This window comes from Hetaerina americana, unplaced genomic scaffold, assembly GCF_022747635.1.
Source record: "Hetaerina americana unplaced genomic scaffold, ioHetAmer1.1.p SCAF_8, whole genome shotgun sequence".
In the NCBI taxonomy this organism is placed as follows: domain Eukaryota; kingdom Metazoa; phylum Arthropoda; class Insecta; order Odonata; family Calopterygidae; genus Hetaerina; species Hetaerina americana.
This window is the reverse complement of record NW_027287427.1, coordinates 49,088,659-49,232,837: the sequence shown is the minus strand read 5'-3', so window position 1 is coordinate 49,232,837 and position 144,179 is coordinate 49,088,659. Positions and strand designations below refer to the sequence as shown.

The 144,179-nt window shown below is 37.6% G+C and overlaps 4 protein-coding genes across 12 annotated transcripts; 3 read left to right on the top strand and 1 right to left on the bottom strand.

Moving 5' to 3' along the window:
* Positions 1-37,434: 37,434 nt before the first annotated feature.
* On the top strand, positions 37,435-48,811 carry LOC139697600 (uncharacterized). Its single transcript, XM_071596380.1, has 5 exons — positions 37,435-37,557; positions 42,692-42,765; positions 43,852-44,011; positions 46,671-46,781; positions 48,434-48,811. The coding sequence occupies exons 2-5, from the start codon at positions 42,716-42,718 to the stop codon at positions 48,536-48,538; spliced, it is 426 nt and encodes a 141-aa protein (XP_071452481.1). The 5' UTR covers positions 37,435-37,557; positions 42,692-42,715; the 3' UTR covers positions 48,539-48,811.
* Positions 48,812-60,121: 11,310 nt separating this feature from the next.
* On the top strand, positions 60,122-92,635 carry LOC139698079 (putative leucine-rich repeat-containing protein DDB_G0290503). 2 transcript variants are annotated; one of them, XM_071596969.1, is made up of 14 exons: positions 60,122-60,456; positions 60,559-60,782; positions 62,633-62,831; positions 63,637-63,756; positions 68,699-68,916; positions 69,233-69,464; positions 71,419-71,527; positions 77,514-77,642; positions 79,163-83,211; positions 83,914-84,224; positions 86,866-87,104; positions 87,697-87,751; positions 88,261-88,327; positions 91,979-92,635. In XM_071596969.1, the coding sequence occupies exons 1-13, from the start codon at positions 60,451-60,453 to the stop codon at positions 88,283-88,285; spliced, it is 5,916 nt and encodes a 1,971-aa protein (XP_071453070.1). In that variant the 5' UTR covers positions 60,122-60,450; the 3' UTR covers positions 88,286-88,327; positions 91,979-92,635. The 2 variants fall into 2 exon arrangements, with proteins under 2 accessions (XP_071453070.1, XP_071453071.1); XM_071596970.1 differs by having other exon boundaries at positions 60,123-60,456; positions 71,419-71,485.
* A 373-nt stretch (positions 92,636-93,008) lies between these two features.
* On the top strand, positions 93,009-111,165 carry LOC139697535 (uro-adherence factor A-like). Of its 8 annotated transcripts, none has more exons than XM_071596267.1 (4): positions 93,009-93,127; positions 94,277-94,542; positions 97,782-97,876; positions 106,197-111,165. In XM_071596267.1, exon 4 carries the CDS (start codon positions 106,207-106,209, stop codon positions 110,371-110,373), a length of 4,167 nt encoding a protein of 1,388 aa, XP_071452368.1. In that variant the 5' UTR covers positions 93,009-93,127; positions 94,277-94,542; positions 97,782-97,876; positions 106,197-106,206; the 3' UTR covers positions 110,374-111,165. The 8 variants fall into 8 exon arrangements, with proteins under 8 accessions (XP_071452368.1, XP_071452370.1, XP_071452373.1 ...); XM_071596268.1 differs by lacking the exon at positions 93,009-93,127 and adding an exon at positions 93,141-93,287; XM_071596269.1 differs by lacking the exon at positions 94,277-94,542.
* A 2,826-nt stretch (positions 111,166-113,991) lies between these two features.
* On the bottom strand, positions 113,992-137,152 carry LOC139697864 (methyl farnesoate epoxidase-like). Its single transcript, XM_071596720.1, has 10 exons — positions 137,051-137,152; positions 132,035-132,152; positions 123,693-123,932; positions 122,245-122,423; positions 121,335-121,583; positions 120,743-120,857; positions 118,576-118,756; positions 117,731-117,857; positions 114,517-114,658; positions 113,992-114,173 (listed from the first exon to the last, which is right to left on the bottom strand). The coding sequence occupies exons 2-10, from the start codon at positions 132,117-132,119 to the stop codon at positions 113,992-113,994; spliced, it is 1,500 nt and encodes a 499-aa protein (XP_071452821.1). The 5' UTR covers positions 132,120-132,152; positions 137,051-137,152.
* Between the last annotated feature and the right edge of the window lie 7,027 nt (positions 137,153-144,179).

The following is a 144,179-nucleotide window of genomic DNA, read 5'->3' as shown; positions in this document are numbered from 1 at the left end:
GTAATCAACCCAAAGGTCCATTTGGTAGGTGATGGTAGAGTTCACCCGATACTAAGCCTGATGGCATGTGAAATTCACACATCAGGGTAGGGGGGCCAGTTCCTTTCCCTGTGCTGGTTATGGTTTCCCAGGAAGATCTGGTACCCAAAAACTCATATAGCTTGGGTGAAGCTGTAGGTGCCCAGAGAGGCTTGCTTGGGAATCGAACCGGGGCCCTCCGCTCAGCAGTCCAACACTCTACCCCTGGACTACCATGACCCATAATTATAACAGATATGAAGTTTTGTTTGGAATGAACATAGTACTTGAGTTGTCTTAATTAAGGAAGCTTTAACAAGGAAAGATTTGATGGCCTGGACATTCAGTTAAGGTGTAAAGAAAAGGTTGATGAAAACTTTGATTTGAAGTGTAGTTTTTCCTGGTATGAAACTTGTTCACTGAGGTAAAGTCAAAGGCATAGATTAGAGGCCTTTGAAATATGGATGTGGAGAAGGATGGAAAATAAGAAATGGACAGAAGGGTAAACAATCAAAGAAGTGATAGGCATATTGAGGGAGGAGAGAGGAATGTTGGCAGAGATCCAAAGGAGGTGGAAAGATGGATTCAGAGCATTTCTCAACTGTGATAGAGAGGGAGAATGCTAGCCATGTGAAGGAAAGCCAGAAAACGGATAGACATGTATGGGGAAGTAAGGATGTGGAATTGAAGAAAGATTTATTGTCCAGTCAGGTTGTGTTTTGTCAATAGAGGCAAAGAAATATGCCTCTGTTCAAACTGTGTACAACCAAAAGCTACCTTAAATGGTAGACCAACAATTAATAGTAATATTAATATGTATTCTAAGTTCTTTACTAACACTGCATAGAAATTCATATCTTGCTGAAGCACTTTATTATTCCTCAGGGATGGTTTTAGTAGAGCTGAATGACATTGATCTGAGAAATAATAAAATGGTGCATCTACTTGAGTCAGTTATCTAAACCAAAACCTTGTATGCACTAATTTTGTTTGAAATATTGAAAAAATTATTCATAATATGTTCATAGACAGTGTCTTTTGATCCTCACCACTCTAAGCTGTTTTATACCAGTGATATGATTGGTTTTTCATGGTTGTGAAGAGTTAGGTGCGGAAGAGTTCTTGAATGAGAGCAAAAGGTTTCCTACAATGCAACGAAAGAATAATAGTGATGAAGATAGCTATAAAACCTAATGATACCATAGTGGTACAGGTTCAAATGCCAACAAGAGACTATGGAAATGTTAAATTGGAGGTGTATGACAATATTGCCAAAGTAATGATAAATCTAAAGGAAGAAGAAAACCTAATTATACATTATGGCTGGAATGCAATTATTGGAGAAGACTACGGAAGAAAGGAAGAACTAGGAAGATTGACAAAAATCAAATGGGAGAAAGGCTAGTATATACTTGTGAAGCAGATATTTAGATACAAATGTAAGAGCTGCAAAACTATCTGGAGGTAGATAATGACACCAACTGCACAGATTAGTTGTAATGAAGTGCCATGTCAAATTCCAGTAGCTGAAGATGAGAATGAAGACTCAGTAATAGTTTGAAAGATTAAAAAATACAGAGCCTAGGATGAACTTCCAATAGAAATTAGAAAAGGAGATAGAATAAATAATTAAAAAAGAATGGAATGAAGAAAGATGGCTAGAAATAATGAATGAATTTTAAGAACCACAAAGACAACTTTCAGTCAAAGGAGGCTTTTGAATAGAAATAAATTAATTATAGAAAAAGAACTGAACCCAAAGACAAATAAGAATGTACCAAAAATTCTAGGACTGAAAAATGGTACCTATGTTACTCAAAAATGTTGACCAATGAGATCAGCTGAAAAATAAGAAAATCCAAATAAGAATGTATGAATACCCTATGCAAAGAAGTACAGCATAATCTTGTCCTGAAAAAAGTGAAAATAGCTTACAAAACTTTTTTTTTTCTTCCATACAATTCAAGTTGTTCTGTGTGGAAATTGTCTGATGATAAATAGTATTTATGGCTGGGTTATTGAGATGAGTATCATTTTCACCTGTTAACCCAGAGGTCATTGGTCCAAATCCTGGCTTCAGACATTGGTATTGTGTCAACTCAGGTGGTTCACTCCCTGAAAAACCGGGATATAAATTAAGAGCTTGCCAGGGTACCAAGGAGTTCATGTACCATCAGAGGCATCTGGAAAGCAAAAAAAATTCGTGTATATTTATTTTTGACCATTTATATTCTGAGATATGAGCCTACTACCTCCAAAAGTCCATCTTTGCATCAGAACAGAATACACACTACTATAGAGATGGAAAAGCAAAACTTTAATAAAACCAGTTGCATGAAAATATGTAAGATGCATGACTAATAGATTAAATAGGACATATGGAAACTTATTAAAGGACACTATCAGGTACCAAAAACTCTCGGAAATGGCAGCATCAAAGATGATAATGAAGTTCAAAAAATTGCTGAGCTCCTGGTATATACCAGGTATTAAATTCAAAAGAGCCATGAAACACTGAAAAAAACAAATTTTGCAGAGGTGACGAACTCTTTGGGAAATATATCAAGATGCTCAGAGGTAACACAAAGTCATCTTCACAGGTGACATACCAGCATTTAGAGAGATTTTGGAAGACCTGTAGGAGTTCCAGAAACACATTGAGCAATCACATCAGGATTATTGAATTAAACTTGATATAAGAAAGTTAAATCTTGAATGAATGAGTTTTAGCAATGGTGAAAGCAGTTACAGTATTAAAAAACATGCTGCATTACTTTATTACGGACTATGAAGAACCTGAAGATGAAACCTTTCAAATCTTGGTGCTAAACCTTGACATTGAAGTTTAAATAAATTGAAAAGACAGGAAATAAAGAAATCTACATAAGGATATAATAAGACAACACAATCTGGAGCATTACAAGGAAAATAAGGACCTAATTTATTTTCCACACTGGTAGAAGTAATGGATTAGTTAGGAGCATAAATAATTGTATTGCACATTTACACATCATGAACTACGAGTAGAACCTACATGTGGTGTAAGGTTTTGAATCTTCTTTTCATTGTTGAATGTTCTGTACTATGTAATGTGATTGCCCTTGGTAGGGTCAATGATTCTATGTAAATTTCAAGTGTATAGCCAGATGAAAGCGAGGCAGTCCATACAGCAACTCTACCTCAATGAGGTGGCTTTATACATGTAGGTGTTTGAACCCAATAGGGTAGCCATTTGAGTTGATGGTGTCATGTTAAAAACATTCTTGAGGAAGGAAACAGGAAAAATTTTAGAAATAATTACTTTTCTCATGAAAGTAAAACACATGCATAGATGGCCTAATAAGGAACATAATAGGGGGAGAAATTTTTTTAACCCAACATAGCGGTTAGTATCTTTGTCATATTCAATGCAACATTTTCAGAGTGTAAAAATCATTCGCCTTAGTCAAGGGGAATGATTTTTACACTGAAACTGTTGCATTGAATTGCACATTAGCGGATGACTCTGTTAAAATTTACTGTTGCGGCATCTCCCGCAGTTTCTTTGGAATTTGTCATATATTATTTCTTCTCTGCAAGTATAGCTATTTCTAGCTATTTCTAATGTTATTTCATTCCAAATCACAGCATATATATCCTTTTTCTGTGTATTCATATGTCACTCTTATCTTGTCATTGATCTTATTAAGTGCCTTCTCAATGCTTATTGGTTGAATTCTCCTTGTACTCGTTAACTATCAAGGGTATTAGTGTGAAACCTTGCCCTTTTCTTCTTTTTATGAGAGTTTCTTTCCTGCTTTCACCACATCTAATCACTGCCACATATTCTCATCAATCTCTTATCAATATGATTCATGCCACTTTCTTTAAGGGTGCATATCATATTCCAGTGCACATTGTCAACAGCCTTCTCTAGATCAGTGATTGCAATATAGGTCAGTTGATCCTTCTGCAAACATATGCTGACCTCATCTCTGTGATGAGTCTGAGGCTCAAAATAGCTTTGCTTGTTCCTCTGCTCCTTTTAAATCCTAATTGACCCTCATTAGAATGCTCTTTCTTACTCCTCCATTCTTTGGTAGATTATTTTTGCATTCATTGCATGGGTCTTATGAGTAATTATTCTGAAATTTTCACATTTTTCTGCCTTTTCCGTTTTTTGGTATAGATGCCATTAGAGTCTTCTCATAGCCCATCAGTACTTCTCCTCTCATACACATATAAGATGTATAGCTGTGTCAGAATAGTTGTTCCCCAATATTTTATTAATTCTGTGGAAGAATAATCAATCCCTGAGACCTTATTAGCCTGTAAGTCCTTTGCCTAAAGGTCTTATTGAAACCTGACAATGTAGCCTCCTTTCACAACATCAATAATTGTATCCTCTCCTTCCAGTATTCTGTGAAGCATTTCTTTTTTTATTTAAAATTGTCCTAATGGACTTTCCATCTCTTCAAGTTGTAATCATATTCAGTAAGAATTTCACTTTTGTTAAACTGAATGGCATTGAAATTTTCTCTGTGTTCATTGAAGTGGGGTCTCACCCTTCTGCAAGCTGTTACGACTTTTCTCTGGACAAGGTATGCTTTACTTCTTTTCATAGGGTCTTCATCCATTCTTATTTACCTTATTATATTTTATAGCTAATTTCACATCTTTTGTATCATATGGCTTTCCTGAGTCCCTGGGTTTTGTTATGCCTTCTCTCTTTTATTAGGTCCAGTACTTAGTTGGTGATCCAGGTTTTCTTTTTCATTGATTTATTTTGGCACATTTATAGTTTCCTTCATTACTTCTGGAAATCAAGTCTTAATTTCGTAAAAAAAAAATTATATTGATCTATGTTGATACTTTTTTCCATTTTCTAGTCTCATTCCCTTGAAAATTCATTCTTGACTCAGTTTCCTTCCATCTCTCTATCTACCATTGAATTTTCATTCTCATAGTCTTTACCTTCTAGACTTTAGATGACACTTGTCCATCCTAAACTGTTTTCTCTCTCATTATCTAATGCTGGATAGATTTTGCATTACTTTTCAGTAAATCTCTGTTCCATGAGTATTTAGTAGAATTTTGTGACGAGGAAAATATATTTATGTCAGTGGAAAACACCCTCTTTGAGCCGCATTAATGAAGAAGATACCCATGGAAGATGCTAGAGGACAGAGCAAGATGCCAAATTGACTATATCCTTGTCAGACTTAGATACAAGAATAAAGTTAAGAAATATAAGAACTAATCCAGAGAAGACATGAATGATGAATACAACCTGTTGGTTATAGACAGCTGACCATGACACAAGAATTGAAGAAAGGCTCATTGGAGCCATGATGGCAACACAAAGAAAGTGGAGGAAAAACAAGCAAGGGAATGATCATCAACAGCAAATAGAAGTAGTATTTGAGACTAGCATAGAAGGATGATGACATAAAATAAAGAATGTAATAATAGAAATAGCAGATGAGCAACAATTGATTGAGGTTACCAAATCCAAGCAACCATGGATAACAGTTCAAATTAAAAAAACCTTAGAGGCAAGAATACTTGTAAAATATAGAAAATCAAGAAATGAAACTGAGGGGACCGTTTGTAAAAATTTGAGGAGCCAAGTCATACCATGGTGCAAGAATGCCAAAGAAGAGTGGATAAAACCCACTGCCAACAATCAATTACTATACCAAGATGGGAAACAGTGAAACTGCATATAAACTGGTGAAGAGACACTTGCGAGAAAGAAAAACAAAAGCCTACAAGATGCTGAAGAAAAGATACGAGCACAAGATGAAGACATTAAGAAGAGATGGTAGGAATGTATTGAAGTACGAGTATTCTACATAGAGCCAAAACCACTTGAAATTGACATAATTAAGGAAGAAATCTTGATAGAAGAAGATGAATGGGACCCAGAAATACGGAGGGGTGAATACTACAGAGCCATTAAAACCCAAAGAAAAAGACACCATGAGATGACAAAATAAATGGAGAAATAATCAAGGTACTCAGCAGCATCAAAGGTGAGTTTACCCTCATAGTAATAATCAAAGATAGCTATGACAGTGGAAAAATACCAGAGGAATTTTAGAAGAATGTGATGATTGCATTACCTCAGAAACCTAGAACAGAAAAATGAAAAAAAATACAGAACACTTAACCTGATGTCTCACTCATTAAAAATAGTTACTTGAATAATAAGCCAAAGAATAGAAGGGAATAGAGACTAAAGTCTAATGGAAAACCAATTCAGATTCAGGAAAAACTGTGGAACAAGAGAGGAAATACTCATCTTGAGGGTTACAACGTTTATCCCAGATGTAGTAGGACTGAGTCAATTAAAAAAAAATGTATTGCCGGAATTGATACATTCACTCTAAAGTATTTCCTTGTGCGTTCACACACCGCCGCCAGGGGGTTTTCCACACCTCGTACGCCTTCTGGAAGGTGGCGCCCGGAATGTTGCTAAGCTCCTTCTTCACGGCCTGTTGGACCTGTTGTAACGCTTCCACCGAGCCGTGGTGACGTCCTTTCAGCACGGATTTGAGGCAGGGAAAGAGAAAGAAGTCCCCAGTAACGACACTGTCAAAAATTTTGGTTCCTCACTCACGTGGTCGAAAAGCTCTTGGCAGTTTAACAGTTTTGCATAAGTTGATGGTGTAGCGCTGTTCCAATAACCAGTTCATGACGGAGCGTAACGAGGTCACGATATAGAGGTTTCGCAAACGAACAATCCACAATCCGCAAAGGCTGGGAGCCAACTGCCAAGGGCCTCCAGCCTTTCCTGCGACTCCCCTCCCTCGAATCCAGCTAAAGAAACCGCCGCCCGTCCGTCCATCCGGGAATAAATATGTCTTACTACTTTTGGGACTGATCTTGTACTATCAAGTATACTCGTATAGCCCATCTATAAAGGCGGCGATAGTGAGAATACCATCGATGACCGGCCTATATTTCTAGCATCGATTTCATGTAAATTATTAGAACACATAATTGTCAGTAACGTTATGAGGCTTCTTGATAGAAGGAAGGTGCTGAGCCACGGCCAACACTGATTTAGGAAGATCAGATCTGGCGACACCCAATTGGGTCCTTTTGTTCACGATATCCTTAGATCGGGAGAATACAACATAAAAGTCGATGCGGTATTTGTTATTTTTAGAAAGTCTTCGATCAAGCCCCTAACAACAAACTGCCACACAAACTTAAACACTGCGGCTTTTAATGAGAAAGTGATAAATTGGATTAGAGACTTCTTGTTATATCGCAAACACTAGTCATCAATGGGGTTTGCTCAACAGAGATAGATAAAACTTCGGGCCTACGTCAAGTTAGTGTAATAGGGCTGCTACTGTTCATAATATACGTCAATGACAAGCTCAAGTAATAGTAGCAACCTTAGATTATTTGCAGACGACATAGAGGTAGAAAAGGAAATGAGTACCCGTGCAGATTGCAGATTACTCCCTAGAGATCACAATACCGAATTTGTGAAAGAAATTAGGATTAGAACTTAGCATATGCAAATGCGCAGTTTTGTAATTTCTGAGCAAAAGAAGTGATGAGCAGGAGATGAATTGTGAGAGAGGGTTCAATGCTAACTAAGGTCGGTCAATGTAAATATTCGGGGGTAGTCCTGTCGCCACGCTTTTAATGGGAAGCACATATCAGGAAAATACGCGGATCCCCTTTAAGACAACTCGACTTCATAAAGCGGGTTGTTGGGAAATACAATAAGACAGTTGAAGAGGGGCCATTTCGCTTTAGTAAGGTCACATTGGAATACGCCGCAAGTATTTGGGATCCTCGGGAAGAAGCGGTGATAAAAGAATTTGATCAAGTTCAAGAAAATCTTCCAGATTCGTAAAATATTTTTACGATAAGAAGACGAATGTGACAGGTCTTTTAGAGGAATTAGGCTCGTAGGTTGGGAGTCGCTAGAGATGCGTTGAGAACAAGCGAGACTTAAACTTTTAGCAAGGTTTAGAACACACGCGTTTAACTAAGACAAAATGGAGTTATTATGGTTCCCCACTATTTGGGTAGGTTAGACCACAAAGACAGGCTAAGGGAGACAGTCTTCAGTGCAGATAGATACAAATATTCGTCCAAATAATTCATTAAAAAGCAGTCCAGGGAAACGCAGTCCTCAAGAAGAGTGGTCTAGTAATTAAGATTATAGCTTGTATGAAGCAAATAAGAAAGATGTCCGATCAAGACATTTCAATAGGAAATTCTTAAATTTCATCAAAAGTGGATGGTAGAGTGATTATACAATTCTCCAGAGGAGCAGGAAAATGTGTTTTCCTGAGTACAGTAGAACTAAGAAACTACAGTAATCATCTCGAAGGTTAAAGAAGATTAATAAGATAAAGAGGGTAATCAAGAAGAAGATATAAATAAACAACTCAATGAAAGCGCTATTCTCCTGAATACTATATCCCCGCAAGAAAGCGAGTACAATTCCATTTTCCTCGAACCACAGTCCTGCCTTACCTCATGGTCCTAATGATATGTTAGTTACAGTAAGACAAAACCTTTCCTAATTTTTTCAGATGTTTCTAGTTTCGCTGCATTAGATGCATATAAAACTACCCATTAAAATTTTGACATATCGATTAGCAGAGAAAAACCCTCAAATCTATTTACTCTGTATATATTGCGAAGTACATACTTAATTGCGTATGATTAATAAAATCATTTGAAATAAGGTATATGTTCGAGAATACGGTTATGTATGCCTTATAATTACATGTATGTCTGAAAATGTAAAAGGGAGAGTGGGTAAGGATCGTTTGAGATGGTGGTAAAAAATATGGGTGCGCATTCTTTTCATTCAATATAAAAAAATGAATACAAATTAAATGTATGCTATTTTTCAAAATAGTGCCATCGCAAAAACATTTGTGAATAAAATGGTATCCGCTTCCCTAGAAAGTAGAATCAGGACACATGGGTTTAGGGATTCGAAATTTGATGTATTAAAGCTTATTGTAATAATGAGGTTTTCTCAAGAGATTCCTGCGAAAAATTCACACTACCGAATTCAGCTCTGATTTCCGCCAGCGGTCTTTGACATCTCTTAAAATTTCCCTGGACGAAAACATTTGAAGAATCTCCTGTTTTGCGAACTAAATGTCCAAAATTACCGTCTAAAAACTGAACTTCCGAATCATCATTTTATTTTTTGACGAAAAGCTTCTACATATTTTATGAAGATTGATTATTAAGAGGAGGCAATCCTACGTTGTGTGCACCTGTGATATTGAGACTCGCGTGAGGCAACATTTTCAGGTTGTGACTTATGTGATAGAGAAAAAGCTTACAGCCATGGGCTCCCTGTACTCAATAAATACCTCTAATGGATGTTTAACAAAGCGACAACAACGCTACTGTATTCAAATCGAGCTAGCACGCAGTCGCGATTTCTCGTGCAGTTGCTACTGCATGTTAGATTACATTGAATGCCTTGGAAATTAGTGAATTTGGAATGAGTTACTTTTTCTTCGTTTTATCTTAATAAGAGTGCATACTTTTATTCTTTTTCGTTCAGTAGAATTCCGAGGCCAAGTCTCTCCGACACCAGCAACACGAAAACTATATTTTATGGAGGGACTTTCATTTTAGGCATGCCCAATTATCTTGCCCTAAATTTTACATAAAACATAAAATGTTTTCAACGATCGAATACTAAAACAATTTATTTGAATGAATGACGTTTTAACGAAGATATTTGTCTGGAAAAGGCTAAATTTCACTTTGATTCGCATTTTATTAGTGGGAAAACGATAACCTCCATTTACATGTATAATTTTTCTCAAATTTGGCCGCATGTGAATATTTATCAAAAACTAATATCAACGAAATTAAATTTCAAAGCATAATTATTTATCAACTTAGGTGATCTACATTATTACTCAGTAAATTAAATTTAAAGAAAGCACTCCGTACCGTCATTAAGTCACCATTATGTGATAAATATGGCAGCGTTACCAAAATATAACTTTTTGGAAGGAAAATAAGAATTAATGCATAGCAATAGGGCAGGATGTGAACATTTTAATTCTAATTTTTGTTTTAAGACATTCAAGTCTAAATTTTTGAAATGGAAAATCAAGAAATATTACTTGAAATTACACATTTTTCAATACAGCCACATTCTAAGACGATTGCAAATTAAGTTTTGGTTATTTGCCGGTTGCTATTCTCAACTTTATGTACATACATGTATAGTGTATTGTTTCACTATCGCTCGAATAGGCACCCGATATTTTGGTAATATTGGGATGTTTACAAAATGGTGATACATAGCATAGAATTAATGTACCCGAATTTTAGCGAATGGAAGGAATGACATGTGATAAAAGTAATTCTATGGCAACATCAGATATTTATAAAATCAAGGTTGACGACTTCGAAAACGTGGTAGCAAATTGCACCATAAAGTTCCATTACATTATATTGCCTGTTAACGCCAAAATATTGCCAAGCGTTTTCTCTTAACTTTAAACCATAATAAAATTATAAATATAGACATTGAATATATGTATTAATCCATTTACATTGAAAACCTGTTTACCTGCACTTAATATTTCTTTATGTATTTTAAGTTTGAAGTCCAGCAATGAATAGTGTATTTGAATTTAACCACTTCGTGAAAGGCACTGAAACTCATTTTTACTATCGGTAATCTGCCGGTTAAGGTAGGTTTTGGGTGGACACTAGCTAACCATCTACCAAATAGTAAAGTGAAAATTCCCCTGCCTCTCCAAACAAAACACAACCCAACATCAAACACTACAATAAACCCCTCTTCAATTCCACATGCTTCCTTCCTCCCTTTATTCTGTCCAATATCCTAGTCCTGCCCCTTCATCGCTTGCCTAACATTCTCATCTCTATCACAGTCTTCAACATCTCTACCCATGATCTGCTGCATATCTCCTACCTCCTTTGAATTTCTCCCAAAAATACTCTCTCCTCACCCACCATACCCTCTTTCCTCCTCCACCGTACCCTCTCTCCTCCCCCACCATGATAGCACTTCCTCGCTTGTTTCCTCTCTGTCCACTTCACTTTCTCCATTCTTCTCAACACCAACATTTTAAAAGCCTCCAGCCTCCAATTTATTTATCATCCTTATTCAATGGCCATGTTTCCGCGTCGCACAAAACCATGCTCTATATCAAAGTTTTGACTAGCCGTTTCTCATCATCCTTGCTCAATGTCCCTGTCATCAACTGCTTGCAAAAACTTCTTTGCCTAATGTCATTCTTATCCTTATGTCCCGACTTGAACTATTTTCATCCAATACACTTCCAAGAAATGCAAACTGTTCCACCTGCACTAGTTTTTGCCTTCTTATTTTAACGTTCAAGTTAGCATTTCTCTTCCACTACATAACTTTTGTTCTATTTTAATTTATTCTCATCCCATACCTATTGCACCGACTTTCTAATGCTTGCACCAGATTGTTTAGCCCCTTAACTGACTGACAAACTAAAGCTTGACCAACCGCATACCTAACACTGAAACTCATATTCAACGTACATTGTTACCTTAAAGAGCACATGCATAGCATTAGTTAAATAAACGGCAATAATAGACCTAAATGCACTCTTTACCATTAAAATTATTATTCTAATGAATTCAGTACTTCAGACTCCTCCTTCACGGTAAATATTGTTGGTGTCTGACGAGTAAAGGCGGTGAAGTTTTTTTTAGAATTGACATTTGTATGCCCTTCGGAGAGTCAACATGACTCGGTATACGTATACTTAATCGTTCTTGCAGAGTTACCGTTCCCAAATCTCCTAAAACGATAACTATTGCTCGAAGATGTATTACTGTGAATGAATATTGTAGCCACCAATAGGTTTGACATACGAAGTAAATGTCACTGCTATCATCTGAACGCCATCAAATAAATCTGTTGAGTTAAAATTGTAAATCAAAGATCTGGCTGGACTGTAGAACATATAGTACTTCGAGCGGAACGACCGACTGGGGCAGACACACCTGGGTTTACGCGTTAACTCTGCAGAGCTTAAAGGAGTTCGAGAATTTTTTATTTACGTTTCGGCCAAAAGAGCGTTCATTTTTGTTGCATTTCTTACATCATTCCCTTTGACTCGAGTATTATATCAGTTTTTGCGTAGGATTCATCAAAAAAGGAGGGATTTACACTCAATATCCATCGAAGAAATAGATCCGTAATGGTCGCATCAACATATCTCTTAACTTAAGTATATCACTGCGAAGGATTCTAAAATATTTTCGGATTTTTGACCACTAAATACTTGCGGTGATCGGCGTATTTCGCTGTGCGACCTCTTCCTGCATTTTTGGAATTGCCATTTAGTGTAATTCTCGGTTTTGTTCTTTGGCGATAGCCAAATTGCCTGTTAACATATATTTTAGTTATGGTCAGCTTAGATACAGAACTTCTCATAGATGTAATGAAGAAGCAGCCAGTTTGTAAGAATATAAAGATATAAATTTTAAAACAAAGCTATGTCGTAGAAGTGTGAAAGAATTTTGCTCCCTGGTGAGTTCAGGTTTCGCTGAAAGAAATATGAAACGCGACTCTCCACTAAAACTGGTAAATTGGTGGCAGGGGAGTAATTTACACATTGATAATCACAGCAATGGAGAATTAAGTATTCAGGACAATATTCCGCCGACCGACAACCTTCATGGCCTGCGGTTTTTGTTCTCGAATGACAAAGATATTTACCGCAGGTATTAAAGCAGTCTACCTGAGGAGTTTTAATGAATTTCATTGGAGGTGCATTGTGAAAGGCCGAGCCGGACACAGCACGGTATTTGCCATTACACTTGACTCGTCCCTCATACAGAGAAATGGTCCTTCGCCAGGAAACGTTGCGTATCAATAATACTGGGATTAAACCAGATATTTTTTTCTTAAATTTCTTTTGCAGTTCTTACTTTTGAGAAGAAAGGAAAATAGAGGTCCGTGTTGATTAAATTAAGAGGTCTTCCAAGGCGAAGGCTGTCTTTTGTTCCTCCAGCGCACCCCGCGCAGCTCGTTAGCTTTCGCCGCGGCTGGTTGTATTCTATTTTTTTTTTAATTCCCATTAGCTCTCAACTGTTACGGAGGGCTGCCAGCGAGGCGTTAAAGCGCTTTCAATAACAACTCGCGTATCTGCCGAGAGGTGAGAGCCGGCCGAGGGGAGGATTTCTTAAGGGCTCCTCATCCGGATTAGTCACCTTCGCATAAGCAAGCAGAAGCACCTGCTGCTCTTTTCGATAATGGTCTTCGACCGCAGCTCGGCCTAGAGCTTCATGCTTAAAATCCTATAGCTCATGGGCCTTCGCTTTAATAGGACAATACATTTAGCGCCCCAAGATCCTAGGTTGGAAGCCGCTCGTTGGCGTAGATTATATGCGGCCTATTGGAAAAACACATATCATGTGCTCAGTGTCGAAACCGAAGGATTACCTCTACATATTACATTGGTAGGCGAGGCTAGAACGGGAAGTCCACGAGCAAAGACTTTTTCTATAGATTCAGCCCATGCGGGAAATGCCCTTTTACCCCGCACGATTTCAAATCGCAAATGCAGCATGCAAATAATCTAGACTAATAAAACCTCTCGAAAATATATCCAAAACCCAAATTCTTAAGTCTTATGATTAAATTAAAATATTTCCTTTTCGACTTTAGGCAAGCGTTTTAAATCATATTTTAATTATGCACGTTTTAACGTTAAGTTAAGGTATTATATATTAACGGTAGGTTAAGGCTGCTCAATATCAATACATATTCATTCACAATTATAAATTCGAGGTTTAGTTACGCAAACCTTATCCTTTAACAACCGACGGAAGCCATGATCCAAATTTAAAATATTTAGAGGAAAAACCTTCCCAAATTTCAATGTGCAACTTCGCGCATTACGCAACTCAAAGGTAAAGAATTCTAAACAGTTTAGGAATACACCTGGAACTCGAGTTTGCTCTTGGTATCGAGGGAATTATTAAAAATATGTAAAATGCTTCTCGACTTAAGACCGTCCCAATACAATGAGAGAATTATACGACACTGCAGCATGAGAGAAACAAATGCTTTAACACAATGCACGATCATGGCAGAACTAAAATCGCACCGCATCTTATTATAGACTGAACTTCTCGCGATCTTCCATTACTTTAACGAACCATACATAAATAAAACATCTTATTTATCGCTGTTTCATAATTAGAGAATGGTTTAAGAACTCCCAATGCCACATGCCCATTTGGCGCTATCAGGTTATGACGTTGATTAATTGATTACAAGAGCTCTGGAAAGTTCGTGGTTTTGTTCTCTCAACGGACATTTAAATATCATATCAAATAAATAGCGCACAAGTCATTGGTAGCAGAAGTTTCAAACCGGGAATACGTTATAAGCTAATCGCAGAGGAACATGTTCAGAAAACATGGTTTTTATATCAATTTCTTCGCATTTCATCTGCAAATTTAAATATCGCGAGATATACACTTTTAATGTGTAGGAAATATTGAAAATGCATAGTCATAAATCAAATCCTGGTCTGATGGGTTAGGTGACAGCCTGCTAGTACGAGTTAGCGGCTCCAGTCGTAGGTCGGTGTAAACCTGTGTGGTTCCGCGTCCGAGAAACCTGGTGACAAGCAAAATTGGAATATCGAGATCTCAGCAATCTATTTGTCTTCATGTCTACCCGAATACAAGGAAAGATTGTTTAAGCTACGCCACTGGTAAATATTTATAATGACAAATAGAAGTGTTAGCTACTTGCTTTAATGCTGAGCCTTCATGTACAATTTTTGTAAGGCCAATGTATTTGTTGCATGTTAACAGTCCCTCGGAGTAAACATAAGTATTTTCCTATCCCAGTACTTAGTTTATTTGCACGCAAAACAGGCGAACGCCACTTTTAAAACGTTTGTTTAGTAGTTAGTTTAGTAAAAATAAGACCCACTTGAGCGGAGAAGCAGGAGGTCTTTTTCGGAGCCACCACTTTCTGAATAACTATTTCTTTTTTCTCCTAGAGACTTCCACCGTTATTTCTTCAAAGTTACAGAAATAATTTCATGAGTCATATCTTGGCATTAATTTAAACCCAAAATTAAATCTTCATGTAATTAGACATACAGGCATAAGATCTTTTAATGAACCTCCGACTTTTAGCTCTCATTCAGTTATCTCAAAAAACTTATGCATTTGCTATGCCAACCTACATGATAATTAAATGAGCATAATACCGAAGCATATGGACATAGTGAAGATATGTTTCTCGTAATGTAATGAGTACTTCATTGACAGGACTACGTAGGGTGGATTAGACAAAGCAGGTTATATCGATAACCCTTGGGCTTTTAACTTTTCTCAATTCCTAGAAGAGAAAGTAATTTTAATTTACCTTTGAGCTACATGTAAGTTTAGACAACCATAGCGGTATATCTCTTGACTGCTTTGAGGTACTTTCCTGTTTATAGATCCCACTCTTTAGCCCAGGAAACAAAATTGTCTGTATCACCTGAATCTCTTCCACGATTCTGTAATTACCTGAGAAAGTGCTAACTTGAGATATTATCTAATTGATTGTTCAAGTTATGTAAAGGAAATCATTTGTTTTTTATTATAATCCCATTTTTGTAATTTGTCTTTGGTGGAGGTAAGAATGGTGCCAAGGTTTCATCGCTTCTTTGAGAGTCAAAGGCGTGGGAAATAACATCCCTACCTCATTCCCAGGTGTGCTCCTGGCTTCCGCAATTCATATTAATTCCACTTGCATATGTTTTTCCCATGATTTTTACTTCATGAATAGCAATCGGGTGTTTAATGAGTTGACAACTCGTGCGACAAATTGCTTTTTAGGTATCCTTTAAATACCACAAAATGTTTTTCATAATTTAAGACAGATTAAAATTGTTCTAATTCATTAATCTTCGCCTGCTGAATTTAAGTTATTAATTCAGGTCTCACTCGACAGCTGGAGTCACTTTGTAATGTAAATATTATTTTAAGGAAAACGATATTCTTACAGTGCATCATTTAATATAGAACTTTTAGCCGCTAAAACTCAGTGTGACTGTTTCAGTCGTCAAATCAGCTGGCTTTCAATTTAATGGAGGAAATACCTTTCCACCATTTAAATTATATTAACAACTACGTCCTTCAGCTAAATGCGCCATCTGCTGCTACAAATGAATGAAAAAAAGAGAATAAATAAATTGTTCTCTAAGGCCTCAGTCATTGTGAGCAAAACGATGCGAAGAAAGGGAAGTTTAAGGATAATGTTAGAAAATTACAATAAAAAGGAGAGCATATAGTATTAGGCTAAACAAACACACACTGCTACTCCGGTTTGTGGTAAGCATCACCCTTACGAATCGAAATGATTCATATTCAAGAGTTTGCGGGGATTTTATTCACACGATAGGGACCCATAATAGCATTAGAATATGCAATAAAAAAATCAGCGAAGATGTATACTTTTAATTTTATGTTTAAACTCCGCCGTGGGAACTACTGAGTGCCCACGAAGAGTACGGCCTTGTGTTTGATTCTTTACCTTTTTTTAACGACCGTTTCAACGTTCTTCGTTCATTTTTAAATGGATGATGAAAATTTCTCCATGTTGTCCTCTTTCCATAAAGTAATTTGAAACTAGAATATTATGCAGTAAGGTATCATTGTCAGTAGCACACAAAGATTGAAAAATTACCTGGATCTTTTATTGGCAAAACATGGGACACTTAAATAGAATTAGTTAAGATCAATAATGCTTTACTTTTCAATTTTGTCTTCGGATGACAACGGAAATGGCTCACAAAAGCACCAGAAATTATAAATAAAACGTTAATTATTTTCCCCAGTTAACATGTTAATGATGATTTTTGTATCGTGAACCAATGCACTTCCATTCTTGTGCTGTACTATGGTCCCTGTGCTTCGGCAAATAATGTTTAAATAGATTACATGCTGTGATAAATGTGTCACACATCAGGCAAATAAAAAAAGGCGCCATATTTCCATCTTTTGTTTTTGTGCTTGACTTTCCATGATGTTGTAAAGGTTGCTATTATTAGTGATAGTTGAATTGTTTATATTCCCAGGCTCTAATGCCGAAGCCGTCTCGCAATAATCGGAAAACTTATGCTGTTGATATTTTGTATGAATGAATTCTAGAGAAATCAGCTTGAAACCACTTAACCCTTTGATCACGTATTTCAGTATTTAAATCACCTGGTTAATTTTGTTACTCATTTAGCCGGGCAAAAAGCAAGATTCAGCTTTATTTGATGTTTATTGGCCAAACTTATGTTGAGTGGCTATGATGGCTGAGCTCCTATTCGCTCACAACTGTTTCATCCTCAACTACTTTTTTCAAGAAAGAAATCTCGTTCATGTTCATCACACCCTGCGTCACTGCGGAAAAATCGTGATTAATTTTCCAGCACAAATAATAGGCACAGAATTTCTGAACGTAGCGATTATTTATGTTTTCAAGCGGATCATCGATGTAATGCCATTCTTAAATAAATATTAGCTACACTTGCCGGCTACAATCATTTGAGGGCAGAACCTACTCATCATGTGAAACGCATAATTGGATGCTGATGAGAAATCAGTTATAAAATTATAATAATTATATTTTCAGTGTTCACGCTTCCGAATTTATTTCACATCCGCCGCTCAATAAGGATTGTTTTTAGGAAATACAGGTATATCCTAAATATCCTATTCTAGATATATATATATATATATATATATATATATATATATATATATAAATACATGTATATCCTTAGAGTGTCCTACAGCGTGCGTAATAAGTCCTCATCTTCTCGTTTTTTATAGTTATACCATGTTACATACAACATTGAAAGACACTTTTTGGCGATTAATTTTCAAAGCTTTATATTTTTCTGGTCACAAACATGTCATTCTAAAAACAGAAGGGTGGCAAATATTTCTGACGTTACTTTTGTCATTTTTACTTACGAAATTTTTATTATCTCCAAATTCCCTACTTCCTATGTCTCAGAGTCATGGTTTTAATTCATAAAAAAATACGTAACACTTCGTCAAATCTACGAAATTATAATGAAAAGCATATGCACGAAAAACTACATGAGAAGGTTTTTAAATTGAATTTTGATTTCAAATCGGAAACTTCTTCCGCTTTCTCTCTCTCTCTGCATCCTGCGGAACTGTCTTTCTACTTGTTTCCATTTTATATCCTCCATCTCACTCGATCATGGGCACCTTCTTTCATTTACCTGTAACTTCTTTCAGTTATTATCTCATCAAGTATTCCACTCCTTCTTCCCCTTCCGCCCGTTTCCTTGAGTTTTACCCTCTATGACTCCTCTCAACAAGCAATTGCGGAGTAAAATATGCCCCAACCAAGATGCCTTTTCGATTTATCTCAGTAGTTTTCTTCCCTTTCCCATTCTCATCATTACTTGAATTTGGTGTGAAAAAACCATCACATTGTCTGCGGAGACTACTAAGAGAATTTCGGTGATGCAAATAAATTGGCAAAATCTTTAATTTAGTCATCTTTGGATCTTCATTTGAAACTGTGTATACAAGCACTGTTTGTACAAAAATACTCAAGTTTCAGGAAAATTAAATTTGGCACACCTAGCTTTTACGTTAATTGAGTACAATTACGAACCACCCACGCGGAATCTCTCATACTTACCCCCAAGAGTAAATTATACAGATCCTCCTTAAGAATTCTTTGGAAATACTGCGGAGGAGTACCCAAATGCCATGAACCACCCCTCCTCACTTGTTTGGCTATTAAATAACCTAAATATTAACTTATGATAATAACAAATGTCATTTTAATGCTTTCAATTATTTGCTCTAATGCTAAGAAGAATATTGAATTATACTTAGTTATAAAACAAATATATATAAATGAATATATCTACAACGATCTTCGCCGCGAAATTATCACTTCGAAGATACTTCTTAAAATCAATGTAAGTAAAACTCCGGATGTAATTCAATTGAAATAGAGTTTCGGTGCTATATACATAGAGAGGGAAGTAATAAAAATGATTTATTTGCATAACCGTGCAAAGTACAACTGCAGTTATTCCAGCAACTGCCACCTAGACAGCTCCCATTCCCTGTGAATGCATCCTCAAGAGATAGTTGAGGAAAAATTATTGGTGCTCAACTTATGCCTTGAATTTGATTCTAGGTTATTAGCGTAAATTTCAGTACCCATTGACCAAGTTCAGCAAAAAGCCTCGTGGACAATTGCCTTGACCACTCTGATGACCTGAAGTAATTAATTGAAATATTTACGTGCAAAAATAATTTTGGCGGTTACCCATCTAAAACTTAGCCACATATTTATTTTATGATAAGAAATTGGTGCGTTTGCTGGTGTGCCTACTTTGTATGCCCGAGTATTTTTACCCCTATTTATGACTTTCTGCGTGTTAAGATTAGATTTTTCAACCCTAATCCACAGTTTTTGGGCACATAGAAGTTGTTGATTAACCTCATAGCAGAAGTTAATAAATGAAGCGATGTTAGATGTTTTTTGTTGCCATTGGATAAAATTTCAAATCTCCCGACCCGTTGCAAACAGTGGTGTCCTTGATCCTATCGTAAAGAGTGGGCTGAGAACGTTTCCTGTCCTTCATCCCTGCCCGAATCTGATGATAACAGCGCCTATCAGCCCTATCATAAAAGATGGGCGGATAACCTCAGAATTAACACTTCTCCGGAACAAAAAATGTGAGGGGGTTCAGATTATCATTGAACCGCAAACTTAACGGAAAACGTCTCGCCAAACAGTCGAAGGATTTTTGGAAAAAATATCATTTTAATGGCATTTTTTATTTTTTCATGCTTGCTGAAGAGTGTTTGCTTATTAGCTCGCCCATATGTAGAGTGTTTCAAAGATATTGATGACTTTGAGAATATGGAAATCACGTGTTTTACATGGCGCCATAAGGGTAGTTTTCCAGTTTTTTCGATTGATTTTTTTTACAAGAAGTCAATTTTTTTTAACTTTTCAACGATATATGTTGTGCAACGACTTCAAAATATAAAAATCATTCGCCTTGACTGGGATTCGAGCACGGATCCCTCGGTCAGTTGATCTAGAGATCCAGGTTTAAATCCTAATCAAGGCGAATGATTTTTATATTTTGAAATTTTTGCATTGTAATGCGCTTTAGCGGATGACACCGTTAAAAGTTACTGACACGCCATTTCCTGCAATTTCTCTGGATGCATAGGCTACAAGACCTGTTGCGTCAAAAATACCTTCACCAAATGAATTGCTCTCGTATGATTTTCAGATTACTGCGATCAACGTACGTGTGTAGTTTTCTTTGTAAGCGTATAGCCTTGATGGCGGTGGGATAACACCATCGCCAGTTAACTAGAGGTCGTGGGTTCGGATATTTCCTCCTCCTCGAGTTTTTATCACCACCTGGAGCAAGGATATCTGATAAATGTAATTGGCCATCAGTGTAATATGAGTTAGTTATCATTATTATTAAATGGATTGAACTTAGTGCTTTCGAGTCTCCAGTTGAGCCATATTCCAAATCTGAAAAAGTGCTGAATTAGAAATTCTATCACTCTTGCGCTGATTAAATGCCTTTTTGAAGAAGCGGATTAAAAAATACAGTATCAAAATCAATAGGAATATAAAACTAAGTTAATGATCTTTCACCGAAGTAGGATAGGCAATCTTATAGTAAGACTGGTTACACAGAATGTCCTTATAGTGAGAATGTCCTCTTTTTAAACAGAATGATGGCTAGCGACAGAGGAACCAAGAAGAATATAATAAACGAAATAGCGATAACGAAGAAACCTTTCAATCCAAATAAACGTCTAACGATACCAAATTGTATTTTAATTGATGTGAGGAAGAGGCTCATCAAACATTTAATATGGAAATAATTTTCTATGGGCGTGAGACATGGGCGATAAAAAGCATTGAAAAAATAAAGATTGGAAGGGATGAAAATGTGCTTTACCATCCAATGTATGATTAAATCAAATGAATAGAGAAATGAGATAATTAATGAAGAAGTACTTCAAGGAGTGTGTCTAGAGAGGGGCCCATGGAGTGCATCCTGAGATAAGGTAGTTTCCTAAAGAGTGTAGTTGAAGGAAATATGGAGGGAAAGAATTCCAGAGGGTTAATGGCGAGAAGCAGGTGATGGAAATCTTCAGCACCAGGAACCGTAGTAATGAAGACATGAAGGGTTGAACAGTGTTGCATGGAGAACTGCCGCGAACCAATCCTCGGACGGATAGCTTGTGATGATAATTGATGAACGGAGCCAAGAGAAAAACGTGGAGTCAACTAAAATCGGACGTACAAGTAGCTATTAAGTTGTTCTTTGTAGCTAAGAAAGATATTGTTCGGGATATCTACCAAGTTGCATTAAATTAACTAAGCCTTACCAAACGAATAATGGGGAAGTATTCGAAAGAAAAATTTTGTGTGTGTCCTGCTTTTAGTTTTTTTTAGGCATCAGGTTTATTAAGAATCGGGATCCGGTGCTGGATAATTCATCTTTATGGATTTCCATCTCTTCCTAGATCCCCCTGTATGTCCGCTGCGGAAACCAGCAATAATAAATGGTAGAGAACAGTCGGTATAGTCATTTAAACATCTCCCTATTAAAGTGTTAACATTCTTCTAAGTTTCTAGATAGAATCAAAATTTTCCCAAATGGCTTGAAACCTGATAACTTCTGTTGTACCTGTGGTGGCACCCGTGTTAATGTGTGGCTAAATGGACACATTTCCAAAGACCGAGTTATCTATGGGTAGTGGCCGTCTTCACTTTCCGTTCCCGCATTTACGGGGTAATAAAATTTTATTAAGGATGTATTTCCTTCTGTAGACTAAGAAAATGGCCACTATCTCTTTAATCAGTTAACCCAAGCGTCTCCTTTATCCCAGCGTAACTTGAAGGTTGTTATTTCGCCCCTAGTATTAAGGCCTTGATTCATTCGGAGTCATTTCATAAAAAACAGCTTTTAACGCCGAATACAAAAAGATTTGTTCGAATGATGATTGATAACGTAATAGCATCTTCTTTAATTATTGAGACGATGGGTTATTTCGGTGCCAATAGTACCACAGAAAAACAGCATAAATCTTTGGATTTGGAAAAAACAATTGCATCTCCTAATAGGCCGTCAAAAACTAACATCGAAAAGAATGAACACGAATTAAATATTTATAGACTTTCCTTTTCAGGCTTATTTTTTGTTTCCTCCAGAGTGTCTTGCTTTTAAAACTGAAGAGCATTCCATTAAGCATGAGGAGCTATTAACCAAGCATTCCATGCAAAAATATACCTGAGTATTTCAAGCTCAATCAAAAATTTATTCGCGAAAATTACCGAGCGTATGATTTGTTCCTTGAGGTGTCATCTTGATAATTGCCTCTCGTAAGCTGAGAATTTTATAAAAATGAGTACCGTCCCAATAATTTTCAATCTAATTTTATAAGATTAAAATAGGTGAAGAAAATATTAAGAAGTAGTTGGATAATAAAGGTGGTACTAGAAGGGAGAATGACGAGAAGTTTGCTCCTCGTGTTTAGCAAGGTTAGGCGCAATGCATTTTATTGCATCGAGATTAACCAATTCGCCAATTAAATTTACTAAGCATTAAAATTAGAATTAATTCTTGAAAAATCCTCATTACCTAATACCTTGGTATAAATAGGGTGAGAATGCAAAGTCAAGTATTCGCTAATATCAGAGCACATAAAAGACGATGACCCAATTGATCTTGCACGAAGACGATAGCTATCACGAGTCGGCTTACTTCGCAGTCATTGCGTTCAAGATTTTCACTAAGGCATCACACTACGTAACGGAATATAATTACAGGATGAACACAAAACGAAATGATATGTGAGGGCGGAGAAATTAGCAGCAGAAAAAAATGTAGAGAAGATTTTTCATGGCCAAGGCCGGCTCAAGGTTGGTTGGTAGACTGCATGAAAGTGAAGGCAATGTTAGGAATAGATTATGGAGCCGTAAAAAGACGTACTTTACACTCAAGTTTTTCTGATGCCATGATTATTTGGAGCTTCAAACTGTTGGTAGGATACCCCTCAAAAATGTACCAGAATGGTGGTACCAGGATGATTTAACGAGACTAAAAATATTAATATAGTCTTAATAGTTGCAAACAACAAATATCTATCATCATTCGAGCCCTAATGACTTCTTAATGCCTACTATACGGTTCAGGGCTGAGCTTATTAGTGGTAATGGAACTGTAGTTGTGCCATATATTTATGATATTTTTATTCTTGGGAAAACCATTAAAAATGGCGATTTAGATGAAAATATTGATGAAAACAGTGTTTTATGACTATTTTGGTGAGCTAAAAAGCTCACCGGACTTTTTTTTACACTCAAAATATTGCAATAGTGGAATATTAGGCCGATTTTTTTCGGATTAATCTGTTCCTAATGCTTAGTAGTGCATTTTTTCATTATAATCATAATAATTATTACTATAGGTAATCTACCGGTTAAGATAGGTTTTGAATGGGCACAACTACCAAATGAATATCTTGTCTCTCCTAACAAAATGTTACCCAACATCCTACTCTAAAAAAAAACCCCTCCATTTCCGTATACTTCCTTCCTTCTTTCATTCCGTCTAACGTCCCTATCCCTATTATCCTTATCCTGATTTTAGTATCCTATCCCTGGCCTTAGTATCCTATCCCTTTCGTTAGTATATTCAGGCATTAGTATATCCGGGAAAATTTCTATGAAACGGGCGGAATTAGAAATACGTATCACTGTTCAGTTAAATTATCACAACTTCGTGAACAGATAATCGCTTTTTAATTCAGTTTTCCCTGGATACGTTACAGTACTTATAGATCTTACGAATATTTACAAAAAGGATAGATTTCATCATATAAACAATTCATTCAAGAAACACCTGTTTCCTGGTGCCAGTTACGTAATCTTATTGTTTTTGTAAATACCTTGAAAATAAAAAAATCCTCATGAGATCTAATTCTTCTAGGTTCTAAGAATTTTCAATGACATTTTCAAATATGACAATGATAAGCATATCCCTCAGGAAGTTATTGATGAAAATTCTCATTACTTAGGTTCATAATGAGTCATGCTGAATATGGTACATTTATGAAGTCAAACAAGAGGAAATATTTGCTTATTGCGTCACAAAATGATGCGGCAAAGATAATATTTGTTATTAGTAAGCCGGAAAAATAAAGAACTGGGGGAAGATAAGAAGTTGATGGAGGAAATTCGAACAAGGAACAGTGGAAAGAGGAGACATTAAGAATTATCCGGAAGTTAGTAGATTGCGGGAGGTAAGAGTGTTGGGTAAGCAGAGAGAGGACGATAATTGCGTAAGCAGAAGATGCATTTAAAAAGTAGAGGGAGTTGATGAGCAAGACTCGGGGTAAAAGCGCAAAGAAAATATTTGCCATGACTTTGATAGGGAGAAAGAATTAATTTCGAAACGAAAACCTGGCCGTTGAGGGTACATCGGAAAATGTTCAAATATGAATTGGTACTTACTATGTTACAGAAAATAAGACTGATATACGTATAACAAATTAAGGAATGAACACGTAGAAATTTGACATAATTAAGACAGGATATTTTTGGAGAAAATTCAAAGAAATGAGAAAAAGTGGATGATGCCATATTAAGGTTTTGCGCGAGAATAGAAGGGAAACGTGTCAAAAAAGGCAATTTCATTGGGAAAATTTGCTTATGTCGTGCAGAAGTGTTACAAAAGTTCTCAAGGCTGTAAAAAAGTCAAGAGAACTAGCCATAACCTACTTCTCCACCTTTGCCTTCCTCCCCACCATATCCTACCACTCCTCCATATAACAGCTGTGAAAATGGGCTGCTTTGGTTTTTTATTTGAAATTACCTTAACCAACTATCTTCTCGGAGACTCTTAAACTCAGGACGGAAAAAGTATTAATTCGTTCTAAATGAAACATTAGGGGTTTTACGAGTAGGTGATACTTCACGGATTTTTTTGGGATTTTTCAAGGAAACATGCATCACCGAGATAATTTAAAGGAATGTGCGCTGATCACTTTTGATTTTACATCAATGCATTGCTTGGTTTTAATAATTTTCCTTCGTGTCAGAAGAAATTGAGTAATTGGTTCGCTTCTATCGGAATCAAACATGCACTTCGTGCCCCGAGAGATTTTCCATCAGAGAGATTTGCTTTTATTATCAAGTGTATAGTATTGCTTTATCTCTCCGTTTATTCCCCTCAACCCTGTTCCTCCTCTTTCGTCACTGCATCCACCACATCTGTCGTTTCGAAACGGTGAGACGGGAGCGGGAATTATCGTCCAATGACATTCTTAGGTCATACACTTAACTTTAGCTTTGTGGTAGGTGTCCCCCGCTTATGCGTTGCGGAACACGCTGACATAACTTTTTCCCATAAACATCCACGATAAAGATTGCTTATTAACCGACTAGATAATTTATGAATGCACAACCAAATGTGACATGGATGACATATCCTTTCTCTCTCCCTTCCATTTCGAACATTTAAATAGCAGATTAGCCTGATCCCACTGCGGATACGAAATTTCAACAAAACCATAAGCACAGTAATGAACCCGAAGGTCGGTTTGGTAGGTGATGGTAGAGTTCACCCAGTACTAAGCCCTATATGGCGTGTGAAATTCAGACATCAGGGTAGGGGGCAGTGCCTTTCCCTGTCCAGGTTATGGTTTCCCAGGAAGATCTGGCACCCGAAAAATACACGTCCGTAATTTTCGGGTGTCGCAAAACGTTCGCCGAGTGCCACGCCCCCTTTTTTATGAAGTACGGCTATAACAAGTTTTAATCACAAATGAAGAGCTTCACAGAAATAGAGAATTTTCTCAAATTCTTGCGAATTTCTTCAGCTTTGGAGGAAAATAATGAAAAAAGTCAAACTCGCACCAGCGGCCAGAATAAATCGTGACGTGGGCATTTAATCTGCGTGGGTTTGGTAACAATACTGGGGATGCACCGGTGGCACTGGTTGAGAGAGTGAATCCCCTTGCCCTGAATGCGCGAAATCACACGCCGTATTATTCTTGGTCCCTGTTCAGCTTGACCCTCACCCAAACAAACTGCCCTTCAGGCTTCATAAAAAGGTCAATGTGCGCTGACATCTTGATAATTAAGAGTGGTCTACCGGTCAAGTTAAGTATTGATAAATTCGCTAACTAACTCTAATACACATTTAAACTCCGACTAATGCAACACTAAATGAATACTCTAAAACCTGCATTACATTTAAACTTTCTTCAACTCCACATGCTGCGTCAGTTAGTAGTGTTTACTGTCGTTACTCGTACTTCCTACCTCCCTTCATTCCGATGAGCATACCTAATTTTTTCCTTCGTCTAAATCGTTTAACCAACATTCTTAACAATCAGAATTTTCATTGGCATAATATATTGTGTAAAAATATGATTTTGCTATGGTTTAAGCTAAATGCATAACGCGCATAGGTACAAGGTTCATCGATTTGACGACAGTATTACTTTAGCCGCAGCCATCGTAGGTTTGAAACGTTTATTCACCCACGGCTACGATGGTGGCAACATGAGAACCTAAAGTGAAATCTTACTACAGGTTGCTTTTGAAGAGCTCCCTTCCTTATATCACAGCTGCTAGACGTTTGTTTCAAAAGTTTTGGGAGAAGAGACAATCAATTAAAAAGGAAGGTTGAACCGGAGCACCGTTTGGTTGTGACATTAGATCGTCGGATGACGATGAGAGCAATATTGAAATTTTCATTGGGTGCTACTTACACGTTAATTACGGAGAAACCGCTAAACAGACAATAACTACTAACTGCTCTTATCCGTATAACTAAACTGCCTGAATTACCTGCTTTGGTTACCTTATTCTTTGGCGTGTCTGAGCGACCTTATCAGTAGCAGTCCTTATTGTCCATCCAAGTATAGCTCTATGGGTCACTGGAACGCGCAGGCCCTTCCATTACGACGAGGTCGTAGTTTATGAGAGTGAGAGGAATATTAGCCTATATATGAGTGTTATAATTTATTCATGAGCGTGCAACTGATACGCATTTTTGTAGTAAGAATACGAAAGGGGATCGAAATGGTGCGGGGGCTAACGTACTGGCTTCCCACCTAGAGATCCCGGGTTCAAATCCTGGCCGTGTTGAATATTTTTCAGAGGTATCTCGATCCCTACTTGAGGTGCTTTGTGGAGGGCACTTTGAGTGAGTGCGACGTCCGTCGGATGGGACGTTAAGCTGCGGACCCCTTGGTGCCTTTCCTTAAAGAGTAGGCTAATGCCGATGCCGGGTTTCTCTCCACCCTTCATCCTTTCCTGTCCATTCCCTATGGCGCAAATGACCTCAAATACTATTACTAAGAATAGGAAACCTTGCCTATCAAGTTTGGGTTGTGAATTATTAGGTGAATATGTTATTGTTTTCTCGTATCTATCCGACAACAGTGACAAGTTCTTACAAAAGCTAAAAAAAATCCACTGTAAAATTTTTCCGCCCTCTGGGATATCCCAGTCAAGGCGAATGGTTTTCACACTCTGAAATTGTTGCATTGCAATGCATATTAGCGGATGACTCCGTTAAAAGTCACTGTTGCGGCATCTCCCGTAGTTTCTTTGGAATTCGGAAATTATAGTCTTTTTAACTTGTGTCTCAATTAAGATTTATCGTGATGATATGTTAGTTATGATAGTTATATTAGTATTATAGTAGTTATTAGTAGTTATATATATATTAGTTAGATGATATAGTTATGATTCAGACCGTTTATGAATGAAATATAAATTGAATCCGTAATGGTAATTAATAAGGTGGAGAACATTGCGTGTTTACACCGTTAGTTCAAGATTTTAAAATTGTGGACTTAAGATATCATGTCCCTTGCTTCAAATTTTCTGATGTCACTTTGTCTCTCTCCACATTCTTCATGAGATATCTATCTTCCACAGTCTTTTGGCGCTGTGACACGGGCGTCCACGATTCCAAATCAGCAGAAGACGACTAATCTACTTAAAACTGGTTCCCGTAGTTCGATAGGGTGGAATAACAGCCATTGCGGCATTACAGCTCCCTTCTTTTCGCTTTTTGTTTTAGATTTACTTTACGAACTAACACTAGCCTGGACATGCGTAAACATTTCACAAAAATTATTTCAAAAATAAATGTGCAGAGTTTACATGTACGGTCATAAGATGAGGATGATATCAGCAGGGGAAGGAAAAATCAAGAAAATGAAATGGACAACTGACTCATAAGCAAGTCCTTTGAGGATTGAGTGAAGGGGCGAGTCCCTGGAAGACGCTGGAAAGAAGTTTAGGATTGAATGACTGGAAACATGACTACAAGAGATCACTGAACACCGTAATGGGGGAACCTATCGAAGGGAAGAATTATCATGAGAGAATTATGAGGTGGATGATTTACGAGAGGGAACGACTTCAGCTCTTTGAACTGAGGAGTGAGCATCATCTCATGAAATGGGGTGACTGGAAGGACTACTGCAAAAGTGAAATGATGGTGTCGCTTTATCGAGGAGAGTTCAGCGGTTATATTTTTCATGTGCAATGCTCAAGCAGCGAACGCCCTCTTGATAATCTGCACTTCTGCCCACAACTTCACTCGAAGAAATCTGATTATAAAATATCCCGTTTCTCTTGAACAGAAAACAAAACCACTCCGATTTCTTTGTTTTCCCTTTACCAGTTTTTCCAGTTTCCTGTTTTCCCCTTTCGAATTCCTCCCAGCGAAGGCTACAAAAGGGAATTTTTGATGAAGTGCACAGTTTTAAACCCACCACGCGGTACGGAGTGATAGGTGTTATTTTTACTGCAATGCATTTCCTTTTCGAGGCCAACACGGCTCAATCAACAGAAATTAAGTTCCAGAAAAAGGTCCATCGAAAACACAAAGAGATAACCTCGGCGATAGGATTCTCTCTTCTCGCACACGCGAAATTGTGACCACAAGGCACAGCCTGGCATCGGGAAATTTATTCTGATTGGTTTTTGAAGTGCTACGATTTTAAGGAAATATTTACTGAAGGAGAACACTCCTTTGACTGTAATAAGAACTACGATGAACATGATTAAAAACTATGAATATCATGTTATGAGTATAAAAGTACCATCATCCAAACGATTAGTAATAATATTTATTACGGTATTCAGAGTGTTTATATTAAGCTCATCATTAGATAATTACATGAAATATTATTTCGTTTTTAATAATTAAAAAAACTAATATGTTTTTGCAATTAACGACGAATGTGAGTGAATTTCAATTTTGTATAATCTTCATACAAACAATTTCACCTTAACGTTTTCTTATGTTTTAATTGCCCGCCTTCAATGTCAAGCTGGGAATAAAAAATAATCAGTTTTAGGAAGAAAAAGAAAGACCTTTTAGATAGGGTAGTATCGGTAATTTATATTAAAAATAGAGCCTCAGAACTATAAAATATTTCTAATTTCGCAAAGCTGTGGCGAGGGTTATTTGAATCTAAAATTATGCAATCATTGTATAGTGATATTAAAGAAAAAGAAGAAAATAGCTAACATTTAATGCTACATTATTAATATTTAATATACGTGTTTCAGGTTTAACTAATTTTTCCAATGCCCTTTCCATATTCTCAATGAATTTTGAAGCTCGATTTAACTGCTGATAATTTAATGCCCGCCAATTTAATAATTTAACAATAAAACAAACTCGAAACTTTGTTTGGAACTCATCACCTGTTTGTTTTCAAATGTGCACTTACTTTTATATGTTTAGAGAGAGCGTCCTTCATCCTGCTTTTACGGAAAATAATCCCCGGAAACACACTGCTTGTATATATATTTCTGCTATCTCATCCTTTTCCTTGTTTTTAGGCGATCGTGTTGGAAATAACGTCGTGGAAACGATAGATAAGAAACGTCACACCCATTAGCAAAAAATTATTATTATTTATTTAGTGGGTGCTATAACTGTGAGAAATAATACACCATATTAGAACTGTATTCTTTAATTTGTTAGCGTAATTAAAAATTTTAAAATTATTTTATTATGCCCACAAGTAAATTTATGTATTTCGAGCTGGAAAAGAACCTTGGCCTGCGTAATGTATCTCCGCTTTAAGGATCTTTACCTACATCTTTATCCTCCGTTGCGCATCGGTCAGCACAGTAAACCTTTTCTAAGTTATCCACCAATCTACCATCACATCTGATAAGTTACTTTGTGCTTATTTTCTCGTACTTGGGATCGTATTCTATATGGCGTTGTATCGGAGTCTCTATATATTGTCTTTCTTTCTTCTCTTTAAGATCTTTTAATGATTTGTTCCTTCCAGAAGTTGCTAGAATATTTCTTCTTGAGGGGAGATTGTCAACAGTCTGTCCATATTTGTTCTTCCAAATTTTCGTTGGTCTGTTGGTTTTCCTTAAATGTGTATGCTAACCAATTTATCTCCACTATTCTCTCGTGATTATTCCTGCGCCATTTGAAAGTTGTTCTCTTGTTCTCATCAAATGGCAATGTCCTGTACGTCTCGATGGGCATCTGCAGTCTCCATATATTATTCGGTCTCGTAAGTTTTAGGATCCTCACGAAGTTGGATTAATTGCCGAATTGGATCGCGTGCAGCGTAGAGGAGCTAGATGTATGGAACGCTGTCATGATAAACTTAGTAGCGTATCCAAATATTAGAGGAGCTAGGCTGGGAATCACTCACGGAGCGAAGGTTGACTGGCAGATTGAATCTCTTGCATAAATTGGAATTATGTCTCTTTAGCAGTGATGTTGAAAATGTATTATTACCCCCATAGTACTACTGTAGGAGAGATCATGTGAATAAAATTAAAGATATGAAGTGTAGAACAGATAGATTTAAGATGCCATTTTTTCACGAACAATGAGGGACAGAAGAGCATTGTACGATCACGGTAGGGTCATTTTCGGGTCAAAATATGTCTGGTGTGTATTCACGCCCAACCACGCACCCTAGCGGTGGCTTGCAGGGTCCTAAAATATCAATATCAATTTTTCCGAAAATTGCTCACTATATCTTAACTTTGGTCTTTCTTTACACTTTCTTCTTTATACTTTGATATTCTCCTTACGTTTTTACGCCGTTGGATTGATCTAACGCAGGTCTTCTACATTTTGACCTTGCTGTCTAAACGCGTGCGTTGATTGTTCCAGTTGGCCTTTCCAAGGGATCCAGAGATTGACGTGGTCCTGTTGATATGCTTCCTTAGATGGTTGTAGTAAATTTACCGTAGTAGAAATTCCAGATAGGAAGGAATTCCTTCCATTCTCTGAATTTTTTTCACTTTCCTTTTCCCGATTCCAAAGAAAATGTTGGTCGAAAGATCGGGAAAATCGGATCCTTGAATAGAGAAACACCCACAATGGGAAAAGAACGCGCTTAAAATATAGTTTTAGTTTTTTCCATTTATCGCTATTTAAATTTAATTTGTGTTATAATGTTATGCACCTGCAGTCATACAATTGTGACACCAGAATCGGATGTTACGTGACCAGCAAGTTTTACCTCTTGTAACTTGAGCGCATTTGATCATGGAGAACAGAAAACATTTTGTATTCACAGTGAGATATATTTATTTTCACCACCTAGTATTTGATTACGAAGTCATCTTCAGGTGAGATTTATTTGTTTTCCCAAGTTGGTTTGCCCAAGGATGACTTGGTAATTACATTCCTGGTTTTTGAAAGTGATTTTGTTCTGCATACGTTTCAACTGTTTTCTTTGCTCCAAGTTGCATTGTTCAAACAACGTGACGACCGATACTAAACACATTTGATCAGTTTGTCTACGGCTGATGATTACGATGCACGTGAGTGTTCTTCGATATCTCCGCTGCTGTGGGTATGTCAGTTTAAGAGAATGGCCCTCATATTTGAATGAAACTTTCACTACAAATATTTACTCGTATTTTAATATTACAAAAATTTATAATCTCGTGCATAATTTTTTAGGTCACTATTTAGTTATAAATGCTCGCTTCACAATATATACAGGTCTTTCTTAATTCTATCAAATATTATTTTTTAATAAATGAATTATGTAATAATTTTTATAGTCTACCGTCGCAATGAGTAAAAAGTATGAAGTGTGTTGAGACTATTTCAAAAATATAAAAATATTGGAAAGATCCTTAACAGATACACCTTGTAATGCAAACCATTATCATCCAGTGGTCTACGTAAGCACCTAAAATACATCAAAGGAAAAAATAATTAAAGTCAAAATAGAAAATAAAAAATGGAAAATTGATGAGCCCAATACCTAAATCCCTTTTGAGAAAAATAATAATTTTGAATTTTGTTAAGGGACTGTTTAACGAAGAAATCTTAAGCAAAGTAAGAGCCTCGGATGGGATATCAGCCAACACCAAAAAAAAAGTGATTTTATTGATAAAAATTCCACAGGAAAAACTTTTCCACTGAGTTTATGTTTATTGACATTGATTTTTAAAACTATATATTGAAAATAATCAACGAAAATCAATTGAAATAATTTTTTTCTAAGATTCCTGGAAAGTTTCATTTTCAGTTCTCGATTTCCGAAGGTCCCAAAATGTCGGGAATTTGGGTAATCCTACTTGAGAGGTCTGCACTGAGGTGTTTAAATTGCATTATTTGCTCTATTGGTTTGCATTCAGTCACGGGTCTACGCATTACTGGCACTTAAAAGAGCTATATTTTTTGTTTTTGTCGGAGGATATTTTCATCCTAAGTTGTTCAACTGCTTAAGGGAGTTTGTAAAATGTTTCAATTTGTTAAAATAAAGATGTGGGTGAGTGTGATGTTAAGAGCACAAAATTGTCCCACGAGAAGTAAATGCGAAAAACAGAGGACGTCGCTTTCAAAACTAACATTTTGTTGAATTAGCCTCCCTCCATATTAAACAGAGCGAGAAATAAAAACGATATTCATTTTTGTATCAAACAGTATTCAAAGGGTAATGCAAATTATAATATCCTTTCTAATTTTCATATGTAGAAATCAAATGCCTCTTATTGTCTCCATATTATTCGTTAGTATTTACGCCTATGATTATGCCTACATGTAGTATATGAAACGGGTGTATTTTCTACATGTGGGCAATTACATTAATGAACTGATGGCATTCACTAAAAATACAGAATCAGTAAGTACTTATCGTGATGCAGAATCGGCACGGAATGGTAATTACTATGAGAGTTACCAATTGATGATAGAAAGAGTTGTTTTACTTGCAAAGACAGCCTGATTTGTATTCATTTACATACTGTTCCGTTATTTTTATATATCTTTGATTGATCTTTCATTTTTCATTTGCTTCTGTTTATTCTCGTATATTACGCTAGTAAGACCATACGATATAAGTGCTATTTTTACTAATTGCCCACTCCATTGACCTACAGGACAACTGCCATATTAAACAAATTTGTCATGTTTTTTTTCGTGACAAATTTGGATTGTTAATGTTTTTACAAGGAAGAGGACACACTCGCACAGACTTTTTCCAGCTATGTTCACCGTAAGAGATAAATTGGAATAAAATCAGACGGCTAAGAATTCCATCCCATTTCTAGTTTGTATATCATTTATCGATCATTTCATTCCGTGGTTATTCATTTAACTCACCATTTTTAGCGTCATTTGCTCTTTTGATCACGCTCAGCGGTCTATTTAATCAAACTAGTACATATAGCAACGAGGGAGGTAAAAAATGAGACGGGAGGAGAAAATGAGCTTATATTAATCACATACATTCCTATTATCACTGTGTTGAACTTCTTGAATCTACTTTGTCCAGAATAGCCTTTGCCTTTTTAATTTCTTATTTATAGAAGGAAATAATTCATGCTCGGAAGAATATTTTCGGAAAAAAGTTTACTCTTACGAATTTAATATTAATGATGTACATTTGAGACTAGTTAGAATTATCATTTATCTTGTCAGCAAATCAATATTTTCAAAGATATAATTGTATATTTATGTAAATAATACCAAACGTTTTCATTGCAATCGGTACATTATTATGCATAGAAAAGTGTATTTTCAAGCACTAACAGGTAGAACGGCAGAAAAAGTTAATAAATATCAATGTATTGAATATAATTATCTGCATCTAAGACTTGGGCCTCTGCGGTGGGAGAGGAAAGAATATAATAAATTGTGGAAATGTGGTTCTCTCGTATAGTGGCGATAGAAAAGAAAAGAGGTAAGACGAACGAATAATTGGCAAGTATTTAGAAGAGTGAATTGAGGGCGAAGTCCATGGAAGACTATGGCAAGAAGATGGAACTAATTTCTAATATTTCCACGTGCAAAACTCCAAATGGTGCCGTATTAGAGGGGAAGGCCAAGGATGAATTACGAGAGGCAAACGGCGGAGGACGTCAGAGCATGAGGGGACGAGAATGAATGAAGTGATTGGCGAGGAACAGGATTGCTTGGAGCGTTGCCACAGAGCAACCCTTGAGCTGATAACCTATGATAATGCTGTGCCCTTACTGGAGCAGGGCGTAAATTGAGCGTGAGGAGGAAAAAAAGGGAGGTTTAGAAAGAGAGTTGCGCCACTCAAGGGAGAGGTCGCAAAATGAAAGGTATTGATGGCCAAGTATGTGAGTACATACGTAATGTAAATAATATTGGTCACCAATTTGGTCGGTGACATGATATGCACAGGAGCCGTACACTTTTTAAGAAGCAAGTTGATCTTGAATTAAACCAATAGACTAATGACTGAAATGTCAAAATACGATCATACGAGTTGAGGGAAGATAATAACATAGATTTTGTTAATATTTATTGTTTTCTGCAAACAAGAAGAAATGAAATGTTTCGCGTTCCAAGAATGGCGTGCTACGAGGGTAATCCCAGAATTACCCGACCCAACAAAGAAAACACAAACATTTGGAAAAAATGTATTTATTTTTTAAATAATCTCCTCTCAGCTCTATACACTTTTCCCAGCGATGTTCAATAAGTTCAATAAATTTTTTATAATAAGAACTTTCTTGCTCCTCAAAATAGCCATTAACTGCCGACATCACTTCTTCACGGTTGGAAATAATTTGACCACCGAGCCATTTTTTTAATTTCGCGAACAAAATAATCCGAGCAGGCTAAATCTGGCGAATAGGGTGCATGAGGTAGTAATTCAAACTTTTATTCATGAATTTTGGTCATTGCAATAACGGATTTGTGAGCTGGTAAAAAGGAATAAAAAATATGAAATGCATTATTTTTCCGATGTATAACCGGAGGAAATGTTTTTAATTATAAGGAGTTAAAAACTGTTCATTGCCATGAGCAGTATATGGATAAGAAATGGACAAGTATTGCGAACAATCTCGCCTGAATCCTGAGTGAGAGCGGGAATTTCAATTTCAATTTGAACTACTGGAAAAGATATTTTGGGAATTGCATGTGTGATGAATACTGAAGAAGAAATACTGATGAGAGATTAAACCTTCAAGGAAATAATGGTATAATATTATTGGAAGGAAATGGAGTGCATAAAAAAGGTAGAGAAGTTAAGGGCGGCTTGAATAGATGTTGAGGGGTCTGCCTGTTGAGTGGCGTGATAGGGGTTAAATTTTTTTAAGGCGGCTGGAATGGAAAATAAATGTCATAGTAACAAAAAACTTTTTGAAAAAATATAACAATCGCAAACTATCGAAGACATTCTACCCATTCACCCCTAGGAAAATTCTAATGATTCCGTTTCTCGACCTGTGTATTGGTAAGTGCCAATGACTCTTTTGTCTAGGCCAACCAGACATTTCATATTGACACTTAACTATAAACTAAAGCCAAGAAATTCAAACCCGTATTGTAACGCTTCAAGTTTATGACAAATGAGTCGTTCTCTATGTTTTGATGCGACCTCGCACGATTACTAACCCAAAGGTTGCGGTGTTTGTTCCCGCGATATAATTCCCAGGAACCCTTATGAAAAGAGATGGCGCACCAGATTCCCAGGGGTACACGAGAGAGCTCACGGGGCATTAGAACCTAACCAATTTTTTTTCTTTCGTTGACAACCCTTCAGACCAATCTCGAACGCTATCCTTATAGAGAAGCAAACGTAATGCTTAGGGTAAGTTTTGTAGATTTATGATTTAGATTGTAGATTTGTAGATTTATGTCTAGATTTTTCCACCGCTGGCGATGTCGGTTGGGTAGATATTACAGCTTTGCCGTGGGATACTGTCTATTCATTACAAAGAAACTGCGGGAAATACCGCAACAGTAACTTTTAACGGAGTCATCCGCTAATGAGTATTTCAATGCAACAATTTTTTTATTTAAACAACAAAGTTTAGGAGGACTCCTCGATAGCTTAACTGACTAAAGCACTCGACCGAATATTGAGGGATCTGGATTCGAATCCCAGTCAAGGCGAATGATTTGTACACTCTGAAATTGTTGCACTGTCTATTCATTCTTTTTCTAACATCGTGAAGAAGCATGTAATTTTCCCGAATTAACCGTTCAATTCCAAATAATGCCACAGCCTTGATGTCGGGCCATTGAGCAAGCCCCAGTTAATGGTGCACACCTCAGGCACGGCCGTGATCGCACTCGTTGAAATTGTCGTCCCGTGATGCATCTCCCACAAAGGAACACCCTCTCCAGCCCACTCTCATAGCGATCTCCTGCTTTCCGCCCTCCCCCACCCACTCGCATTTGGTACAACAATACGCGAAGGCACTTTTGTCGGCGTTGCGAAGTCTCCCCGCGTCCGGCGACGGCGTACCTGCGTCTTCGAAAACGTTTTCTTTTCCACCCTTTCCTTTTCCCCTGAAATTTTCCCTTCCTGGTTTCCCTCCTCTCCTACCTCATTCATTTTTCAAGAAGGTTCCAATCCGACAGACGATCGTGATAAATTGAATGTCACCCACCCATCCTTCCCCACCCCGACTTCCGCCCGACCCCTTTCTCTACCTCCCCACCTCTCTCTATCTCTCACCTCTTCCCTTTCTCTGACTCGCGCGCGGTCATTTCATTTCAGGGCGAGCAAACATGCGTGGGAGAGGTGCAATTTTTGTTGACGAGATGACCTTCGAGGAGGGAAAAAAAATCCGAGCTCGCCGTGGAGGGACAGGATGAAAAAAAACTCAAGTGATGAGCCCCGAGAACTGTGTCGAGAGGGGATTTGGGGTGGGGGGAGTGAGGTTGGGTATGGTGTATGAGTGTGTGGTGACCCAACGTGCGGTGCATCGAGAGTCGCAGCAGCGTCTGCTACTACTCCCTCCCCCCCCTTCCTCCTCCTCAAGTACTCTTCCCGTCGTCCACCGTTCCACCCTCCTGTCAATCTCCGCCACCCACATCCTCCAGAGTTCGTCTGCGGCCCCCACCCCACTCGCCGGCCGTCGAATATAAAAGCCGTCCGGCCGTCGAGCTGTGGTGCAGTGTTCCGAAGGCTCCCATTGCAGACGGTTCAGAACGTGACAAGGCAGTCGCACGCAATAACGTGAGTACCTTTACACGCAAAGTTTTAAGCTCTTTGCTTGCCAACCATTTCGGACCCAATTCGAGGCAAGTTGACTCCCGCATCGGGCTTGGTTAGCTCCGTGGAGCGAGATTTTAAGGCTAGAATATTCCCCTTGTTTCGAAGTGAACTTTCCATTCCTAACTTTAACAGACGCCACAGAAAGAGTAGAACGGAGAGAACTCCATCCCTCTTTGAACTTTGGTTTTCCTCTCCCATCTAACAGTGCTTTTCACTATGTGAATTCTGAGGTTTTCGGGGTAGGGAATGTAGGATATCGCTTCCCCGTCTTGTAAGAGTCCACCCTACCTCGGACTCAAGTGGCGAAAGGATTTGAATTCCGGGGAATGGGGGCGGTGATTCAGTTTACGCGGTTACTTCCATTTCATATGGTGAAATGTCAAAATCATGTCGTACATTGTTTACAGCCGAAAACCTTAAAGATTTGTTGAGCATAAGAGAAGACTAGTTATTTTTTTACTGTCCCAGTCACGCGTATGCTGAGTACAATTTCATTTAATTGGGTAAATCAACTGAATATTTCTCACAGAATGGTTGTTCGTTGGATGGATTTGACTCCAAAAGTATTGACTCAAGTAAATAGAATCTTGAAGACCCACTTAATCAGATTTGCTCTTCCTGATTCAGATAGCTTGTCTTTTAATCCCGACGCTTGGTTGTGCGTAAAATGTTCTCATCTGATAATTTAAGTTCATATCGTGTGTCTACGGGAAAAGAGATTTTTTTAAAAGAAGATTTGGTATTCTAAGGTCAGAAGTGGTCGTCATTACGGGTTATATCAATCCAGGGATTGAATTATAGTCGCTCTAAAGACTGTCCTGTTCCCTGCCAATGTCTTAGTTCTCTCACAGCTCCTCGCACCGGCATTTATTACTTGCTTCTCGTAGTTCATACTGAGATTTCATATAAATATTATATGATATATAAATTATATAAATTGTATTGTATTAATAAATTGTATTGTATTGTATTGTATTAAATTATATAAAACATATATAAATTGCCGGCCCCGGTGGCGGCGGGGTAACGTCCTCGTCTGCCATTCCAAGGGTCGCGGGTTCGATTCCCGCCTGGGTGAGTTTCGCTCCATCTAGGGCTTGTGTGTTTGTAAATGTGACCATTGTTATCGTTGTTAATAGTTCGATGTAAAGGCCAAAATGTGCTGTTTTCGGACTTATATTGAATAAATAAATAAATAAAATCGGCGATCATTCCTATTAGCTTATTCGGGAAGTGTTATGGTTCATAGTTTTTGCATGTGCGTGAATCTAAATATAAATTTAAAAATCCGCTTTCCGCTGGAAACGAACTGGTTGCGTCTCCGGAACCCAATCACGTCAGGCATCGTACGAATTCGATACCCTCTCCAACCATTGTAGTTGGGCCCGTGGGTAATGAACCGATCTAATGCCCGAACGATCCGGGTTCGAATTCCGTCTTGGACATAAAAAGACGTAGAAATTAATAATGAATCCTTGTGCGCGAATGTCTATCACGATAAATTTACGGTGTTTTTTTGTCGTATATAGTAGTATATTTCGTAATTTCACAAGTTTCATTCAGAAAATTAGGCATTTCACCACCTCAAAAGCTTCCTTGAGTCCATCAGTTTCTATTCCAATATTAATGTCACAGATGCGTTGATTAATGTAGTCTTATATGATGAAATACAAAATCCCACCATTCTCAAGAACTTATTTTCTTAAATCTCTGCACTGAATCTCTCCATTTTTTACAGTTTTATTTAGTTGCTCCCTTCGTGGTGAATGCAATAACTTTCGCCCGGCTAATCACCATTCAGTCTTGCCGATGCGAAAATTATTGCGCTAAAATAAAACTTAATCTGAGGTTTTTATTCGCACATTTTAGAATTTAGATAAGCTCAGAATTTAGATTGAGGGATTTAAGCTGGGCGAGTATACTTGCAAAACGCGAGCGATTATTCGATGGGTCACGATTTCATTCCATTTTTTTTCTTTGCACTCGAGACTTGTTTTCATTATTATTCTGTCTGGTTATTGACCACTGTCGGATCATGATTCATGCATAGGAGGCAATACCTCCTCTAACTCTCATCCCATAGCTTTGCCCCGGCTGCTCAATTGTCTGCTCCAGTTTATCCCATTCAAGCTAACGCTTATTCCATTTCGCCGCAGCTCGCGATTGAATAATGGGCGAGCATTTGTCTGGGGCGCAGCCGAAGAGAGGTGGTAGAGAGGGACGGCTACTGCATCAAACTCCTTAAGCCTACTCTTGGTCCCTCTTCGGAACTAGAGGGGTTTGGGAGAGGAAAATTAAAATATCCGATCACGAGAGAATAGTGCAAGCGATCCCAGTCACTTGGAAAGTATCTAGATCGTCCCCTTCCCAGTTCGGAAACGAGGAAATATTAAACTCTTCCCTTGTACATATTTAACCCGTGGAAATAGTTAAACCTTCTTTGTGCAGTGATGGATATTTTTAATCATAACCATTTGGGTTTCAATTTATTTTCATTTAACTCGTACTTCAGACCAGGTCATATTGGATTTCAATTGGTACTCTACATTACGTAGCGGACGTGATGCTAGCCGAAGTGATTAAGCCGTGTGAAACTAACTTTTAATCAGTGACGTTTTTTCATAGATAAACACTTTAAAAGAAAAAGAGCACGCAAGTGGATTATCATATAATACCTTCAAATTATTTCCCAAACAATGAAGTACCATTATCGAATTTCTTCTTCATAGCAGTCATATATGTAGGGAAAGCATTGATCACGGCCGGGTTAGCGGCTAATCTGTTGGAAACTTATCCATCGCATTTGACCTCCTCTTTTAACGAATAGTTTTTCAGTGAAGGGAAGGTGCCTCTCCTGGTACTTTCTGCTGAGGCTAATTAATACCTGTACTTCCTTTGTTTTAGTTAAATATTGAAATTAAATGTTTATGGTTCCAAAATGATTTATCCTGAGTAATATATATAATAGCTGTGTCCATCCAAAAACCTACCTCAACCGGTAGAATACCTTATAATAATAATCTTTTAACAACTTATTACTTTATTTTTATAATATCTCGTAATAACTCGTTCCAGTAATTCAGCTGCCTAGGAGAAATGTGGATTTTTCCTCAATTCTTACTACAATTGAGTTTATTAGGTTTCTAAATATTTCTTGGAATACATTAAACGATGGTAGCTGAATAAGCTTGCAACTACAAAAATGAAACGAGTAAGATAAAAATTATGCACCCAGTAGAACGGTGGCTGTCACTTAACTTGAGCGAATATTCATGGATAGAAATTGAGCTTCAGAAATAACGTTTTCCACCCTATGTGTCCCGGCTAGAGACATAAGGTGGGAAAATTGGGATTAATTTAAATTTAGTGGACGTTTATTCACGAGAAATAGTTTCTAAGAGGTAGGTAAATTCGAAAAGATCGCGCAGAAGTGCTTTCGACGCTCACGAAATAAATATCTAGAACCATCCCGGGTCATTCGATTTTTGATTAATGAGCTTCTTCCTGTTCACTTATTTTATATCAATATTGGGAGTCAAAGACGCCTTCCTCAATATATTTTTCGGTAGGTTCCAAGTTTCCAATGAATTGTCTATCATCGCCTAACACCCAAAAAACTAAATAACTTGGATTCAAACATACCTTTCATATTTTAATTCTTTCGCACATGAATTACTTCACTCTTACCTTGAATCCCCATTTCACATTATGGTCAGTATTGTGTCCTCCCTTCGTCCCCCTGTCGTCAATCCAGGGTCTGAGACGGTGATTCCGATTCGGTGAGCAAGGGAAGACGCGTTTTACCATCTCCATACTTAGAATAGAGGACATCATTGTTTTCACGAAAGAAAAATTGACCGCGGGAGTCCAACGTAAATGTACTTTTGAGTTTTCCTGAAAATGCATTGCTCATTTTCCAAATTACATGTATGCTTCTCTGTGCATGCGATAGGATTTTTGAGGGCACAAAAACTTAAAAGCTAAAGCCTGAGCAGCACGGAATTTTATCATGAATATTCCCTTCTAAGAGCAGATGACCTGACTAGATTTGCGCCAAAATGCATTTATAATAAATGACAGTTTCCTACCTTTCTTCAACTCTAGAAAAATAATTTCAAACTACCGTTACATCTTAGAAGTATTTTAATAAAACATGCGAATTTCCGCGAAGCACCAATTTATATTTCTCGTTAAAATGTGAAATAATTGGGCTGTTAGCGGGGGGTTTGAACCTTTATAGGGACAAAGAATTCGTGCTTTTAAAAATTAGTGCCACCACTTGACGTATCTTGGAAGAAAACTTTACAAAAGTTATTTAAATGCAATTTTGTATTGCTTTCTGGCTGTGTGGGATGTATTTTCATGAATTTGCATGGACCCCGACGACGAATCACCCCTTAAGAAGTTGATTCTCGGTGCATTCAGCTCGCGGAGCAAAGCCATTTAATTTTCACATGTAAATGCAATGCAGATAATTTAGGAAATACGTTCTTGGGAAGGTTGGAGTTTTGTATTTCATTATGTAAGGCTACATCATACGACGTGTTGGCGAAATTGATATTGGAATAGAAATTGTTGGCACCAAGGAAACTTTTGAAATTGTGAAATACTTAATTTTCTGAGTAAAACTTGTGAATGTATGGGATAACCTACTAAATTGGATGAAATAAACCCCACAAATTTATCGCAATAAACATTCGCACTCAAGGATTCATTATTAATTTCTAGAGGTCGTACCCACCTGCCTTCGTATTCGCAATGAGGTCAGCGAAGCGGGAAAGGTTTCTCGGTCTTGGGTGGATTACTCGCGGTAATAATCCTCCTGGCTTCGAATTTGCATTTGGTTTGTCGACTGGGACGGAGGGATCCCTCAGTGGGTGACCAAGATGCTAAGAGGTCACCTTGCTGCCGTAAGTGACGAGCAGATGGAAGTGGCCTCGTGAGAGGTCAAGCGGAAAACAAGTGACGGTCACGGTGTTTGAGGATGCTCATTTGATCTCTGTCAGAAAAATGCCCATAAACATGCCCCGCCGCTAACCTTTGAGTATGAATTTCAGCAATTGTTTCCCAATAACATGGTGCTTTCTATTTTCAGGTCAATTTCATCTAAATAATCAACATGAAGGGATTCCTGATCATTCTTTTTGTTGCTGTTCTCCACCATGTCAAGTGAGTAGTTATATGAGTTATCGTTCTTTAATAATTTACACTTTATTCCTTTAGTTAATTTTCCATATATAGCCTCTTATTCTTTTGCGAGAGGTTCTTTCCATGAAGGGAAAATATGCATAAAAACATTCGCAATATTTGAATTGATGATAAAAAAGTAGGTCGTATTTATAATTTTCGATCCCCAATGCGTAAATAATAATTGTATTATATATTTATCATCTATTATACAATTGCTACAAGCAGTTGCTTATCCTTCAAGAATGGAAATTAGTAGCTAAGTCGGTTATATAAATTAAAAATGACTTAATAACTATAGTTAATTCAACAGCTCACTCAGCATACCTCTTAAGAAGGGAAAATTAAAGGTACATAGGATTTTTATACGTTTTTTCGCCGCATAATATTCAAACTCTCCAATCTGTTTTATCGAGTGCATATTTCAACAAAAAGGGCATTTTTCATAATGAGTATTATGTTAACTCGAAGTAAATGAGCAAGATGAAAAGTGAGCATGTATTTTTCACGAAATTTTCAGCAATTTCCATAAGTTTATGCGCATACCATGTGAATGATATGCATACAGGTAGAATATGTAGATTGAAGCACAACAAAATATTAGGAAAATCACAAATCAGCTTAACAGAAATAATTTATTGGCATACAAAATTAACTAAACTCAAGTTTATTCGGCGAGCATTGCGATTATGATGAATCGTGTGTTTTTTTCTTTACTGGCTCTTATTTCATGTCGCCATTGCTAGGCATACTCGGATTCCCTATCAAAATGTGTAGTTTTAGTCATTTATCGTGATAGGAGCACGACTTTCTCGGTCAATTATACCGTGTGGTAATATTTGGTAATCTGTGATAGATAGGTTAGGGGTAGGAGATGGAAGATGTGGGAGATTGGAGATCTGGGAGTGAATCACCACTACCGCCATAGAGGTGTGTGCCCTTGTGGAAGCATTTGTAAACTTCGCAAGGCTGTAGAATATATTTCAGATACCTTCCTCTTTCCACTGTAGACTTCTCAATAATAGTATATATGATTACTAATTTAATCACGTTTCTTTTCACTAACAGTGCTGACGGGAAATGCTCCTGCGGGACCTTCTTGCGTTCTACCAGTGATCCTAACGTACCGGAAGAGGGGTCTAGGATGTACCTTGATGATAGTGGACATGTAGACAGCTGTGAAGGAGATGCCGCCAAGAAGGCTTGCAATGACCATTGCGTCGACAAGGTGAGTGAATTCGTGTTATTTGGTGCTAGGTGGGAAGGACATCGAACAACGGAGTACTACACCTACATAAGCGTAACACCCCACAAGCCGCTGCAAGGGCATGTGTCGGGGGTGTTAAGTCACCAGCCGTGCATGAGGAATAACAATCACTACACCACTAAACAGATATTAGTTTGATCGTGCACTCGAACAAATTTATTTGCATGAAAAAAGCTACTTATATGCAAAAATATCCAATAACAAGATTATTCATTAGCAGGAAAATATTCAAACCATGCGGGAACAATGCTATAAAAATGGTTCTACATATATTCAAGCATGATAACGGCAAAATATAAACCCTAGCAATACTATTCATCCCCTTCGCGCCTGCGATCACATCTATTTTGAACTCTAATCGTGTGTGGTAAAATATTTTAAATCTATCCGCTCTACTATTTATCTTTCCGATTTTACGTGCGTGATCTGGTCTATCATAATAAGTCAGAAACTGTAGAATTTCTTTTAAATCCTCTAACCTGCCTCAAATTCACGCAGTATATTTTACCTGTTATTTCAACCTACGGTCAGCTAGTGGCTCCCATCCTAATTCTTCCAATAGTGTCGTGGCATTGCTAACGATGTTCATAACAGCTTTTCACAAACTTGGCTGCTCTAGGTTGCATTCGATCTAGAAGGAGGTGTAACTTTGTCTCCGACTGAGAAATGGAGCAGGAACAGGAAGGTTATAAGAGCGCATTTCCTGGATAAATGGGAACGGTAATGGGAAACATTAGAAATGGGGAAAATAACCAGGCAATTCCTACCTAGTGTGAAGGATAGAATGAAGATCAACTTTAAAACTTACAAAGGAATTACGCAAATTGTTAACTGGACACGGGGAGTTTAGATCATACCTCAAGAAAATAGGGAAAAAAGAAGGGGACGTGTGAATGCATGATGGAAGAGGACACTCCAATACACAGTCCTTTATTGCCCAATTTATGCCGAGGAAAGATGCGAGCAGGAAGCTGTCCTTGGATATTTGTATAGCATCCAACAAATTGGGAAATATCTACACGAGGAACCGATTAGGAAAATATTCGATAGATGTATCAACAAAAGATAAAGTGGGAACGGGGAGAACGACGGAAAGGAATGGCATGTAACTCATATTTTGCATTTTGTAAAAAATTAATGAAATTGTATTGGGGGTTTAAAAATAAGGTACCCCAAAAAATTGAAACAATAAATTACCGTGTTATAATCGAACGGGTCAAATTATTATTATTCGATCTAGCTCTGTAACTAAGCCTGCCTCACGAGGATCACGTACACTCACTACTTCCAATGACAGAGATTTTTTCGAATCCAAGTTCAAATTCTAGGAATTTTGAGTAATGAAATATAATAAATAATTGATTTGATTCGAATCTTAAATCAAGATTCTTTAGTTCCGGGGTATTTGTTTTTATTTAATACAGAAACAGCATTTCTAATCCAGAAAGATCTTGATTAAAAAAACAGGTAGTTCCAAATATTTAACTCTTTCCGAAAGGCGTCGCCCACAAGATCACTTATGCATCTAAATGAGACCATAATTAATCAGCATCAAGTCGAATCTCAAGTAAAATTATTCGATGGTAGGACTAATAATTCTTATGAAACGTGAAAATGCAATCCTTTGAGACGTATATGGTAGGAGTGTGTTGTGGACGTATTAATAAAACTGGCATTACATCCATTAAAACCGGAACCCGCATACAGAGACTCTGTGGAGGGTAGAAATTTGTTGTCGGCAATATTTTTCCCTTGGGCGTCTTTTGGAAAGAAAATCTGAAACAAGAATACTCCCGCAGGACTGGATGTTGAACTGTTGACCCTGTTACCCTGTTAAGATCAGACTCTGCGACTCGGGTTTCCTTCTGTCCTTCTCCTTTTTGTATTCCTACGTTCCGCCAATTTTCTCACGCATCCATAGTGACTTCAAACGGCCTAATTCCCGAACTGCACCCGGTTAGAGATTAGAATGTCACCGCACCGGGACGGCGTTTCCAACCCGCGCTCCCAGCATTGAGGAGTCCTGCCTCAAATAGGGGTCCCAAAAGAGTTGGATCGTGGCAGAATTCACGGGAAAGTCGAATTAGAATTTAATTATGTCCACTCGCTTTTTTTATAGTTCACTATCGATCACTAACGGGTTTGATACGTGAATGAATTACCTGCCGTCTTAGTTCAACTGCTCGATTAAATCAGTAAAGGGCATTGAGAACGAACTTTTTATGCATTTTTTATTAAATAACTATCACGTTATTTGTCCGTTAATGCTCGAAGATTTTTCAAATTAGTTTAGCGCTGCTGCCAGCGGTGTAAACTGTATGTCAAAGATTGGTTTCATCTCGTAGACGCAATTCTAAGTGGAGTCGCTTTGGTGTTCGATCACATAAAATCATTAGTTTTTGAGTCAATGCCGGTGCGGTGAGTACATGTTACTTTGTGACAAACTTTTCCTTCGATAGGTATCGAACAAAAGGACCTCCCCTGTTATCCTAGTTTTCCGCAAATCACACCTTTACGTGATGTGCTCAAATGTGATGATGCTAAACTTATCCGTCCAAACGACTTCCGGACCTCCTTAGTGTAATTTTCACTTCAACTTATGCATGTTCTTCTTTTTCAGATCGGGAGCGCTACTAACCATGGAAATCTGGATTGGGTGAGACCGAAAGACGGGAAGTCCGTGGGTGACCTGGCCTGCACCTTGCTTAACAGGGATGTTGAAAATAGAGAGGTAAGAGTCTCTCAGTTGAATCTTATTCTTAGTTATCGCCAGCAAACAATTTGGTGTTCCGAAGTATCCAAGAGGCATTTGAGCCTCTGATCCAACGGCAATAACTAGGAATTCTGATTTAACCAAGCGTTTTCCAATTTGTTTCGTCATCTTTACGACACCGTCACTTTTACACATGAAAAATTTCATTTCATTTTTAAATTGAATATTTTTGAAAATTTTCACACTTTTTTAAGCAATTTTTAACTCAAATTGCCACAAGTTTTCAGAAATCTGAACTAAAACTTTTTACTGAAGCCTGTTGCGTCAACAGGCTTCAGTATTCGTGAACAACTCATTGTTCACGAGTGATCCAAACTTAAACGTTCACAAACACGTTGAAGGACCCTTGTCATCCCGGAAAATATATTTTTATTATTATCGGTTTTCTACGATTTAAGATAGGTTTTGGATGGGCAAAGACCGATCTGCGGTAATTTTTTTGCTTTTCCAAGAAAAATAAAACCTGACATCCGACTTAACAAAGAGTCTTTCTTCAATTCCGCTTCTTTTATTCCACTCATCACGCCCATCCTTTCCCCAGCCATTCCCCGCTGGTATAACTTTCTCTCGTTTATTACTCTCTTCAACATCCCATTGCTAATCAAATTCCTTATCCATTTTTCCTGTCTCCATTGGATTTCTCCCAACAGTACTCTCTCCTTCCCCACCATGCCCAGCTTGTCCTCGTTTGTCTTCCCTTCTTTCCAGTTCACTTTCTCCATCCTTTATCTCAAATACTATGTGTCAACATCCAAATGACTTCCAAATAAAAGTTTAAACGAATCTTTTCTTAGCACCCTTACTCAACACCCCTGTCATCAACTCCCTCCTCCTTGTAAAAGTTTCTTTGCTTACCTCAATTCTTCTTCTTAGGTCCCTACTTCTTTGATGATTTCGATCCATTAGTTTGACAGGATATGTAAACTACAAACTACTCGAAGATTGGCATAAGGTTTGTTTAGGGGCTAAAATATTCAATTCCTTGCAACTATTAATTGAAAGTGTCATGATAGAAAACCTCAACTCCTTAAAAATGTTCATAAAAAATGACAGATATTAAAGGCCAATGAAATCTTCGTAGACCGGGATTTGGAAGTATTTTATAACAAAAGGATTCATGCTAGATGTAAATCTTTTAAAATTTTAAGAGTTGGTGGGTGTTATTGCTTCTAAAATTCAATTAATTATTTCTGCTTCAAAGGATAGATGCTTGCCTCTCGGATCACGAATGTAAAAGTTGATTAATGGCTATCAATAGCAATATATTCTTCGACTCCTTTTTTCCGCTGGAAATAATTGCTAGCAACCGCATATATAACTTGCGGATACATAATCAAATTCCTTCCTTTTCAAATGTATCCTTCAGATTTAATATTTTTTCTCACCTATTGCATTAATGCTTGCATGACCATTCATAGACGCCTAGATGAATAGGATAAGAAAGGAGTATTAAACGGGAATTCTTTTCACAAACTTGATGTTTCCTTCTTTTTACCTGAGATGACGTATTTAAAAGGGAGGCTCCCTTGATGTAACCCTTTGCTGTTTTGTGAAAGATTTCGTTGACATATTTCCGAGTGGTGATTCACTTTTTTTCTGCAACTTTTCAGCTCGCCGCCTTCTCTAAGCTTTGCGATGGAGACTGGTTTTTCTCCAAGGCCAGCACCCCTCAATACCTGTGCTGCCGCGGCGGCCGCTCCATCGCATGCTCCTAATTTGAAAAGTCAACCGCCTCAGAGAAACCTAACTGCAATCATTCCAATTGTCCAGCCTTTGAGAACTCCACCACGGACAACGCAGCATGCACCCCAGGAAGCTTCTTTAGGACGTCCAACCGGAGTAGATAGCATACAGAATCAATGATCTATCTTTCATTCAAGTTCTTGGAATGTCTTCCCTTCGCCAAACTGACTCCTGTTGTTTTTGTTGTTAAACGCACTATAGCTAATGTAAGCTCACTACAGTCCAAAATAAAAACTTGAAAAGTATCTTCCCATTTTGATTCGTACCCTGTAATTGACGGAGCCAGACGTTACACATTTCTCACTCTTCAAAGACGTCCGCAACATGTGTTACCGACAGTAAAGCGTTAGCAGAAGGAAATGCGACTGGGTGCGTATTTCAATGAGGGGGGAAAGAGATAATGAAACCCCTCTCTAAAATTCTGTAACGCTAAATAACACGTCATACTTTCAACCTGGTCCCTCTAAATGAAATTATTCAATTTTGATACATGGGCATACATGAATTACATCTTCATCTCATTGAATTGGCCAGTCATTCAGTGTAAGAGTAGATTCAGTGAAAAGGTGAAGTAGACAGAAAGGAAAACAAACGAAGAAGTGGTCCGTATGGTAGGGGTGGAGGGGATGGTTGGGAGGAATCCAAAGGATGCAGGAAAGACGAATGAATTCTGAGCATTTTGTTTATCAATGAGATACTGAAGATTGTGATAGAGGGGAGAATGTTAGGCAAGTGAAGAAGGGGCAGGAATAGGATATGAGTTTTGGACAGAATAAAGGGACGAAGAAGTACTAGGAATTGAAAAGGGCTTATTTTATTGTTGGGGTAAGTTTTTTTGAGGAAAGACTAGGAAACTGCCGCTGTACCGTTTGTTAGCTTTTTTCCATCCAAAACCTTCTTTTGTAGGTAGATTGCCGACAGTAATTATATATGTACATATATGATTATGTAGAATCACTCACGAGAGCAATATAACATTTGGACAGCACAATAGAACACAAAAGTATATATTAGAAAACACGTAAAAAGACACATGTAAGAAAGTTTGAGCTTTCGGCCTTCTTCTGGTCCGACTATATAAATAAATAAATATATATACTTGTATAAATAAATATATATATATATACACTAACCCCGCATTCCAAAAGGAATTAATCGCTTTCCTCCGAGACAACGGCCCTAAGGAGAACCAAGCCCCCGGGGACATCTCCCTCCTTTTTCCTTCCCAACCATACACCCCTCACTTCTACATCCTTCCCAAGATCCACAATCCAAACAACCCAGGCCGCCCTATAGTCTACCCTCCCTTTCCTCTCGCCCAGCTCATTCTCTCACCCCTCCCCCGCCTCCAGTTCTCCCTTTCCCCCGGCCCCCTTCCTTTTCTCTCGCATTCCTCACCTGCCCTATACCAGCAGTCAGTACCACTGTTTCTTCTGAGGAAGGCGGTGCTAAATTCCGTCGAAATTATTAAGAAATAACGTGTATACATTCTATTATATGCAGGAGGAGGGGGGAAGGGTGGGAGGGAGTTAAAAGGTGGGATGGATTGGGGTGAAGTGGTGAAAATAGGGCGAGTTTTATATCCCCCTCGATCACATGGAGTGGGTGTGGCTCTGGGGGTAGGAGGGGATTTTGAGAGAAGCTTGGTGGATTTAAGGAGATCTGATAGATTGGCGGGCCGTTTGAAGGTGGCAGAGGGGCATTTAGGAAGAAGGCTGGAAGAAGTGTTGTGATTTTTGAGGATAGGATATAGGTCTTCGAGGATGAATTTGAGGGACTGAATGCCAGGGAAGTAGATACTTCAGATTGAGGGAGGCTTGGGTGTGTAGGAATGTTTCAGGATTTTTTTGTGAGGAGAGAATCTAGGTATCCTCGTTGGAAGAGGGAGTGGTAAGGTATTCGTTAAGGGATTCGGGATGGTTGCAAATAAGGTGACCGCGGATAGGGAGGGAGTAAAGGGTGGGAGCGCTTGGTATGGGAGGGGTGGCAACTATTGTAATGGAGATATTGTTGTTTATTTGTTGGTTTATTGTGGACAGAGGTCAGGAATTTGTCATTAATTATGGAAGTATTGACGTCGAAGAAGGTGATCTGTGAGGATGAAATGGTCGAAGGGGTGGGTTTCCAAGGCCTATCAACATCCGAGACCCAACGTCGTTCACTAATAAGAATGGTCTGAAGTGTCACTTTGTGGAATCGATTCATATCGGAAATGAAAATACTTTGTTCTTCCTTATTTGTTTTGTAGCTCGTGGCTTGAGTTTCGACTTACTAAGTCCTGATTACGACTTTTTTCAATTGAAACCTGGGTCTTGGATGTTGCAGTGCATTAGGTTGAACGAATTGTTTTCTTTTCCGGTCGTGCATTAAATCCACCTCCTCCCTCTCACTCCTTCCCTATCTCCGTTCAACTCTCTACCCCCTTTCCCCTCCCCCAACCCTTTATCTCTCCCCTTCCCCGCCTCCCGTTCTCTCCTTCCCCCGCCCCCTTCTCTTTCTCTCGTTTACCTCACCAGTACAACTAGAAGAAGACGGAGCTAAATTCCGTCGAAATTATCAAGATATATCATTTGAGTGTTCTTTTTATATATGCTTAAATTGTTTGTTGCTGTCGAAGTTTTTTATTCAACACTTCCGTGTTACTCCGTCGAAATATATATATATATATATATATATATATATATATATATATATATATATATATATATATATATATATAATGTATAAAATTTAGCACTAGTGGACACAGACAAAAACGCAGAAACAAACAAAAAAGAGACTCACTAAGTTTTTGAATTTTCGGTGATCGCAGCCACCATCAAGGAAGATAGAGACAGAGCTGCGGGGAATACCAGGGCTGGAACGATGGATGGAAGGAGAAGGTGGGGAGAGATTTCGGAGGGGAAGCGTTAGAAGGGTGGGGAAAAATGTAGAAGGTGATGGGGTTGGAGGGGGGATGAAAATATGTTTGGAGCAGGGTAATTAATGCCTAATATTGATTCCTGGCCAATTCCAGGACTCCAAGAGTCAGATGAAGGATTGCTCTAATATTTTGAGTTTCAGTGGAGGATCAGAGGATCACGTATATGTGGGTCGTGGTAGTCCAGCGGGTAGAGTGTTGGACTGCTGACTGGAGGGGCAGAAGAGTTAATGCGGGTTCATGGCTAGAGTTGAATTCATAATGCACCTCTTCCTATAGCCCTTCTTAAATGATTTCAACCACTTAGAAATTTAAGAATGTAACAAAGCTGAGCGGATCGTGGCAATCCAGGGGGTACAACGTTGAACTACTGACCGGAGGGTCCCGGTTTCGATTCCCGGGCAAGGCACTCTGGGCACCTGCAGCTCCAACCAAGCTATGTGATTTTTCGGGTACCAGATCATCCTGGGAAACCATAACCGGCACAGGGAAAGGAACTGCCCCCCCCCCCCATTCACTGATGTGTGAATTTCACCACGCCGTAGGGCTTAGTACTGGGTGAACTCTGCCGTCACTTATCAAACCGATCTTCAGGTTGATTACTGTGTTTATGGTTATATACGTGCATATATGATGACGAAGAACATCCTTCAGCAACGACACAAATAAATGTATTAACTTTGAGCCAAACCTTGACTAAACACAGCAACCCAAAAGATGAGGACCCACGAATATGTTAGACATTTCGACGGCCAGTTTGCCACGTCCAGAATGTCGGAGGAAGAGAGGAGTGAATTGGTGTGAAGGGAAGTTCAGTAATGAAAGATGAATGAACAAGCGGGAGAGAGAGGATGCGGCTTTTGGGTAATTTTAGTGGGTGATATAAAACCCGGGAGTTTTGAACGATTTAAGAACCCATATCATGGGCCATCATGCTTGTTTTCACCTCTATGCTGCTTGCGGATACGGAGAGGGTTGCAATCTCCGAAACATATAAGCAGTTGTCAAGAGACGGTTGTGGGAAGCAGGACTTTTAGAAGGCGGGAGATTTAGTGGAGGAGATGTGGTTGTCCATGCGGAGGGATAGATAGGTAGTCGTCCTTATTTTGGGGTGAAATCGAGATTATGGAGTTTCTTCTACCACCTAACCCCTAAGGGAAGGAGTTTGGGTCCATTCACCCCTTGTAAAAGGAAGTTACAGGAGACGCGGTAGATGTTTGTTGAGGTGCAGGTGGCAAAACAATGATATTTGGGTTGGGATTTTAAGTCAGGGAGGTGCCGAATATGGTACCAAATTAAATTGGCAGATTCGACCCCTGGGATTAAATAAGGGAGATATAAACCATCAAAAATTCAAGTATTCGTTTTTCTCCCGCACGAGATGCAATACTGAGCCCACAATTGTTTTCCGTGGTCAGAGTTGTCAAAAAAAGAACAGATAAACCAATCCGGTATAACCATGATCGCCGAACTTGTCCACTTCAGGGACGCTTATGGAGTATACGTGTTGTTCATCCCTAACGGACTCGACCGCAGGATACGAATATTGCGTAATAGGATTGTCCTTGATGTGAAGAGGCATTGCCCTTCATGCGACCACCCATTGCTTCTCTATCGTTTCGTTTCGTCAAAGGCTGTTGGAAGATAACTGCACTCATAGAGGAGGTAGGTCAAGTGCTCAAGTTTATCTAGCGACGGGTATCAATTATCTGTCTGATGTCAGAGGGCATGTAAAATATTATCCTGAAACGGTTTTATTGATCTACGGCAATTTAAGCCTTAATCTGTGCCATAAAGATTCTATCAGTTATGTAAATGTCACAGAATGAAATTGATTTAAAGCGATAAATAAGCTATAACAAGCATGCAAAGCTATCGTGCGATTCAAGCGACTGCGAGAATTATCAGTTTAAAGTTAAATATGTGAAAAGAGAATGTGTAACGCTAATGAGCGAACAATTTGGCAAGTGTCTAGCATTACTTCTGTCATTCGAGTCTGCGGGAGGCTCCTGATATGTAGAGTCAGACAATTGGATTTCTTTTAGCAAGGGGGAATACATATTGTTTTTTGGGAGGTTTCCGGCGTGGCTTAGATGAGCTCTGCATGGTTCTCGGGTATTCACCTTGTATGCTGACTTGCACTGACAGTAGTTTCGCCAGCATTCCAGCTGGCGTCTTCTCTATGAATAATATTAACCCTTCTCCTGCATGCGTCTCGGGTTTTTGCCGCATATGTTGACTTGCTTTGACAAGAGTTTCGATATTCGACCTGAAGACGTCAGATGGAATGCTGGCGAACTGTAGTCAGTACGAGTAAACATACACCGTAGAAACCCGAGAAACATACGGGACAAGGGTTAATATTATTCATAGAGCTAGCGAAGGTTTAAGTATACTAACATACAATAACTCTATACTTCGCTCATACAACTCAATTACCTTCTTCATCGAAAGGGGGAGGCTGGTCATGTTATTTTTGTGATCGTTGATGTTATTGTCACAAATAATATTAAATATGATTTTCCGCCCAAAGGTACTTTTTGCAGCGACCTGCAGCTCCAGATTATGCATGCTGGTGCCTAGAATTATTTGCCTGGATTCGATAGCTATGATAAATGCACAATGAAAGACATTCAATTTAGCAAACTCGGTATTAACATCATTTTACCCATAAGTGTAGCTATGAGAGTTGGCTTACGTACGCGTCAAGCTATTGGAAAATCCCAGCGTTTGGCTTCATAACCGGACCAATGCTGAATACGCACGAGGGCTTCACGGACTTAACGTTCCATCACCAAATCAAGAAACTAACCATTAAATACCGATCTACCAGACTAATAATCGTATAATTTTAACTCGGATAATTTTTTACCTCCACCGACAGTTAACATTTCCTCCCTAAATACGATAGCAGTATTAGGTACAGGTATATATTCTCAATACCTTCACTTTCCGTAATTCTCCCAATTGTTCGAACATATATTTCAGTTCTGTTGTCAGATAGTGAGTGAGTGAGAAGATGAGATACTTTCTGCACGAAGAATAACGTCGAGCATGAAAGATATTAGAAATAAATTATATTTTACCCTAACTTGTATCATAAAAATGACACTTAAATTTATTAGGAATTTCAAAATAACGGTCTTATGCTCAAAGGAATCGAAATGCCTTGGTGACCAGTGAAATGGTTTCCCTCACGAACGTGCCACTTTTAAATCCCAAAAGTGACTATTTTCAGAAGTTTTGCAACCCCTTCCTTGGGAGCTTTCAGCGCAGTCCACTCCGTCTCCGACTTGAGAACGCGGCTTTTGAGTGAACTAGGGATCACGTCACTCATGGGCTTAGACAGTATGGTTGTAAGGTTAGGTAATATTTTTTTACTAACGGCATGGGGAATAATGTAATCCTCTTGCTGTTGCGTCAGTGCAGAGTGCTTTCACACTTTATGCTTCCTCAGACTGCTCAGGTAAATGGGCGGATGTCGAATTTGGCAGAATGTTAGAAATCGAGGTAAGGCAGAAGTTTCCATTATTACCTGTGCATCTCAACGCTTACGAGGAGGAAATGGCAAAACAAGTCTGCCCGTTACCCCTGGCGCATTTCAGCATTTAAGCTGAAAAAAGATTAAAGGCAGCATTGGAAGAGGCTTGAGCTGGGAATGAAAGTGGGCAGCGAGATGATTAAGTCAAATTTGCAGATGGTCAAACATTAGTGAGTCAGGCAGTCAACAGATTGTAGGCATTGTTATTGCTAAACGAAAACAATACTAGATGTATGGGATGAGGATTTAACATGATATCACAAAAGTAATGAAATTATCTGGAATAGGAAAGCTAAGTTTAATGTAAAGTAGGAGGGAATAAACTAGAGCAGGTAAAGCAGTTCATGTATTTGAGCAGAAATCTTCGAGAAAAGACATGGAAGTGGAGTTATTAGAAGAAGAATTGTTTTAGCGAAAGAGGTGTTCACTAGAAGAAGGGAATTGATGTTGGGTAGACTGAATAAAGATGTAAAAAAAATATAGTAAAGATTTTAATATGGAGTGTATGGCTGGTTGAATCTGGAAGCTGTTAATGCAGTGGGGGAGCATAGAGCAGAGGTCTTGGCACACTCACTTTGAAATGTGGGTGTGGGGAAAAATGAAATAAGTTAGTCTGGCAGATTGGAAGACAAACAATGAAGTTTTAAATAGGGTGGCTGAAGAGAGGAGGTTGTTAGAGGGTATCCGAAAAAAGGCAGAGGAACTGGATGGAGGAAATATTGAAACATAATTGGATGTTGAAGGCCTTGATGAAAGGGGGAATGATGGGTAAGGGGATAGATGAAGGAAGATAGTCAGTTTTCTAGAGAGCACGAAAGCAGACTGACATTATGAATAGATGAAAAAAAAATAATGCAGGGCAAACATAAGGAAGTTCTGGTGATGCATAGAGGATAATAATTTTTAGAGACTATCTAAAAACTACATTTAATAGGTGGAACACCTTGAATGAATGAATGAATGCAGGCAAAGCATGTCCTATACTTTTTCATGTTCACCTAATAAACAGTTACATGCCCACTTAAAAACTCATATTAAACCATTTCACAGCATAGAATATGAAGCATGCAGGAACTTGAAGCAGATTTCCAGATTTATGTTTTCTGTGCTCTTGAATCGAATTTACTATTTTAACTGTTTCTATCTCTAGTATAATAATGAGTGTCAGCCTTAAAACATGATGCCACTCACTTTTTCATCAGCAACAAGTGTTTATAGTTTTTTATTCCGTTTTATTTCAATTCCAGTAAAAATCAAATTTAATTATTGTTAACCTGCTTATTAGAAGATAACGGCATAAGTACAGTGAACCATATCCACCCCGTATTTTTTTAATTGTTATATTTCTACTTTCAGGTTATTGTGAACCCCCTCATCTTCATCGATGATGAAATTAATGCCAGCACTTGGCCGACTGATTCTTCCAATAGACTTGTCCTTCTTAAGGGCCTCAAGGTTGACCAATCCTCTAGTTGGGTTCTTGACCAATATGGTGAAGGATACCCTCCAGCATTAATATTCTGACCTTGATAATCACTATAATGTACAAACAAGTTCAACTTGCTCCCTCAACAAATGTGTTCACTATGTTGGTCTCAGCAGCCCCTAGAAAGGTGCCAAAAGAAGATAATTCTGAGCCAGCTTTTGAAGGACCAAAGAAATTGATGGACTTCCACATAATGCCACATAATGCAAGGGAGTTCTTTGATTTTAGCTCAGGTCAACTGATGCATACCCTGATGAACAAGAGAGATGATTTCCAAGAAATAGGGAATTTCTTGTTGTGACTGGCCCAATGCAATAATTCCATAAGCACTGGAGGAGCATCATAAATCTCCTCAGAAAGCCCTACATATCAAATATTCTTGATTATGTGAAGCGTAACCTTTATAGTGGACTTGAAACTGAGCTTATTATTTTCAGATGGATCCAGCTCTGATTTGATTTGTTATTGGTTTTGGTTTTAATATTGGTATTATATAAAAAGCACTTAGCCATATTCGCAGGTTTAACAGTATGCTCCAGCCATCTCCTCCCTCCTCGTGGGCTACAACCTTGACATGGCAGGAGGACTTGAATGTTCTGATAACCCTTGGAGCTTTTTTTCCTTCTAGAGGGAAGGAAATCTGAAAAAGCCAGAGATAATGGATGGAGGAAAAAATGTTGAAGTTGAAAAAATGAAAGAAGTTCTTGCCATAAGCAGAAAATAATAGTTGTTAAAGGTAGCCCAAAATATATATCTAAGAGGTGGAATGCCTTTGATGACTGACTATGATGAAAATTCGATTCTTCAAAGAAAAGCTTTATAATTTCTAACAACAATGTAGAATCATAGCGTTAAACTATTTTCAAGGTAATGGAGTTTGCAGAAGAAGTTTGAAGAAGGGTGAAGTGGCTGCACTAAACAGGATGGTGAGAGTAGGTACTATCAGGAAGTAAGATGGATAAATCCATGGACACTGAGGATGATATTTTACAGAAATCGTTAATTGACTAAAGATTTAAGAGAGATGGAAGGAATACATAGAGGACATATATGGTAAAGATATTAGAACAGCAAGTTTAGACGTGGAGAATATGACAGAGATGATGATAGCTTAAGTCCAGGCATTCTTGATGGTGAGATAAAAGGGAGATTACATCAAATAAGGCCATTAAAATAAACAAACGTGGAAGAGTTTGGGCAGTTTCTTGAAAGTGTTTTGGATCAAGATGGTCACAGAACTGTAAATGTAAGAAGAAGAATTGTGTTAGGCAAAGAACTTTCACGAGGAGGGTGTTAATTTCAGAGAAGTTCAGTGATAATGTTATAAAAAGATCATTGAATACTTTGAAACAGTTTGAAGTTTTGTTTGGAACAGAAACTTAGTCATTGAATCAAAATGATAGGCATAGATTGGAGGCTTTCCAGATGTGGATGTGGAGGGTGGAAAATGAAACAAATAATTTACCATGAACAGTCGGGGAGGAGTGAGGGTTGTTGGTATAAATCTGAATGAGGGAAGAAAAGTGAATGTAGAGCATGTTGATTGGTTATAGAATGTTGAAGACAGCATTGAGGGAAGATTTAGGGTGGTGAGATGGTGTAGGAAAAGAATGCTCTCTACTACCCCATTTCTTTTAAAATACTGTCCAACTATGTGAACTAATACATATACTCTAATTTGTTCTCTCCTCCTTTAAAGATTAACTAGCTTTTCCATACTTCTTGAGAATCTCATTCCTTTTGACAAATTCTAAGAAACTGTGGGAGATGCCACAGTTATAACTCTTAACAGAGTCATCCAGTAATGTGTATTTCAATGCAATACTTTCAAAGTGCCATAAATAATTTCCCTTGACTGGGATCCTGGTCAAGGTGAATAGTTTTTCTGCTTTGAAAGTATTGCATTTTAAGTCTAATTTCTTTTTTTTCCAGTTATTAATCTTCATTGAATGCATCTTGTATTATTTGTGTAAAGAATTCAATATTATTTTCAATCACTTGGCTGTCTGACTCAGTTTTTTCTAGATCATCTGAGCATCCAAGTAACTTAATCATCTCATTACTCACTTTTATTCTCGGCGCAAGTCCTTCCCATTCCATCGATAACAACTCAGCATATATGTGGACAAATAACCGTAATCATGTGCAACCTTGCCTTCCTCCCTAATCCATCTCAATTCTTCCCACACTACCCTTACTTGCGATGACTGATTCAGGTATATGTTTCAAAGAATTTGTATATACCTCCAGTGTATGCCTTAATTCAGCAAAAATTCTATGAACTTAGTCCAATCTACTCTGTCCAGCATCTCAAAATCCACAAAGCACAAAAGACATCGAGATTAGGTACCTTTATTCAATTTTCCTTGCTACTAATTGTCTTAATTTTTTAAACCCAAACTATCTCACAATTAATAGTTTATTACACTATTTAAAGTAACAACTTTAAGACATTTGAATCAATACTTTGCTTATCTTAGATTAGTTTAAAATATTAATAGTGCAGAATTAGATTGAGATCTTAGCAAAAAAGTCGTGGTTTTCTTGTGCACACTTAATCAGCTTACACAATCTTAAGGAACTCAAAAAACCTTTTCTCAAGGAAATATTGTTACCAAAGAAGGCTTTAATCAAGGTACAGCATCTTCGTTGTTGGCTCCCCTTGTAAATAATCCAGTTAATTTCATTTATTAATCACACACTAAGATAGCTTTTGCTCATTTATGAATGCATATGTTGTCTGTATATTTGTCATATCCAACAATTTTTATGCTATTAATATTTGGTTAAATTAATTCAAGGGGCTTTCGAATTTTGTGCCTAAAATAAAGCGTGAGCCTTCCCTAAAGAAGAAAAAATATACATCCAAAACTATCACAAGATAAAATATTAACATTTTGTTCCAAAACTTTTAATAAATCAAACCAAACTGGGACCAACAACTCTACAAATGAAATATTCTTATTATAATAATTCATTCTTTATATTTGATGGTGTGAATATCCCAAGGCCCAAAGATGAATACTCCCTAAGAAAACTGAAATTTATATTTTTAATTTGACTGGGGCTGGAGTCATGAGCAAAACCTCTACTTCCTATTGCTCCAATATTTTGACTAAAGGCATTCCATATGGTTTTGAACTCAAAAAACAACTCTAACCCATATTAAAACTTTATTACGGACCATAAGATTTTAATAACTCTGGGGGCTGAAAAATTAATATAGGCCGCTGGTTTAGGCTATTTTACGAAGGACAACGTGGTGTACAAAAATCCAACATTTGAATTTTTATCTCTCCCCTTGTAAACATTGTTGATCAACATAAATACCATGGAACGTTTTAATAAAATTCGCAACATTCATATATGGTTATAATAAATAAATAAAAGCTTAATTTAAATAAATGTAATCACATTAATTCCCTTGTCTGTAAGTCATACATTTTAAACAAAGTGATCAACGAGTCTATTTTCGCCAGCTGTAGACTCCTATTTCCGTTTGTCACGACACGTCCTCTGAATATACTAAAGAATATGAAAGACAATATTTTTTGTAACTGTTTCTTAAAAGCGCCATGGTATTTTTAATTTAATTGAGTTATTACATGCCTGTAATGCATATTTTCCGTATATAGCATATTTTTGTGCCTTTTACACTTTTATCATTACTTAAAGTTATACGATAAAGACAGAACTTGTGAGCGCATTTATTTACGTTTTAAGTCGTGAATTTCACAAAAATCAATGTGAACCAAGGTTTTAGTAAATTAGGCGTATTTTAGATTTTAACCCATACAACGATAGTTGTGAACCAAACTCTGTATACTCCTACGGAAGCGCTGATGTCCAAATGGAATCGTTTTCTATTGCAATGCCTTGGTGCTACAACTGATTAGGAAATATATAATTCATCGAAAGAATTAGTTGTAGAATCGAAATGGAGGTAAGGAAGTGATTATAAAAGAACCTGAATTATTGGTTAACTTGACCTGATGGTTATTATTTATAAATGTATACGATTATGTAATTGGGAATGGATTTTCAGGAGAATCCCCCAAAATTTGCCGAGATGAAGTCTCGACACAAAAGGCTATCCCTCAGCAGTCCCCAATCCTTACAAGGGGAAAAGGATAGTCAAGGGGGTGACGGTGCTACAACAAAACCAATGGTTGTTGACAATACCAAAGATCCTAAAAAAGAAATGCCTTTTGAAAAGTCTTCCAGCAAGGGTAAAATGCTCCTGCTTAGAAAGAAACTGGAAGAAAATAGGTGGGTAATAAACATTAATTTGTTAATTATTGATCATTGATATAATTGAAGGTGCCACTTTATGTCCCCTTTGGATCACCATTAGGAAAATGGGTGGTTGTTTTGCAGAGATTAAAAAGCACTCAATACTGTTAACAGATCATTTTTGTTATGTTATTTAACTTTCATCTTTGTAAACTCAGATGGCCCTGATTCTTAAATGCTTAGTGAAACAGGCACTCAAAAGGTTCCGAAAATTTGTCGCGTCATAACTCCTTACATTCTGCTAGTGTTGCACTTAGCATAGCAAATAGCATGAAACAAACGATATTTCGTTTGCAGGTAATAAGCATTAATCTGACATTTCTGTACCCTTTGAAAATATTTTTATTAATCCTGACTGAGCATTACCCTTAGCTAATACAATGTGTTTTTGATGTGAAACAATGATAAATTCAGTTGAACAAATAGATTAAGGCTTTCAGTTTGCTGTAAGTTTATCACAAGCATTGAAATGACTATTAACAGATTTTTCATAAACAATGCTGGACTTCCTCTTTGCTTTCCTGTCCCAGCCTCAGCCTACTGGAGTGCAGAAAGGTTATTTCATCTTCCACTTTTTAACAATATTCGTTTTAAAGAAAGAACAATATTAATCAGGTAAACATAGAGTAATACACCCCAAATTCCTTATTTAACAGCGAGAAAAGAGTAACATACATTAAATGTATCTAGCATCAGAAAAAAATCATAAGTGATAAAAAAAAATTACCAGCTTGCATTGTCCTTGGATCTAAAAAGCATGCTGGGTGAGGTTCTATCTGCCTTTCCCTTGTAGTATCCTCAGACTTCTACGTTCCGAGAACTTCATTAACAGCATTCAGAGTTTTTCTGAGACCTCACTTTTCTCAATTCCATCCCTTATAAACAACACCAAGAATAACCACGCCCCTCCCACAATATCCAATGTATTTGTCAGGCTCAGGAGACTCAAGCTCACACCCTTTCCCTTCTTCTCCACACCTCACAAATAGCTGAGGGAGGAAGGGCGGCCCCTCCTTCCCTTCCTCACTTAGCTATTTAAGCTATTTACATATTCATAACTTTCCACGTGAACATAGGCCCAGCCAGGGTGGGGGGCATAACCCCTGCCTAAGTTAAAAATGAAATTTAAAAATTTGCAGATCTGGCATGAACAATAGGCCTTTCACTTACTTTAGAATTTTCCTTGAACACATATAACTCCCCTAAAAATTTTCTGCGTTCACCCATGTAAATGAATCTCATACAGTGTAATGAAACACATCATCCCATGAGCTTTAAAAATTGTAGAAAATCACCTAGTACATTCCCGCTATGGATGTTAATCACAACTTATAATTTATGCTGTGTACTTGTGTGTAAATCAGTTAATCACTGAACCAACCTCAAAAGTTCCTTAAAACTAATCAAACAGTTCCCCTAACTGAATTCTATTGAACTCGGTTAATTGATCACTGATTTCACACTGCTTGAGACTGATGTATTTCAATTTATTTGGGAAATCACATGAGTTTGGCAGATTACTCTTCAGGATGAAATTTAAGGGTAGCCTATAGTAGAGTTTAAATAATGGTTTCAGTAATACTGCCCATCAAAACCCAGTACAAGTTTTTACTGAGGTTAACTAGCCAAGCGGGAGTACATGAAATCATGCAATCTATTGTATGTATGCTTTTATTTTGTTACTATGCATTGTTCCCTGTATTTAGATCCCTCCACATTTGATAACTACTCAAAGTAAAAATTCATATATAACACATGCATATAATTTCATTGACACCCATGGCCATTTCCTTACTTTAAATGAGTCTTAAATAATTCTTGCACAGACTGAAGTTTGAAGAGCGGGAGAGGCATGCGGTGGAGAACAGGAAGGAATTGGAAGTGATGGTGGAGCATTTGCGTACTCAGCTCAACCAGCAAAACCACATGATTGATGCCCTCAATGCTCCTGTTGCTGAGAAAGCAATTTTGCCAGTTATGAACTCTGAGCTGGGAATGGATCAGCCAAAGGGCAAGGAAAAAGAGGTGAAGTCAAAATAATCCACATTTGAATTGATGTGATTGAAATGCAACATGTTATTATTCATAACCCATCCTATAAATTTTATATATTCCTTCAACAGTCATTTTTTTAATATTTTACTTTTCAATAAGGCTTGGAAATTTCATGTGTCCCTCATCCTCCTTAAATATTTTGCACATAGTTTAATGGACAGCCTTTGTATTCATTTTTATGTTTGCTAATTTGATTACCTGTACATGTACCTATCTTGAAGTAAAAATCAAATCAATATTAATTGATTAAATATAGCCATAAATATGCACAAAATGAAAGATTTCACCAGTAGTAGTCACTTAACTGTTCACATTCTTTTTCATTATTACTGTTGTTTTAAATATATTCATGTATAAATATTTAAAAAATAGTAATTTTCACTGGAAATTGCCCAGTAAAACTAATTAGTAGCATTTTTTGTTTAAAGTTACAAATTAAATGAAGACCTATTATTTAGTCCTGATATATTTGGGCGTAAGAAGTAATTAAGGTACATAGGCTTAGCTATAATTTTCACCAAGAAGTTGTTAAATTTGCCTTGTGGCATTTACCTTGTACGGTATCGCTGGAATTTCTTAACAATTTTTGGATTCTGTGAATCTCATTTTACCTATGTTACATTCTACTTAAGAAAATATCTTATAAGATCATAAATTATCTCATTCAGTGTTATTTTGTTTTTTTTAAATAATTTACTTCAAAAAAAGCATTAGTTTTATAATATTTGTCGTGCAAAAGGTGGATGAATGAAAATTATTTCATCTTGAATTACAGGTGGAAAGTCTAGGAGCTGAATCTCAAGAAATGTATGCACAAATAGTTTACAAAGACAATAAGATTGTGGACCTCAACAATAAAGTGACTCAACTGGAAGCTGCTATCTTAGACCTGAAGGTTGGTTTTGTTCCGTTTTCTCATACATTGTAATGTAAAATAACATGTTGATGTCAGTGATGCGATCCTATTTGTTGCCTATTCAAGAGTAGTAGATTGTTTAAATGTAGTAGTCAGTAAAATGGCTGATGTTCTTATCTAATTGCCAGTAGAATATTTGTGGGAAGAGCTTCTGATGGAGTAGTGCTTCACAAGAAGAAATAGGGATCTCTCGCTAGCTCAAAGCTTCAACCCCTTACCTTAATAACAATAAGACCTTACCTTATAAGGTCTTACATTTTTATTAAAAAAATATTCTGCTTTGCTAATGTAATATGAGCACATTGATTATGGATTGACATAACAGGGAAAATGGATGGCATTGCATTTGTTACAGGGATGAGTGGAACTTAGAAAATGTACTGCTGCAACCAGCATGGGAATAGTTGTAGTAGGATCAGTTTTAAACATAAAAATTACATAATCCATTAGCATAATGATGCCATTTTGCTGATGTTGTTTCTTGAATAGTGATTTTTTTTCATAAAAGAATGTAAGAGAAAAATATGTGAAGAAAAAATTTTATGAAATTTAAGAGTAATTTGCAGCAAATAAAATTTAAGGATTGCATTAAAGGAAGACTGTATTTTCTCCCATGAGCTATTGATTGTATTTTTCATCAATAATTATCCGCTTGTAAACTAGTAATTTTTGAAGTGATAATATTTTATTCATCCAACACAGTGCTCTGAAATAATACTGGCAAGTGTATAGGACATGTCAAGTACAAAGTTTACGAAAACAGAGAATGTGAAAAGTTTGTCCTCAAGTATTCTTGGAAATTATAAAAACACTTCGACAATTCTTGGACCTTATTCCTAAAGACTGGTATACTCTCTTCTTTTTTAATACTTACGGGAAGGTTATTATATAATTTTACACACCTAGACTTTGGACCGTTTGAAGCCAAGGGTGAATTGGTTGACTTTATGTGAAAGTTGTTGCATTGCCTGTGCTATGATACAAGTGTATGCTATTGCTCAGTTCAAAATCAGCACCATACTTTTTCACGAGTATTACATTGATTAGTTGGTAATGTAATATTTGAATTAATTACTTGATTAATGTTAAATATTTATGGAAGGAGTGGATAGCAATTTTAATTTTTTGAAAAGATATCGGCTGTGGGCTTAATAATTTTGGCCACACATCACTCTTGCCATCTTTTTGCGCATCTTCAATACACTGATAAGGTGAGAGGGAAGATTCCGCAATACTATGCCATACAAAATTCTTGAATTAAATAATTCATAATACAATGTCATCAATGCAATTTGGTTTACTGAATGTCTTATGATGGAGAGTTAGTAGAACACGGAACCCAATAGCTCACATTTTGAGATCAACTTACTGTGGTCAATGGCATCAAATGCCCTGCTCATATCAAAGAAAATACCCAAAGCCTTACATTTAGAATCAATCTCTGGAATTGTATAATTTACAGCTTCAAAAAGGCAAGATTCGTTGACTTCCCCTTGCGGAAACCAAACTGGTGAAGAGATAGTGCATTTTGTCTTGATACAAAATCAGCAGTTTTTTACAGAAAACATTAATTTTACCAAATTGGGAAACTTCTGATGTGGGATTGTAATTATTTAAATCATTTCGGTCATCTTTATTCTTGTAGACTGGAATAGCCTTAGCCAATTTTAGGGTATCCGGAGAAATGCCCTCAGCTAAGGACTGGTTCATGAGCAATGGGGGCTAGGATAAGGTCTCCGCAGTCTTTGCATATTTAAGTAAATCAATACGCATAATAACGTTTAATGAATCATTTTATTTCACTTAGACTATTAATTTCTGCCATCACTAGTTGTTTCTTCTGATAGAAACATTCTTCAACATCTCTTGGCCGTCAGCCGTCTTCATCACTCTTGCTTCTTCAATTACTAGTGATTCTGCTGCCTAAACGACAAAACTCTTCTACGTATTCCAGTATGTCTTTCTCTAGTCTTACTAGAAAAACATCTTCCATAATTTTACATAACCCCATTCCTAGATTCAAGTTTATTTAAAAGTTATACTTTCCTATTCCCTCTTCTTACAATTTAGTATTTTCTTCAGATCTTTCTTGAAAAGATCCTTCCTCTGCAAATTTTGTATTATTATAGGTAATTTACTGTTTTAGATAGGTTTTTGGATGGACACAACTACCAAATAAATATCTTTGCTCTCCTAACCAAACCCGACCCAGCATCTTACTCCACAACAAGCCCCTCGTTATCTCCATATACATGTGTTTCCTTCCTCCTTTCATTCCGTTCAACATCCATATCCTATTTCTGTCCCTTCCTTGTTTTCCTAAAATGTTCCCCTCTATTAAAATCTTCAAATATTTAATCGCCAATAATTATGCTTGGAAACCATTTTTTTTGTCCCCTTAGGATTTCTCTCAACAAGCCCCTGTTCTCTCCGACCTCCCCATTTGTTTTCCTTTCTCTCCACTTCACCTTCTCCATCCTTCTCCATGACCACATTTCAAAAGCCTCCAATCTACACCTATTATCCTGCTTCAATGACCATGTTTCTATACCGTACATAACTGCGCTCCATATCTTAATGTCTCTTTGCCTGGTGCAATTCTTCTCTTTGTATCCCTGTTACTCTGACCATGTTGGTCCAAAACACTTCTGAGATATGTAAACTGTTCTACCTGCTCTAGTTTTTGCCCTCATATTTTAATGTTAAGCTTAGCCTTTGTCTTTGTGGAAAATTGCATAACCGATTTTTTATTTATATTGATTCTCATCCTATAACTATTGCACTGAATTACCAATTCACTTAGCAATGCTTGCAACCCCTTGGCTGACTGACAAACTAAAGCTTAGTCATCTACAAACCTAACTGATTTTACGAATTCCCCTTCGACTTTCATTCCTACCTCCAGTTCTTCCCATGCCTCTTTAATCATTTCCTCCATTTATTCATTGAACAGTACAGGTGATAATGGGCAACCCTGCTTTACACCTCTTCCTAACACTGCACATCTGGACTCTCCATCTCCCACTCACCCCTGAGCAGTCTGAGACATGTACATCTCTTATAAAATGTTATTTTTCAAAAGTTGCAGCAACTTCCTCTTTCTTTAATTTAGCTTCATCTCTGCCTTCACCTTCTCAAATCATTGCCACATGCTCTATGGATGGTGTGTATATCAGTCTTATCATTATAGTATCTCACAAAATCCTTGTAAATCAAAACTGACAGCAGCAGCACAGAAGATGCAGTAAAGGACCGAATTGGTTGGAATAGGAACTTGGAATGTTAGGAAAATGTTGTGGACAGGAAAACCGGAGAATATGAAGCGAGAGTTTGAAGGAGGAAATGTAGATGTTTTAGGTCTATGCAAGGTGAGATGGAAGGATAGCAGGGATTACTGGAATGATAGTTATAGGGTAATATATGGCAGAGGGGATGAAAGTCAGTGAGTAGTTGCTATATTATTGAAAAAAAAAGTAGAAAGAAGCGTAGTTTGCATAGAGCATGTAATGGATGAAATATTATTGGTAGAGGCAAAAGCAGAACTGCCGAACTTGGTCTTAGCCCAAGTGTACACGCCGCCAGTCAACCATGGGGAGGAAGAAGTTGATAGGGTATATGCTTAGAGGATACATTTGTGGGTATTTTTGTGGGGAAACATTTGATAGTGATGATTGGAATGCGACGTTAGGCGAAGGAAGAGATGGTAGAGAGGTGGAGAACTACAGATTATATACAAGGACTGACCACGGGGAGAAAACAAACAAGTTCATCGGGAGACAGGTGTTTGAGACAGACTGCATCTCTAGCACTTAGTTTAGACGCTACATAAAATGTAAGTACGCATGGAAAATGCTGGGGGATTCAGGAAAATATCAGTTGGACTATATTATCACTAGGGTCAGATTTAGGAACAGTGTGGTCAGTTTGCACAATGTTCTGGGAGCAGATGCAGACTTGGATCACGATGTAGTAATTATGAAATGTGGTGTCCAATTCAAAAAGATAAAACAGGAAAGACGGCTCAGGAAGTGGAACATAGAAGCGCTAATCATGTTTAAGGGGAAGGAGTATTTGCAGACTGTATAGAAAATCATGAGTGAGGAGAGAGGGCTTGGTACTACAGGGAAACAATGGCAACAAAACAAAAAAGCGATATCAAAAGCTGCAAAAGAAGCAATAGGAATAGTAAATAGGAAAAGGGCAAGGAAACCATGGTTTATGGACAAGATATTTAGAAAAATTGATAAGAAAATGGTATGCAGAACTTGGTAGATGGTGGTATAAAGAGTTCAATAATATACTGAGGTGCAACACAAATTGGGGGAAAGAGTGGTGGAAATTCATTGCCAGGATATGGAAAGTTTGTGAAGGATGGGTGAACTTGACTCTCTGTACAGAAAGGTTACAGCACTTTCAGGACGTGACATGAAAAGGAAAAATCGTTGCTAACAGTTAAATATAAGTCCGGAAAAATGATAGTTGAATCAGAAATGGTCAAAGAGAGCTGGAAAGAACACAGAGAGGAACTGTATTGCAGTTGTTTCATGAATAGTTTTTTGGCCTCATTTGAATTTCTCTAATCTCACCGATTCAACATAGGAGAGTTGAAATATATGATATGTATTTAAATAAAATGAAAACCTCTACAATGTCACTTTTGACTTCTTTCCCCCACCAGAGAAGAAAACTTCTGTGAAATAAATGACAATCATTAATTACTTAGAGAAGTAAATTGCTGAATAATTTTTTAGCCTGCCTTTGGATAATATAAAATGTACAAATGTGGACTGTAGAGGAAGGGAAACATAAGGATATTATTTTAATAATCTCTTAGTGAAATTTCCAGCCAGGTTGTGCCTGTTGGGTGATTCGTTTGGTGTTCTATGTAAGTAATTCCTTTTTTTATTTATAAAAATTGCAGGAAAACCTAAAGGAGAAGGATGAGGTGATTGAAGCCAGGACTCAGGCTGTTGTTCTTGCCTCCGAGGATGCTGGACGACGTGGTCGAAGTGCTCAGGAGGCATTGGATGAGACACGGAAACAAATGCGGGGAATGCAGGAAGAGTTTGCAATTAGAGAGGAAGGCACAAGAGCACAGGCTGAGTCGTTGAGGGAACAGCTTGCCTCAGCCCTCCAGAGGTAAATTCATCTATGTCCATGTCCACATGCTGCCCTTTAAGCAGGGTTGAGGAGACTACAAACCAATGATTGTTTACCTAAGTCATTCATATTTGTCTAATCCTCATTTTGCCTGGATTTAATTTTTTACTTGAATTTTGCCTGTATGTGTGTGTAATTTGGATTGAAATGGTTGATTGAATAGTATCCAAGACTTGGTGACTATTGCCCTCCTCAACCCTTTGCTAATTATGTCCGATAGCTTTTTGATCTCCTGTTCAACTTTGAAAATTGGAATCACCACTCTTACATTTTATTTGAAATGCGTATTTTATAGGCTTGAGGAATTGGAAAAAATGAGCGCAGAGTATAAGGCTGCTCATGACGAGTTGAAAGCTCAGAATGCCGAAATGGAATTCAGACTTGAAGAAAAAGAGCGAGGAAAGATGGATGAATTGGAAGAGGCCAAGAGTGCTCTTGAGTCAGCCAAAAAGGAGTTAGTTCGAGTGAAGGCCACTCACAAGGGTCAATTGAAAGCTCTTGAAAAGCAACTTGCTCGGGTGAAAAAAGTAAGTACCAAATGCAGGTTTGGAGTTCAATAGCATTTACAAATAACATTAAGAATTTTGGTGCGGCACTTTAAGTGCATAATGTAGTTAATGAAAATAAATATGTTTGTAATGAAAATGAAACACAAATGAAAAAGTGTTGAGAAATTGGGTGCTTTAATCCAATTAAGAAATATATTTTTCTTAATATGCTGTACATTTTTGGGACTTTTTTTCACTTGCACAACATTAAAATATTGCAAATGAGAAAAGTTTCATATCTACTGACAGAAATTACGTGTGTGATGTTTTCATCACACCATAATATCTCATTATGGAAAATGTTATTCCATATTAGGAAATTCAGTTGGCAGTTTCTTGTGAGGTAAGCTATAGTGATGGTATGTTAATCGTCTTTCAAAATAGATCCTTGGGGTTAGAAAACATAATAACCTTCTTCCAGTGATTTTATTATGATTACGTAAAACCTGTGAAAGTAAAGTTTAGTATATTTGTTTCTCATGAAAATTCCTTCTGCAATATTTGAAATCATCCATGGCATTAAGAAAATTACATTTAGACTGCCTATTTTTTTTGTGATTCATATTGTTACCCAATTAATGTGATGCATGGAGGCCACTCATTTGGGAAAATTGAGGAAAAGTTATGGATCATTCAGTTTCTTCAAAAATTCAGAAAAAAATGGGAAGAACGGCTGGTTTTCTGTGTTTCAGGAATTTGATAATCAAATCAGGAATTTCCAGTGAACACTTCTCCTTGTTTTGGGAATCAATTTTCGTTTTTCGGCAGGCATCTTGAGGATCTGACAAAAACTGAAACTATAGATTTTGGTGATACCAGTAGGATGGGAAGTGATGAGGAATGACCCAAATAAAAAATACTCAATCGGAATACATATGCTCGGCTTAAAAATTGGGAAAAAGGGTAATATAATCATTGAAAAAAAGTCAAAAATTAAAATCTATGAAATGTGGCTACCCTATGGTGGGTTTGCTATAATGCTAGCAGGCTAAAAGCAGTCACATTGAAGTCAAAATGGAGATCCTGAAGGCCTCATAATAAACAGTAAATTTTGTTGCAAAGCAATGAGCTGTTAAATTATTTAAAAAAATGATTACATATATTTCACATTCATTCATATCCATTCCAATAATGGCTTACATATTTATACAATTCTTCTTACTATGAAGAAGTAATGCGCAAAAATTGGGACTTGATTAGTCATATAGTTAATCTAGAGGCCAGTGACAGATTTTTATTTTGCAAATATTGTTGAAATGTGTTGAATTTCAATTATTTTTATTGCCTCCAGGAAAAATGTACTCTTTTGAATATGTCTTATATGTCTGGCACCTATATCAACTAGTATATTAATGCTGTGAATAGACATTTAAAAATTCTTCTAAAACAGCTTCAAAGGAAATTTTTTCATCTATAAAAGCAATACATAGACTGATCTTGATAAAATGTTCATAAAAATTGAGTCAGAAAACATAGTATCTTTCTAACTTAGTGTTGCAGTCGGGGAGGACTGAGTTAACATTTTAAAGAGTTGCTTTTGATATTAGCCAGACTTATTGCCAGCAGCCATTAATTGTGAAGTTGAAAGAGACAATGATTGGTGTTAGGGAAGGGCTAGGATTACAAATAATGGCAACTCACAGGGCTTGATTGCTCACGGAAAATCTGTTAACAATGGCCTTCTAGAGGCTCCTAGCATTTTCACTTATATTTGAGAGTGTAGCAAGATAACTGGTGGTCACTGGGAAAGGAATATGGTGTAATGGAAGGTAATGGTAAAGTAAGCGAGGGCTGTGAGGGTCAAAAGGTGTTTCAGGAATAGGATCAAAGAAAGGGAATTGGGAGGAAAAAACAAGGTTTCTTTTGAATGAATGGAGGCTTAATAAATTTGTAAATCGTGCTTTACCTTTTCAATGTTTTCTTTAAATTTCAGATTTCTGATGCTCATGCGGAGGTCATAGTGCTGAACAACAAAATAGCTGAGCTGGAAGAGGAGAAAGGTAACCTACAGTTGCATCTGGTAGACTTTGATGAACTGAAAGGTATGGTCCCTTATGCCTCTTGTCTGATTCTGGGTCGGTTGGAGTGGGATGGCGGTTGTGCATAACATTGTGCCACTTCAGGTCGTCCTGGTTCCAATGAGGTGGGAAGGTGGGAATGGGGATTGCATCATGGGCAGGAAAAGGCTTTGGGACTTTGCTAAGAGTGTTAACACTTGTTCATTGCCTGATAATTGGAAAATCGTACTACTTATTTTGGGAGATTTCCCATGATCTTCCTAGTTCCCAGTTTGCCAAAATGGTGAATGTTGTGAGGGGATTGGTTCCATTTAGTTTTTCACAATAGGGAGGTAACTTGATTTCCAATTATCTGGTTTATATCTTTTATGTCGCTCTAATTTGCATGGCTTTGTTCATCACTGTTCTTAATAGATTGATTTTCTTCTAATGGAAGGTGATAATCAGTTTTGTATAAACTTGTGTTTTAACCATTTGCATTGTTTTTTATTTTAATTTTTCTTGTACACTGAATTATGCAATATTTGAAACTGATTTTGTTTTTGGTGATTGAAATGTTTGGTGTTCTTTTGCGAAGGGTTTCCTTCATCATGGCATATAAAACATCATTTTAGTCAAAATTTCTGCCTTAATGTGTTTGGAAATATTTATGCTTATATTTTACACCTTACACCATTACAAGTATTTTGTGAAAAGATGATATCTAAAATGCTTTAATAGGATGAGAGTAGGTTTTTCTTCATTTCCTACTTAGAATACTAACTGAACAGACTGAAATTTTGGGTCGACTTTAGGCTTAGAAAGTTTTGTTTGTATATTTTAATTAATAATTTTAACGTTTTTGTTAATTTCTTCACCGACATTTTTTCTAAGCAACATTTAAGAACCTCAAGAGATTTTAATTTGCTTTTTGTCTCTAGTATTTTCACAAAAAACCAACAATTAGCTAATGTACAAATGACACTTGCTAATGCTATGTACAGTTTGAAATGAATGTGTTGGAATGAATGTCTCAATGCAATGTAAACTAACATTTCATTCTAATATAACCCTCCTCTCTACTCCAGTGAAATTAATAGATCCAGACAGGCTTGTTACCTGACAGAAAAATTAATTGTTCTTCGATGCCATTAATAATTTCCCTTACCATTGTATTTATTTCCTCAATCTTTTTCTATTTCTCTGTTTCATTGTGCTTATGCTGGAAAGAATTATGAAATTTCATAACTCTTTTAACACTCATCAATCAACCATTGTATTAATATGCAAGATGGCATTATGATAATAGGAAATTTCAAAAATTCTGCATTTAATTCAAGCCAACTTTAATACTGGTGACTTGATTCTTTCACATTTTAACCCATCAGCTGTGGCAACCTGATTGTTTTCTAGCTGCTCTGTGTAGAAGAAAGGGGACTGACCATGTTACTCTTTTGTGACTAAGCAGGTAGAGGACGATATATATCGTCTCTCTTCTTCCTCCTTTGATTTTTCGGTCAGAGTAAACCGCACAATCTTTATGTTTTTTGTCAGGGTCAGGTGTGATTATATGGAGTTTTCCATCTAAACGTTGCTCTATGTTTGTGGATGGTAATCTAACCCTGGACGTTTGTGTACCATCTCGGAATTCTCCAAAGAGATTGTGTACTAGTTTCCTAACAAATTTCACATGCCAGATCGGTTTTTCATTTTTTCTTTGCTGGAATTCTTTATACAATATAAATGAATTTACAACACTCACCTGAAGCCCCCAGAAAAACAATTTATGCCACCATTTTAGAGTTTTCCTCATGAAACAGCTACTTTCTAATTCTTTGGAATACTTATCCATCCTGAGGAGGGGAAAATCGTTCAGAATGAGCAACTACTAGCTGGCAAAGCATTCGTCCAAAGGGAAAGCATCTGTTGTTAGAGAACCGTCTGTAATTAGGGAAAACACCTGCGTTATGCTTCTAGAAACGTAAGTAAACCTCGTAGACTAAGATAAGGAAGGTTTTTCTACCATAGGAGGATGATGCAACCTCAAAAAAGCACGACTCCAGGAAAAGGCCTAAGGTTCGTGTTTTGCCATGAATACAATAGATCATATCTTGGACCCTCCTACTCAAGATTCCTGACTATGCAATAGATAGGAAAAGAGCAGGCAGAATGTTTGATGATACAGCGGACACTAGGAAGAAAAGGAAATTAAAGAGTCAAAACTAGAAAGCAATGAACTAAGGATCAGCTGACTAAGGTGACTTTACATTCTGGCGATCTTTTTTCAGGCACCGATAATCTCTAAAAGACATTGCTTTACATTTAGCTGACTTCCAAGTAATGAAAAGCAGACAATTATAATGAAAAAGAACTTACAACACAGTAAATAGATTACAAAAAACATCTGCGTAGGTGGTGGCATCCTTTGGGAGACGGCATTTATGTTGACGACAACATCATGGGTCGATACTATTCATTTATAAAACAAGCCATGCTATGAATTAAGCTTTAACTTTCCTTTTCCTTTCATGCAAATGATTACAAGAAAAGTTATTGGGAAAATCCCATAGACAAAAATCCCATTTCCCCTCGTGGTGAAACTCCATGTCGAGTCACACTCGACCTCCAAGTGCAAAAGGTTAAGCTTCAACGCATAGGATTCCTGTTATAGAAAGAATGGAAAGTGACACTCGTAATTTGTTGGGTTAATGCATGTTACGACCTCAATAACAACTGCTGTACCTAAGTCCTTTAATCCAGTTTCCATACCAAAACCCTTTCATTCCACCCTCACTCAAGCTGTTGGAGAAATATAGCTATTTCTCTTGCATTTTTTCTACCAGTTTGTGTGAGCTCTGTGAAATAATTTTTGCTTACCCCATCTGATGGTGCACAAGAAATAACCACACTCACTCTTGCTAATGGCTTTGCTTTATGAGATATTGATGAAATACACAAGGTGTTGATTCCTTATTTCATGGCATCATTTGATTTATATGCTTTTTCTTTTCAATGTTGACTGAAATAATCATCTAAGCCATATGTACATAGTTGAAATTTGATCATTTTCATAACATTTTGCGTGCTTTAACACTGCAATCTCAAGTGTATAGTTAAGTTTGTTTATCAATATTTAATTTTCAATTCTCTGTTCCTGAATGTTTAACCTAACATTAAACTATTTCAGTGATGATGAAATGCTGTATGATTAACCTCAAAGCATACCGGAAAGTCATGTTCACTCTTGGTGATATTTTCAATGAAGAAATGTTGACAAAATGTTTTCGTTATGATATTTTTCTTTTTCACCCTACTATTCCTGCATGATTTGGCGTGAAAAACTGTTTTTTATCAAATTTTGAGCTGAATTATCATCAGATTTCAGATTGTATGTCTCAATTTCCAGAAATTTATGCCTGTTTGATCTTGTCCCGTGATAGTGATGAGCTTAATATTAACAATTCCAGCTACAACATTCTTCACAAATTTCAAGAAACTGTGGGATAAGCCGTTGCAGTAAATTTTGACGGAGTCATCCGCTAATATGCATTACAATGCAACAATTTTAAAGTGTAAAAATCATTCGCCTTGACCGGGATTCAAACCGAGATCCCTTGATGTCCGGCCGAGTGCTTAAGCCAGTTACGCTATTGAGGCATCCTCATTACTCCAAAATTTTTGGGGCTTTGAAAGAATAAGATGTTGTGATGGAATACCATACATACAATGTCACAAGCATCCGTAGTCGTGTGCGAAGCACGGCAACATCTTGTTCCTTTAAAGCCCCCAAAATTTTGGAGCATAAGGGGATGCCTCAAATCCTTAACTGGCTTAAGCACTCGGCCTGACATCGAAGGATCAGGGTTCAAATCTTGGTCAAAGTGAATGATTTTTACTCTCTAAAATTGTTGCATTGTACAAAATTTTTCAATTGTATAGTTACTGTGATACACAAGTGAATATAATGATGTAAATGTAATGAAGTCAGAATAGGTAGTACTGACCATCTGTGGTAAAAATAACATTGTAGTATTGAGCGTTAACCCATTGAGTTCAAACCGTCCCATCTAAGACGTGGATGATTAGTTGAACCATAATTTAGGAAAAACAATTGCATATTATTTACTGACAAATTTGGTAATTTTAGGTGTGCTCAAAGAAGTATGTTTGCAACTTGTAATTCATTGTTGGTTTTTGAAATGTATTCCACCTTGATGAAAGAATTAGGCTCTCTCCTAGGGGTTAGCGCAATAAAAAGAGTACGGGTAAGGGATTCAAAGAAACATCCCCCTTGAGGGTTTCTTCAAGGTTCCTGATTTCTTTAAAACTATTATTGGGCACCAGAAAATGCTGATCCTGGCAAGATACTTTAAGGCAAGACTCAAGTCGACTCACTCAGTTGTTCTCTCATTCTCTTTTGCACTCGCTACTAAGCTACTGTGATGTAGCCCTGGAGTGATCATACATCCTCCTAATCTTTAACACAAATTTCTCTAATGGACACACTAAATCTATGGGATCAGTAATGCAGAAACTATACAATAATCTGATGCCCTGTCACTACATAACATTTCAATGCAGTGGCCACCCATTGTCTAGATTAATTTTCCAAAGTTTTTCTCTATTTACCATGATATTTGGTTTTAAAAGGATGACGTATGTAGTAAGTCCTCTCATCCCGTCTTGCTAATCATAATAAAAAGATAAATGCAATAAAAATTTCGTATTCAATTTATAGGGCTAATGTGATATTTTGAATGTTTTTTATGATCATTCAGCCATTGTTTATCCAGCCAGGGTTCTGGGCCCACAGTGGCCGAATAAGAGAGAGTGCTGTGCTTGTATTTGCCATTGATAATATCGTGGCTTCATCAAATGATATCTCTATATCACCACCACCACAGTCCTTTGGTGGCATGTATTTTGTGCAACTTGATGAATTAGTTCTAGCGATATATCATTGAACCTTCATCTATAATGTTAAGTAGAAAGATTCCATTGCTGTCAGTTCTCATACTGCATGGTTTGAGTGACAGGATTTGTTTGTTAACACCACAATTCCATTTATGAGTCCTCCAAAAATGTTAAATGTGATATGAGACATTCTCAACCGCATATACTTTGAAATTTGTTAGGCTTAAATAAATTTATTGTTGTTTGGACTGTTTAGGATGAGTACACTACAAGGGTTCTAAATTAGCCTGTAGCTTTTATAAACTGTTTCATGATGTTTAAATAGAAAGTGAATATTGTTTATACTAATTCCAAAGAAACTGCGGGAGATACCGCAACAGTAACTTTTTAACGGAGTCATCCCAGTCAAGGCGAATGATTTTTACACTCTGAAATTGTTGCATTGTTTATACTATTTTACTCATTAGCTAGTGAGCAGTGTAGATTTATAAGACTTTAGGGCAAGAAATGGCTCTTGGACCCATCTAGAAAGAACCAATGCTATTGATACATCAAAGTTTATTGAAAAGTGTTGCATCTTTCATATCACCTCTTATGTACGGCATGGCAACATGGCATTAGGATCTGTACAAGTCTTAAGATTGAAACATTCTGTTATCCATTGCCAAAGTTAAAGTCGGGGCAATATTTTAGCTCCCTGAACAATTTTCAAAACAATATATATTAAAATGTGTGTGCTGTCGAGATGCTGATTGACCTCATTGGTGTCCAGCAATAACCTGGTTACTGAAGATTGGATCAGAATTAAGAGTGACTCTGTGAATATGTTGTGTATCTTTCGCAAGAGTGGTCATTATGCATGGTGTGGTTCTCTAGGTGCTAAAATCTTGATTGCATTTAGTGGTAGATTATTTTGCAAAATAGAATTTGCAGAAACATATTTGGTGATTCTCTTGACTCTTTTGACAGATTCCCATAGTCAGTTTTACAGTGCATTGTCCTATTTTTACTGTCATGTTGGGCATCTCTTGTTCATTTAATACTTTTTAACCATGTTGGTGTGATTAAATCTCACAATTACATGCTGCATATTTTAATGGCTTCTAATGGTTATCAGTTTCAGATTCTCAGTCCAAGTCAAAAGTATCAGAACTTGAGGAATTAATGAAAGAGCAGGAGTCTAAATTGGAAAACTTAAAGGAAACTGTTTCATTGTTGGAGAAAGAAAATATAGATCTCAAAAAAAGTAAGTGGTAATACACAGTAACAATTTATTGTACATTATATTTAATGTGTTGTTCCCATTCCTGTGCACTTGATGTTTGACTCTTAATTTGTACTCATATGACTTAAGTTTCATATCAACTTAATTTTAATAAAGGTTCCCCTGAAGACCAAACAAAACTTTAGATTGCAAAATGTCATGCTGATGCACCATTATAATGAATTTGGCATAATTATACTGGAAAACAAATTCTCTGAACTTGTTAAATAGAAGATAGGTTGTTGAAATCATTATTCTGATTGCTTTTTTCTTCCTAACTGGAAATATTGTGATGAATGTTTGATCTAATAATGGTGAATTATATTCTACTCTTTTAGAACAACTATTAAATTACACTTTATAAACATAATACTTTTGACTTCTGCTTTGCTGGCAAAATAATCTGTTCTCAACTGTTTTTTCTTTAAATCAAGGCATGCCTTATTTAGTTTTCTTTCCAAAATTCAACTTGATAGGTTCTCAGTGGTAAAACCAAAAGTTAAAGCAATGGAATATATTTCTCTTAAAGGTTCATGAAAACATTTGTAACTGTACCTCTCTTTTCAAGTTATTTGTCATTGACTTATGCTTTGCATATTGACTGCCAAGTGTTTAGGGGGAAGAGGTGAGAATATGAACAAAAGATGGTCTTTTTCAAAGCTTTGTCTTGCGAGAATGTATGTGTGGGGGCCATCAATACATGAGTAAATAATTTCATCTATATTTAAATAAACTGATCATTTATCGGCTGAATATTTAATGTTTTTCATTTAAACATGTAGTGATTCATTTTATACTTTCTAGAACTCACAGTCTTGTTTGCTGATGTGCACTGACATATTTGCTGGCCTGCCATTGATATTTCTGTATTTTTCCAATTTATTTGCATATTTTACGAATATTGAATGTACCTTTAACCTGCCAAAGAAAATAAATTACAGTTTATAACCTGAATAATTGGTGGTTTTAGGTGTAACTTTATGGAATCAATTCATATTGGAAATGAAAAAATAGTAACTTTGTGATTTCACAGAAAATTTATTTCGATACAACGTGGGTGTCAACATTCAACATCATCTTCAGGTGGCGTTGGCCTGAAGATGACTTGATCGTCGAAATATCAAAATAAATTTTCTGTGGAATCACAAAGTTACTATGTTTTCCTTTTAAACCTAAAGATCAGTTTGATAGGCGAGGGTAGAGCTTCCTACCCCTGACCTGTAGTACTAATTTCAATTTCACATCAAATTTACACATCAGGGTAGAGAGGCCTGTTCCTTTCCTTGTACCCTCTTTAGTGTCCTAGTGCGATCTAGTGTGTGGAAAATTGCAAAGCTTCGGAAAAGCTGAGGTTGTTCTGAGGCATTCCCAAGAATCAAACTTGGATTCTCCAGACATTGGTTCAATGCTCTACCCCCTGAACCCCACCTGCCTAAGATTTAACAGTGATGACTAGAATAGCAAAGTAATTAATGTAATTCTTTTCTCTCTTTTTTTGTCAGAAAATGATGATAAGGATGAAACATTGCAGCAGTTGGAATCCACTGTGTCAGAGCTGAGAACATTCAAGGTTTCTGCCGAAATAAGAACCGTTGAAATGGAGGAGGAGTTGGAACAAGCCACACGAGAAGCACTGGAAATGAAGGATGAGCTGAGGACAATGCAGGGCAAGGAGGAGGTGAGCACTAAGGAGGAAATGAGTGCTGAAATTGAATCACGTGACAAGGTCATCCAGGAGCTCAAGAGGAAACTGGAAGACTCAATGACAGAAGTTGAAGCCTCAGCAAAGGACCTGAATACCTTGCATGAGAGAGTGATCGTTTTGCAGAGGGAAACCAAGGTGAAGGATGTTGAGACTAAGTTGGTAGCTTCAGAGGAGAGACTCAAGGCTACCACCTTGGAGCTGGAGAGCATCAATGAAGAGCTGGACAGCAAGATAAAGAGTCACTCAAAGCTTGAGTTGATGTTGAAGCAGCGAGAGGAAATGCTGAAGGAGAAGGTGGAAGAGATTGAGTCGATGAGGGAGGATTATGAGGAGGAGAGGTGCAAATTAGAAGAGCGACTAACTGACCATGCTGAAGCCATTGATGAGTGGATGATGAGCTGCTCAGTTCTTGAGGAACAAATGAAGGAGTCAAAGGATGAGTGCGAGAGACTATCCAAGCTCCTGGAGGAGACCAAGGGCAGCAATTCTAGTATGGAGACCACAATCGAGGGCTTGAAGAAGGATAAGGAGGAACTGGGCTTGGCAAAAGAAGCACTCGAGACCAAAGTGTCTGCCCTTCAGCAGGCCATCAAGGTGGAGAAAGAACTGTTGGAAGAGAAGTTGTTGGAAATGAGCAACATGACCCTTGATTTTAGGGAAAAAATTAAAGAAGTTGAGGAGAAGAGTGAAATCTTGAAGAATGACTATGAGGATAAGTTAAAAGAGTTGCAGGACATGGTGGCGGACCGGGAAAGTTTGGTGGACTTGCTGAAGGATGAGGTGTCAAATGTTCAGGTTGAAGTGGACAAGACTGTGGCACATCACAAGGATCAAGTGAAAGAACTGGAAGCCAGATTGAATTCAGAGACCAACATGGTGGTGTCTCTGCAAGTAGAAATTGAAGCCAATAGCAAGAAGTCAGCAGATGAACTTCAGTTTCAGGAGGTTAAGGTCAGAGAGTTGGAAAGAGCTCTTGAAGAGGCAGAGGTCAGAGTTCTGTCTGCCTTGGATGAAGTGAGCATGCTGGAGGCCAAACTTAAGAGCAATGAAAAAGAATATGAGGAAAAATCACAACAAGCTGAGGAAAAGTTGCAGGAGGAGGTGAAGGTAGTTACCACCTTGCAACAAGAACTTTCCGACAGACAGGAGAAATGGGAGGCCCAGTTTAGGGTACAAGAACTGAAGATCAATGAAATGGCTCAAGAGCTCTCTTCCAGATCTCTTGAAGTTGAAGGATTGAGAGGAGAGTTGTACGCTTTGACAGAGAAAATTAACATACTAGAACAGGAGAAGCAGGCCAAATTGGCCGAATTGGAGGAGCAGTTGGGCATCAAAGAGGAAGAACTGTTCTCAATGCGAGGTGAGCTCTCTCATGCTGTGGAGGGTCTGAAGAATGCTGGGGAGTTCAGTGAGAAGAGACTGAGTGAGATGGAAGAATTACTGGAAAACACCAATGCACAATTGAAATCAGCTCAAGAGAATGCAGAGGCAACAATCAGCTCATATAAGGCTGAACTTAGCAAATGTGAGGATAATATAAAGGAACTTGAAAAGAATTTGACTGATAAGCAAGAGGAAATATTAACTCTACAAAGAAATATCTTTGACTCAGAAAGCAAACTGCAGTCTTACAACAGCTCATATGAAGCCAAGCTGAAGGAGATGGAAGCTGTTATTAGCAGGAAGGAACAGGAACTGTTTAATCTTAATGCTCAACTAAATGAAAGATGCCAATATTATGAGGAGCAAATTGGGCAGTTGCAGTCAGCTATTGGAGAAAAGGACACTTATTTGCAAGCCTATTTTGAGCAAGAATCAAATGAGAAGAAGAATTTGAAGGAAAAATTAACATCGTATGAGGAAACTATGAAACATATGGAAGAGCAGCTTTCAACCAAGGATAATGAATTGGCCATGGCCAAAAAAGGAATTTTGGATGTTGAAGTCAAGATGCAGGAATGTGGGAAGTATTTTGAGGGAAAAGTGAAGGAACTTGAGGATTTGACTTCTTGCAAGGACAAAGATTTGGTTTCTCTCCAAGGTGAAGTAACAGTTTTACAGGAAAAGTTAATGGAGTCCGGTCACTTTTCTGAAAAGAGATTGAAGGAGCTTGAGTCAGTGATTGAAGAAAAAGATAGACAGCTTAATGATTTCAATCTGGAAAAAGAGACGTTGCTGAGAGAAATCAGTGAGGTTCATGAATCAAAGTTGAAGGAATATGAAAGGCTGTTGAATGAGAGATTTAGCGAACTCTCTCAGGTCAGAGCAGAATTATCAAATGCAGAAACCAAGTCACAGAAGCTTAGTCAAGATTACAATGAGAAGGTTAGGGAGTTGGAGGAGAAAGTTGCTTCCACTCATGGTGAAATAGAGACATTGCAAACCAAACTATCGGTCACCCAGGATGAGGCAAGGCATGCCAAAGGTGCACTGGAATCATCCCTCTCTGACAAAGAAACTGAGTTATTAGACATGCAAAAGCAAGCGTCAAATTATGAGCTCAGTTGGAAAAACACAATCAAAACGTATGAGAATCGATTGAAGGAGATGGGTATGGTAATGCAGGAGAAAGAAACACAGTTGATGAAATTGTATGAAAATCTTAACTCTTCGGAAGCAAACTCTGGGGAGGCTATCATGATCCTGCAAGAGAGACTTCGTGATTTTGAAAAGCGCATGAGCGACAAAGAGGATGAACTAATGGAAGTGAAGGAGAAGCTGAAAATGGCCGAGAGTAAATTGGCAGATGAAGAACAAGACTTACAGTGGAAGTTTGGTGAAATGACCTCCTTGATGAACCAAAAAGATGAGACCTTGAAAAACCTTGAGGCACATGTGGCAAGCATGGAAGAAAAGCTATGGACCTGTGAACAACAGTATGAAGTGCAAATAAAGGAACTTAAAGGCATGCTGAGTGAGAAAGAAGTCCAGTTTTCTGACCTCTTGAGCAAGCAAGAGAGTTCGAGCAGCCAGCATCTTGAATCCCTAACGAAATCTGAGGACCGGCTCCGGATTTTAGAAACAGAGCTAATTGAGAAGGACACAAACATATCCAAATTGCAGGAAAAGCTACAACAGCTGGACGAGGTCCTAGTGACGACCCGCGATAGCCACCAGGCAGAACTGAACAAGGTGATGGAGAACCACAATAAAGAGGTGGAGCGGAGGAACCAGACGGCGAACGACTCGCACAGGAAGCACATTGAGATGAATGCAAAGATAGAGGAACTACGTAGGGAGAATGAGACACTGAGTGAGACCGCAACGGACCTAGGGGAGGAGCTGAACCGTGTTTCATCAAGGCTGAAGTATGCAGAGGAGGAGTGCGAGAGGCTGTTGTCAAATATGGAGCAGATGGAAGAAGAGGGTGACAGGATGGCCAAAGCACTGCAAGTGGTGGAGGCAGAGCGGGATGAGGCACGAACAGCCAAGGGGGGCGCAAAGTCTCGGGATGAGTGGGAGTGGAGTGAGGAAGATGAGGAGGGCACTGTGGGGAGGTCAGGGGTCAAGGAACTCGAGGCGCGGGTATCTGACCTGGAGGCACAGCTGAGGGAAGCAGGGCGAATCCGGGAGAAAGCAGACGTTCTTGAGCTTGCAAACCTGCGTCTTGTGGAGATGAAGGAGCAGCAGGATGATGAGTTGGCGAGGCTGAGGATGGTGGTGAAGCAGCTGGAGGAGAACAGTCGGAGGCAGCCTTCCACTGAGGAGGAGGATGAAGGGGTCGAGGAGAATGAACGAACAGGTGAAGCAGAGGAGAGTGCACTTCAAGGAGAGCTGGACATTGCACTGTACATGCTGCACCAGCGGGATGTCCACTGTGATGAACTGACTGTGGAACTGAAACAGGTGAAGAGTTGTACTTTTATTAACTTGCTTTTTCTTTCATTTTTTTAAAAACTTTTTAGTTCGCAAAGCTCTTTAAAGTTGTTTATAATTTAAGTGGTGGAGAGTCTTACAAAACATCATCTTGGCAGTAAGTCATTGTGAAAACATTTGTTACTAATTTCATGTCTTAAAAACTGTGTCATAAGATTCTTATCTATTACTGGTAGTTGTTCCTGAGTGCTATTCTTCTGCTTCAAATCTATTTATAGACGTGATAATAGAATTTAGTTCACACCAAGTAATGGGAACTACAGTGCAATATGAATTAAAATAGAATTAGATGTAATCTAATTCAATGTTTTGATTCACCCCTTGGCATTTTCAAGCTAATCGTTAGATCTATTTATTTATGAAATCTAGATTACATGTATTGAGAATCATAATGAGTGTGCATCATCATTTTCAATGTAATTGATGGAATGCACTACCATTGTTTTTAAGATTTCACCCTATGAAACCTAACATCCCACGATCTCCAGTGCTAACATGGTTGTTGACTAAGGTACAAGATCATATTTGAACACTGTGCTGTTGCTGAAAAATTTTTTATGGGTAGCAGTAGTGATAGCAAAGTGTTCAAAAATCCTGTATATTTGTTAGAGTAATTGGTGCTAATTAGTCAATTCTACTGTGTGATACATTTTCAATGTTTTCTTTTATTAGTTACTGGAGGAAAGGGATATACTGCAGCTACGTCTATCCAATGCCCTTCGCCTGAATGAAGAGATTCGCCAGAAAGGTGGCAGCACAGAAGAAAGAGCGCAAAATATATCGGCCGAAGTTATTACTTCTTCATCATCGTCCCTTAATCTTGCCAGCGTCCCCACCCCTGCCGACCTAATGAACCAAAGACTTAAGACTGAACCTTATGAGTCTTCCCCTTCAAAACATGGCTCACAAAAGTCTTCCCCTACATCACGAACCCTAGTTACCGGCATTCCTCCTCCGGAAGACCTCTCAGCACTCAGTGCCAAGTAAGTTATATCAAGGATAACGTATAAGGAAGTAGTGTGTGATTCTTAATGCTAAAATTATCAGCTTCAGTTGATAATATTTTGGGTAAGATCCAGTAATGTGAAATATTTCAGCTAGCCATTCATATCTCAACCATGAGCTGCGTGTTATTTTATTTTAAGCAGCAATTGATCCATTCCAATATTTTACCAATTCCATTACTGGGTTTCATTCCAAGTTTTGACTCCAGTGCTATCAATTTCAATGAAAAAAAATCACCCGATCCCTATCAATAAAAAACTGCCCAAAAAAGACCAAATTTCGGGAAGAAATCTCACCACTTATTTATGTGTTCATAATATGAGGCACCCTCGACATGGTGGAAGGGCTTGTGTGTTCTGATGCACCCTAGAGCTGTGCTGGCAGGAGCAATGATAATTGTTACCCATGCCAGATAAGTCGAAAGTTAGAAGTGAGGCGAAAGTTAGCATGCAGCATCTTTTTCCTTGGTTAGGGGGCTGCAAAGTCATCTGACCCCAGTGGGGCAGCCTCACTGGTTGGGTGATGGTCATGTTAAAAATACTATTGAAGAAGGTAATGGGAAACCACTGCAATTATTCATCCCAAGAATGCCATGATGGACAGTATAAATAAAATGAGTCCTGGCAACTATGGAACTCAGCCCATGTCAGACTCATCAGACTCTTGACAGCATCAGGGGAGGCAAGGCTTCCGCAGTCATCATCACACAAAACCCTTGCTAAGCCAAACTGATTGCAGCAGCACGGAAAAGACAGAAAATGACTGAAATAGTTGGAATGGGAACTTGAAATGTTTGGACAATCTTGAGGAGAGGAAAATTAGAGAATATAAAGCTAGAGATAGAAAGGGGAAATATAAATGTTGTAGGGATGTGCGAGGTGAGAGGGAAGGATAACAGGGAATACTGGAGTGATAGCTATACAATGGAGAGGAAGAGAGCCAGCAAGGGGTTGTAATAATAGTGGATAAAAAGTTAGGAAGAAGCATAGTCAACATAGAGCAAGTATTGGCTAGAATATTACTTGTAGTGGTTATTGTTCAGGTATACATGCCCACAAGCAATCATAACGAGGAATAAGTCGATAGGGTATACAATCAATTAGAGGACATAATCGTGTGTGTTCCTGCTGGGAAACATTTGATGGGGGACTGGAATGTGAAGGTAGGTGAAGGAAGAGATTGTGATGAGGTGAGGAACGACGGTTTAGGTTTAGGAGGAATGACCACTGGGAGAAATCAATTGAATTCTGCAAGAGACTGTAGTTAGCCATCAACTTGGTTTAGATACCACAAAAGGCATAGGTATACATTGAAAATGCCAGGTGACTTTGAAAGGTGTGAGATTTTATTATGGTTAGGCACAGATAAGGAATAGTATGATCAATCGGTGCAGTTTCCCAAGAACAGATGCAGACACTGATCACAATTTGGTTTTTATATATGGCATTTTCCGATTCAAAAAGAAAAGGAAAGGGAGGCTGGTTAGGAAATGGAATGTAGAAACATTAATTGCATTGACAAGGAAGGCGTATCAACAGGTTGTAAAGAAAATAATGAGCGAGGGAAAGGAGCTGAGCACTCTTCAGGAAAAATGGGAATATATCAAAAAAGTGATATCGAAAGCCGCATAAGAAACCATAGGAACCATAAATGGGAAAAGGACAAGGAAACCATGGATCATGGATGAGATGATTAGAAAGATAGATGAGAGAAGAAAATGGAAGAATGTAAACACATGAGTTTGGCAGAAGGAACTACAAAGAGTTAAATAAAAAATTGAGATGGGCAACAAATAAAGCAAAAGAAGCATGGTGAAAGATGCAGTACGAGGATATGGAAAGTTTGCAGAGTAAGGGGGAAATTGGTGTGCTATACAGCAAGGTTTAATCACTATCGGGAAATAAGAAAGGAAGATCTGGTAGCAGTTAGAGATGAGTCTGGTAAGATAATAGTTGAAACAGAAAAGATCCAAGAGAGATGGAAGGAATGTATAGAAGAACTTTATGGTAAAGAACATTGGCCAGCAAGCTTAGACATACAGAGAGAGAGAGTATAACATAGAATAAGATAGCTTAGGTCCAGGCATACTCGACGATGATATAGGAAGGATTGCATTCATGCTATGCACAAATAAATGGTGAAATTTAACTCATAATTTTATTTATTCCCACATGGTATCATTGTTTTCATTAGTAGGTAATACAATATGAAGCATATTTTCATTTTCTAAAAATGTTGTTGGTGTTTGGTGTGGTGGCAAGACTATTGTTGAGTTTCCTACAGAACTTGATCTCTTACCATTGTTCAAGTGTTGATCCCACTGTACATCTTGACACATGTACTATCAAAGAGGTTAATAAAAGCAGCAATCCTGGTGTTCCCAGAGCTAGGAGCATACTGACTGAGGCAGCAATGAATAGCGAACAGCCCCCTCCCCCACTTAGCCTCACCAGTCCGAATGTGCTGGTATCAATTGGATCACCTGAAAAAAAATAATTGCATTAATTCCTGGACACACCTTGCATTTTATCAATTTTTATACTGGTTTGACATGAATCCTGCCTTCTTCTGATTCCCTTGCCTATGGTCATGAAATATTAAGAGGATTTATCATTTTAGAATTTCCCAGCTACATTCTGTTGGCCATCACCTTGATGTCCGGTTGCTAACTGATCGAGAGCAACGCCAAGTAGACCAAATGCACCTCTTGGAAATGAGGAGGCAAGCCCACAAGCAGCTCAGTCAACAGAAGAAACAGTATCCTAGTCTTCAGAAACGACAACGATCGATATCTCATGGAGGAAGTCAAGAAAGTGTTGAAGCAATTCCACAATTAGTGGATGCTTCCCATACTCTCTGTGAGTACAGAAGAAAAAGTAATTCTTTATTATGTTCATTCATTATTCCAATGGTTTTTGTTTAATTGTGACTCAATCAATCAAACTTTTACTTCTAACTAATCAAGTCTTGTAGGAGCACGTACGGGTGTACTTGCCCTTGTAATCCAGTGTACTTTTTTTAACATTGCTGAGAGAAAATTTTATTGAAAGGAAAGGTCTGCTCATGCATTATCTCCAGATTGTGTTAGTATTTGGATTCACAAGCTTTCTCTTCCTACTAAATGATATTTATTGTTATTATACTAGAATTACTAGACTACTTTTGTTATGAACAATTATTGATTAGTAGATTTTTTAGTTTTATCAAGGGATAACAAGTATGCTTTCTGCTTTTTGAATGCACAAATCATTAAGGTTTGTTGGCCAGTGTTGCCGGTTTTGAGTTAGCAAACTTGGTTCGGCAAAAGTCTTGGGAAAAGATGAAAATTTATAAGATTTTCTCTAAAGAGATAAAATATTTTGGATAGGATTCAATAAAAGTGTTATATCAGTCATTCCTTTAGTGTCCATTGTTCTAGTGGAGTAATATGTTCTTCATTGTCTGTTTTAGCTCGAGATACTCAAAGCCCATCTTCGGTGCTTATGAATTGGATATGGGGAAGAAGGTAAGAATTACCATGTATGATTAATTGTTCAATAGTGATGATATGGCCTTCATATATCATGCTGCTGATTTTTCTGATCGGTCACCACAGTATAATCATAGTTATGTACTTAATTCTATTTTTTTAACCAAACTCAATCTGTGCCTCTTACAAGTAACTTCTCTCAGCAATACTTATTGGCAAAAAGGGCATAACTAAAACCTTACCCGATATCCATATACCAGGTCATGTGGATGCATTTTAGATTTACAATTTGAATTATTAATTAATAGTGTTCTCTTGCTAATGAGCCAATCATTGCAATTTAATGTCATAAATGATGAAGAAGCCTCATGCCATAATATACCTGTCAGGATAAACTGGAGATGTTGGTAGAATGGTTTGGTTGTTCAGCTGAAGTTATTCAATTTTTTACTGGAATAAATATTAATTTTCCAGCAAATATTTCAAACTGAGAATCAGCTCTGTATTACTATACTAATAATCAATATTTCTGTTTTCTCTTAAAGCACTCCAAAGGTGATGCACATATGAATGGGGATGCGGTGGCATTTGTTTGTTTTGTATTTGTGAATGGTAAGATCAAGTTCATTCCTTCTAGCACACATAGAGTAATAAGATCCTACACCAAAAATTAATCAGAACTCCCATATTCATTTCTAGTGATAAAGCAAAAAAACTTTACTTCAAAAGTTGAATTTGGGCTGCTTTGTGAGCAAGGCACGTTCACAATTTAATCAGCATTCATGTCTTTTATCCACTTCAAAACGTAACCTGAAAACAGGAAAACATGTGGCAATGCAGTTGGAAGTCAATCAAATGAGGTGCCTCCTAAAAATTAGTTCTGTTTGACTATTAAAAAAGATAGGCTTCCTAGAAACATTTATTTTATACCATTACATTTTGAGCATCTAAATGTACTTTTAAAAATAGTAGACGCACCATATGTGAAATTTTTATCTTGGCATTCATTTGGTAATATCCTGTTCACACAAAACCACTGGCTGTGATTTTAATCATTTATGGATTATCTCATCTGTCTCATCATCACTCCAAACCACTATCAGATATGAAATTTCTTGAGTTGAACTAACAGATGGAAATCTCTTCCACTAAGTCAAGACTGTACATGGGTTTACCGATTTGTTCTTTGCAAAAGATTTATATAAATGAGAAATGCTCTAAGAGGCATGAAGAAAACTGGAGGTAGGAATGACAATTGAAGGGGCATTCATAAAAACAGATTTGCAGATGATCAAGCTTTAGTCTGTCAGTCGGCTAAGGGTTGGAAACATTCCTGAGTGCATTGGAAAGCCGGAGCAATTCGTATTGGATGAGAATTAATTAAGCAAAACAAACATTGTGCAGTTTTTGTGAAAAAGGAAGGCCATATTAAATACGAAAATAGGTGCTCATTAACTTAAGCTGGTGGAACATTTGACATATCTCTGAAGTGTTCTATACCAAAATGATCAAAGTAGTGAATACATACGAAGAAGAATTACATTAGGCAAAGATGCTTTCACAAGGAGGAGAGAATTGATGACAGGGATGTTGAGTAAAGATGTTTGAAAAGGTTTGTTAAAAATTTCATATGGAGCATAATTATGTACGGTGAGGAAACATGGTCATTGAAGAATGATAGGCATCGATGGAAGGCTTTTGATATGTGGATGTTGCTATAAAAGGTGAAGTGGACTAGTGAGAAAGTGAAGGAAGAAATGCTAGGCATGGTGATGAAGGAGAGGGTATTGTTGGGAGAAATCCGTAGGAGACAGAAAAGATGAATGCAGAGCATTTTGATTGGGATTGGGATGCTGAGTACTGTAATAGAGGGGAGAATGTTAGGCACACGAAGAAGGAGCAGAAATAAGATAGGGATGTGGGATGGAATGATGGGAGGAAGAAAGTACAATTTAATATTAGGACTGAAATATTCTCTTTAGTTAAAATAAGATATTGGAAAAGGTGTTCAAGTATAAAATGCAGATTTCAGACAACAGATGGTGCACCAATGCAGTTTGTGGAATGAAGATATGAGTTTTACAGGGTTTGTACAATAAGTATGGTGACTGGTTTGCTGTAGCCTCAACAGAGCGGTGGATGGGGGTCCGACTGGTCGGCTCGTTAGAGGGGTCCCCCACCACTCAGGGGCACTTTTCAGTTCAGTTGCCTTCAGGCATGCGTTGATACAGGAGGTGGATTTTTGTGACGTGTGATAGTTTGTGGTGCCGTCGCGCCAGCATGGCGCGCACCGTCGAGCAATGCTATGCTGTGAAGTTATGCATTAAACTCGGGAAATCTGCATTGGAGACCCTTGAACTCATTACAGAAGATTATGGGGATGATGCCTTAAGCCGTACAAGCGTTTTTGCATGGCACAAAATGTTTATGGAAGGCTGGGGGCTCGCCGAAGACGAGCACCCGTATGCCCGGCAACCGCTCCAACCGATGCTCAGGTGGCCAAAGTGAAAAAAGTTTTGGACTCTGACAACCATTTAACCACCGCCCTTATCAGTGAGGAGGCCGGCAGAGGATCTTACGATGAAGAAAGTGTGCGCGAAGCTGGTACCGAAAGTCTTAAGTGAGGAACAAAAACTGTCGCGGGTGGAAATTTTGCCAGAAATTTTGGGCTGCATCCAGGAAGAATAAGATTTTCTTGTCAACGTTATTGCCTCAAAGGATAGCTCGACCGAGTCCAAAGGATATCGGTTCGACTCCGAGGCGGTTCAAGCGGCGATGACAAAGGCTCAACAGTATTCCAGAAACCGATTTCCAGTAGGCTTTTGATGAGTGGCAGTCACGCTGAACCAAGCAAGTATCAATGCAGGAGGAATGTATTTTGAAGATTATCAATTAATGGTAATGATAAATTCAATAAATTTTGATTTTTGGAACCAGTCCCGATACTTATTGTATGGACCCTGTATGCCATTTTGTTTTGCCATCAGTAAGTGTCAGATACGTAAGAGTGATAAATTGAAAAGGTTTTTGCATAGGGTTGTTTTAGGGCTGTGTTTATTATGTCAAAATTTTTACCAAAAAAAGAGCATTGGCTGACAGCATTTATTTTTTGTTTTTATTTGAAGAAAACTTCTGTTGATTCATACTGATTACTTTGAGAATCTTATGGTGAACATGCTCAATTGCAAGATACGTGGGAATGATGGTTTCATTGTTTCAAAAGTGGTGACTTTGATGCCGCAGACAAGGAACTAGGAAAACTGCCAAAAAGGTACAAAGTGGAATTCCAAGCATTGTGGGATGAAGATGATTCACAAATACAGAAACAACTTGTAGAGTAATTGAGTGTTAGGCAACAAGCTGTTTGCAATCACCAACCAGAAAAGATTTCAGAAGACTGGCTGATGGGTACCACATGAGTTTAATGACGCACAGATGGAGAGGCACAAAAATACATGTAAAAGTTTGCTTGCACTATGCCATAGGAAGTTGTTTATCCATCGTATCGTTATTGGGAATGAAAAGTGATTTATTTTGAGTACTCCAAGTGCAAAAACTCATGGGTAGACCCAGGGGCATCATCCATATCAACCACAAGACCGAATCCGAAAGATAGGAAGAATGTCTAATCAGAAATTGAGCATACTTTGAATAAAGCTCTTTTTAACATTCTTCCAAAAAGAAATTTGTTTTAGATAAAATCTGCATTTCATGCTTGTACACCTGGAATGCCAAAATATTTGGTCTTCTTCAAGACTTTCAATATTAGGTAATGTTAAAGACTTCATTATGATACATCACTTGCATATTTATCCGACCCAAGTTTCAACGGTGAGTGGCCATCAAGTTCCTGGTAGCGACACATAGTGCCAAAACTGGCCGAATAAATAAAAATTTATGTAATGATTTTAAGTTATCATAGTGTAGGTAAAGTACTTCCATCTTATGATTCCTGGTACCATTTCCTATATTATAGGCATTATTTATTGGTGGTACAACCATTGAGGATTAAGTAATTATCCCTGAAGGTCTTAATTTTTTCTGTTTCATTAACTGTAATCATGTGGTGTAAAGTCACCATATATTGGCATGAGACCATTAATGAACCCTCTGTATTATGTGAACTTTTATCTAAATATGATAATGTTAAAATAGTTTTGTTTCTAAGTAATTTTCAATGCCACCGCTGCAATACATTATACTTTGCAGTGCACCCAGAAGGCTGAGGAAATATGTTAATCTTTTTGACTATTTTTTTTCCAGGAACATCTCTGGTTGCCATATGACCATTAAGCTGAACTGCTGACCATTTTTCTGTGTCCTCACGTTTAACTTGTTCCATAAGTTGTGGAGGACTCTCAAGTTCAAGATGTTCCTAAGTACTTTGTCTCCAGGCCCTACTCCTCATTCATCATTATACATCTCCCTCATACTCCATTGAGCAGTTCAGTTATGTGTTTGTATGAAACTATTACTCTTAACTGGTGGTTGTTAAAAAAAATCTATTTTTTATACTTGGCTGTGTGCACAACAAAGACCACATGTTCCCTTATATGTTGTCCTTATGTACATTATCATGTAGAATTTTGTGTAATATTTTACAGAGTAACACTTAATGTCACCAAAAGAAGTGATGTGGTTTGCATTTTTGCAGCAAGTTGAGCCATGTGAGTCGAATTGTTATGGATATTCATAGCAAATTGTGATAACTGGTTTAGTGCCTGATATGGTTTGTACAGAAAAAGCATTTAATGCTGTGAACAATAATTTGTATTGTTGAAAATACTTGTAGAATGGTCTCATTTGGCTGGCCCATAATTATTGTTGAAGCACCTCTTTGACAGGATGCCATTATTTGGGAGCAACTCAGGTGCAGATAAGTATTGTTGTTAAGAATGTATTAATTTTAAAAACAATAAAATGTAATTTCTGCATTGAATTTCTGCTCCTAAATGAATTGTGTTTATTGTAATAAGTACTACAGATCGTTCTTGCTCAGAATTTAACCCTTGAAATCCTCAGAAAACAGCTAATGATGTTGCCACCCTTCTACGCCTTGAAATTATACTTATTTTTTCTGACTTCCATGGAATCTTCCTCATTTCTAGCTTGCTCTTCCCAGCAATTTCATACTCTAATGCATGGCCAGCCTTGCATGACACCTCTTCATATCCCTTGTCTGAGTTTCATATGGTATGTGTTTCAGGAAAACTGCTCAGCTCATGGAATGACCCTGAGATCTATTCACCATGCATGACTTTATTCTTGAGGAAAGAGCAGTTTCATGGGGGAGCCTGTTTCTTCAATAGTCCTTTCCTTTGTAGGGTGTATTTGGAAAGATTCACTTATGTGCTCCTTCTTTTTAAATGAGACTAATGTGATGACTTTTGATTCATTTCTTTCATGAGCAAGGTGAGTAAGGCTCTTGATGGTAAAGCATGGAACGTGCTCCAATAGCTGCTCGTTATAGTGCCCTGAGGCATCATAGTAAATTTAACCTTAGCATATCTATGGGGACCTTGTCACCAAGCATCCATACAAAAGATGAGATTTCACTATAGAACTTTCCAAGGTTAGTTAACAATTACTGTATTTATATATTAATTGCTGAGGACATTTGTAGTTTAATGTGACCACAGCCATCTTAAGTATTTAAATGGTAATAATACAATATCATATTACCTAACCGGAGAACTTTGAATGCCAACACTGTTAGTAAATTTTAGCCCAGCTTTTTAATTGAGAATATTGGACACTGTAAGTGAAACTGATGGGTACCTCAAAAAAAATTTTAAAAGAACCATCATAGGATCCAAGACAGCCAGGCGGGCTACATTAGCTACATGGGTAGCTCCTCAGTGTGAAAACGGTTGACAAATTTGGGATAGTTCCCAGGTATAATTTTTAGAGGTATTTACAATGCATTAATGCCAGGGTGTAAAAATCATTTGCCTTGACTGGGGTTTGAACCGGGATTTCTAGCTGAGTGCTTTAGCCAGTGAAGCTACCGAGGTATTCTCTTACATTCCAAAATTTTGAGGGCTTTGAAGGAACAAGGTGTTGTGATGAAATACCATGCATAGAGTGCCACAGGCATTTGTAGTCATGCGCAAAGTGCCCAAGTCCATGAGGTTGAAGCCAACTTTGAACACTAGGGTGTTTTACCCATGAAAAATTCCAAGAAACTGTGGAAGATGCTGCTGCAGTAGTTAAAAGGTACTGTTGCAGCATCTCCTGCAGAGTATTGGAATTTTATTGAGCTAACTAAAATTTAGACTTTATGTAGCTATTACATGAGAAGTGGTTCGAGTATGCATTTTTACTGATGGCATGATATGACCAAGAAAACCCTCTGCCTCTAATGGATTAGGTATTTTGTGCAATGTACTTATGAGGTACATTCAAGTTCTAAGATGAACCAATTTTTTTCTTGATATCGAGAGTAGATAGATGTCTAGCTTGAAATACACAGGCACTCTTTATATTACAAAAAAATGTCAATGTCACAAAAATGCTGTTAATCATTTTTTTTCCACTTGCGTGACTTAATACCTGTTAAAGTTGAGCATCGATTGAGTGAGATGGTGCAATGGATGTGAAAAATGTGCTTTCGTGGGTGCAACTGTTAAGAAAAGGCTGAATCTCATCCTCGTGTGACTGCAAACACAAGAAGCCTCAGCCGCAAACCATCTACAATTTTCCAGTGGGTTAAAGGGACCCCAGTGCCAGTTTTCTTGGCGACCATAGAATCATGGAGTTAATGTCATGAAAAATGTGTACATCTACAAGGAGAAAACGTTAAGAAGAGGAATTTTCAACTTCCTTGTGTGAGTAGTTTGTATGGAAAATTAAAAGAGACATTAGAACTTGAATATGCCTCCTGCAAAACAATTTTGACATGATATTGACTCAAAGTTTATGAAATTCACAAAATAATGGAAGAATCTATATTTTTTCTTCATTTCAAAAATTACTAAAAATACAATTGTATATTTCACTAAAAATTTGTCATGAATATTTTTCTGACTAGCCTGGGTTTCAATACTTACACTGTCATTATTAAGGTGAGGGATCACAAGCGTTTATATAAGCTATTATAGCAGTTATGGGAGTGGGAAAGAGGAGGGAAAGCAGTGGTGGTGGAGGAAGGGCAATTAGAGGGAAAGAATAATGCATTTAAACAAATCTTACTTGAACAGAAAAGGAGATAAGGGAGGAACAAGGTCAAGAAACATTATAGGTATCAATGGAAATCAAGTAAAGGTAAAGATAACAGAGGAAAGTGAGATGAAAAGTATATGATACCTGAATATTTCACCTAAAAATGATAAAGACGAAAGAGTAACCAGCAGTTTCTGGAAAAGACTAAATTATTAAATTCCTTCTTTCAAAGCACCTTCACCAATCTCTCACTGAATGTCCCCAATAGTTTGCTGAAATCATGCCAGCCAACCGATGCCCACATTAGAATCTCATACAATGAAATAGAATGTTTGCTGAAAAATAATAATCCTGGATTGGACGAAAGACTTTTTGAATGGTTGGGTTCAAAGAGTGGTGATAGATGGAGTTAGCTCAAATGCAGTGAAAGTTCCCCTGGGAAGTGTCATCAGAACTCTTTTATGCCAACTTTACATTAGGGGCATTGACCCTGTAGTCACTAAAAAGATACATTTATTTGCAATGATATTCATAATCCTGAGGACACCGCAGGTTAATCAGAGGACCTTAATGCTGTTTTCAATGCTGATGCTACAATTGACAATTAGAATTAAATTAAAAAAGTGCGAAGTGATGAATTTTTGGAAAAAGAGTAATTCCCTCCAGAATGCCTACTGGATTGGAAACACTAAAATGGAATGTGTAGACTCGATTAAATACTTGGGCGTTATTCACGACCTATCCTGGGTGAAACACATTCGAAGAATGCGTGGACAAGCTAACAAAAAATTAGGATTTATTGGAAGAGTAATGGGTAAATGTGATGAAAAGGTCAAAAAGAAAGGGTTTGCTTGTTAGGCCTCATGTAGAATATGCTGCAAGTATATGGGATCCTCACAAAGTTGGATTAATTGCGGAATTGGATTGCGTGCAGCTGAGAGGACCTAGATTTGTTAATAGTTATGATAAACTTAGTAGCATATCAAAAATATTGGAGCAGCTAGGCTGAGAATCACTTGTGGAGTGAGGTTAAATTACTGATCAAATCTCCTGCATAATTTGGAAGGATGTCTCTTTAGCAGTGATTTTGAAAATGTATTATTACCCCCATCGTACGGTAGGAGAGATCATGTCCATATAATTAGAGAGGACAGAACAGATAGACATAAGATGTAATTTTTTCCACAAATGATAAGGAATCAGAATAACATTGTCTGAATATGGTATGGTCATATTCGGGTAAAATTAGTCTGGTGTGTATTCACCCCCTGCCACACACCCTAGCAGTGGCTTGCGGGGTACTTAAATATCTAAAAAATCTACCCTTCAACCTATCTGGCATGGGAGGCCCTACCAGAAGCAATTATCATGGCCTCCACCAGCACAAATTCAGCTCCAATTGATGCAGAGTGTATGGAGCACTACCATGCTTAGCGCCTTGTGCAACAGTGATAGACTGAGGATTACTGGACTACACTAATCTGTAGCTTGGATGGTCCATACATTAGAAAGATTAGAAATCTCTGGAACAGAAACATATAAATCGATATGAGGGAGATGAAAGAAATAGGCAAGGACAGATTCAGCAGTTTCCGGCGTTTGATATTAGTCGTAACACAAATAGTTGGCAACCTAATGGCATGCTGTTGTTTTATTACATTAGTAACTATAAATATATATATATATTTTTTTTTTTCAAGTATAGCCAATTATTGGGTATTGGGTTCCGTACAAAAGCTTGGTTTGCCACTCATGTTCAATCAACATTAAATTACTTCTCAGTCGATTGCATTTCCCAGACGAGCGATCATAAACTTTGAATTAGCATTATCAGTAATAGACCATTAAGAATTTGTTTCCGACTATTGTATTATTGACTTCAAAAAGTGGCAATTAAGGTCAATTATTACTATAATTTAATTATTTTCGTCGTGTCCAATTGCTAGTTAGTAACGGAAGACTATTAGTCAATTTCGAATCATTTCATTGCATTGGGATTATCAGAGGAGTATTTATAATTGCTTGAAACGAAACAATAATGAAATAGGGGCCAACTCCAAGAGAACAGCCATAAATTGTAACCCATTTGCAACGTTTATGTCGCAAAAAAAGAGATTAAAGGCCGGCACCGTGTATCCCGCCAAGAAACGCGCGCAGTCTAGTTTTTGTTTCGCAAGCGCTGCGATGTTGTTGGTAGAAAACGTAAAAAGTCCCAGAAATTACCAGTGTTGTATTTACAGTGAATTAAAACACAACAGATTCCTTTCATGAACAAGGTAATTACAGTTTTGAAGTTAAATGTAGTGGCCAATGAATTATTCTGTATGTATGGTGTGTGTCTTTGTTTGCTGTTGTCTATTCGGAGTGACCATTTGCTTCAATTACCTGCGTTGGACGTCCATATTCGATGAAAATTCGTTTCACTCGGTTTCATTAATGTCTTTTGCCTATTAGTGAATGACGCACACTGGTTCCTTTTTGGAATTCGTAAGAAATTGTGTAGTTCTTCGTCGTCTTCTCATCCTCACTAAAATATCAATTTGTTCGTGGCTTTGTCGTTTTTTCACTTATGGTTTAGGATTTGTCATAACTTATTGACAAATAAATGTCAATTATCTCTCAGTAATCTCAATTTTCGGTCTGGTACCGTTTGTCGTTAGGTTCAATTATCAGTTTAACATGAGGCATTACACGAAACTTCAAGATGTGTCAACTCTAGTTGTAGGTTGCATTATTTTGTGGTTATAAGCCCGCCCTCGGGTATGATATTTAGACATTTTAATTGAATATGAAATTAATAATGATGTAATTGCCTGTGGATATAAAGGTGTGCCTTAATTTGTTTAATGTTTTCTGTTTGTTATTCCAGTTGGAAAAAACTTTAATGTAATTTTCATATTTTTAGATTTGCTGGGAAATTATGAAATTTAAAAAAAACGAGAGGGCGAACTTCCTCGAATACACAGAATCTGTTTGAAGAAGCAATACTTGAGGTAAATGGTATGTTATCGAAAAGTCGTCTTAATCATAGCATAAAGAGTATGGATTAGAACATGCAATCATTTATGTGGTTTCATAGGCTGAAACCGTGCGACCGATGTTAACTTAAATTAACTAGTGTACCGTAAAACCTAGGATATTTTATCTTATATTTATTTTTAAGTATACAATTTGTAGTATCTTTAAGTTGCAAATTAAAATCAAATGTCGCATTTTTCAATGCTCTGCTAAATAATGTTAAGGTTCTAATTGTATGAATATAATTAAGTGATAATTTGAATGAAGTTAAAATGCCCTCTTTTAGTAGTCCCTTTGAGGGGTATTCCTCATTGAAAATCAGGGACCATCTTTTATTGTGTTGTGTGTGTGTAGTGTGTAAATTATTTAAGATCTTGTGTCTAAAAATGGCACTCCCCGAAATGACCAGATGTAGTCATTGAACTTGCACATAAATATGTGAAGAGGAAATTTCTGTACTCCCAATTAGATTTTTTGTCTGAAGGCTACCAAATACAAATTACTTAGGCAAGAAGAATTGAGTATTGTCAGGTCAAAATGAACTCTCGCTCACAGTCTTGGGGACATTGTTCCTGGTATAATTTTCAAGGTATGCTCGCAAAACCCCTTACATTTTGTTCAAATTCGGTTGGGTGTTAGTCTGGTAGAGTAAAATTATTCTTTCAAATTTCAAGTAACATATTTCTCTTCAAGTTGAGATATTTGGATTCATAATCAGTGAATGGTGTGTCCATATTTTCTTTTAGAGCGGTACCAAAAATCTGTAATGGGATCAATAGTATTTTGATGTTATCTCAGAACCCCATTCTTTCTAAACAATATAGCTGTACAAGGCAACCTATTCTAGTAACCACCTTGGTTACATGGCCACCTCCCAGATCAAATTTTTTTTGTACCCTCTTAGACTGGAGTGGCTATGACAGTTGAGAAAAAGTGGGGACATACCCGATTATTAAGGAAATTTGGGGAAATGTAAAAAATTGAATTTTCTTTTAAAAAATATACGGAATTCATTGGGCAAATCATGAACATGATACAGAAATTGAGATTTGCTTTTTGGGATAATGTTTCTTTTGGTTGAGATGCTAATTTGTATGCCATCATTTGTGCAGGTTCTAGCGAAAGCCAAGTTAAAGATCTTCATTAATAGTGGTGACAAGTGAATTGATGATGTTCGAATCATTGAAATAATGTGTAATAGTCCCAACACTGGGAAGAAAATTAACTTAGAAATAGAATATTTTTTGGGAAAATTAGGTGTGAGAATCAATAAACAGTGTTGCTATCCTAAAGACCCAACATTATTAAACATTCATTAAGCCATCGTAATTAGATTGACAGGCCACCAATGTGATCACAACGAGGAAAAATTGTACTCCCCTCATGAGAAACACCTGTCAGTGAAACCTAGGAGAAATATACCTCATACCAGGTATTCCTGGGAAATCATAAGCAGCGCAGTGAAGGGAACTGGCCCCAGTACCCTGATGTGTGAAATTTACATACCTGCAATTTTTTTAAAATTGTAAAATGGAATTATTTTTAAGTAATCTGCTGGTTAAGGTAAGTTTTGGATGGGCACAACTACCAAATAAATATTTTGTAACTCCTAACAAAACACCATCCATCAACCTATGCTACATAAGGTCCTCCTTCGTCTCTGAGTACTTCCTTCCTCCCTTTATCCTCTCCAACATCCCTATCTTGTTCCTGCCTTTTCCTTGTTTGCCCAACATGCTCCACTCTATTACAGTCTTTAACATTCCACTGCCGATCAATATGCCCTTTATCCATTTTTTCTGCCTCCTTAGGATTCTCCCAACAAATCCATCTCCTCGCCCACCATACCTAGCACTTCCTCATTTGTTTCACTATTGGTCCATTTCACCTTCTCCATTCTTCTCCACACCCGCATTTTAAAAGCCTCCAGTCTACGTCTATCCTCCTGCTTCAATGACCACGTTTTTGCGCCGTACATAGCTACGATCCATATCAAAGTTTTGAGGAGTCTTTTCTTAACATCCTTACTCAACGTCCCTCTCATCAACTCCCTCCTCCTTGTGAAAGCCTCTTTGCCTAGTGCAATTCTTCTCCTTACGTCCCTACTACTTTGACCCTGTTGTTCCAAAACACTTCCGAGATACGTAAACTGTTCTACCTGCTGTAGTTTTTGCCCTCCTATTTTCATGTTAAGCTTAGCCTCTTTCTTTCTGGAAAATTGCATAACCTTAGCTTTATTTATATTGAGTCCCATCCCTTAACTATTGCACTGAATTTCCAATTCCCTCAGCAATGCTTGCAACCCCTTGGCTGACTGACAAACTAAAGCTTGGTCATCCATAAACCTAACTGATTTTACGGATTCCCCTCTGACTTTGGTTCTTACCTCCAGTTTACCCATGCCTCTTTAATAGTTTTTTCCCCCTGTATGTTGAACAGCACTGGTGATAATGGATAACCCTGCCTTACACCTCTTCCTGACAATGCCCATCCAGACTTTCTGTCCTCTCCTCGCTCCCGAGGAGCCTGAGACATGCAGGGTGCGTTTAAAAAGTAATGCAATTTTATGTTTAAAGTAATTTATTTAACAGATTTGGACAAACACTTAAAATTCTTCAAAGTACTGTCCTAGGGCCTCTACACAGTTTTTCCAGCAACTCTGCCATGACCAGTACGTGCCCTGGAAGGTGTCTTCAGGGACCTCTCGCAAAGTCTTCGTCATGGCTGATGGGATATCTTCTGTGGACAAAACACTGGTTCCTTTCCGGGTTGCCTTAAGAAACAAAATGAAGTCTGCTAGGGTGAGGTCAGGACTATGGGGAGAGTGGGGCGGCATTGGCACCTGATGTTTGGCCAGGAACTCGTGGACTTGTTGCACATTTTGGTAAACACCCTGAGCACGAGCTTGGCACACCCTTTCCTCATCGCTAAATCTTCAGTAACAATGCAAAACACAACAGTAAATGGCAAGTTCAGTTCATCGGCAACCATCTTGATACTCAATTGACGGTCAGTCCAAAAACTGTTGAACATGAGCCACATTGTTGTTGGTTTTGCTGGTTGACGGCCACCCAGAGCGTTTTTCTTAGTGAGCCTCTTCCCGGTCCTCCTTAGAGGCCTTTAACCACCTCAAATCTAGTGAGTCAGACAGAGCAGAGTCCCTGTAAGCCTCTCGAATCATTTTGTCTACTCAAGACATTTTTTCAGTTTAAGACAAAACTTAGTAATCTCGTAGAGGTGCTTGATCGTCGATTCCATTTTTTTGTGTCCCGGTTGCCGCACAGAGGTTTATAATTAGTGACGTCCTGCCACCCCCACAGTTTGGAGAGCGCTGAGACCGGTTTCGTGGAAAAGCTCAGCTACTCCAAGTAGTTCGTCCCCACTTATTCTAATAGGAGCGGCACGGGAAATTCATATGCATTACTTTGGAACTCACCTTTTATACAGGTTGCGGATTAGCCTCCTGTCTCTTTATTCTATTCCTATTTTCTACAATATACTCTTTTAGTTTTTCCCAATTCACTCAATCAAATGCCTTTTTGAAATTACAAAAAAGTCAAATATGTCCTGATTGTATTGTATTCTGGATTAGTGATGACATTACTGCTATGGCATTGCTCCTGCCTCTCCCCTTCCTAAACCCAAACTGATCATCCCCTAAGTAATCATTTGCCTTGCTCTCTATCCTTTTATTGTCTGAGACATGTACAGGTTGCGGATTAGCCTCCTGTCCCTCCAATCTATTGCTATTTTCTTCAATATACTCTTTTAATTTTTCCCGATTCACTCAAACAAATGCTTTTTTGAAATCAACAAACAGGCAAATGCATCCTGATGGTATTCTATATTCCTCTCAATTTGTGATCTTAGTACTGCAGTTTTGTCAAGTGTAACTCTCCCCTTAATAAAGCCTAATTGATCATCCCCTAAGTAATCATTTGCTCTACTCTCTATCCTTTAGTGAGTCAAACTTATTGTCCTGTAGTCCTCACATGATGTAGCCTTTACCTTTTTCGGAATAGGAACTAAAACTGATCTCACTAAGTCTTCCGGCCAGATTCCTTCCTCATAAATACTACGAATCAGCCCATATAGCCTCTTCCTCCCATATTTTCCTAAACATTTCAATAGTTCCGCGGGAATATTATCCACCCTTGCGGCCTTATTTAGTTTCATCTCCCTTAATGCCCTTTCTATCTCATTGTTGAGTATGCCTAGACCTAAGCTATCTTCCTCTACGTCATGTTCTCTTTCTATGTCTAACTTTGTTGGTCGAAGTTCTTTACTATACAGTTCTTCTATATATTCCTTCCATCTCTCTTGGATCTTTCCTGTGTCAACTATTATCTTACCCGCCTTATCTCGAACTGTGAGCACAGATCTTCCCTTCATACTTCCCAATATTGATTTGACCTTGCTGTATAGTACTCCATTTTCACCCCTCTTCTGCAAACGTTCCATATCCTCGCAGGATGTCTTCTACCATGCTTGTTTTGCTTTATTTCTTGCCTGTCTCAATTTATTATTGAACTCTTTGTTCTTCCTTCTGCCTAACTCGTGTGTTCACATTCCTCCATTTTCTTATTACATCTATCTGTCTAATCATCTCATCCGTGACCCACAGTTTCCTTGTCCTTTTCCGATTAACGGTTCCTATAGTTTCTTTTTTGGCTTTCGATATCCCTTTTTTGATGTATTCTCATTTTTTCTCAACAGTACTCAGCTCTTTACTCGGGATTTCTAATTTTTTCTACATTCCATTTCCTAACCTGCCACCTCTGTCTCATCTTTTTGAAATGAATGCTACCTTTCATGACAAATAAATTTAATTTAAAATGGATATATTCACACAATTCATAATGGACATATAATCATGAATTGTAGCTTCCTATTCAAGAAGATTAGGCAGGGGAGATGGACGAGGAAATGGAATGCAGAGGGATAAACTGGAGTTTCAGCAGGCTGTAGAGAAAATGAGTGACTGAAAAGAGCTGAGTTCTATTGAGGAAATTATGATCTCTTATGATGTAGGAACTAAGGGTCAATCCTCGAATTGGAAGGGCCCAACTTCACCGAGAACTAAAAAAAATGCTTGAATGAGCAAATCAAAATTTAAAGCAATGATGATTGGTTTTCCGATATTCATGGGATTGTGTATCTTAACTGGGTACTTGAAGGCCAAACTGTTAATCAGCATTACTAGCTGGAGGTTATTGTGCAACTCCGTAAAAAAATAATAAAGAACCGAATTGTGGATGAAAAAGTCATCTGTTCTTAATCAAACAATGCGTCAGCTCACATTGCATTGTCTAATAAGATGTGTCTAGCCAACTATAACATCCCAGTTTTGGACCATCCACCTTATGCTTCTGACCCGGCACCATGCGGCTCAACCACAACTCCAAACAAGTGAGCAGGTGTATTTTTGATAAGAAGACGGAGGCCTTTGGTGATCATGCCACGACGGTTCTTTCTCAGAGCAGTATTAAACTCACTCAGAAGTGTGCAGTAATAGGTGCCAGTGATGGTCTGACCCTCCTTCTGGTAGTCTATTAAGATGACTCCGTGACAGTTCCATAAAACATACAGCATGACCATCCCTGCAGACTTTGGTACATTTACCTTCTGCGGGGAGTTGAGTTGCTGTGCTTCCAGTTGTGTTCATCTCTTTGGTCACTGGATCATATTGATAGATCCAAGATTTATCCATTGTTACCAGGCGACCAAAATATCCTCTTCATCTTGCTCCAAAATCTCCCTTGACAGGTCACGCCATGTTTGCTTCTGGAAAGGAGTCAGTATTCATGAAACCAAGTGTGCTGACACCTTTGGCTTATGCAGTTCTAGGTGAATAATTTTTCTCGCACTGCCGCAGCAAAGATCATTCTCATTAATGATCCTTTGGAAGGTTGCTTTTTTCGGTCCAATATGATAAAATCCTATGCTATCTTCTCTGTGGCAGAATCATCTGTGAGTAATGGTCTTCCACTTCTTGGATCATCTGAGGGACATGTAGCCTGTTGAAAAATTCCTTTTTCACCTTACCATTATCATATAAAGGGCTATGATTTCCAAAAACAGCCATAATTCGATTGTGAATTTGCTGGACACTAATCTTTCAAATGAAGGAACACAGAGGACCGCACTGTGAACTTCCTCTCCATGCCGTGAGTTTCTTCAATCTATGGCTTGTTGAAACAAAACAACTCAACATAATTCTCACCCTTTGTGCACTACCTCATTTCGATCCTGCTTCACTTTCAGATATTTCCTTCCAGCAACACCTTCAATTAATACCTCTAATTGATCATATACCCTCTAAGTATTTCTACTCATGTTTACTTTCAAGCATTTAGAGCTTAAGAGTACAACATACAGTGATGAAGGGGAATGGATACTAATTCCGCCAGGGGAAGAGTGATCATATTCGATTGTGGCATCTTAGTGGAGGGCTGAGAATTATTTGAAGATAGAAGTTAGCCAGGAAAATTAGCTGCGATACCAAACTGGCATAACTGCAGGCATCCGTAAAGATAGATTGTCCCTCTACCAAGAGTATACTGTGCTGAGCATTAAACTCATCAATGCCCACCCGGCCAATTGGAGGAAGGATTCCAAATTTTTTTGTTAGGTCTACGGCAGTCCTTGCCCAATGCCCTTCTCGGACAGCTAATCTAACTCAGCATAGATGTGTGAATGGTATCAGCACATAGGCTCTGGAAACTCTTTGAGATATTACTTCGGTTGCTTAGTAGCACAGGAACATAAGTTGATTCAAACTGAGAGTTAGTGGATGTTCTTTTCATGGCGCTTGGAAGGAAAATGTCCCTCAGTCTATGTGAGGGAGGCAGAGCCCTATCCCTAAAATCCCCCTTCCTATGAATTCACTGAATGTGAACTTAATGTAGGCAATGTAAACCCAAAATTGATATCATCTCGTAAGTGAAAGTTAGCCTTCCTATCAAAGCTATGTCTAATATTCCTAATTACCGCCTCAGCTGCATGTTAGATCAAGTTTGTTGATCTATGTTGCTCACATATGGCTGCCTTTCCTTATTTCTAGGATGGTAATTAACTTATCTAATGAAATCATACCAATTTCTTTTCTCATGAATGCTCTTGAATTAATCCATAAAAACTCTTCCATCCTTTTCTCTAACAATTAAACGGTTTCACAGGGATGTTATTTACTTCCACGTCTAAATTTCATTTTGATTATTTTAGCAATCCTATCTCTCAATCAATTATGCCTTGGCCTAAGCTATCCCTGTGTACATCACTCTCTCTTCCCTTGTCTAAACTTACTGGCCTAATATTTTCATCAAATAAATCCTTTAAATGTTCTTTCAGTCTCTCTTCACTCTTTTTTGACTCAATTTTTATGTTTTCTGCCATATTTCTAAAAGTGTGAATGGTTTTCCTCTTCTTCCTTCCTAAGAGTGCTGTCAACTGTTTGTCTGACCCACACATTTCTCCCTTCTTCTCTAAACTCTTCATGTCCTCACATTGCATATTTCACCCCTAAAATGTTAATATCAACATGTGCTGTGAATTACAAACACAAACTTTCAAAATCCAGTGATATTCTCTAATAAAATTACAGGTACTATGTTGAATTATGATGATATTTGCTGAAGGCAAGAAATATTGCACATAATTATTCTGCAATGAAAGGCTCTCTTGTATCATGAGAAATCTTGATAATACCAAATGAAATAGCCAACAAAGTTTGTTGGTGGTATAACTAACCTAGTCATGAGTTACAAGCTACAAGGAGATTCCTGTTTATATTTGAATCTTCAGAATATGCAGTTCATTGTAATGAAACAGCATTGAAGGTACAAAATTAGTCTTTGCATTACATGAAAAGGAAACGAGTAATCATTGAGCTCATTCATTCACGATTCTAATTGATGAGTTTTATCAGTAGTATCATCAACTACTTTACTTTCAAAGTTTATGTTGATGAAAATAAAATATTACAATAATTAAGTGCCAATTTTTGCAAGGATGTCAATTAACTGAGCTTTATTGCACCATGTTAAATTTCCCAAAGCTGAGCACAGGCATATTGCTTTATTAAATGTCAGTTGAGTCATATTAGAGACTATTTTGAAGCTAAATAAATTTTTGTGTTCAAAATGATCCCAAGGTCCCAACAAAAATTCATATACTAGCCCTGAACTAACTTTCCCAAGATCACCTTTAATATACTTGTAATTCCTTTTGTTTTGTAGGAATTTCCATTGGTACTGTTGTATTCTTCCTGTCTTTAATTCCTTTTTCTTATTTGTCCCCGAAGGAACTCCAGTATGAAGAAGAGGAGCAACTTACGGGGTAAGAAGTCACCGGACATGGTACTTCACAAGACGTTCCATGGGACCAAGGCTGTACCAGTCTCATCTGCCACCCAAGGCTTAACTCATAAGCTGAGGACCCTCTCAGTTCCGGTCACAGATATAAGGAAAGATGATTCATTGCGAAGCCTTGGGTTAGAAGATCAGGGCCATGGTGTGTGGAGATTCAAAAACAATACAAATCAAATAAGATACCATCGGCATATTAGAATTAAGGGAAACAGGGAAGAAATTTCCTCATCAAATACAGTTGATGAAAATCCAATAAGTAGGGTAGAATGTGCTAGTGACTCTGAAAGTTTAGTGGATGGACATAGTGATAGTGATGTGGCTCAGAGTAAGGACAAAAAGACATGTACTGGGGTTGCAACTAAGGTTATCCCAGGTGTAATTAATTTATCTGTGACTGATGATGAAAACATCAATGTTTGTGATCCTCCTGTTAGAGTGAAAGGCAGGAAAATGAGGCTTAGCTCCCTTTCAAGTGTTCAAAGTGTTGAGAAAAGAGTAATTTGTGGGTCAGAAAAAAATCGGGACAATCAAGTGGAAACAGAGGTACAGTCATCCACAGAGGGAAGGTTCAGGAGTGGTAGGAACCAGCAGCAAAATTGTTCTCTAAATGAAAATGACTTTAATGTGAAAAGTAAAAAGGCATCGCGCCAAGCACATAAAATCAGTACGGGGAACAGAGGTGTTTCTCATCCATTAAATTCAAATGGTATTAAGATAGATCCTAAAGTAATAATCACCCGTATTGCATCTCCATTGAAGAGGGGTGTTCCACGCTACAAATCTTCTCTCAAAGGAAATGACTTGAAAGGGTTTGGGGAAAAAGACAAAGCTCTGAGTGCAGGGCAAATGCATGTGGAGACTCAGTCAGAGGGGGTAAAACAATATAGGCTGAGGTCAGTGACTCCATCAGAAAGTGAGGCTACCAGAAAGAGGAAAAGAGAGGACAGCACCGCCTCTGTTTCATATCCAACCCCTAAGCTGATAAAAACACGAGCGCAGGAGACTAGGAGTGGATTGAAAAAGAGGAATTCAAATGCTACCACCTCAGCAAGTTCTTCCAAACAAGAGAAAAATGTTGGGTCCTCTAGGAAAAAATGTTCACCGAGGAAATGGAAAAAAAACACTGGGTCTAAGAAAGGTGTTGAGAACGATCTAGATTTCAAAGTTTCACGGACCACTTCTGCCAGAAATAAAGTTTTGCCTAAATTGAAATTGACGAGGAAGCACCAAAGTAAATTTCAAATGCAGTGGTGTGAAATCTGTGGTGTAGAACTTCATTCGCTTGATAATAAACTGGAACACGAGTTCAGCCACCTTGAACCCCGCCAGTTGTTTGTTTCTCTTCATCGTTGCCATCTTAATTGTTCGTCTGTCAAATTGCCCATGTATGTGAGTAGTGAGGATCTCGCTTCTATTCCTTGCCCCCAAGAGGATAACCCTTCTCCCATTCCCAGTGATGATGCTTCTCATCCCCTCTTTCCTATAGACAATGTTCTAAATGAAGATGAAGAGAATGCTTATGAAAGCCATTCCAGCTCGGATGATGAGAGTGAAAGTTTTCAAATGGAGTACCCTTTGGTTGATGATAGCGCACAAGAATCTCCTGTGGAGGACCCAAACGGAGTAGCTTTGGGTGATGCAATGGCATCCCCAGCTGCCACACCAGAACGGAGTACTCCAGTCAAGAGCCCCAGGTTGCTGGGGAGCAGAGAAAGATCAAAGAGGAAGTCTCAGGTGAAGATGAGGTTGTGGGATGGTCCACCAGTCACTAGAAGTGGTAGAGTGATTAAAGTAACCCAGAAGACAAAAGAGTGCATGGAGCAGCTGGCATGTGTCAGGGTATTATTCTCTGAGAATGAAGTGGAAGGCAGTGGTTCTATCAATACAGCTCTTACTGGAGAAGAGAGAGTTATGGCAGAGAAACTTGAAGTAGAAAAAATTGTGGAAGAAGAAAAACTGATTCCTTTGGTAGATGACTATGTTGAGATTGTGGGCCTAAAGGAAGACTTGAAGGATATTGTTGAATCTAGCACGAGAGATTTAGAATCAGTTACTGAAGAACTTTGGAAGGGAAGTGCCTCCACTAAAGTTGACCAGTTTCCAGCTGAAGAAATTAAAGCATGTAGTTCAAGTGTACAGGAAAACAGTACCCTTGAGACTGAGGAACCTGTATTAGCAAAGAGTAGTTCCACTGAAAAGGATGACATGCCTCTGCAAAATGAAGAGGTGAATGGTGGACAGAAAGAAAAAGATGTAGCATGTATTCTATCAGGTGATGTAATGGATGATGGTTTGTTGCAAGATGAAGAAATGAGAACACCTGAGTCAGCCACGGAAAAAAATCATGTCCTTGAGAATCATGCATCAGAGGAAAGCAGTGCACTCAATGAAAAAGCTTTGTCCCCGGAAACTAAAGAAATAGATAAAGAACAGAATGATGAAGGATGCATTTTGCCAGGGGATTTACGGAGTGATAGTCTCCCACAAGAAGAAGATATAAAACTACCTGAGTCGACCACAGAAGAAAATGAAGCCCTTGAGGCTTGTGAATCAGTGGACATGGGTACATTTGACAAAGAAGTGCATAAGGAAACCAACAAAATCCCTGATGAACTTAATGAAAAAGATGAAGGCCCCACTTTATCCGAGAATACTGTGAGTGAGGTTGAAGAGCCAATTGATATGGCAAAGATGTACGATGTAATGGAGAATGTATGTAAAGCCACATCAGATATGAATCAAAATGTTATGCATGAGGTTGAATGTGATGAAACTTCAGAAAAACAAAGTAATGCAGCGGCAAGTGAGATGGTAAGTGAGCTCCCAGAAGGTGAGGTTTCATTGAGACTTGAAGATAGTGCACTATCATCAAGTGATGTGAAGGACCCAAAAGTTGAGGATAAGAGTGTCTTGGAAAGGAAGATATCAGAGTCTGATACTGCAGAAACAGTTCCTGAAAGAGATTCGGCTGATCAGGTGTCAGCAGAAGGGATTGGCATCGGGGGGCTGTTTGCGGATGCAATTGAAGAAAACAGCAAGGACATAATGTTGGTGGATGAGTCAAATGATGCCATAGTTGCTGGTGCCCTTTCAGAAAATGTTGAAATGCAGGAGAGTTCCGAGGCTGAATTTGTTAGCGTGCCTAATGATATAGACATCAGTAAATTCAACACGCCAGAACATCCAGGACTGGAGGACATCACCGATGATGAATGGTCGGATATAAGTGACAAGGAGATGCAGCAGTCTCCACAGTATGTTAATGGCCATATTGCAGACATTGAGATGGATGAGGAGGGTCCTGTGTCAGGAATAGACAATGTGGTGCAGGATGGAGAAATGGATCTGGAAGAGATTGAGAAGGATCCTGGTCTCCCTGATCCCATGTGCACTGGGGAAGTTGTGAGTGAGACCTTGGAGGAAGAGATGAAAGATGTAGAAGTTACAGAGGATGAAATCATGTCTGAAAATGTGGTTGATGAAATGGTTGGCATGCTATCTCCAAAAGAGAGTGTAAGCATTGCAGATAGAGGGGAACCAGCAGCTGAAGTTGACATGACAGAGGCAGTAGAAGATGCTGAGGATGGGTGTATGGCGGAAGCAAGTGACATCCGGGGTGATGATGCCAGAGAAGATGTAGGGGAAGTGGGGGACAAGGGGAGTGCGAATGGAGAGTCATCCGTGGATGGCAGGTCAAGTGGGGTGATTTTGGATATACTCAAGGAAGGGAAAGTCATGGAAAATGAGGACCCATCTCTTCCATTGTTAATCAGTGAAGGGGAGAATAATGTGCCAAAAAGTACCACAGTGGAGGATGTGGCAAAAGAAGTGCCTGTACAATCAACACTTGCCATGAATGCAATTGAGTTGCTAGCAGTTTTAGAGAGTGGTGGGGAGCAGGATATTGACAGTCAAGGTAGGCTTAAAGTGAAGACAGCTGAAACTTGTAGAGGTTTGTTTGCTGGAGGTTCCAAAGATGAAGGTGTAGGAGTGATTGATTTGAAGGATTGTGAGTTGAAAGTGAGAAATGATTTATATGCTACCAATATAAATATGGAGCCAAATAAAGTGACACTTGGGTGTGGGAATAACCTCCCAGGCTCCAATTGAGGAAGCCATGACCATCAACATTTCAGATGTTGGACTGTTAATTTTGAGTGTTTTTTTGCATAGAGTTCTTGTGAAAATATAAAGTTCCAATGAAGATGCCATAGGTGATGTAGCAAATTTGTTAATAGTTGTAATGTTCTCAGAGAAAGGTAGACCCAGGAGAAACAAATAAACCATGTTTTTTGAACAGGTATTAAGACCATAATGAACAGGGGTGAATTATGAAGTTTTGTGGTCATTAAAATTTGAGGACAGTTAACTCTTTGGAATGTGAGTACTTGAACAATTCTCCATGCAAAGCACTTCTACAACTTTCTGTGGTAATTATGCATTTTGTAGATTATAAAAGTTTAATAGAGTGTAGAAATATATTTCTCTGTTGCTTAATAAATGTTGTGATAGCATAATTTTTAATGGCATATTGTTATGTCGAATGGGATGAAGCATATCTTGGATTTTATTTTTTTTTAACAACTTATATGTCACAGAAGTACTGCATTGTTTTATGTTAATTGTTTCTGCCTCCGAATTGTTAATTATGATGAAAATAATGGAAGTATTAGATATTAGAGTTTAATTTATGATGAATATTGTAGTAGTTACACCTGTAAATTCAGTTTTTGCACTTTTTTTCTTTTATCATCACATTTATTTGTTCATTGCCACAAATCTTGCAGCTCAAAGCTTAATGTGCAATATTATTAAGGCACAAACACCTTATTTTTTATTAATTTAAATGGCTCAAGTGACATATTATGTTGGATATTGTATTTAATAAATTGAGTTCAGTTATCAAAATCTGCTTTTTATTTACCTCTTATTAATCTTAACATATATATATATTCTATATCTTCTGACTGTAATTGTAAACATTTATTCATCGTAGAATCCCAGAAATTCATCATAACTGCAGCTAAATCATTTCTGCAGTTGTTTTCACTGGGTTTGTTACTCACCTCATACACAATGTGATCTTCACTTCCATGTTGTGCATTGGAAATTTCACATTTTTTTGAGAGACATGATGTGAGTCTCGCTTTTAAATTTATGCCAGCATTTTTTCAATCGCAAACACTGAAAATTGATGGCTGTTTCATTCTTCCCATTGCTGTTATGTCATGAGTTGGTGCTTTATAACCTTTCTTTCATATTCAAGTTGCAGCTTTTGTACTTTTGCAGATATGGTTCATATGCACAGACCATTTCTCTCTTCATGAATCTCTCCCACCATGATGTCCCAGAAAAATTGGCTATGGACGTACTTATTTTCTTGCTTCAGCTGAAATCAGTTTTGTTGAAACAAAAATCCTGTGCTTCCTGTGATAATATCTATTTCTTAACATGTTCCTCCAACTTAGGCTATTTAGGAGCCCAGGAGCATAAATCTTTTTACTCGTCTGCATTTACTAAATCAATTTTCGTCTTCCTCCATTCTCTTATCATCTCAGCTGTAAGTGGGCCAAAATGCCTTTCAGCTGCCTTATTTCTATGTCCTGAAGTGTAATTCATGAATTTAAGTTTAAATGCAACACTAGGTGACAATGTTCTATCTTTAGATCGTGTGACGTAATTATCATTTCAACTTTTTATTCTATGTTTAGTTTCTTGTTATTATTCAATATTATTGAAATTTGTATCAGAAGCAATCATATTCTATGCTTCTACGACATTCTCAAACTACTTTATGTTGAATACCAGTAGACTCATAGTTTATTGATGGTGATACAATGTATTCATGTATTATCAGAGAATTGACATCACCCAAAGCGTATATGTTTCACAGTAGCACCACATGTGAGCGGTAAATAAACATTGTATATATTTATGATTTATTTGGAAATTTTTTCAGGGCGTACTTTAAATGAAATATTAAAACTTATTGCTTGCTACTGTAATGTTATTGATATATGTTATAAAGGCAACCATCTCTTATGACAGATGCAGGAAAATACTTAATATTCTTTTTCCAGTGAATCTCATTGGGCTTGAAGGTTGAAGTTATACCCTTCTATCCCAGCCCATAAGACGTTGGCTAATTCTGGAGCACATTTCGGATTTAAAAAAATATTTTATGGGCTGGGAAAAATGATAAAACTGTAGAAATTTCTTATACCATGGAAATGCATATTGTTTGGTAAGATAAAAAAAATGCAATTGGATGTCTGTTTCTTTTCCAAGTGTTTAGAATTAGAAGTTAGTCAGTAATTACTAGTAATATCAATAATTTCTTCTAAATATTTGCAGGAAAAAATAAAAGTCAGAAGGAATTAGAAAAACTAAATTTCTTCAAAATTTATTCCGGTATGACTGGTTTCACATTTATCATGGGGAAAAGGAAGGCGTACAACGATTCCCTCCTTATATAACTCCGCTTCATCTTATCCTCTTTCAGTATATGTCAAATAAACTTCAAAAGTTCTTCGCAGTGAACCGGGAATAAATAAAACTGGTCCTGCAAAGAACTTATAAAGTTCTTTCCAGGACCAGTTATATTGATAGGTATCCAATGGGCATGGGCAATCTAATTTTCACAATGTTTTCTCACTTTGATGTCAGTATGCTATAATATCTCGTGATGGTGAATGAGGCAATATAAACCATAAACACAGAAAACCCTGAGGTCGTTTTTGTAGGTGATGACAAAATTCACCCTGTACTAAGCCCGGCGGCATGTGAAATCCACACATCTGGGTAGGGGGGACAGTTCCTTTCCCTCTGTTGGTTATGGTTTCCCAGGAAGATCTGGTATCCAAAAAATCACATAGCTTGGGTGGAGCTGCAGGTGACCAGAGAGAATTGCTCGGGAATCAAAACCGGGCCCTCCGGTTAGTAGTCAAACGCATTACTCCTGGACTGCCACGACCCACCAAGGTAATATAGGATGGCTTTAATTTTTTGTTCTTTATATTATGAAATAACTAAATGTTAATTTAAAATATTCTGAATTTCCTGTGTACAGTAAATGCATTTTTATCATCCTCTTTAAAATAAATGTTAAATATTATCTGTGTACAGAATGAGGAGTGATTATGATTGCTCCTGGTAGGGTCACCAATGCCAGTAAGGGTAAAGGATAGATATGAGATGAAAGATAGTACATTTCAGCATCTGTTCCTCATTGTGGTTGCTGCAAAGGCATATGGATGCCCTCAATAAGGTGGCCACTCGGTGTTTGTTAAAAACACTTGACCTGGCAATGATGGGACCTGGGCTATTTTCTGCTTGGCAGTAGGAGAGGCAATGCATCTGAAACCATCGTCACATGAAACTTAGCAAAGTAGAATGGATAGCTGCAGCAGCGAAGCAAACTGAGCCAGTTAGTTCCATTTAAGTACTCAATTATTCATTTTACCCACCTTACCCTTGGAATGGCTAATGAGGTTTATCTAATTACAATGCACTAACTAGTGTCCTGGCATGTTTTTTTTTACTGGTATCGGGAATAGGAGTCATGGGATTTTAAAAATAAGTCCTCAATATCAGTATTCATCATAGAATTTCACCCTTATTTGCTTCATTGAAAACAATAATTTATCTTAAACAGCCATAAGTGAAATGATTAATTATTATTTAAAAAATTTTATTCATTAATTGTATTTTATGTTTTGAAATATGTTTTCACACTCTTGTTTGGAAATCAACTTTGAATGCTTTTGGCACCAAGGTTAATCCACCCTCTGGATCATCTGAAGGTATTGGATGACCATCTGGTATCCTCATGGAATATCTCTGCACCAGGCCCGTGAAGAAGAGGTAGAGGTTGTTGCGTGCCAAAGCTTCCCCCAGACATGCTCTTTTTCCTGTGGAAGTAATTGCATCTGTTTAAAGTAAAGATCTTTTATTTTACTTTTAACTTAAACATTTCCTGAAAACTAAGTTTTTAAAAATTTGAAGCACCTTCAGGTGTGTGTACTATGCTTGATTCATCATCAAAACTTAAATTCAGTCTGTATTTAGATTTCAACATCTAGCATTCATTCAGCTATATCTTAACTTTCAATGGGTAGTGTGATTCATGTAAAGACTCTATTGAGATAGTTGATAAATATATAAAATAAATGTTTAAAAAATTATAATTGCTTTTATTTTAAGCACAAATATGATTGGCAATTTCTCTAATATTTTATTATAATGTTATTTTACCTGTTCCAAAAGGTATCAAGGCCTCGGGTTTGGTAACTTTGCCATCTTCATCCAGAAATCGCTCGGGCCTGAAGTTATGTGGATCACCCCAAATTTCTGGGTTATGATGAACTGCATAGAGGTTTAGGATGACTCTAGAGTTCTGTACAAGAAAATCACAAGATGAGTTTTTTTATGAGGCAAGTCACCATTGTTTATTATTTGTTATAATGAAATCCCTCTAAGGTACCAATCCATCTGTTGGTAACCTTTACTCATAAACTACCAATCATAATGTAGGATGGGAAAAGAACTTTTAAAAGAAAAAAATTAGGTAATTTTAAAAATCTGAGAAGTCAAGAAATCATTTGTTAAATCTTCATAGGCACAGATTTAGGATCAATGAGATTAAATAATTACCATAATATAATCTAACTGATACCTTTCTGAATCAACTGGCATTTTCCATGTATACCTACCCCTTTTGTGAGGCCGAAACCAAGTGTTGGTGATGACTAGCACCTCGCTCCTACAGAATTCAACTGCTTTCTCCCCGTGGTCATTCCTCGCACCTAAACCATAGTCCCCCACCTTATCACCACCTCTTCCGTCGCCTACCATCACATTCCAATCCTCAATCACTACTAAATGTTTCCCCGTTGGAACACATGCAATTATGTCATTGTAACTGATCGTATATCGTATCAACTTCTTGCTCCTTATGATTGCTTGTTGGCGTTTGTACCTGAACAATGACCAAGTTCATCGGTTCTGCTTTTATCTCTACTAGTAATATTCTATCTGTTGCTTGCTCTATCTGGATTACCCTTCTTCATACCACTTTATTTAATATTATGGCAACCCCTCATTGGCTCTCATCCCCTCGGCTGTATATTACTCTATAACTATCACTCCAGTAGTCCCTGTTATCCTTCTGTCTCACCTCACATAGACCTTAAATGCCTATATTTCCTCTCTCCATCTCTTGCTTTATCTACTCAAACTTTCCTGCCGGAGATCGGGATTGGTGCAGTGGCTATTGTACTGGCTTCCCACCCAGAGGGCTCGGGTTCAAATCCCGGGGGTGTTGAAAATTTTTCAGAGGTATCTCGATCCCTACTTGAAGTGCTTTGTGGAGGGCACTTTGAGTGAGTACATTGTCCGTTGGATGGGACGTTAAGCTGTGGCCCCCTTGGTGCCTTTCGTAAAGAGTAGGTTAATGCCGACGCTGGGTTTCTCTCCACCCTTCATCCTTTCCTGTCCATCCCCTACGGCGCAAATGACCTCAGCTGTCGGTTGCCTCCCCTAAATACTACTACTACTTTCCTACCCTCAACATTGTCCTAAAATTCCAAGTTCTTATTCTAACTAATTCAGTTTTCTTCTTCTGCATCTTCTGTTCTGCTGCTGTCGATTTTCTTTTGCAAGGGTTTCGTGAGATGACGACTGCGGAAGCCTTGCCTTTTGCACTGCTTGGCTGATTGGGAAGAGTCCCATAGTTGTCAGGACTCATATTCTTTCTATTGTCCATCATTTTATTCTTGGGAATAATAATTGAGGTGGCTTCCCGATTACTTCCTCAAGAGTGTTTTTAACGTGACACCATTATTTAATTACCGTCCCACTGTGGTCAGAGGCCTTTGCCGCCACCTCACTGAGGAACAGATGCTGTGTAGACTACCTTATGTCTGGCTCCTGATATTTGACCTATCTGGCTGGCATGGGTGACCCTACTAGCAGCAATTATCATTGCTCTTGCCAAAACAAACACAAATGGAACTCGCTCGCATTCCGAATTTTCGGTGGCCAAATGACCTTCAAGGGAGAGAAGGAACCGAGGAGAAGGTTTCAATATGAGAGGATGAGGATGCTGGATGAAATGGGAAGGCAGGAAATGGTTTGGGAGGGAAAGATTTGGAAGTGTGGCATTTAAATATTAAAATGGAAGGTTTTGGGAGCGGATGAGGGATGAAAATATATGCAGATTGGGGTAATCAGTGCCTGATGTTAATACATGGCTCATTCCATGAATGAAGGAGCCACTTATACCCCTGTTCTGTTGTTTTGAGTTTGAGTGGAGGGTGGGAGGGATGCTAGAATGGAGACATTATAGCATTCATCAAAGGGAGTGTTACGAGGGTCATCCGGAAAGTAGTACCCGTTCGTGCCGCATGAAGTGCTGACGACGCGAGTAGCCGCTGGACGAGGTCAGATAGCTTCAGTGGCTTGTCTGCCTTCTCTGAGCCAAGTTGCGTGACGCTAGCATTGCCTGTGTTGTTTCTGTGATTGTTTACAATGTTTAAAAAAATTGAGAACGCCGCCAGTTGTGAAGTGAGGGCAGTGATTAAATTCCTCAATGCAAGAAACGTTCGCCCATGTGATATTCATCGCCAATTAAAGGAGGTGTATGGAGACAATGTAATGGACGAGTCGTCTGTTCGGCGGTGGTGTCGCAACTTCAACATGGGGAGGGGGAACACACACGACGATGAGCGTTCGGAGAGACCGTCTGTCATTACAGACCAACTGGTGAGCTCAGTTGACGAATTCGTGAGGAACGATCGGCGCGTCACAATTGATGACATCTGTGAGCATTTTCCCAATGTTTCTCGAACAATTGTTCATGAAATTGTTAAACACCATCTGCATTATGCAAAAATTTGTGCAAGATGGGTCCCTCGCGTATCTCAATGAGCTGGCGGCGAAGGACTATGCAGCAGGAATACAGAAACTTGTCACACGTTATGACAAATGCCTTAATTTGCTTGGAGATTATGTTGAGAAGTAGTTTAAAGTATCCTCTTTCAAATAAAATTTTTTATGTTTGTTAATATTTACTTTTGTGTCTTTATTTCACGAACGGGTACTACTTTCCGGATGACCCTCGTATATTTGGAGGTGTGTTTTGGTATTGGGAGCATCCCAATTATGGAAGAATTCTTGAATGAGGCATGGTGGTTATTGGTTATAATATTCTGGGGTGTGGTACACCGTCCAATAAAGAAGGCAGGGCATAGTTGGCACTTCAGAAGGTTAAACACATTATTTGGGGGTGCATGAAGAGTAGGGCATTGGTGGGAGAGAGTCAAGGGGTGGGTGGGAGAGGGATGGGATTCAGGTTTTGAAAACAGGGCATGTTTTCCATCTTGGTTTATTGCTTTAAAATACATTTTCACATGTTTATACTTTGCACTTGCATATATAGTCTTTAAGACTAAAAATTTTTTGTACTTACTTTTGGTATGACATATCCTTGAAATTCAATATCCTTTTCAGCATAAAGGGGACTGTGTGGCAATGCCAGAGGAGCAACTGAACTCAAACGGAGCACTTCATGAAGGGTAGCTTCAACATATGGCAGGCTGTGAGACACAAAATTGTACATGATATTTTTTACAAGACATTTTGAAATTGGGGACCGACTCAGAGAATGTGGTGCAATTTAATTCTTTGATCATAAATAATGCAAAACATATTGGCAGTGGGATAGTGAAGACTGATAGATGGGAGAGTGACGAAGGGGCAGGAATAGGATAGGGATGTTGTACGGAATGAAGGGAGGAAGAAAGTATGCAGAGATGAAGAGGTGCTTATTGTAGAGTAGAATGTTGAGCTGTTTTTTCTCAGGAGAGACTAGAGTATTATTTGGTATTTTGTCTCTATCCAAAACCTACCTTAACCAGTAGATTACCAATAGTAAAAAATGAAAAATAATCATTAATTTGACCTTAGAAATAAATGCATGTGAATACAGCAGCGATTGAGTAGTTGGGAGACAATTGAAGGATTGCCTTCTGTCATGAAAATTTGAATTTCATAGAGATTCAATAGGTAAATGAAGTTGCAAGCACATGTAGAGTATGCTGTTGAGTTTTAAATACTATCCACCAATATTTGTGGGTGAAATAAGTCATGTATGTAGTATATATGCATTTAAGCTAGTGAATCACCCTTAGGCTAAGATTTTTGGATGTGTCATCAAGCTCAATTCCCTGTGCCTGTAAATGCATCTGAGTGTGTACTTGTGGCTTGAAAGGTGCATTTACTTTTGGCAACATATCATGACAAATATGTGCATACTTAGGTCGATCTTCAAGGGATGGCAATCTGTCTCTTCCAACTACTCTGTCCAGTTCTTCTTGGACTTTGCATTGCACCTCTGGATACAATATCATGTAGAGCACTGAGAAAGTGAGTGAGTTGAAGGTTGTGTCACTTCCAGCCATGAACAAGTCAACACAGGTCTGCACCAACTGCTTTTCTGAAAAGGTAACATGTTGGTTTGTTGAGGGGATCTAAGAATATGATAATAGAACTGAAATCCTTGTTTGCCATGCAAACTGTGTGATATGAATAGGAAATGGGAGACTCAGCAGAATTTCCTATAAAATGTGCATTTTATCCCAACTACAGTTAGCACACATACCTATGTTACAACAATCACACTTGGTAGTTTCTATCTAAGCTTAATGATTTTTGGATGAAAGTGGATTACGTTAAAGCTGCTTAGTTTCCAAACAATGTTTAAGTCAATTGTTTTGTATAGCTCCTAGCTAAAATGGCTCTCACCCTTTTATACTTAATGCATTTTGTAGGCATAAGTGGTATCTATATTAAATTGCTTTAATGGTAGTGTAGTAAACAAAGAATCAATAAGCCTGGTAGGAGAAGAGCGAAGGTTGCTGGGAAAAAGTTTGGGAAGACAATGCAAGAAAGGGTTAGCAGAAGATATTGAGAGGCTATGTTATGCTGAAGGAGGTAACAGAAGGTAGAATGTTTGGTAAGTAAGGTAGAGAAAGGAAAAGAATAGGAATTTAGGATGAAACCAAGAAAGGTAGAAATTATGCTCAGCTAAAGTACGAGTTCTAGCAATATGTTGTATGGAGCTTAAGTACATTCAAGGATAAGGATATTTTTGTCCTGTTACTCAGGGCATTGCAGCATAATAGTGTGTAGTGCCAGGGTTCTGTGAAAACTTACCCTTCCTGATGACACCACTGCCAATAAAAAATGAAATGGAATGAAAATCACTGTGTCATTGTTACCTAACAAATATTAATTGTTAATTCTGAAAAATAATTTATTTTGTGGATGTAGATGTGAACAGCTTCAAATGCACAGTTCATTGAGTAAAATACTGCCTAATTTTTTCAAAGTTTAAGTCACACATCGCATGAGAATTCAAACCAGTATTTGAACGAGAAGGGACCGTACATAACTTTCTATACAAACCAGTGGATTTTCAATTTTTTATTTAAGTTTTTAAACCACAAATTGAGTATTTGCTGCTTTCATTTATGTATTTTTTTTCTTACACAGTCGTCAATTTTGACCACTTAGATGAATATCCCAAGCTCTTTCAAGGAGATGAGCTTTGAACATAAACAAAAACCAATTGGAAAACAGAAAAATATGTTGCTAGAAACCAATTCAACTCTTCATTTACAGATGAAGAAAGAAGCATTATATTTAATACAGTAATGGTAAAAAGTTGGACCACTGAAATTAGAAAACTATACATGTTTTCATGAATGGGATTGTGAAGTCTCATACAAAATAAAATTATCATATAACATCACAATCCTGTCATGGACTGCTTCTCAATGGAAAATACCTTGAGCTCTTGCTCAGATAATTCTATTTTACATTTACCGGGAGAATTAGAGTGATATTTTGAAGTTATGCATGCAAATCATTGATCATTAATGGCTATTGGTACTTTTTCTTCGAGTTTTAGGGCATGCAAGGTGAGGTAATCCTCTTCTCCACCTTCCTATTCAGTGAAAAATCTGTTGTCCAGCTTTCATTACATTCTTTTATTTACCTGCTCTGTCATTTCATTTATTTACTGTAAACCTTCAGCACAGTTTTCATTCCCCATAATATATTTTATTTTATTTCTTCTTGTTCATAGTAATTCTTCCTGCAACATATCACTAAGAAGGAATACTACTACACCAATGCATCATCAAGAAGGGCATGCTTGTCCATGAAATATCTATATTTTATTTACATCAAGGTTACATTTATGCATTCTAAATGAAATGACTTATGCCTAGGTTAGTTAATCATTATTTATGTGCTAAATAACCTGCCATTGGACCATATACAGTTGCTACTATGATTTTTACTTGTACATGAATTTCTTTGAGAATGAGTTAGTTATTGGAGGAAGATTTTTTGTGGATATTTAAACAAAATTGTAGGCTGTGAGTAGGGAGGTTAACATTATGTTAATAATTCTTACCTTTGAAATAAGTGGCAGGGTTGATGCTTTGCTTGTCTATTTCAGCAATGTATATGTCCAGGAAATCCCTTGGGTTTTCAGAATCTATTGTTTTCCTGTGACCAACTATTTCATCCTTAGGTTATACATATAAATAATTGATGAGACACTTCATCATCATTAAAAAATCATATGGTGAAGTTTATTACAGTTATTTGAGTAAAACTAAAGAAGAAAGTTATGACAATGCATATTTAGGTGTCAGAAAAATAATTTAAGAGTAATTTTTATTTTCCTAATTTATGAATTATATCAGAAAGAGATTTTGGATTTTGTTTCATAGGAGAGAAGTAGTTGTACTGGGTTGTCCATTTTATTAGAAACTATAATTTGTAAAAATAAAATGTATCTATACATAATAGATTTAATTACGCATGCAATATATTTCTTATTTTATCTTTTTTCAAAAGTTTTTGTCTTCTGAAGGAATAGGTAGAAAACCTTTCTATAGATGACTTGATGTAACTACTTGATTTTAATGTCAAATCTCTCATTTAAAACATATAACTAGTAATGAAAAGAGATTAGTATAATGAATAGGTTATACTGATACCTTGATAAATTGATGGAGGCTTCTTCGAAGCTCTAGAAATGTTGGTAGGTTTGTCCAGAAGGGAAATAGAGTAGTGAAAATGGGAAATACAACTGATACACCTCCACTTGGATCACTGATGGAAATTAGCTTCTTCACATTATCCATCAATTTGTTGAGGTAGGGATCTGAATGGCTGTACCTCTGTCCTGATATTATATGCCATAGTACATTAATCCCAGCAGTCCCCAAAATGTCATGAACACATACCTGCCAAAAGAACAAATGAAAAAGAATTAAGTGCATTACGCATAATTAATACAAGTTGATGCACGTCTTCATCTTTGCAGAAAATATCTCAAATATTAATGAAAGTGGTCTTCTGACCTCTCAGTACATGGTTATAGTTTGAGGAGGAAATCTTAGATTCATGGGAAAACTCAACTAGGAAATAATTACTGTCGTCATCAACACATCATGTTTCCCTTGGAAGTAAAGGAACTTCCTCATTGAGATGGCCACCGTAATGGAAAAATATTAATATACAATGGTAGGAATACATCATACATCTCTAGAACTTTTATAATCCATTCAAACACACCCAGGCAAGTGGGGCATGCTCCCCATATCAACCCCGGAAATAACGACTAGGGAAAGTATACATCCAGAGAGAAGGAGCAAAAAGTTAAATGATATGCACTTGTTTATAGGGGAAATTAGAATCTTTTTCAGCTTTGACCCTAACAATCTCCTTGAATAAGAAAATAGAATTCCAACAAGCTCCAAAAGGGATAGTCACCCACCGAGATATTTAACATATTTTTAATTATAGAATTATTTGAAACCATAATCAACTTTACATGCACGTGTAGTGGAGAAAAAAATATCCATTTTAAAAATGCTAATATTGATTAACATTTTTACATCTTACAGGATTTTTTTGGTCAGCTTTTTCACCACGTGAAAGTTTTTCCACCTCTTCAAAAACAACTTCAAGCTCCTCATGTGCTATTCCTTCAAGGCTGCGTTTCCCAAATCCCAAATCTCGCAGGTGACGTAGAGTGAATCGACGCTGCTCCTTCCATCTTTCTCCAGAGGACATAATGACACCTGTTTAAAACGTCAATACACAGTGAATGTTTTGGCTGTTTAATGTATGTACTCACCATTTAAAAATGCTAAATTAGTCACCCCAATAGTCACATACATGATGCACATTGCATTATTATTATAGGAAAGGACTAATTCTGGTTTGGAAATGGGTTTTTCATATATAATTTCCTATCTTTGTAATAACTCAAAATGGCAGAATATTGACCATAGAATGTAATTAATTTGTTTGTCCCCCATAATTTGAATTTCATACATTATTTCATAAAGGACTCTTATATTCCTTTGGAAAACAAAATGTGAAATAATTTGGCCTCAGTGGGAACAAGTCCATGAGTCCAATTGATTCCATACGAAATCTACCAAAATATATGGGTTCTTGGTGTAGGTGGACAATTTGTTGATTCCCAACACTGGCTGGGTGGAAATCAGAAAATCTAATTCCTATTTTTTCCAGTCATTTAAATAATTGTGTAACCTCCCATAAATTATTAAAATGTCCTCAGCAGTTTTGTGCCACAATACTAACCTTTTATGCCATTGGAAATTAAGTGATTGATTTCATTTTTTGCATGTAGAGTTACGTATTGATAGAATTGAGCTCTTATGGCTAGTAGTATGAAATAAATGAAAAAGTCCAATAGCCGTAAATAGTTTAACTTTCTAAACAAAGTACAAATGAGATTAGTCGGCTTACGCCACAAGTCAGGAAGGGGTAAAATGTTAAAAGGAAAGGGATAAGTAAGGTGAATATGAATACGTATATTTTGGCCACAAAGTAGCCCTCTTCAGCATACTGAAGGTTAATCATCACGACAACACAAGTCGAAGTGAACTTTGTACTTTGTTTAGAAAGGTAAACTGTTTATGCCTATTGGAGTTTTTCATTTATTTCATTGAGTTACTTACACGACTATCTTTTCTACATTAGATCATAGCATAATGAGATATCTTAGTGTCTTATTATAAGCGAAAAGAATTCATTTAATGGATGTAAGCTGCTTGTAAATTACTAAATTGTTGATAATTTTCATTTTGGAGCATACATTTGGCATCTCCTCTCTAGGCTCATCATTGACAAAAAACTGTTCCAACCATTCAACTATGACTTCCCCGATAAAACAAGCAATACTTCTGAGAATTGTTCCAGAATATGTTGCAGATGTTTTGGTATCTTTCCATTTGTTTACTTTTCTGTTTAATAATATGTAGCTCAATTTATTCCAAATTCTGGGCCACCATGTACACTTTGAAATGCATACTACTTACCATAGTCACCCTTGTCAATTTTTGTCTGAACCAAAGAAGTTGGTCGCCCAGCTAACTCATCTCTTGATGACACTTCTTTGATGCCATCCAAGCTGGATATCAGGATGACTGGGGTGTACCCAGAGTACAGTCCAACCACATCACCATATTGACGAGCTGCTTCACCCAAGGAAAGGTGGGGTAAAGGACCCCATCTTTTCAATTGGAATATGTTTCCCACAAGGGGCCATTTTGTTGGGCCTGGAATATTTTGCAACATTTTTATAAAATAATAATAATAATAATACCTGTGGCGATCTTGAAGATATTTAACTATGTACATATTTAAGACACATCAAAAAAGTCAAAATGCAAGATGAGATCAGATACAGTAATAATTTACCAGATTAAACTCCTCTAATTACAGGTTCAAAAATTCATCAACTGTAGAGAAGCAATTATGGCAGATAGATAGATTTATTCACCATAGAACATTGCATAATTGTATGGGCTTTGTTAAGATTCAATTACATTTATCGGTGCATTAACACTGAAAATACTTTCTTCATTGTAATATGTAAATAATAAGCCTGTTCTTATTTTTAGTAGATGAAGGTAAATTTTTAAATAATTTGCAATTCATATACAACGGCCCATTACTGTACCAAGTAAAGTTGTTACAAGTGAGTTGTTACAAAAGCATTCTGTCTTTTTCTAGTATGATGATTATGTACATTTTGTTTAATGATAATTTAGGTGTATATTCTTTGAGGCACATGATGGCGTGATGCATATAAATACACTCTAGGAGAAGAATTTCAATTGTTTAAAATATTTCTGCAGCTGTCATGCATCTTGCAGAATATCCTAATGGCCCAATTCTGCAATTTAAACAGATATGCAGTTTAAAATGAATTCTCCCACACCTTATTGACATATATTAACCTACAGTATACATGATCATAATATAGAGATGACTGTTTCTTCATTTGTTCTTCATTTGTTTTAATTAATGAGCCTTAATTCACCATAGGCGGGTTCAGCATGGTTTCGCCATGAAACAAAAAAATGTGCATGAATTTTTGTAGTATAAATCACATGAAGAAAGGTAGTTTACATTACATAGAGATGTTAAACAAAACAACCTTTTAGACGTTTCTTTACACAATGCACAAAATTCATCCGTAGAGTGCTAAGGTTTTAAAGAAAGTATGTCTTAAGAGCTGCCAGAGGTTACCGATGAAAAGAGATAGAGTCGATATCTCCCCCAGCTTAATGTTTTCTTGATTGAAAGGCCAAAATATTTAGCATCTCCGGGATGCCTCAGGCTACAGTCAATGAGTTTCATGTATGATCTATAGTCAATTTTTTTCTGAGGGCTGAAAAAGGATAAAAGAAGACATATTCCTATTTATCTTCACCCTATTCCGATTACACAAGTCCTCCATGCCAGAGACAATATTTTTAACAATGTTTTAATGTTCTGAAATACTGGGAAAATCATTATCTTGTAGTAATATCCTTAAACATATAAAGTATTTTATATTTTAATTCAACCTTTTTTCTTCTCTCTCTCTAAATATTTTCCTTTTTGTTTGTAGTTAAAGTAAAACTGCCAACTCTGAAGTGTAATGATTTGAATACATTTATTTAGCTTAGATTAATAAATTTTGAATACAATATCATTTATATTAAATGCCTTATTTTCTCTCATTGTGAAGACTGGATTCTACTATTAAAAACCACATTCAGTTAAACAGAATTATAAAAATGAATGGTTCAGTATACACGCAATGATTATATTTATGGCAATTTCAGCCCTCATATGCATAAAATGGATGAATATTTAATGATAGTAATTTTCTATTTCTTCTGCAGCTACTAATATTGGGGAATTAAAGTGTGACTACATATTTTAAACTTATGATGATGGCCTTGTTTAAATTTGAATATTTAATGTTAATGTAACCATTATGGGATGAGAATCAATGTGAACAAATCGAAGGTTATGAAGCTTTTGAGGGAAAGGAAGTCTAATTTTAACCATTAAAATTAGAGGGCATAAACTTAAGCATTTGGAGCAGCTGATTTTACTTGTGAGTATTTTAGACCAAAATGGTTAAAGTATTAGGAACATTAAAATAAGAATTTCATTGAGCAAAATAGCTTTCACTATTAAGCAGGCATTAATGACCGGGATGATGGTTACAGATGTTAAGAAAAAGGCTAATCAAAAATTTAATATGGAGCATGGTTTTGCATGGCACAGAAACATGGTTGGTAAAGATTAGAGGTTTTTGAGATGTGATCGTGGAGAAGGATTGAAAAGTTTAAATGGATGGAAAGGAACACCAGCGAAGAAGTACTAAGTATGATGGGAGAAGAGAGAGGATGATTGGAAGGAATACAAAAGAGGCAGGAAAGGTAGATGCAGAGGATATGATTGATGATGAAATGCTGAAGACTGAGATAAAGGGGAGAATATTAGGCAAATCCGGTAGGAGGAAAGGAAAGACATATTGGACGGAATGAAAAGGGGCAGAAAGTATTCAGGAAAGAAAGGTTTAGTGTAGTGTGGGGAGTCATGTTAGTGGATGCTTATAAATACAGTGGTGTAAAAAATGTTTGCATGGTACTATTTGTGTATATGTAAAATCAAAGATATGCTCAATTTTTGTTAAATATATTTTACCTGTCTATATAAGACAAAAGGTTTAGGAAGTATGTTTGCATGGTTGAATTCAATGAGGGTAAAAGGAGGAATTTTTAATCTTTTTAAAAGATGTTAAAGCTCAGCCAAGTTTAACCAAAAATGCTGATGCATGTAAGTACATGCTTATAAATATGCCTGTGTCAGGTTTCACTGCCTCCTAGAGGGTCTCTTAACTAAAAAAAACCCACATGCAGTTTCCCATGTAGGAAACTCGGAGCTTGTAAACCATTATTTATACAGGCTTAATCGTATCCCTTCTGTCAAGGTTGTTTGGTAAATAATATGATATTCGAGTAATCACTTTTATGTGAAATACATTGATACATAATTAATATTATTAGAGCATAAAAGTAGAAGACTGCAACTAGATTAATCATGCCACTTATTAGGTGACTACCATGCTCTTTCCTGTAGATACAATCTATCATTCTCACAATTGAACCTAATACTTGATCATGTGGGTCAGAGGGTTAAAGCCTGTGGTCTGGGAAGGTGAGAGATTCGTGAAGATTTTCCTCTAACCAGTAATTTTTACCATTTTCTCCTCTTTCCTTTGACAGGGATGTAATTTTCTTACAGCATATCTTCTAAGTAGGTAAAATATTTTTTTATAAGTTTAATCCTTTACAAAAAATTAATCAAGATCTGAATTAAATGGGACCACTGGCAATCTATTGACCAAATCATCACCTTCACCCCTATTTGTCAGCACCCATGGGAATGCTTAATTTATTGATACAACTCCTTTTTTTTGGAATGAAAGAAAATTTAACTTTTCGTGAAATTAGAAAGCTATAAACACTTTAATATTCATCCATCTTCACCGGCCAAAGTTAGATTAAGAAGGTAGGATCGTAAAATAAAAGATGTGTCATTTTTTCATATTTTGGGTACATATAGAAAAGTTCCCTCTACCCATATTTGTCAACCATAACCTCTCATGCAGTCCTTTTTTCATAAATCGTAGTTATAAATAAATGTACTCAAGTTGGCTCCGTCCTGACTGCGAAAATTCACCATCCATTTTCGTTCGTTAAGAGTTAATAATTAAAGAATGTAATGAATCTTAGTCTCATCTTACGTCATATGGAAAAAAGATGTTTTCATATCGAAAAGCCAGATTCTGGCCATGTAAATGTATACATGTGAGTAGGGTACTTCTTATTAGTGTGTAAAATTTGGCTGATTTACATCAGGTTGACCGAAATTTACGTTTTAAAATTTTTAAACCCACTCTCCGTTTCGTATTCTGACGAGAACGGTTACGGATGAACGTCTGAGTGTCATTGAGCCTATCGGGAGTAGTTAGGGTGGCTCCAATCATCGGAATGCGAGGCGCAGAAAGGCTAGAAAAAGACCACTGTGGCATATATGAGGACGTCAGTGGATCAGGCTTGCAGAAGATTATGGCTTTACCGCGGTGACTTTCTAAATTTTATTTCAGCGTCACCAATGCTTTGTGTTCGTTCGGAGTAATGTTTGCTCTTCGCATGAGGCAACGAGTGAGCTAACTGCCTCTCCAATTCATTCCGTGCCCTTCAGACGCTTTGCTCCGCGGGTAACTTTGTGCGATGCGTCAACAAAGCGTTTGCAGGGAAATAAATAATGATGCCCACGAAATCAAATAGGCATCACATGCGCTGCGTGCCACCCGACGAATCCGACTTCAGAACATCCAGGCCTTGGAAAAAATTGCTACCGTTATCGGCGATGAATATCAAGGAAAAGCATGAAGAAAACTGAGTTTGCTATTAAATTAGAAAGCAGATCTTCGAGAACGGGCCAGCAGAGGGAACTGGGGCAAGATATGGTCTTTGAAGCATTGCTATGAATTCGTGGTATGCCGCTTTGATTGCTCTTAGAGAACATTCCCAATGCTTAAAACGGATGGCGACAGCAGAATATTAAAAATTTAAAAGTCCGTCAAAGACTGATGCCCGACGGCTGCGGCCAATTCCTCATTGACTCCGTCATATTCGGGAAAAAACAAACGTTAACCTGATGTGTTCTTCAGAAATATTTATGTAAAAACTTTAAAAAGTCACTAAAAAGGAGGGAGTCGATATCTATGACCATAAATTAATATTTAAAGAAAAGAGTAGTGCATGATTTAGTATGGGGCGTACAATATTTATTACTTTGTACGAGTGTAGCTATGCATTGAATCTTCCAGCTCAGTAGACTCCAATTGTGGAGGCAATTCTGAAAAAACCTTTAGAGATAAGCTCAATTAGACAGGTACCTTACAAACAAGCGCCATCAAACACGTTAAGGGTTGTTCTCTCTAACGTGATTCAACATTCATCGAAATTCATCGCCAAATGAGTGAGACATGTGGTGGTGGTGCTATGGATGTGAAAAATGTGCATTTGTGGGTGCCGCAGTTCAAAGAAGAAAGATGTGGTGTTTTCCGTCTCTTTTGAGCAAATTCTTCTCGGGTCTTCCAGCTGCTCTGTCTCTTCATCTCCGCCACACAGAGATGTGAAGCCGAACGCCGTGGAAGATCTGAGAAGAAATTATCCAGTTCAAAGTGGGCCGGATGTCTTGTGACAACGAACTTGAGGAGTCTCGACCACGGACCGTTTCAGCAATTTTATGGTGAGCAAAAGGGACACCTACAGATCTTGCAGGCTCCTCGTAACTATCTGTTCCACTCTAATCCTTGCACAGTGCAGAATGTAGCGAAAAAGCTTTTTGCATAGCTGAGATACCCGTCAGCGTCATTTATTATCTGTAAATTTTTTAGACTGTTGGGTTCGATGAGCTCTTGCCACAAGTTTCCAAACCACCCTATCCTCTCTAGGTCTGGGCCTAATGCCAGGGCCATGTTCGCCCCCTTGTCTAATGGTGACCTCCGGAGAGGACGTCGAAGCGGAAATTTTCTACGTACGCATGAAAAGAGATAGTGATTTCGTAACGACGTACTGTTTGGTAGATCGTGGACAGAGTAATACCTGCTTCTTTGAAGAGCTTTCCCATTTTCAGAAGTAACAAGTGAACATTTTCGAATTCCGGATGAGGTAAAATTTTCCACATTAAGTAGGAATTGATTATTTCTGCATTATCTCCGTTAGTCATGCTTTCTGAAAAATTTCACCGGACATTCTGGGCTAATATTAATACTTTGGTGTGTATGAGGTAGCATGCGATATTGATGGAAAAAACGTCACACGACCTGATCGTTTTTTTAAATTGCAATTTCCACTTGAAATTATCGTCATTGTTAACTAGCTGTAACTTGGTTGGTTGCCAATCTTCTAACTATTTGCGTGCGGTATTCACTTATTTATTTCAATAGGAGGCAGTGGACACCAGTTTAGGAGTAAACATATCATCAAAAATTAGTGAACAGTTTTTCCTAAGAAACACTATTGATAATTCTAAAGCAATGAAAAGCACTTGTTCAATTCAAAATATGTGATAATTAACATCCCTTTTGCGTACCTTTCAAGTAAAATCAATTGACAACTAATCATGATGAACCGATCGCCATTTGGAATGAGAAATAAAAATAATTGATAGCCCACCCCAACGCACTTGAGAGCACCGGAGAAGTCTTCCAATAATTAAATAATATCGTACAGGTTTCCCACCCAGAAGGCTCGGGTCCAAATCCCGGTGGTGTTGAATATTTTTCAGTGGCATCTCGATCCCTACTTGACGTGCTTTGCGGAGGTTGCTTTGAGTGAGTACGCCGTCCGTCGGATGGGACGTTAAGCTGCGGACCCCTTGGCGACTTTCGTAAAGAGCAGGCTAATTCCGACGCCGGGTTTCTCTCCACCCTTCATCCTTTCCTGTCCATCCCTAATGGCGCAAATGACCTCAGCTCTCGGTCGCCTCCCCTAAACGCTTCTACGTAAATAAATAACACGACATTATACACTGTTTCCGAAGTCGGACGAAAAGGTGACGGGGGTCTTGGCATTCGTAGCCTGTAACCCGAAGAGACGCGGCCTCAACCTGAGGACTCTCTGACGTCCGGATCGGTCAAAACGCTCCCTCTGTCCTTCAGCCGGGCCTTTTAGTTTCTTCCGTGTGAGATCTCATATTTATGTACGCACGTGCGCGCCCACACACGCAAAAACTGCCACTGGCAGTCACCACAAGATTACGTTCTGGATTCCTTCCGCCTGGTCCTGAGGTTTATGCCAGCCTTTATGAGCAGGAGGCATGCCCATTGAGAATGTGCATCGTAGGCATTTCGCCGCGTCGAAATAAATTTACGACTGCAGCAGAGAAAATCGATAATGCGCCATACCTATGTACATAATCACAAAACACATCCAGGATCGACATTCACATTTCACAATAGCCGTTCGTCAATAAAGAGAGCTTCGAAGTGCAAAGAGTTCGCTCGCTAGACTTAGATGTTATCGCAGTATGTTCGTAACGTGGTGCTATTCAAGCCGACTTGTTTAAGAATTTGTATGAGGGTTAATTGTGAGGTGAATGAAGTATTTTTTCTCGAGGGTTTACAACTGTAAGTTTAATTGTGTTGTGGTGGTGTAAACGAAACCTTGTTAAACTATTTGATATATATTTGGTCTCATCAATTTTAACCAAATGAGTGATATATTCGAAAAGTCTATTCGATGGTGATAGTTGTAATATCCAACTTTAACGTGCACCATCCCACCATTTTTTAATTTGTATAATGAGAATTGTCGAGTTTCGGGCATACGAGACGCGTGTAGTATGTATGTATGTATGTATATATATATATATACATATATATATATATATATATATATATATATATATATATATATATATATATACACATACGTGCTATACTATAAACTATACATGTATTTTAACTAATATGTATTATTCTGCAAATTTCATACATTGAAGGAATTTTATGCAATTAGTGCACCCCTGGAGTATATAGGAAGTCGATGAATGACTCAGTGATTAATAATGACGCGTATTTCAAATTTTAAAATTGATCCAATATCTCGCTCTCACCGAGGAACATGCAGGGAGACTAATAAATAAAATGTATCCGAAATTTACGCGAATGAAAATACTCAACACGCCACAAAGAGAAGCCGAAAGTAGATATTTATTGATAATATCACTTTCTTAAATTGCCAACATTCACGGTCCTCTTATAACTTTAAGACACGCTCAAGCACTTAGCTTGACTACTTATCTCATAAATTCCACCAAGCAATCAAAATAAAATGACCGTTGATTGTGAATAGTACTGTGCTCACGTGTTTTTTATTTCACGGTGAGGTCTGAGATCATATCTCACAGTAAACTCTTCAAATGATAATCTATCATGGCGAGACACTCGATTCGTATCAGATTGTGGTGGGGTTTAGAGGTCACGACCTCCAATTTTTCAGGCAAGCGAAGCACCAAGCTAACCTTGCCAGCTCTTATTCATTGAAACCTGATGTCTTGCACTTCTGTACAGAAAATACCAAACTTAACCTAAAGTATTTACTTAAGGGTGGCTTTAAAATTGTATCCACCAAATTTGACGTAATGAACGCGAAGAGAGGCAGGCTATTTAAAATGCTCGGTATATTTAATTTAAGGGTGGCTTCAAAATTTTACCTACCAAATTTTACGTAATAAACCCGAAAAGAGGCAGGCTATTTAAAATGTAAATTTACGTGACATTCGCCGATTGACTTACCAGGAGGAAATTTGTCGGGCTTCGCCATGAGCAGCTTGAGAAGTAGCAGAATCGTCGCTGCCAGCAGAATCAACTCGAACAGCATCCCGATATTTTTGTTTTTGTTCTATGGAAGACTCTGTTGAGGAAATGTGCAAATGTTTAAAACAAAAGTTTTAAATAGTAAGTTAATTGAAGAAGGGATGGATCCATGAGGGTGAATATGAGAGACATACCGCCCTTGATGGGCGTTTTTAATTTTAATTTAGTCGAAATTTAAAATAACTTGCTCAACTCCTATTGTTCCCAGGACCTAAAATTATCCACAGTAGGGTACGTCGTAGTCTTTAAATTTGTGCAATTAATTACTGAATACATTTTTTTATGAAGAAAGACAAAGTTTATTTGTTAATTGATCATGAATTTTCTCGATTTAGAGCCTAAAACCATCAAATTGTGCAATCAATTTCACCTTTAATACGATTTACAAATAAATTTTAAAGAAAAAAGGCCATAGAATTTATATCGTTCGTGTGTGAAAAAGTCCCACCCCATAGATATTTTTTATAACGGCTACTGAATTGAAGAGAATATTATAAGCTTGTGAGGTGTATATGATAAAATTGAGAAAGGATCCCTTACGAGAGCATGAGACGACGTTAGGTGATAATTTATAAAATGTAGGGACGTGGTAGTCCAGTGGATGGAGCACTGACCCGAGAGCCAAGGTTTGATTCCTGGTGACTCCTCTTGGTACCCTCGGGTTCACCAGCGCTGAGTAACTTTTCGGATATCAGTTTTTGTCGGGAGGACCACAAAAGGCACAAGGGTGTGTGAATTTCTTACGCCGTTGATCGTAATGTTAGATTAACTCTACCCTCACCCTTCAAAACAACTTTAGGGTTAATTCCTTGTTTTGGTTAGTTAAGATATACACAAAATAAAAATTATAATTCAATTACTCTAATAAACAGATCAAAGAATATATTCAAGTTACATGATTTAACTGGAAAGGTTTGCTTAATTTTTTTTTATTTTGCTTGGTTTGTAATTACGGGCTTGACCTTCAAAGTTATAGCTCGTTGCAAAGATACTAGGGTAAAACAATCTTAAAAAATGTGAAAATTTATATTTCAAATCCGATTAAATGGAATAAGTGATAGCTTTTATTCTTGCAAAAGATTCATTGCCATGAGAATAAGAGTTGCTTGTAAATTTACTAGTACATTTGAGACGCGGGCTCGTTTTTTCAATGGACCTCACCACTAAGTTTACAGAAGCATACCAAGGTCAGGCTGAAATGTACGACCTATGGATTAGCTGACGGGCGTGTTTCCGAGAAGAAAAAATATTATTTCAGTACAGCTAAAAGGGATAATGGAACGTTTTGTCACGTGTCACATCTATGGCTGCAGGATATGATTTTGCATACATTTGTTCTGATTTAGAGAGCATTTATGAAATTTCTTCTGGTAATGTCACTTAAACGAAATACCCTTTTATAGACAAACACAACTATGTCATTTTCTAGTGGTAAAAAAACTACCAGGAAAGAAGGTCTACTCAGAAAAGATCAAATTAAAAAAAATATCAACACCTTTAACATTTAGAGAGGAATTAAAAAAAAGGAAAATTTGTCACTCAAATGAAATCATTTTAATATTTAGGAAACTTGGTACCTTGGAGCGGAAGCCGTACTGAGAAAATTAGGAAAATGAGACATATGGCTAAGAAAGATTTTGAATAGGTGAAGGGGCTTTTGACAGCAAGTAGAATACCATAGTACTGAGACATTTGTTAATTTTTAGTATGGAGTGCAGTTTTTTACATCAGCGAAACATTGGTGGCTTAAAGGAAGAAACTTTGGAAATATAGTTGCGGAAAAGAATATATAGAGTGAAGTAGATTGATAGACTGAGAAAGGAGGAAGTAAGGATGAGAGTAGAACAGGGAATAAAATTGCCAAGAGAAATCAAGAAGAAAAAGACATCTGAGAAGAGTCGTAGAGGGATTGAATGTTTGATGACATATAATATGGCAGAAGTTACAGGCAAATGAAAGATCACGCTCCAGACCAGGTGCGATGGAAGATATATTATTAAAACCTGTCGGAAGACAGTTCCACTTGAGAAGAGAAACATTGAATGCATGGACCTGAAAGCGCTTACGAAGATTGATCTAAACCGGCTATATGCACTCTTTTCGTGACTTCGCATGTTTCTGTATGACCTTGTATTTACTCAGGAATGATTTTCTTTGACTTCAATGCAAAAGTAATTGGTTTTCGCTCGATGTAATAATCTATAATCATTATTACTCTCCATTCCAAATTCACATCCTGTTTCTATTTTCCAGCAACAGATTGAGGCCATTTAGGATCACATGGATAACTCCCGTGATCGTAGATCTTTTGCACAGTAAAAAATAGAGGCTTAGGGTTTTGAATAGATCCAAGATTTATATATATATATATATATATTACACACATATGTATATATACATATGTATATATATATTTATATATATTTTAGTGAAATTTACTAACATCTCTGTTTCAGAGCAAAAAGTATTGAGCATTCATTTTCTTGCCTGAAAAAATTGTATTAAGCTAATTATTAAATTAAGTTTTAGTAGAAAATTTCTAATTCCTCTTTTCTTTCTTTGGAGTAAATGTATGCAAATTGACTGATATATTTTCACTGAACGTTAGATATCTTGCCTCGGTGGTGGCGGGGTAATGTACTCGCCTGCCAACTCAGAGGTCGCGGGTTCGTTTCCTGCCCAAGCTGGTTTTCGTCCACCAAGGGATTGGGCATTTGTTATTTTCTTTAATGCAATATATAGGGTTTAGGTGGAAGAAGGGACTATAAAGTCTCAATCTCGCCCCAATAAAAAGTCAGTAAATAAATTGTTTCCGTTCAAACAGCTGGTTGGAACCGTTATCTTCTCTCCGATGTTTCCCCGAAAACTGACAGGCAATCTTTTCTTTCACGCGAAATTCGCACATCAGAGAAGGGGGTCCAGTTCCTTTCCTTGTGTCAGCTATGGTTTCCCTACGTAGATCTAGTACCCGAAAAATCATGCAGCTTGGGTGAAGCTGAGGGTTTCCAGAGAGGCGTGCCCGGGAAACGAGCCCGGGCCCTCCGGTCAGTAGTCCAACGCTCTATCCCTAGGCTACTACGTCCCCGTTAGGAAATAATAAATAATTTTAATTCAAATCAAAGATTATTTACCTATTGTATTGGGTTTTCGGCGGTCTATATCAACTGTCATGCACTACGTATCCCATGGAATTCTTCATATGGATAAAAAAAACTACGCTAATTATTTATCATAATGTAACTGTAAATTTTGTGATTGCGACTATAAAAATATATAAGCTACCGGAAAATAATCAGGTATTTTTGGATATATGCAAAAGTAAGTGGTTAATAACAGTTACTTATTTAGAATTTTTTCTGAGGAAAACGGAAATAAAGTGTCAGCTTACACATGGAGAAGAGGGAACTATGTAATCAGACAAATAGGCATATGATTCCATGCAATCACATAGAATAGGTTCGATCTACAATTTGAATACTCATTAGGGAGGATTGGGTCGATGATAGCCAGTATTGGAGGCTCGGTAATTCATGTAGAGGCCGTATAAAAATGGTGGCAATTGCTTGATAGCAATGACCGTCAAGGCTTTTCTCGGGTGCAATCTCTTTGGATAAATAGGCAATTATGCTGTCATAAAATCCTTCATATCCATCTCACCTTAGACGCTACAATCGACTGTAACTGACAGTGACTCGAGTGATCGCAATTATTTATCCAACGGCTACAATACTGAACTTCGCACTCGAGAAATAACACATATAGGTATGTCAAGGGCAATTCGTCTTGACGCCTAGTATTAAACCAGAGCAATAAACAACTCACGGAATCCAAAGTAGCCAGCGTATATTTATTGCAACTTATTTTAAATTGAGGATAGGAAATAGGAAAACCCTCACCCTAAATACACTATAGATCCGATTGGTTGAAAAGGGTTCTCATTAAAACCCAATGAGTGATCTCAATGATCAGTAGGAATGCCAAAAATACGGTCTAATATTTGTAAACACTCTGCCTCATTCATCACAATCTTTGGGCGACCTCAAATTAAAATTTAAATCTCAAAAATCAGTACCTAACTTCACCTGATGGTAATTGCTGTGAATAATCAATGTAAAGTAATTTCAGATGAATGGACGTTTTAGTTGGATACCCTTAATGAAAATTTGTTGAAAATCATTTTCCAATGGTTTGCACACAGGAATTCGGTCTTCGATACGGATGAAGCGAAAGTGGAAGATCAGCAATTTACTTTCTGCTAAAAATAATAATTTGTCAACAAATAACGTAAAGATAGCCAACGACCACTCTTGTTAATCTGGAAATAAATCCTTTTGACCGGTGGCACGTTTTTAATTGTCAACTTCCTCATCTGATTCAATAAACATAGGTTTACTCAATAGTTCACAAAAATTTGCATTATGATTTCATGTTGGCGCAGCTTTAAGCTGCGCTACTAAAACATCGAGAGTCTCAATTTATTGAATGATTTAAAAAGTTTTCACTTTCCACCAGCGAATATTAATCGGCGTCCTCCGTAAATGCTCTTCATACTCGTATATGCCCATCATAATGCAAAAAAACTATAAATAATTATTTAGAGATGTCTATAATGAAGAATTATTTATAATAGTTGATTAAATATTAGTAAATTTTGCAAAGAACCGCGAAATAGAGAAGTAATCAACGGATGAAGAATGAAACCTTTTGGTCTCTAGCTCTCTGGACATGACAAGAAAACACCTGGGAATTTGTCTAAGAAAATAAATATTTTTGATGCTTTTTCATCTAAATGCGAGCTGAGAATCCATTTTATGGGCCCCTAAACTATAGTCCATCGACTAATTTCGTTTAAGTAATTCAATTCGAAACATGTCTTCCTGTACTAGTCTGTGAATAAAATGATAACTTATAAAACGAAAGGTGATTACAACTTACAACGTGCCTCTTTAGGTAATGATCTCCTCGCCGGACTCTCCCTGGCTTTCCTTCCGTGGATTCGGAACGCTTCGAAAGATGCTGCGCGGATGACGAACTGTCAGAGACTGCGAGTTGCTTGAGAACTTCTCTTGAGAACTCTCTCTCACACACACCGAATGACCACTCACGGGTGTTTTACGGAGGCCGTTCATGGCTCGGCGTAGACACGGTGAGCATGGCTAAGCTCGTGATTATAAATTTCCGGAGCCTGAAAGAGCGCCGGTTGAGAAGACATCGCGGCAAACTACAATCCACCCTGAGTTAAGAGTATCGTAATCGATCTTAATGATAGTATCATGATACCCTATCATGTTCACCACTTATTTTTTCGTTTTCCTCTCGGTCCGTATTATTTTTTCTATTCTTCTCTACACCCAAATCTCATATGCCTCAAGTTTTACGCTTATCCTTTTGCCTCAAGGACCAAGTTACCTCTCGACCAAGTTTCTGATCGAGATGAAACTACTCTCGATGTTGAAGTATTAAGAGCTGACGAATGAATTATTTTAATGCGGGGTTAAAGTATATTTTGTCATGTTAGTTGTGACTTAGGAGTACAGTAGTATTTAGTTTTTGATATATTAATAACTACCCTAACCCTGTAGACTAATAATACATACATACGAATATTAGCTGCAATCCTCCATAAGTGCTCTATATATGGCCTTCAAAATGTAAAAATAACTATAAATATTTGGGCATAGAGTAATCTAATGAATAATAATTTATAATAACTGATTGGAAATAAGTAAATATTGCAGATAAGCGAATTAGAGAATTAACGAACGATTGGCGAATTAAACGTTTTGGTCTCTATCTCTAGTCATGGACAGAAAACACCTGGGAATATTGATGCATATTAGTTACGATTTAGCTTTTGTATTATAGTTAAGATGCCTTCCTTAAACGAGTTTCCTGTCGCCAAACGTACTGCCAATTATAACCTTTCCACTAATCATATCGGGAAACGGAATCAAACCTTGACGGAAGAAACTTATTTTGAAGAACTATTGCTCGTGTGCTACATGGGCCATGATATTATCCCTGTTTGCATTCCAAATTATTCTAGCTGAATATTGCACCCCCACAATTTCTATTCAATGAGTAGTTTTCTCAAGAAGCAAGTCTATCTCTCCCACACCATCTTGCGAAGCCTCCACACCTCTGTCTTCTTACACACTTTCACTCTCTTAATTGCCGTCGAATCAGTCACTTCTATACGACAAAACACTTCTCTCCTCCTCTGAGAAATTTATTCCCATCCCGTCTTCATCCTCTTTTGCCATTCATCCGCTCATTTGACTTCGTTGAACAATTGTACAGCCATGGATGAACCTATTCGCCTCGAAGATGACGAACTAGTGTTGAAACTTGGGTTTGTGAAAAAACAACTTTGTTCTAAAATGTCTATCCGACGCTTGAATTGGTAATGTGCGCACCTAAGATTCCAATAAGCCTTTGATAGTCAGTATTTTTTTTCTTGAATCAGAATCATAGGAGATTACTCAAAACCGATTTGAGCTTAAGTGCCACTATGGTTAATTGATGTAAAGTAGGAGCATGAGGTTATTTAATGTTTGATATTAATCACACATAATTATTGAAATTCTTGGAACTGATACTCCGTATGCCCATTCTATTGCTGGAAAATATTTTCCGAGTAGTAGTATTTAGCGGAGGCGACCGACTGCTGATGTCATTTGCGCCATAGGGGATGGACAGGAAAGGATGAAGGGTGGAGAGAAACCCGGAATCGACATTAGCCTACTTTTTACGAAAGGCGCCTAGGGGTCCGCAGCTTAACGTCCCATCCGACGGACGGCGTACTCACTCAAAGTGCCCTCCACAAAGCACCTCAAGTAGGGATCGAGATACCTCTGAAAAATATTCAACACCGCCGGGATTTGAACCCGAGCCCTCTGGGTGGGAAGCCAGTACGTTAACCCCCGCACCAATCCCGATCCCCATATTTTCCGATTTTCGTTGTTTGGGAGCTACTGAAGCTTATATATTTATTGCAATTTATGAACCCGTTAACTTTCATTGTGGGTCGCGGTAGCCCAGGGCTAGAGCATTGGACTTCTGATCGGAGGGCCCGGGTTCAGTGCCCGGACAAGACGCCCTGGGCGCCTGCAGCTACACCAAAGCTATGTGATTTTTCAGGTACTAGATTTTCCTGGGAAACCATATCGGGCACAGGGAAAAGAACTGGCCCCCCTACCCTGATGTGTGAATTTCACACGCCGTTGGGCTTAGTACTGGGTGAACTCTACCATCACCCACCAAACCGACCTTAGGGTTGATTACTGTGTTTATGGTTATTATTTGATATTTGTATTGTTTTTGACGGTGGAATAATCCCATCGTCGGTATTAATGCTTAACTTAGTAAATGGGCTGGAGCCAAACCGTGCAATTGCTTAAGTTCTTTTTTTGGTTACCTTCTGTTTAGGTTTTATTTGATACGTTGCATCATTATAGTTCAGGGTTGTGGTTTTCCATCGTATGCAAACGGTTTTGTCCGTGCTCCTTCATTATCTTCGACCTCGGGATTGTGACCTTGCTTTCTCGCATACGGCGGATCAGAGAACCTTAGCCGCGCAAACCGCTTTGTTGTTGATTCTGGATGCTTAGAAACGATCGGTATGTTTCTCAATGATTTGCTGAAATATTCTTCACTATAAAATATCGATCCTTTTTTTTTAAGATATTTTTTTTAATTTTGGTAACTTTTCGAATATGACTGAGATTTTGCGAATGCATAATGTGGATTTTGTAAGACAGCGTTCCTTATATTCCTATGATTCATAATTTTTATCCAAAAGCAAATACCATATGATAAAATATATTTCAGAAATTCAATACGTCCTAGCAATACGTACGATAATCATCATCATGTTCACATGCCAAATTTATTTTACACCACGTCTCTAACACTTTCGGTTCCGGGAGTTTTGTGCTTACCCGCAGGCAATCAGACAGGCAAGAAAACTGATATCCTTGGACGAAAACTCCCTGTCCGGTTCCCTCTTATGCCATGTGGTGACGATAACAATATTGGTATTTCACACATTTTCCCCGTCCTCTAATTAATCCTTTCTCTGGATTTCTTCAACACAAAAATTCCACCATAAGATCTATATAGGCTATTGACTTTGAACTTTAATTGACGCATATTTGATTCAGTAGCAATCAAGTCACCGCTATAACCTACAGCAAAGATAAAATTAATTTTTTCCCAGCAATCCTAGCGTTTTGGATGCATACATTCTGAATGTTTGAGTCTTGGGCCTGCCCAAAATCAGTTAAAACGACGGATTTTCAAGTTTTAAATGTCAAGAGATGGAATACATGAGTAGATTCACATTGGTACTCGATGGAGAGAAATCGTGGCAAAAGGAAAGTCGCGAGGTTATCAAGAAATATAATGTTACATACCTCAAAGTGTGAAGTCACTAATTACGGCCGATAGAAAATATCTCTATTTAGACTGTATTTCCAGTGAAAATGGGTATTCAAAAATTGTGTGTAAAATTTTTCATCGACCGAAAAAATTACCTCAATTGGTAGATAACTCATAAAGACGATAATCAAATAAATACATATAACTACTATTAAGGTTTTTTCCAAGGTTTTCAAATAAATAACAAAACCCAATTTTCCCGAGTTATCGAGAATGAAGCGTAATATTCGCGAAAGAATATTTTCCTCCTACTTTGTAAATCTACCTTATTTTAATAATTATTTTCAGTTATCTATCGGCTTGGGCAAGGTCTTTGATAAACTCTGGCACCATACACGACTGTATTTACAACTCTTCTAAAACGACCAGAATTATCCCCAAACCCTACACTACACATTACAACAATTCATTCTTTATATTTGCAAACATCCCTCTGCCTTGCTTAATTCTATCCAAAATCTTGCTTTCCTAAGATTCTCCCATCAATTACCGCTTTCGATAACCCGCTGCTTCTCGGTACTTCCGGCATCTGTACTACATTCGCATTTCTTCCAACAGCCATCTCTCTCGGCTACCGTGCTTAGAACTTCCATCGTTTATTTTCCTTTCCGTCCATTTTATTTTTACATTCTTCTCCACGCTCACATCTCAAGTATATACTCATCCTCTTGTCACGATGTCAATATTTCCGGACCATACAAAACTAAGCTCCATACTGAAGTTTCCAATAGTCTTTTCGTTATATATTTATTTTACGTGCCTGTCATCAATTCCCACTTAACCGTAAACTTTTCTTTACCTAACGAAATTCTTCTTTTTTATGTCCTTACTGCTTTCTCCACCCTTCTTCAAAAAACTTCCTAAATGGCTGATTTGTTCTAGTTAATGTCCCATAACTTTAATATTTAACATTAATGCCTTCCCATACTTTGATTATCCCATAACCCTCGTTTCTTTATGACTAATATGATGCTATTTCTTTTTATACTTTGAGATATTCGTGACAACGACCCCAAGTTCGCTCGAAGAAGGTCTATTTTCTATTATCTATCTCCAGTGTTCTTCCATTTCCTTAATTCCATTGACCTTGGTCTTTACCAATGCCTGATCACTCAAGTCTCTTCGGTACCGGTATTAAGCTCGGCAGTTGCGCGCCTTCCATAATTACTACTTATAACTAATATTACCTCGGCTGCTTCCGCCGATGTATAAACTGCATAATATGGCCTTCACTTATTCGAGGTATCTACCTGATTGCGAGAGAACGTAATGAATATGATTAGTTCAAGGATTACTCATACATTGAGATCGTAAGATTGAATACCTTGAAGCACTGTTGCTGAAGAAGTGAACGGGTAACCCAAGTAAAAATAATTCAAAGCGTATTTTATTTTTGCATTTATAATTTTATGTCATTTTCTACGGAAAACATCCAAAAAAATATTTGATTCCCGATTCCTGATTGATGTTTGTTTTTAAATATTGTCGGGAGGCTTTAAGAACATTATCGGTGGTACTGCGCAGGGCATTGTTCTCGGGGAATATTCCCTCGAGAGAAGCCTAATGCCATACTTTGGCGAAATTGTCAGTTTATCCGGGGGTGAGATTATAAAAATCAATATGACATGACATTTTATTTAGTTAAATTTGGCAACAATAAATGTATTAAAATATGATGATTATATTAAAATAAAACGAATTGAATACTTACGGGGAATTTGTGCGAAGACTGAGGAAACTATGAAATAGTAGAAGAGGAGGAATGAATTTGATTGCTATTTGGGACACTTATCTACTTGAAGGAGGCGGTCATTGAAGAAAAATTGTACCGGAAGAAGGATAGAGGAAGACTGCGGATACGTTATATTAATCATATAATGGCAAACGTCATGTCAAACAAATGCAAAGACAGAGAGAATACCAGAGATGGAAGAGTGTTGAATGAGATATATGGGTCGAACCAATACCTAAAGTTTTGATTGCTGATTTTGATGGACATGATTATATAAATTGAATGAAACGCGATGAACCGCGAAATCAGTCACCGGCATAAAAGGATCGTGGATATCCATCATAAAATATTTGCCCTATTCTTAAGCCACCTCATTCACCTGCTTCCCCTACTTGTCACACTTTCTCAATCGCAATTATTTTGAAATAACTCCATTTATAAACGATTTCAGTTTCTCACAATATTCCTCTGCGAGTGAACCAAGAATTTTAACGCTAATAATGCTATGACATCACATATCACCGCATACCTTCCCATCCCTGACGCAGCTGAACCCCTCTCCTGGGGCGAAAGCAATTGAAACGTGGGGTTCGGATTTGATGAGTTGATTTGGGACCGCGTACCGACTTAGCAAGCCGAATAATAAATTCCCGTTCCCGACCCAGCGGCGATTTAACCGCGTAACTCCGATCTCTTGCTTGTTTTTTATGTGGAGAAAACTCAGTTACAAATACCCTATTCTTCGGACCGAAAGTTACATGGTTTAACCTCTTGCGCCCTTCTTCAGGAATATACTGATATAGCGTATGCAAAGAAGATGCCGCTCCTGCCGGGTCTCTGACCACCTTTCCTCCGCTCTATATAAATCATGCTCGTGCACAATTGTCCCATTCTGTGACAAAAATGGAAGAAAGATGAAATGGAAGGATGGAAAAGGTAAAATTGCCGCGAGGGAAACGATTGAAGAACTAGACATGGGGGAGAAGGGGAGATCATTGTTGGAAGGAATCCAATGGAGGCAAGAAAGTTGGATGCTGTGCATTTTGATTCCCGATGGCATGTTGAAGACTGTGATAGAGAGGGGAACCGTAGGAAATTGAGGTAGGGGAAGGAAAAGAAGAGGCACATTAGATGAAGCGAAGGAAGGAGGAGGTATGCGGAATTGAAGGACTTGTACGGACGGATTTGAAGTTTAAGGTATTATGTTGTGTGGCGTTGATTGAGTTTTAGAAACGTAGCTGTGATTTAGCTGTTCCTTGCTGCTTCCGGGAAATGATATCACGTAGGATGGCTTATTAGACAAAAGTTTCGCTCCAGTCTTGGAGGTGTCTTCAGGTAGAAGTGATCTTCCTTGTCGAGTCAAGTCAAAAAGGTTTTATTGATAGCTATTGATATCCCTATTTCGCAGTTCGCTGTGCACTCAATAATGAAAGCAAACAACACCCGTTATAGGCCGGAGCCTCTTCAGGATGGATTAAGAATTTTCATAAGCATGGTGCCGGAAGCTATTATTTATAAGCAAACAATTGATTGATTACCTCATCGTCACCTGCCGAGACCTAAGCCGACTTGATATTCGTCCGAGGGGTGCGGGAAACTAGCAAAAACAGTACCCAGGTCGAATCTTCCTAGCAATTTGACCGCTATATACATATAGTAATAGCTGACTTGCCCGGAGCGATCTGAATGGTTCTTTCTTGGGAAGGTGGAAATATCCTTTTTTCACTTCAAAGTAAGAGTGTAACCGTCCCCAAGGTTACACCCTTACTCCAGGACTGAGGACGAAATTGTTGTCTAACAAGCCATCCTACGCGACGGAAATTCGTGGAAGCAGCATGGATCATGAAACAGATGGCACGGAAATCATAAGGCACTTCTTAATTTCTTCCTTGA

Coding starts and splice junctions, on each gene's coding strand:
- LOC139697600 (XM_071596380.1), top strand. CDS start 42,716: ATGAAGGGATTCCTGATCATTCTTTTTGTTGCTGTTCTCCACCATGTC. Junction 42,766..43,851: donor GCTGTTCTCCACCATGTCAA/GTGAGTAGTTAT, acceptor TTTCACTAACAG/TGCTGACGGGAAATGCTCCT. Junction 46,782..48,433: donor GGGATGTTGAAAATAGAGAG/GTAAGAGTCTCT, acceptor GCAACTTTTCAG/CTCGCCGCCTTCTCTAAGCT.
- LOC139698079 (XM_071596969.1), top strand. Junction 83,212..83,913: donor TGACTGTGGAACTGAAACAG/GTGAAGAGTTGT, acceptor TTCTTTTATTAG/TTACTGGAGGAAAGGGATAT. Junction 84,225..86,865: donor CTCTCAGCACTCAGTGCCAA/GTAAGTTATATC, acceptor TTATCATTTTAG/AATTTCCCAGCTACATTCTG.
- LOC139697535 (XM_071596272.1), top strand. CDS start 106,207: ATGAAGAAGAGGAGCAACTTACGGGGTAAGAAGTCACCGGACATGGTA.
- LOC139697864 (XM_071596720.1), bottom strand. CDS start 132,119: ATGCTGTTCGAGTTGATTCTGCTGGCAGCGACGATTCTGCTACTTCTC. Junction 120,858..121,334: donor GCCTCCATCAATTTATCAAG/GTATCAGTATAA, acceptor GTATAACCTAAG/GATGAAATAGTTGGTCACAG. Junction 118,757..120,742: donor CCCTGCCACTTATTTCAAAG/GTAAGAATTATT, acceptor TTACCTTTTCAG/AAAAGCAGTTGGTGCAGACC.